A 144,179-nucleotide genomic window follows, 5' to 3' on the forward strand; every position below is an offset into this window, starting at 1 on the left:
GTTCCCAAGAGGGGGAGTTTGTAGAACGCCTATGAGAAGGCTTTTTAGAGCAGCTCGTGGTTGAGTCCAGTAGGGGATCAGCTATTCTGGATTGGATACTGTGCAATGAACCAGATTTGATTGGAGAGCTTAAGACAAAAGAACCCTTCGAGGCAAGTGATCATAATGTGATCAAATTCACCCTGCAATTTGAGAAGGAGAAGCTAAAGTCAGGTGTATCAGTATTACAGTGGAGTAAATGGAATTACATAGGCATGAGAGAGGAGCGGTCCAAAATTGATTGGAAAAGAACACTGGCAAGGATGACTGCAGAGCAGCAATGGCTGGAATTTCTGGAAGCAATTCAGAAGGCACAGGATATACACACACCAAAGAGGAATAAGTTTTCTAAAGGGATTCTGAAGAAGTATTCTGAAATGACACAACCATGACTAACAAGGGAAGTCAAAGCCAACATAAACGCCAAAGACAGGGCATATAATACAGCAAAGATTAGTGGGAAGTTAATGGGATTGGAATGCTTTAAAAACAAATTGCTACTAAAAAACATTAAGAAGGAAAAGATAGAATACGAAGATAAGCTAAAAATAATATTTAAGAAGATACCAAAAGTTTCTTCAGATACATAAAGCATAAAAGAAAAGTGAGAGTGGATATTGGAACATTGAAAGAAAAATCTGGAGAGGTAGTAGTAATGGGGAAAAAGAAATGGTGGATAAGGTGAATACGCATTTTTCATCCCTCTTCACTGTGCAAGACACTAGCAGTATGCTGGAAGTTCAAGAATGCCAGGGGGCAAAAGTGTGTGAAGTTACCATTACTAAGGAGAAGGTTTTTGGGAAACTGAAAGGTCTGAAAGTAGCTAAGCCACCTGTACCAGATGGTCTACGCTCCAGGGTTCTGAAAGAAGTGGCTGAAAAGATTGTCGAGGGATTGGTAATGATCTTTCAAGAATCAATTGACTCTGGCATGGTTCTGGAAGATTGGAAAATTGCGAATGTCATTCCACTCGTCAAGAAGGGAGAGAGGCAGAAGAAAGGAAGTTACAAGCCAGTTAGTCTGACCTTAATAGTTGGGAAAATGTTGGAGATGATTGCTAAGGTTGTGGTTTTGGGGTACTTGGGGGGCACATGATAACATAGGCTGTAGTCAGCATGGTTTCCTTAAGGGAAAATTTTGCCTGACGAACATGTTGGAATTCTTTGAAGAAATAACAAACAGGATAGACAAAGGAGAATTGGTGGAAATTCTATACTTGGATTTTCACAAGGTGCCACCTATGAAGCTGCTTAACAAGTTAAGAGCCCATGGTATTACAGGAAGCATAAAGCAGTGGCCTATTGGCAGGAGGCAAAGAATGGGAATAAAGAGAGCCTTTTCTGGTTGACTGCCAGTGACAAGCATCTGTGTTGGGATTGCTTCAATGACTTGGATGATGGAATTGATAGCTTTGTGGCCAAGTTTATGGATGATCTAAAGATCGGTGAAGGGGCATTTAACGAATTAGAGAAACTACAGATGGACTTAAAGTAGGAGAATGGGCATAGAAGTGACAGATGGAATACAGTATCGGTAAGTGCATGGACTTGCACTATGGTAGAACAAATAAAAAGATAGACTATTTTCTAAATGGAGAGAAAATTCAAAAATCTGAGGCACAAAGGGATTTGGAAGTCCTTGTGCAGGATTCCCTAAAGGTTAATTTGAAGGTTAGAGTCTGTGGTGAGGAACCAAATGTTAGAATTCATTTCAAGAGGACTAGAATACCAAAGGGTGTAATGTTGAGACTTTATAGAGTACTGGTGAGGGGTCACTTAGAGTATTGTGAGCAGTTTTGGGCCTCTTAGACTACATTTGTGCATAATACTAAGAACAACTTGGACAGATTAGGAGTGTGGGCAGACAAATGGCAGGTGGAATACAGTGTAGGGAAGTGTATGGTCTTGCATTTTGATAGAATGAATGAAGGTGTAAACTGTTTTCTAACTGGTAAGCAAAGAGGAGTAATGTTGAGTCCCACCTACCTGCACTCAGCCCATAACTCTACCCTCCATTCCTTTCCTGTCCATATACCTATCCAATTTTTTTTAAATGACAAAATTGTACCTGCCTCTACCACTTCTACTGGAAGCTTGTTCCACACAGCGACCGCTCTCTGAGTAAAAATGTTCCCCCTTCTGTTACCCCTAAACTTTTGCCTTTTAACTCCCATGTCCTCTTGTTTGAATCTCCCCTACTCTCAATGGAAAAAGCCTATCCACATCAACTCTATCTATCCCCCTCATAATTTTAAATACCTCTATCAAGTCCCCCCTCAACCTTCTACGCTCCAAAGAATAAAGACCTAACTTGTTCAACCTTTCTCTGTAACTTAGGTGCTGAAACCCAGGTAACATTCTAGTAAATCTCTTCTGTACTATCTCTATTTAGTTGACAAAGCTAACAAATTCTAACATTTGCTATATATATGTGTGTGTGTGTATAAAATAGTTAAATTAAACAAGTAGTGCAAAAAATGTAGTGAGGTAGTGTTCATGCATTCAATGTCCATTCAGAAATTGGATGGCAGAGAGGAAGAAGCTGTTCCTCAATCTTTGAGTGTGTATCTTTAGGCTCCTGGTCCTCCTTCCTAATGAGAAGAGAAGAAGGCTTGTCCTGGGTGATGAGGGTCCTTAATAATGAATGCTGCCTTTTTGAGGCGTTGCTCTGGATGCTGTGGAAGCTAGTGCCAACGTGAACTCAGTTGACTGAGTTCACAACTTGCCACAGCTTCTTTTCATCCCGTTCACTAGCCCACAAATACCAGACCATGATGCAACCAGTTAGATTGCTATGCACGACACACCTGTAGAAATTTGTGAGTGTCTTTGGTGACATACTAAATCTCAAACACCTAATGAAATATAGGTTACAGGGATAAGGCAGGAGAATGGGATTGAAAGGGGAAACAAGCTGCCAAGATTAAATGGGAGAGCAGACCCAATGGGCCACATAGTCTAACTCTGCTCCTACATCTTATGGTCCTGTGGTCAGAAGTTCATTGTTTATGTTCTGTGGGAGCCCTTTTCGTTATAAAAATATAAATGGGGATTTTAGCCCTGCCACAATCATTGGGAAAGTTTGTGAACAACAGAATGGAAAACCACCTCAGTTGCTCTTTGCTAGCAGTGCCTGAAAAATATAACACGTAACTTGAATTGGAACCAGACCGTGGGGATGAACAGCAAGCCTGAATATTGTGCTGGGACCAGCACATAAACATCACCACAAAGAAGGCACAGCATCATCTGCTTTCTTAAAAATTTGCATAGATTTGGTAAGTCACTGAAAGCTTTGACAAACTTCTATAGAGGCACAGTGGAGAGTATTGTAACTACAAACGTTTGTAGTTGGACTGTGGCCTGGGGTGGAAAGACCAAAGGCCAGGAATAGAAAAATCTACAGAAGGTGGTGGGTACACCCAGTCCATCCCTGTGCAGTGTTAGCACATCTACATGGAGTGTTGGCACAAGGAAGCAGCATCATGATCAGAGACCCTCACCATCCAGGCCATACTCTCTTCTCACCACTACCATTGGGCAGAGGGAACAATGGCCTTAGATGCCATACCACCGGGTTCAGGAACAGTTATCCTACAGCCATCAGACTCCTGAACTGATTCCTGAACTTCACTCACCACAACTCTGATCTGATTGTACAACTTGTTTTACAACTCACGTTCTCAGTATTTTTTTTAATTTCCCCAATTTGTCTTCTTTTACACCTTGGTTGTCAGTCTTTGTCTATTTTTGTAAATTTTATTGTGTATTTCTTTATTTTCCTGTAAATGCCAGCAAGTAAATGACTCTCTAGATAACAATTACATGCTTTGATAATAAATTTACTTTGTACTTTGGACATGATAATTTGTAGCCTACAGGAGTTTTGTAAACAGCAAGTCAGTGTCCATGAGAGTTTTACAGTGAAATGTGAAGCATTGATTTTGAACAACTAGTGAAAGATTAATAATATTAAGTAGCAAAATGGATTTGGGGTAAGGGTTGTATGGGGGGGGGAGAGAGAGAGAGAGTGAGTGAGAGAGAGAGAGAGAGAGAGAGAGAGAGTGAGAGAGGGAGAGGGGGAGAGTGGGAGAGAAAGAGGGGAGGGGAGAGAGGGAGGGCGGAGAGAAAGGGAGAGAGGGAGGAGTGGGGAGAGAGAAGGATTGGGAGTGGGAGGTGGTGGGGAAGAGGGAGAGAGAGAGGAGAGGAGGAGGGAGCAAGAGTGGAGAGGTGAGAGAAGGGGAGTGGGAGAGGGAGAGAAGGGGAGTGGGAGAGGGAGAGGAGAGGAGAGGGAGAGGGCGAGGAAGTGGGAGACGGAGAGAGAGAAAGAGAGAGAAAGTCTTCAAAATATTCAAATGTATAATTGAATCATATTGTAAAAGAATCTCTAACATGCTTTATAATCAATGGACTTGGCAACATTGTCATGAACCTGAATCTCTTTTTGAACAGAGGACCTGGTTAAGATATGGTTAACATAACATCTGGCCCTTGAAACCGCAATTACATTCTTTAAGATTGTGGCTGATTTTCTCCCTCTGTTCCATTTTCCTACATTATCCCAGATTCCTAGGTTCCCTTATTCTACTGAAATGTTTCAAATTAAGGCTTGAATGAACTCAATGATGGGAACTTTACCACCATCTGGGATAAAGAACTTCAAAGATTTACCACCCTTTTGAGTGAAGATGTTTTCTCATCTTAGCCTCAGAGGCCTATTATATTTTTCTTCCTGGTTCATTAATATATATCCAAGGGATAACATTTTCACAACATGTGAAAATCAAAGTCAAAATCCTTTATTGTCATATGCACAAGTATGTGCATGCACAGGTGCAATGTGAAACTGACTTGCACAGACAGTAGCTTTAGAGATACAATATTCACATGAAATGCAATTTAAGTATGTTATCTAAAATTATACAAAAACATAATAAACAAAAAAACAAAGTCTATTTTAGAGTGAAGTGGTCAAATTGGTCATAGTGTTGTTATACAAAGGTTATTATGGATTAGCTAGGTGTTAGGAATGTACAGGTTGGTTCGATAAGCAAATACTTGAATGGAAATGTCGATTTTTTTCAACTTGCATTCCTTGACACATGCATAGAGTTGTAGCTTTGCTTTGCTAAGTACCTGTTTTATTTTCAAGTCCATAATTAATGCAGCATTAACAAAATCTGACTGCTTGTGTAAAGTATCTGACTTGCTGTCTATGAATAATGACTGGACTGTTACTGTGGCCCTGCATATTGAAAGGTTGTGGTAAAAAATTAATCGATTGCTGTTGAGTCCATCATGTCCATGAGATGCAAATAACATTATTCAAAATAAAAAAAACTATTGAGAAGTTGTCAATTTTGGTATAGAATAAAAAACAGGCTGGAATATATTTGAAAGTTTCAGTGGTTTTCTATATAGAAAACCTGTTTCTATATATAACCAGGTGAAAGCAACAGACTAGCGTTCAAACAGAAGTTTATATATAGTATAATGTGTATATGTAGAATAAAAGACATCCAGAAATGTGTTACTGGATGGAGCTAATAGCGGGATTCCATGGGTTACATCTTAAATTACGGATAACCTGGTGTGTGTTATGGCTGGATTCCAATTAATATTAGAAACACAATCAGAGAGTAAGTTTCAAATGAGAACTTTATCAGAGAGTGTGGGCTGAATAGAGTTTGGAAGGAATTATATCAAATTTATCAGATGGCTGGGAGTGCCCTATTAATTACCCATAAAATGTCTGAAACAAGGGCAGCAAGTTTAAGTACAAATTGTAAATCTAAATGACTGCTGTTAGCTGTGAGTCATATCCTAGAATTATTTTATCAGTTTTTGATATGTACTAAAAGTGTACTTCTCCATTCAGACTGAAAGCTGAAAGGTGTCTCCAAATAATGCTGTCTTCTCAGTTTCCAAAATAAATCCCGTAAGTGGCTCCTACCTTGAGCCAGCAGCTGCAGAACTTAACAATACTGCTGAGAACAAAAAAATCCTGTGGAAATTAAACTCCACTTATAATAATGGATTCAATAGGCAATGAGGTTTCAAGTTATTGAAAATCTTCATAATGACAGATTTCTAGGAATGGAACTCCTCCCTAAATGGGGTTCACCTATTTTCCAGGTGTTGTCCCATCAGACTCCAGTTAATTGCAAATGAATTGCAGGCTATTTACAGGATAATAATGGGAGATAAGTTTGCTTCATGTGATTGAGGATTAGAGGAAGGTGAAAGTAGTCGTGTGCTTTAGTGATTGCTGAGATTATTGATACAGAGAAGCTTCCCATGTAGCATTAATAATTAATTAAATGTTGTGACACTTATGTTAGGATACAGAACATGTGACAATCACTGGTGTACAAAAGAACTGTGGGGGAGCGGGCAGGTTGGAAGGTTCAGGAAAAAGGTATTCTTCAATACTATATAACCTAACCCTGAAGAATAAACCATGGGAATCTGCATTGCTTATTCATCTGCTGATCCAAATAAAAGCCCATTAATTCCAGCTTTACTTTCTCATCATTCGTCCTGTTTCAGATCTTTTTGACTTCTCCTTTTCAGTATTATGCCCTTCTCATTCCACTTTTAATTCATCCAAGCCATAGATCAGCCACTTTCTACTTCCTATCTCCAGCTCTCTGTCATCCTATCGAGTGAGTTAGACAGTTGGGGGTTAACCTTTGTAAAAACTATGAAAATCATGATTAAGAATCTTTACTTGCCAATAGTGTAAATTAAATATTTTCCACTTAAGCCCCCTGGTTATCCTTAAGGATCTAATGACAATTTTCGAAGTTCTATGAAGCCTCTCTTTTGGCCTCTCTGCTTCCCAAGATCTCACCCAGCACCACTTGGTCCCAATAGATAAATTAGAGGAACTCCTAATCGCAGTAATACTAAAAGTACTAAGAGAGGTGTGTATAGGTACGTGGATGAGAGAGGTATGAAGGGTTATGGTCTGGGTGCAGGTTGTTGGGATTAAGAAGTAAAACTGGTCAGCATGGGCCAAAGGACCTGTTTCTGTACTGTAGTACTCTATGACTCAATGACTCTGTAATGAGTTCACTGAGATCAGAAACCAAAACTATTTATGATTCAAAGTGGACTGCAGAGTAAGTGATTGGATTAACATCATCCTATAGACACACCACCACAAACCTTTGAATTACATGAGGTCAAGAATTCACAGTTAGGGATGTAGGTAATGCACTGGCTGAACAAAGTCATTTCCTCAAAAGTGTGTTACAGGTGTTTATATGCCCTTATTACTCTAGATCAGAAAATAGTTCAGGTCTTTTTACAAGACTGCCTCATTAAAGGAGGAATTGTGAATAGACCTGGATATGACAGGCTGGATGGAACTGATGGCAGGCTCCAGCCTGCGTATTGTGGGCATTTGTACTTGCACACAACAATGGGGGGAGGGGATTTGGAGTGTGCCAGAGTTCAGATTCAGGCACATTTAAACACCCACACTGTTGTGGGGCATCACAGAGATTGCAGGTGTTCTGTAATGTTCTGAACCATACAGACTGTTCCGCTTTGTATTCAGATCCTCAGCTTTTCCGTGGGCCAAATGTCAATTGTCACCCCATTTGTATTTTTGGTGTGTGTCACAGACCATCAGTAAAAAGTAACTAAAGAGAAGTAGCTTGATTTCACTGCATTCATTTCTTCAATTAATTTACATGAGTAATATGTGGTTTTTGATTATTTACTTGTTTTATTTCATTTAATTATATGATTTTATTTTAATTGTTTCATACAGAAAACCTTTGTGGGTGACAGGCCTTGGCTTCAGCCCACTGTAGCCTAATTGTTTCTCCTGGATCTCCCTGTTTTGCAAACGTGATTGATTTCTAATGGCCATGATCATTTTCTATGGCGCTAGATATGACTCCTTCTAGAAAAGGTCCTTGATGTCCCATTTGATCAAATGTAGACTTGATGACAAGATCAGTTACTCTCACCTCGCCTGTGGTACTTAGATCTATTATCCATGTTTGGAGTCTTTGTGCCTGTTCTCCACATTTCCATGTATCTAGCCTGTCAAGCCCCTTTAAGAATGTTGTAAGTTTCAGTGATCTCTTCACTCTCTACAGAGAGTCAACCCCGTGAGACGATATTCCAGGCCGCACCAGCTCACTGACATCATCCTAGCCACCCTCAACATTTCACTCATCCAGGCTGCTGTCCCATATGCTTCAAATCAGCCAAACTTATTCCTGCATCAAAGAACTATACACCTTCAGAATTCAACGACTGCTGCCCAGTGGCACTGATACCAATCATCATGAAGTGCTTTGAATGGCTGTTAATGGCAGACATACGGATGTATGAAGATAGACAGAGGGGCAAGTAGTGTTGTGGAAGCAGGGAAATTGCAGAAGGACTTGAACAGATTAGAACAATGGGCTAATGGAAGATGGAATATAGTGCAGGGAAGTGTAAGGTCATGTGAAGGAATATAGACATAGACTATTTTCTAAATGGGGAGAAAATTCAAAATCAGAGGTGCAAAAGGACTTGTGAGTCCTTGTGCAGGATTTCCTAAAAGACAACGTGCATGTTGAGTAGGTGGTAAAGAAGGCAAATGAATTTCAAGAGGACGAGAATATAAGAGCAAGGTTGTAATGCTGAGGCTTTACAGGGAAATAGTCAGACAGCACTCACTGAGGCTCCTTTTCTGAGAAAAAATGTGCTGCTGTTGGAGAGTGTCCAGAGGAGGTTCACAAGAATAGTACCAGGAATGAAAGGTTAACGTATAAGGAGAGCTTGATGGCTCTAGGCCTATACCCACTGAAGTTTAAAAGAATGAGTGGGGATCTCATTGAAACCTATCGAATATTGAAATACCTAGACAGAGTTCTTGTTTCGTATACTGGGTGAATCTAGAACCAGAGGGTACAGCTTCAGAATAGAGAGATGTCCATTTAGAACAGAGATAAGGAGGAATTTGTTTAGCCAGAAGGCATTGAATCTATGGAATTCATTGCTGTATTTAGCTATGGAGGCCAAGTCATTGGATATATATAAAGCAGAGTTCTTGATTAGTCAAGGGATCAAAGATTACAGAGAGAAGCAGGAGAATGCGTTTGAAAAAGATAATAAATGATGTAATGGTGGAGCAGACTCGATGGGCCAAAATGTCTAATTCTGCTCCTATATCTTATGGGTTTTCATTAAAAACTCAATTCCTGCCACACTGGACGCTCACCAGTATGCTTTTCAACAGAACTGTTCTATGACAGATGCCATAGCCATAGCTTCTGTCGTGCACCTGGACCTGACACACTTAGAAACAAGGAGTCTAATGTCAAAATGGTGTTTCTGGATTTCAGTTTGGCATTCAGCACTATTGCCACAGACTTTATTGAACAAATTCCTACTCTTCGGTCTAAATGCACCACTGTGCAATTGGACATTGGACTTTCTAACCAGTGGATCTCAGACTGAGTATTGAGTACTTCCCTCAGGAAGTGAGACTAATGAATAATTTGCCACTGCTGAGCTTTTGTCACTAGGACAGCGAGCGGTTTATTCTTTACTTACCCCAGATGCAGCAGAGAGCATCACTGCATTATATGGAAACTGCATTGGCGTTAGGAAGGCTTAACAACAGGTAGATAAAACTGTCCAATACCTCACTAGTCTATCCAACATCAAGGACATATACCCAGAAAAAGGCTAGCAACATCGTAAAGGATCCCACCCACCCTGCTCATGGACAGTTTGTCCACTCCCATCAGGAAGGAGTCTATGTAGCATCCATACCAGGAGCACCAGACTCAAAAACAGTTAATTTCCCCAAGCAATAAGGCTCACCAATGCCTCCACCCACTAACACTCCCAACCACAACCCCCCATCACCACTGCGTTATCATTTTCTGTCAATCACATAATGTATAGACTCTTCTGTGAGAAGCATCACTTTATGAGCATACAATAAATCTATGTAATTACGCTGTTTTATGTATTTTTATTTATTGTGTTTTATTATAGTGTTCTGTATCTTATTGTGGTTATTTTGTGCTGCACTGGATCTGGAGAAACATTAATTTTGTTCTTTACCTCCACACCGGGCACTTATCACTCCTTGTTTAAAAACATCCCTCTGGCATCTTCTCTAAATTTTCCTCCAATCTCCCTCTCATTATGCCCTCTCATACTAGAGTAACCCTAGGTTCAGCTAGCGGCTTAATCCAGGGGAAGACAGCCTCCAGCCCGGCCAATCTTGTTCGGGTGGATGCTGCATGATGTGTTCCCCTGTTATAAATCAGTACCATGCAAAAACAAACAGTACACAGTATGTGATCAAACAATTGAGCTTTAAAATTCTTAATTTGACTATTGAGTTAATAAAGAAAATAAAAAAGAAAAAGTGCCCATTCTCTTGGAACAGTCTAGTGCGCAATGTTGGAGCTCATTGTTCTCCCGTCTGTTCCTTCTCTATAGATTTTCTCCCCAGCTGTCGGCACCCGACCCCAGTCCAAGTCCACTCCGTCCTGTAATCTATGATTTCCCGGATCTGGCATCTTCTCTCTCCATCTTCTGCTGAACAAAAGATGGCAAAACCTTCTCTGGGGCCCACAAGAAAGAAAAACATCTCCCCTCGTTGGCCAGTGCACATTCCAAAGCCCCCATTATCTCTAGTCATAACCCAAACACTGCGCTACAGAGAAACCATTACATCAGCAGGCAAACCTTTCCCAGGTCGTTAAACTAGCCATTGATGCCCTGCGAGAAAGATGGCGGCTGTCCCCTCTATCAATGCCTCTTATAATGTTATTCATCTCTATCAATCCACCTGCTCCAGGGAGAAGAGCCGCAGCACTTTCAACATTTCCTCATAAGAGGTGTTCTCTAATCCAGGCAGCGTCTTGGTAAATTTCCTCTGCACCCTTTCTACTTTTTCCTCATCCTTTCTATAATGAAGTGACCAGAACCAGGGAATAACCCAAGAGTGACCTGTATTTATTAATTTATTTATTTTAAGAGTTACAGCACAGTAACCAGCTCTTCTGGCCCAATGACCCACTACAACCAAGTGAGCAATTCACCTGCCAACTTGTTCACCTTTGGAATGCAGGGCAAACCGGAGCATCTGGAGGAAATGTGCTGTCGTGGGGAGAACATTAAAACTCCTTATGGACGGCAGTGGAATTGAGCCCAGTTCGCTTATGATGTAAAAGTGTTACGCAACCGCTACGCTACTGTCCCACAACCAAATGTTCGGGAGTCTATTGGCATTGTGTTTGAGTGAACACAGCTCTGTCGTTCTTCTGTTCTGCAAATACACTTTGACCTGCACTGTCCAAGTAATATAAAAAAAAATATTAGCAGCAAGGAGTGCACCCATCCTTTTACTGAAATTCAGCCAAAGAATATAATATAGAAGTCATTTTTACTTCTCTCTTCTACTTAAAGGTCCTAAATAGAGTGAATTTTAACTTCTCATCTTTCTGTTAGCAATGGCATTATGGGTCATAAGCAACTAAACTTTTCCATGAACTATCCAGTTTGCACATAAAAGATGACTCATACAAAAAATGGAAACATCACAGGTTTATTAGTCATTCATCTGTGATGCAAACATTGGTGACCTTGTTTGCTCAGAGACAAACCACCACCATATGTCAAAATAATTTATTGTCTGTGAAAAAATTAGAGATGTTTCTCAGAAGGATCTGAAGAACTTATGTTAATGCATTTTCTTTCTTATATTTCTCTCCTATTTCTACAGTTGAGAAACCCAGCTGAACTTTCCATAGCAACCTATTACCTTTTCCTATCCTCCCTCAATTTCAGCATCAATGTTTGGTTGCAGAGTATGTGTTGAAGTCTATATAAATTCATAATTCAATCCAGTGAGTGAGTGAGTAAGTGAGCAGTCAGTTGACTATGGATATTGCATCCTAGCTGTCTAGACATGTAAGCCTGGACAGTATGATATGGAGAGCAAGCTATTGCTCATGTAGCAAGCTCCCCCCACCACACATCTGATGAACCCAAAGCAATGACACAAACCAAAACTGTTTAGTACGAGCAGCGTCACAGGAGTTGCCATTCAGCACTGAACTCAATGTAGGACTGCCTTAGGGACCCTCACGTTTTACTCCTGACATCTTCCTCATGAATGGATATTGACTTGAACTGAGTTGGCTTTATTTCTTATTGGATTGTCCTGATGAAGGGTCTCAGGCCAAAACGTCGACAGTGCTTCTCCCTATAGATGCTGCCTGGCCTGTTGTGTTCCTCCAGTGTTTTGTGTGTGTTGCTTGGCTTTATTTCTTACATCCTTCACATACATGAGTAAAAATCTTTACGTTATGACTCTGTCTAAATGTGCAATATGCAAATTATAGTAATTTGTAATAAATAGTATGTACAACAGGACAGTCAATATAGCATAGAAATACAATTGTGTCAGTGTGAATTAGTCAGTCTGATGGCCTGGTGGAAGAAGCTGTCCTGGAGCCTGCTGGGTCTGGCTTTTATGCTGCATTACCGTTTCCCAAATGGCAGCAGCTGAAACAGTTTGTGGTTGGGGTGACTCGGGTCCCCAATGATCCTTCGAGCCCTTTTTATGCACCTGTCTCTGTAAATGTCCAGAATAGTGGGAAGTTCACATCTACAGATGCACTGGGCTGTCCACACCACTCTCTGCAGAGGGGAGTACAGTTCCTATACCAGGCAGTGATGCAGCCAGTCAGGATGCTCTCAATTGTGCCCCTATAGAAAGTCCTTAGGATCTGGGGGCCCATACCAAACCCTTAACCGTCTGAGGTGAAAGAGGAGCTGTTGTGCTTTTTTCACCACACAGTTGGTATGTACAGACCACGTGAGATTCTCAGTGATGTGTATGCTGAGGATCTTAAAGCTGTTCACTCTCTCAACACCAGATCCACTGATGTCAATAGCAGTTAGCCTGTCTCCATTCCTCTTGTAGTCCACAACCAGCTCCTATGCTTTTGTGACATTGAGGGAGAGGATGTTTTCTTGACACCACTGTGTCAGGGTGATGACTTCTCTGTAGATTACCTCTTTATTATTTAAGTAAGGCCAATTAATGTAGTATCATCAGCAAATTTAATTAGCAGATTGGAACTGTGGATGGTGACATAGTCGTGAGTACACAGAGTAAAGGAGAGCTTAGGACACAGCCTTGAGGAGCACCTGTGTTGAGGGTCAGAGGGGCAGAGGTGAGGGAGCCCACTCTTACAACCTGCTGGCGATCTGACAGGAAGTCCAGGATCGAGCTGCACAAGGCCAAGGTCTCTGAGCTTCTTGTCAAGCCTGGAGGGAATTATGGTGTTGAATGCTGAACTGTAGCCGAAGACAGCATTCTCACATAAGCATCCTTCTCCTTTAGATGCGTAAGGACGGAGTGTGGGATTGTGCCTATAGTGTCACCTGTTGATCGGTTGTGTCGGTAGGCAAATTATAGATATAGGCACAAGGCAGTGGAGGTTTGAGATCAAAGTTTTCTTTCTCGTAACTGAACTGCCCAAAGCGATTGGTTTTAAAGCGTCAGTAACCCGACTTTGCCCTTTCTCCTGTCAGTAGAAACAGTTCCGCCAGGCTTAGTAGCTAAGCCACATGTGAAGGCCAGGAGCTGGATTTGGCTTTCAGAGGTTAGTTGAGATGCTCGCCATTGAAAGCATTTATTGTTAATGGGAGCTTATCTCCGCCACCTCCCCCAGCAACAGCAACCTTATGGAATCCAGTCAGTAAGAAAATAAATATTATAATAATTTACTTTATTTGGTTCCAAATTGACATATACTAACCATACAAGTGTTATCCAGACTTTTCATCCAGAAAATCATGAAGAATGGGATCCAGGGGATCTTGGTGGCATTGATTTGCGATTGATTTGTCCTCAGAAGGCAGAGGTGGTAATACATGGAGCATATTCTGCCAAGAGTTTGGAGACTAGTGGTGCTCCAGAGGAGCCTGTTCTACGACCACTGCTCTTTGGGCTTGTTGTGACATCGATGAGTGAGTGGAAGGGTGAGTTAGTAAGTTTGCAGATGACCACGAAGGTTGATGGTGTTGTGGATAGCCATAGAAGTTTGTCATAGATTGCATCAGGACCTAGACAGGATGCAAAGCCGTTCTCAGATATGGCAGAAGCAGTCCAGAAAAGTGTGATTCACTTTGGAAGGTTGAATTTGAAGTAATAGTAGAGTATTGTGAGCATGATTCTTAGCAGCATGGAGGAATAGAGGGATCTTGGGGTCCAAGTCAATAAATTTGTCAAAGCTGGTGCACAGCTTGATAGAATGGTTATGAAAGTGTATGGTGTGTTGGCCTTCATTAGCTGGGGGGGTTATGAGATAACGTTGCAGCTTTATAAAATTCTGGTTATAGTCAGGGATGTATCTCGGTGCAAGAGCACAAACTTGGTGTCTAGGAATTCCTGGGTTCAATTCCTGCCACTTCTACTCATGTGAGCAAGTACATTGAATATCAAGTTGGAATTCTGGGGGAAGTCCGACCAGAGTTCTGATGAAAATCAGAGGGTGGAGCCTAAACCAGAGCCTCAGTGAGCTGGAACATAGCAGATGATAAGTAGAGTTTTCTTCAATATCTTTCACGTTAACCTATGGCCTTATGCCACTAGGGGCAAAACAGTAGCACGGCAGTTAGCGTAATGCTATTGTGGTGCTTGCCATCTGTAAGGAGATCGTACTTCTCTCCGTAACTGTGTAGGGTTTGCTCTGTGCAATCCACTTTCCTCCCATATTCAAAAGACATAGGGGTAGTAGGTTAATTGGTCACATGGATGTAATTGGGCAGAGTAGACATTTTGGACTGGAAGGGCCTGTAACTATGGTGCGTCTCTAGATAAATAAAATTAATAATGGAATTTGAAGGATATGGGAGTAATTCAATGAAATAATGCTAAGCTAAGTTCAAGATCAATAATGCTAAGCTAAGGCTGAGCAAGTTCAAAGGGCAGATGGTCTACTCCTTACCCCTATTTTAGCTTTTATGTTCTAGATAATGTTATATCGTAAGAAAGACAAGATAAAATAGTTTTCTGTGGTTTATTGTAATAACACCAACAATCATAAAGTCATTTATTACTGAGCACTAAAATATTCAAGTCCAATTCAAACTCTGAGGAGAGTAATTGATAACACACCATGTCATTAAAAGATAAGAGAGAGGTTGAGAAGCTGGGAAGCAGATCAACTGTATAAAAATAAAGGATGAGCCTGACTGAACAAATAAAGAGCTCCACTCAAAGCAATGGCTTTCTGAGGAAAGCATTATAGTGATGAAGGTGCCTTAAATGTCTACTCCAGCTGGACAATCTGCCACTGTTCACTGAAATTCCATGAAGTTAAATTTCATTTCCATTAATTAAGGAAGGGAAGATCTTCATTAATGATGAAAGCCAACATAACAAGTAATGGTGTTTACATGACCTCCTTCATGCCCTCAGAATGCCCCTAATCAAAGATCCAGGTCACATTAATTATCTAAGTATAGAAATAGAATGCAGCTCTGAGATTCGTCTTCCCACAGGCAGCCACAAAACAAAGAAACACCCGAGATGTGAAAAAAGAACAAATTGAGCAAACAGTAAAAAGCTAGTAAGCAACACATAGAATATCAAACATCAAACTAGGAGTCCAGTGGTATTCAGTTTAGTTCAGTCCAGCGCTGCGCCGCTAGCCCACTGCAGGCACAGAACTATTCTTCACCGAACCGCCACAGTCAGCAATCAATTGCCCTGATCAAACTGCTTAAAAGCAGCAAAAAAAGAGTAACCAGAATCTAAAAACACAGGCAACATGAACCTTAAAGTCCCTCAGAATGAGTGCACAGCCTCACTGATCAATACTTGCAAGGTGAATCCCAAGACTCCCGCGCTTTCCTCTGACAGCAGCCTGTGAGAGAAAGACCAGTTAAGTACAAGCAGACAACGCTGAGCACCCACCTGTCCTCTGCTTTCATCTTCATCGACTTCAACCTTGCTCAACGCTTTGATCGGAGAGAAACTGTGGAGTCGACCATGGGCTCAGACCCCATCTTCAGGCCTCCAGGTTTCACACTCTGCTGCAAACCTCACCGAACTCCCTCACAAAGTGCCAGATTGCTCAGTGGCCCAAAAAATACACCAAGAAAATGCAAATTGTAGTTTCTGATCCCATGCAGCTTAGTAGTAGAATCATATTGAAAAGAAGAAGACGAAACAAAAGAAGTAGTTTTCTGGACTGTCTGCAGGATGTTGCCATTATTTGCTGGCGCCATCTTGAATTTTTGCAGCACTGGATAACTTTGCAGTGCAGTCACAGCTGTTATAAAAGCCGGTCTGGGAAGCAATTTACGCACGGCAATGTTCCACAAATGCAAGATGAGATAAATAACTGTTTAAACTTTTGACTGCATTACTTAGGGATCAATGTTGATTCATTGTCCAGGAGACTATAGAATCATGAGAGAACATACTGAATCCATGTTAGCTTAAAAAAAGACCAGTCTAGCACATCTCCCCCTCTGTGAAACTGCATGTTTTTTCCCCCCATCATTTACTTATCTAGTCTAATCTTGAATGACACAATTGAATTTGCCTCTTCTTCTCACCTGGAAGTATTGCCAGGACATTGAATCAGCAACTTTCCAGTAAATTCTACTCAGAAATAGATCTTGGTTTCAGAGTGGCCCTTGCATACCAAGGGAAACCTTTAACAGATTTACAGACTCCAAGAATTTAATTAAAAGATCACCTTGAAACTTCTGCCAAGTTTATGTGTGGGACCATCCAAACCTATTCAAAGATGAATTTATTTATGAATACTTACATTCCAAGTTGTTTTAGTCTGATCTAGAGTAATAAGCAGAAACAATGAGGTGGGAGACAGGAGAGTCAGCAAGCCTGCATTAAAAAATTGTACTGTGAAACCTCCTATTGCCAATATGTATGTGAAACATGAAAGAGTGGTGATGGAGGCCTAATTTAGAAATCTTTACATCAGGCCTTGGTGATCTTCCAAGAGCTGGTATTCTGTACGTGCACTGAAAGCAACTCAAACTGCGAAAGAATTCAGGGTTCAAGAGTTTTTTGACTATTTACCAGCTGACCTTTACCCAGCTTAGGTTACTCAATTTTACATTTCTCATCTTGATTCATTGCTGAGAGAATTTCTCTGCAGATCAACAGCACTCTAGTAACTTCTACAAATGGCAGCCTAGTATTTTCTGGATTTAACTTCCAGCAGGACTTGTCAAAAAGTGATCCTGTTCAGAAACTCTGGACTTCTTTTCTTCTTGCATTATGGCAGACAGTGAGACTACTTGTAGTGCAGTGTGGAGGTGAGGACAGAGGATCACTGGGCTTGGCTCTGCCCTTTACAACTTGGCAGTTTACTGGACTAAGTTAGTTATGAGGGAAGATAAAAGCTGGTAATTAACAAACATTTTTAAAAAATGAAAAATTAAACAAAATTATTGCCAACATTTTCCAGCCATAGGTAGCTTCCACTTATTTCCATCTGCCTAACTGGAGAAACAATGAGGAAATATCAACACATATGTAGGGAGATATTTTATATTGATGAACTACTATTTTAGTTTCAAGGGGCAATCCAAGGGTTCAGTAAATGTTGAGCTAAGCGATCATCTACCAAATGAAACCAGACCTAGTTTAAGTTGATTTAGATTTTCGAATATGATTGGCTGTTGTATTTTTTTTTAATGCTTGAAAGCATCAATGGTTAGGCCACTATTGAATCCCCACTCCTAATCACCTTGAGGAAGAGGTGGAGGAACACCTCAAGTGCAGTTGATGGGGGAGTTCTACTAAGTAAACGCAACCTATGTATGAAAGATCATATGTTTCCAGGTGTGTGAACTGCAACAGAACTTGCAGGTGGTGTAGCTCTTTTGCTGCTGACTGACCTTGAACTTCTTGTGAGCAGAGTTGAAGGAAATTCCAGGTACTGTCAAAGGTCTATGGTTGGCTGATTAATTTTTAGGAACCCCATAATTATGGGGACTTTTCTAAAACTTTTGTCAGTTCCTTACAGGAAATTTCTGAAAACTTGTCTGCATCGTACAGAATCGTTTCTGAAACCTTTGACCATCTTTTGCTTATTCATAGTACTAACTCACACAGAGGCATTGTTCCTTAAGAAATAGCGCTAGAATTGTGCTATTTGATTTCTTGAGCTTTCCCTGCCGAGAACCCAAGAAAGCATGTGAAAGATGTACACTGAAATGGATCTTTTGTTGTATTTGTGCTCATTCATATAAATACTGTGCATAATGTAATGCTCCATTTATGTTTTTCTTGTGAATGTGCCCATGACGCTGCCAGAAGTAAGTTTGTCATTCCAGTTCTGCTTATTACTTGACGTTGATTTTGACTTTGATATCAGAATCAATTGCAAAACTGAGGTCCTGGTGGATTTCTCTGGAGAATGGAAAGGATCTCCAGGAACTAGGTGCAGCAGATTAATGGGCTCCTTCAACTAACTTCAAAGAAAAATGTGCCTGGAAAATGAATGGTGCCCGGATGGTCCCAAACAGGGGCAGGAGCAGAGTAGAGAGGAGGTTTCTCACAGGTCGGTGACGCTTGTTTAAGTGTAGAGCTTTGTGGGCGTTCAGTGTCATTCCGGCAACTTTGTGTTCTCGCTTTGTACAAATAGTTTACCATAGCTGTTATTCACACCACTCACTGAGACATATTTAAGACTTTCAGCATACAGCTTCCCAATACTGCCTCAGATAAGCATAGTTGGAGTGTTTTAATTCATGTGCTAAACTATCAGGTACCTGGTCAAGCAATTTAGGGCTGGGTTGGTAAGGGGTGGGAGCAGAGAAAAAGATTGCAATATATCCTGTCTATTCCCCTCATAATTTTATCTACTGAAGCAGTGGTCATTCCAGCAAAAAAAACTCAGCCTAATGAAGAGGTTCATTTTGACAGGTCAAATTTGTAGACTGAATATAGTATTAATGGTAAGATTTGTGCCAGTGTGGGGGTCAGCAAGATCTTGGGGTCCATGTCCATAAGACACTCAAAGCTGCTGCGCAGGTTGACAATGTTGTTAAGAAGGTGTATGGTGTATGGTGTGTTGGCATTCATCAACAGTAGGATTAAGTTCAAGAGCCATGAGGTAATGTTAAAGCTATATAAGACCTTGGTCAGACCCCACTTGGAATGCTGTGTTCAGTTCTGGTCTCCTCACTAAAAGAAGGATGTTGATGCCATAAAAAGAGTAAAGAGGAGATTTACAAGGATGTTGCCTGGATTGGAGAGGGTGCCTTATGAGAATAGGTTGAGTGAACTTGGTCTCTTTTCCTTGGAGTGACAGCGGTGGTGGAGGCAGATACAGTAGGGTCTTTATTTATTTTTGATTATTAGATGGGTACATAGAGCTTAGAAAAATAGAAGGCTGGGGGGGTGATTCTAGGCAGTTTCTAGAATAGGTTAGATGGTCAGTACAACATTGTGGGCCGAAGGGCCTGTTATGTGCTGTAGATTTCTATGTTCTATGTTCTATTTCTCGACTTCTGGTGAATCTTCTCTCTTTTGTAATCGTGTCCTTCTTAAAATGTAATGATCAGAACTGCACACAATTCTCCTGAAATAGCTTTAACAATGGTTTATAAAGTTGTACCATCACATTCCCCTCTCTTTACTTCTACACCAGGGATGATGAAGGCAAGCAAGCATCCCATGTGTCTTCGCCAACTTTTCCATCCGCTCTGCCATATGTATTCAGAAATCAATGGACTTTTACCTCGATGTCCCTTTGTTCAGCAACATTCCCTCAGATTCTACCATTTACTAACCTTGTTTGCCCTCCCAAAACACATCACCTTTCACTTGTCTGGATTAAACTCCATTTGTCATTGCTGTGCCAAGCCTTCTAGCTGATATCCTGTATATCATGCTGTAGACCTAAATAATCTTCCTTAATATCTAAGATACATGTAATTTTCATATCACCTGGAAACCTACTTACCGCATTTCCTAAAATCGCATATCGGTCATTAATTTAGATATATCACAAACATCAAAGTTTACAACATCAATCTTTGTGGCACACCACTGGTCACAGAATCCCAATCAGAAAACCTACTCTCCACCACCACCCTCTGCTTCCTATTTCCAAGCTGATCTGGAGCTCAAATTGCCAGCCTGGCTGGATCCCATAGGTTCAAAGCTTTTAGATATTCAGAACATACAGATCTCCGGCTCTAGGGAACAAACAGTGTTCTTCACTCCAAGCTTACAGATACAAGAAGTTCATACTGCAGAAGCAGGGCATTGGGTTCATACTATCTGTGCAGATGTTTATGTTGAAATTGAACTTCATTCCTTTCTACTTTATCTAATCTGGGGAGCACTTTTTTTGATTCTTGTGCCAAACTCTTGTGTTAAGCGTATGTGGGTGGGTGGGGGTTGGGAGTGCAAACTATGGAAGTGACTGCTACAACTCCCCCTTTCATTTGGCAACAGCTACTATTAAATGATCACAGCGGTTAAGGGATAACATTGAGTGCCTGCATGAATAGGTATACAAGACAGAAAGTGTAAAAGTCAGTAAAATAAAAAAAAGAGATTCAGGCTTTTGTGTTGGAGAGAAGGCAATTAAACCAATCTGAAAATACAAACAGTCCTTTTGGCACCCTACAGAGCTTATTATCTTTAAGAAACAATGATATAGAAAGGTTAAATAGCCAAGGTCTTCAGTTTGGTTTTTGGAAATCCATTTGCTTTATCTGATTAATCATATCTAAATGCCTGTTAGTACAGGTAATATTAGTCAATCATTTATTTGTTGCATTGTTGGAAAGAACATACTAAGGCTCATGCAAGTATTAAGGTATTTTTAATTAATCTTTTTGGACATCGTGTTTCTGTTGTATTTGTTGGACATATCTGGTTTCCCTTGGAATTGAAGTATTTTTTTTGAACTGCCATGCCCTTCCAGTGCAGAAACTCCTACAAGACTTCAGAGGAGGAGTTACTCAAACAGCAATATCTTCAAGGATCCCACCCATCCTGCTCTTGGACTGTTTTGTCCCACTCCCATCAGGGAGAAGGTTATGCAGTGTCCATGCCAGGACCGCCAGATTCGAAAAAAAAATTACTTCCTTCAAGTTATCAGGCAGGTCAACATCGCCACCCATTAACACACTTCAAACCCCCCCCCCCACCCCAACTAACACCACAACTTATATCATTTCCTGTCAGTCAGCTTAAATACAAATACTCCCGTACACTTTATGTACAGTCTAAGTATATAAGCTAAAATTATTGTTGTGATTTTTGTGTATTTGTTGTGTTGTTTATGCTTATTGTGTTTCTTTATGCTGCATCAGATCTAGAGTAACAATCATTTCACTTTTCTTTACAATTGTCTGCTGACAAATGACAATAAACAATCTTGAATCTTGAATTATGAAAGCATGCGAATGTACTCCCAAAACAGGATGATATCCAACAGGAAAGGCAAGCTGTATGTCACTTTCCAACTCACCAGAAATCTCTGCCTTTCTTGTTGGTGGAGGTCATCGATGACCTTACAGTAGGTCTAGTTGAGCAACTAGAATGTGCTTTATTGATGGTATACACCGCAGCCACACACTCTGACGATGGACACAATGAATAATTGGGGTTGCAGAGAAGGTGGCAATCAAATGAACTTCTTTGTCCTGGATGGTTTCAAGCTTCCAGAGCAGGGGTGGGCAAACTTTTTGACTTGTGGGCCACAAAGGGTTCTGAAATTTGACAGGGGGGCCGGACCAGGAGCAGATGGACGGAGTGCATTGGTAATACACCTCATAAGAGAAAATAAAATATCATGGGATATGTAGAAAACATGTGCTTTAATTTCAATTGAAAATAAACAAATGCATTACAACAAAATATCTGTCTTTGAAGTCCCATGGTATTTAGCTATTTATTGAAATGACTTTTAAAACACTGAAAATTAAATGAATAAAATACAGCTTTTTTTAATAGTAACAGTTATTATTTTAAAGCACTGAAAATCCTATATGAAAATAATATATGAGTGATATTATCATCATCACTCTCCTCCTGACTGTCTTTATTTCAAAAACGGTAGGAGATGCAGGTCTACTTGTCCTGCTCCTTCTTATTCAATTGTCCCCTGTGCCAAAACTCAACAATGACCAGCACAAAGAGAGAACAGTGACAGCGCACCAGTATGCGGAGCGCGTTATTTGATCTGGAGCGCATTTTTTATTTTGAGAACGTATGTGCACCTGCGCACTACTCATGTCCATCACTTAACAGAAATGACATGTAACATGTAAGGCTTATTGAAAAAAATATTTTCAAATGCATTTTTTACATAACACAACGAAGAAACTTATTTTTAATTTCAGTGGGAACAGTGTTGTTGGTCTCCCTTTTTAGCCAGCGCATCAAAGTCTGGATTTAATTTTGTTGTGGTGATTCTCAGGATGGATCTGAGGTGTTGGTCAGTTAACTTGGATCTGTGGCTGGCTTTGTTGATGTTCATGATGCTGAACGCCTGTTCACACAAATAGGTTGAGCCAAAAAAAAATGAAAAGCGCAAATGTGGAGTAATACGCTGCACCTCAACAAAGGTCAATGTATAGCGGTGTGCTACATGCAGCGCTAAAATTATGACACGGAGTCGGTAACTGCAGTCGAAGAAAAAAACTTTATTCGAAATCCCCAGCCTCACTTTTAAGCCTCCCTCAACCTGCCCCCCGTGGCGCAGAGGCTCCAAAGCTCTGTGCTCGCAAATCCCCGCAGGCTATCTCCCTTAGCCGGAACGCTGGCTAATTGTGAGCCAGTTCGGATGTGTCAGGAAATGGGTCGCCACAAATGTATATAGAGTGCATCATCTATTGGGAAAATGCCAGAATTGTGGGGGAAAAACCGTTAACAAGGTTTATTAATATAATTTCATCAAGTTCTGCGGGCCGGATTAAAAAGCTTAACGGGCCGCATATGACCCGCGGGCCGTAGTTTGCCCATGCTTGTTCTAGAGTGTTGTAATGACTTATCCACGCAAACGGAGAGTATTTATTAGCATCTCTAGTTCGTTCCAGTCAAGATGACGTCAAACTGCCATCTCCGGGAAATGGTACCGCAGCACCAACAGGCTCCAGGACAGCTTCTTCCACCAGGCTATCGGACTGCTTAATTCACGCTGACACAACTGTATTTCTATGTTATACTGACTATCCCGTTGTACATACTATTTATTATAAATTACTATAAATTGCACATTGCGCATTTAGATGGAGATGTAACGTAAAGATTTTTACTCCTCACATTTATGAAGGATGTAAGTAATAAGGTCAATTCAATTCAATCAAGTTTGTTGGTCAGACGGGTGATTTATTTTAGGTTTCAATAGGTACATTTAATATCAGAGAAATTATACAACATACATCCTGAAATTCTTTTTCTTCGCAAATGTCTACAAAAACAGAGGAGTGCTCCAAAGAATGAATGATAGCTAAATGTTAGAACCCCAAAGAATCTCCCCCCCCCAGCTCCTCCCTTCCAGGCACAAGTGGCAGCAAGTCAGCAAGCCCACCCCTCTTCTCACACCAGCAAAAAAGCATTGGTGACCCTCTGAGCACTCAAGCGTGCAGAAAAGCATCAATAAAGACACAGACTTGCTGTAGCTCAAAGACTACTCTTTCACCCTGTAATTCAATGTACCACAGGTTCTCTCTCTCCCTAATAAGGGAAACAGAGGTGTCCCCATTTCACAGCGAGAGGGAAGACATAACAAGCAACTTGCTGATTTATGATGATAAATGTCTGCTGCCTTGCTTTTTCCGAGCTCAGCTCTCTGGACACATAGCCAGCAGCAACCCCGCTGCTCCCAATGTTCCGTGTTCTCCCACGATGCCTCAGTCAGGAGCACCAGCCTTGAGTCAGCCTGTCTCCAGGACCACGAAAATCCAGCACCCTGAAGGTGCCCTCGTCTTCCAGGCCGTGTCCTTGGGATATCAAAACACGGCTGATCGTGAGGCCCTGGGAATGGGTCCCATTCCTGCAAAGAACCAAACTCAGTGTAAGGATGATTCGTAGGGATGATTTAGGGATCAGGTTAGGGACAGGCATGTGGGGAAATTAGAGATCAGCCCAGAGTCTAGGTCTCTTCACTATGCTCCTTGTTCGAAGGCCAGCGACATGGGCATGTGATAAAGGTCACATATGGTCAGATATTGGGCTGACAGATTAACCAGTTGGAGGGCTGATGGCCCTCCCAAGTTAGTGAGTCACTGGCCAGCTCTAGGATTGGAAATCTGCGGGAGGCAGAGGGCTGGTTAATCCATAGATACGCATGCCTAGGTCTGTCGGCCTCTGCGTGTGCAGTGTGGAAGTCAAAGTCCCAATGCCTATTAGTCTAAGTCCACTGGAGGCTGGAGACCTGGAGATGCCTGTCCTGGGATTCCTGGTCTCTCTGTGCATATGTACGGGAGGGAGGAAGGTGGGGCTTGCTTTGCTGCTGTTCTGTGGCTTTTGACGCTTATGTGTACTGTGAACATGGTAGGTGTGCTATGTTGACACTGGAATGTGTGGTGATACTTGTGGGCTGCCTCCCGTACATCCTTAGGTTATGTTGGTTGTTAACGCAAACAGCATGTTTCACTGTATGTTTCAATGTACATGTGACAAACAAATGAACCTGAACCTGAATCTGCCTTTTACATGGTGCAAGGCTTTGGGAGGTGACACATTCACTTCAGCATACCCAGTTTCAGCCACTGTTTTTATAAGATGGGTCTATTTGAATTTCTGCTCAATGGTGAGCCTCAGCAGTGGATTTGGTAATGGTAGCACTATTGATTGTCAAGGTTAGGTGACTGGACTTTCTCTTGTTGGAGATGGTCATCGCTTGACACTTTTGTGGTATCAATATCACCTGCTAATTATCAGCCCATGCTTAGATCTCCCTGCATGCAAATAGGGGTAGTTTTATTTGCTGAGTTTACAATGGAATGACCATTAACAAATATCTTCATGCCTGATCTTATGATGGCTGGAAGATTGTTGATGAAACTGTTGAAAATGTTGGACCTAGAACTGCCCTGTGGAATTCTGGATGTGATGTCCTCAGGTGGGGGTTGGCTGCTGTTGAACAATATATCTATCTTCCTTGTGCAATTACAGCTCCAACTTTTAAAGTGTTTTTCATTCCTTGATTCCCAATGAACTTCTCCTTGAAGCCACATTTGGCTGTCTGCTGCCTTGATCTCAAGGGCAGTCACCTTCACCTCAGTCCTGGAATTTAGCTCTTTGATCCATGTTTGAACCAAGATGATGATCAGGACCAAACCTGAGGGATGCTGGCAAAACACAAGTATCAGTGCACAGGTTGCTGGTGAGTAAGTGCTGCATTGTGTCAGAACTACTCATGGTGCTTGGACAGACTGATGAATTTGTCCAACTTTTTGAACACAGGACATAACAGGGCAACTTTTCACAGGTTGTTAACTGCCAGTGTCATAATTGTACTGGAATGGCTTGTCTTAAATATATGGTTACATTTTGAACACAAGTCTCAGACTATGAGGTAACAGACTGAGACATTTTTGTTGCTAGTAACAATGTACAGAACTTCCGAGATAACCAGATTTGAGCAGCCACATCTATGCAATGTTTACCCATTCAGGATGAGTTTACAAAGGTATACAAGACAATAGAGTGCGCTTGGTGTGATCATTGACTCCATGAGATGGTGTTACCAAGGTAGTGGACTCACTATCCAACTATCCAATTATTACCCAACTAGAGTATCTTCTGTACCCTGTCAGTGTGTTTTTTAATTGGTGAGGGTTCCCAGGGCTACTCTCTCCTGCTGCTGTATCATGAATCCAACAGAGGTCTGCACTGCTGACAAGAGGAACTTCCAAAGAACTCTGTGGAGAGAATTCCAAAGACCCCTTTACTGCTTGATCAGACTGTGTGTGGAACAGCTCTTCCAACTGAGGTATTTGTGAGAAGAACATTGCATGATCAACAGCACCGGGCCACTTCATCATTTCAGAAGGAGATAAAAGGGTTTTGGGGGAGTTACACTATTAATCAGAAATGATAACAGGATTGCATTTACAGAAGGCATTATGGGTAGAACTCAAAAAATAGAAGTGCAATTACTTTCATGGGATTATATTTCACGATCCCCGGTAGCCACTGGGGGCATTGGGAAACAGATATGCAGACAGACTAGAGAAAGGTGTAAAAACAACAGGGTTGTTGCAATGGATGACTTCAACTTCTCAATACAGACTGAGACCTCCTCAGTGAAAGAGGATTAGATAGGGTAGAGTTTGTTCAGTGCATTCAGGAGGATTTTGTGAATCAGCACGTAGATAGTGGAACAAGAGGAGAGACCATACTGGACCTAGTGTTGGGTAATGAGCCCAGATAGGTGATCAATATTTTAGATGGAGAACAGTTAGGGAACAACAATCATAACTCCCTAAGTTTAAGATAGCTATAGATAAGGATACATGTGAACCTTGCAGGAGAACAGGCCAAATTACAAGAGTATGAGGTACAAACTAAGAAGAGTTAATTGGGAGTAGATGTATTTGGCAAGTCCACATCTGGCATGTGGAGGGTATGTAAAGACTAACAGCACAGAGTACAGAACAGTAAGAGGGAAGGACAAAGCAGCAAGGTATGGGAACCTTGGATGTCAATAAACCATTTTTTAAATGAAGAAGAAAAGAAAGTTCAAGAGTTCAAAGTAAATTTATTATCAAATTACATATACGTCACCATAGACAACTCTAAGATTCATTTTCTTGTGAGAATTCTCTGTAAATACAACAAACCGGAAGAGATAGCAAAGGTACTTAATGAATACTCTGCTTCAGTATTCACTGCGAATAAGACTCAGTGGTCTATAATTTCCTGGGCTATCTCTACTCCCTTTCTTGAATAAGGGAACTACATCTACAAACCTCCAATCCTCTGAAACATCTCCCATCCCCATTGATGATGTAAAGATCATCGCCAGAGGCTCAGCAATTTCCTCTCTCACCTCGCACGGTAGCCTGGGATACCCGTCTGGTTCTGGTGACTTATCTAACTTGATGCTTTTTAAAAGCTCCAGCACATCCTCTTTCTTAATATCTAGATGCTCAAGCTTTTCAGTCCGCTGCTAGTCATCCCTACAATCGCCATGATCCTTTTCTGTAACTTCTGCCACCTCCTATGTGATCCCACCACCAGCCACATCTTCCCCTCCCCCCCCCCACTCTTGGCTTTCCGCAGGGATCGCTCCCTGCGCGACTCCCTTGTCCATTCATTCCCCCCCATCTCTCCCCACTGACCTCCCTCAGGGCACTCATCCCTGCAAACGGAAGAAGTGCTACATCTGCCCCCACACTTCTTCCCTCACCACCATCCCAGGCCCCAGACAGTCCTTTCAGGTGAGGCACCACTTCACCTGCGAGTTCACTGGGGTGATATACTGTATCCGGTGCTCCCGATGTGGCCATTTATACATTGGGAAGACCCGCCGCAGACTGGGAGACCGTTTCGCCGAACACCGGCGCTCGGTCCTCCAGCAGTGGCGGGATCTCCCTGTGGCCACACACTTCAATTCCACAGACCACTCCCACTCCGACATGTCTGTCCATGGCCTCCTCTACCGTCAAGATGAGGCCACACACAGGTCGATGGAGCAATACCTTATCTCCCACCTAGGTAGCCTCCTTCCTGCCGGCATGAACTGGTTGCATCTGATGTCCAGAAAAAAAAAGGAGAGCTTTGAGGCCTTTCTGGTGGGGGATGGAGGTGTACAGGGACTGGACATCCATAGTAAAAATAAGATGATCGGGGCCAGGTAACTTGAAATCATTGAAAAGATCAAGAGCACAAAGCACACAGCTTTGTGGTGCACTTGGACTGAATGATATCGTGGAGGAGATTTTGTTGTGAAGCTGAACGGATTGGAGTCTGCAAGTGAGGAAATCAAGGATCCAATAGCATCAGGAGGTATTTAAATAAAGCTTATTTATTCAACGGTTTCAAACGTTTCAAAGGAACATTTAACGTCAGAGCAATGTATACAATATTCATCCTGAAATTTTTTTCTTCGCAACCATCCACGAAAACAGAGGCGTGCCCCCAAAGAATGAATGCCAGTTAATTGCTGGAACCCCAAAGTACCCCCCCCTTCTCCCCTCCCTCCCGTGCATAAGCGGCAGCAAGCAACGATCCCCCCTTCCCCCACCAGCACAAAAAGCATCGGCGCCCATCACCAAGCACTCAAGCATGCAGCAAAGCAACAGCAAAGACACAGACTTGCAGTACTGTACCCCAGAGACTACTCGTTCACCCGGTATTCAACATACCACAGGCTCTCTCTCTCCCTAATAAGGGAGAAAGAGGTGCCATGCTTCACAGCGAGATGGGAGGCATAACAAACAGCTCGCTGGTTTACGATGTTATGAGTATTACTTTTTCCGAGCTCTGTGCCCAAAGATCTCAGGTCTCTGGGCACAGATCCATAGATCTTCCGACTCCCACGACACGTCAATCTGCCGGTCACCGATCTTCAATCCACCCATCTCCTGAGCCACGAGATTTCGGCCCTCCGAAGGTGAGCTGAGCTCTTAGGCCACGACCTTGGTGTGTCGAATGACAGCCAGTCGTGAAACCGCGAGAGCGGGGTCCCATTCCCGCAAAGAACATAACTCCAGCGTGTAACTCCAGGTCAGGGTCTTCAAAAGAACTCTGAAAGGGAAAAAATAGAGATATTTAAGATAGAAATGAAGCTGTTTCCAAAGATGCAAGCGAACGAGTCACTGTAATGTGCCATTGTCTCCTCCTAAGCTCCTCCTCCTTATATAATTATAAGAATAGGAATCTCCAGTAGGTAAGTAGATTTGCTAAGGTGGGTGCCCACGTCCATGACATTGAAGGTAAGTTTATTACTTCCACTTCTAGGTTACAGCTGTACTTCAGTACAATTCTAAATTGGGTTGTGGAAGATCTGGAATTGAATTAGAAGCTGTAGCTTGAGGAACAGTCCAGCTGCTCTTTCTACTGGTTGCAAAAATTCACCTAGAAAATAATAGCTGGCTTTCGTCAACCTGGTACATTTAATTGGCTGTCGGTCCTATTTGTGAGAGCTCCAAGAATTAAAGGCCTGATGTCAATAAATCAACAGAAAAACAGCTTCTGCCCAGCATGTTCACTGAAGCATTCAGATTTGACGTTTTTAGTTTACTGTTGGCTAGGTATAATAAAGTTGATTATCGCAGCAAAAACTTACCAGGGAACATGTCCAAGTTTCGGTGGTTGCAGCTCAATGTCAGGTGACATGGACAGCATCAGCACAGGCTGGGCAACTGCCACAGCATCTGACTAATGCTCGATTGCACAACACCGCCCTTTGAAGGGTATGTGAGGTCAAGGAGTACGTAGACAGAGCACAAGGATGTGATATTGGGCAAAGATTGGATCAGCCATTTTATTGAATGGTGGAGTTGGTTTGAGGGACTGCCCCTACCCCCACCTGTATTTCTGCATGCTCTTATGACCCCTCCTTCTCTGAAACCAGTACTCTAAATTGGGCTACCACAGTGCCTCATTACTGATTTAATATGCAAAAAGAGTTGCTCAGCTAGCAAACAGAACTATGTATCATCATCATCGGTGATCACCCGTAGTCAAGTCTGATTCTTCTCCTGGTGGTTGATCTGGTCAATGGGGGCTCTTGAGATGACTGAAGAGGCTGATCTGTATTCCACAAGTCCTACAGCAGTGTTGGCGGGTGTAGGCCGTTGAAGTGGTGGTGGTTGGATGTTTCCTCATCTCTCCTTACGTTGAAGCTGCCTCACCTCAAAGGCACAGTGGAGGTATTCTTTGAGCTGTGCAGTCCCCTTGTAGACAGCTTTCCCTATCCTGTGCTAATTTCTCCCTTCCATTCTGGTCGATGTGGCACGTCCTTAGATGGGTCTTGATGTTGTCCTTCAACCACTTTTTCTGCCCTCCAGGAGTGTGCTTTGCATCCTTGAGTTGCCAAAGAGAAGTTGTTTAGGGAGGCAGGAATCAGGCTGATGTGGTCAACCCATTATAATTGGTGTTGAGTTATGATTGTGGCTATGGAGTTAATGTTAGCTTCCTCTAGGATGCTAGAGTTAGTATGCCTGCTCTTCCAGCTAACTCTCAGAATCTTTTGGAAGCATCTTTGATGGTAAATTTCAAGGGATTTATGTGCCTGCTATATATTGTCCATGACTCTGCTAAATATAGCATGGAGGGAAGGACTAAGGCTTTATGGACCAGAAATCCCAATCTTCAAAATCCCTTTTACTCATCCTGGCAAAAGCTTCAGTCACACAGTCTGCTCTGTGATTTATTTCGAGGTCAATGTTGGCTCTTGAAGAAAGAAGGCTGCTAAGATATGGGAAATGATCAGTGTTCTCCAGAGGGATGTTGTCAACTTGAAGGGTTGGAGGTTTAGCAGCTTGATCTGGAGAAGGTTGGTGCGAGACTTGGGATTTTTTGATGTTCGGATCAAGTGCCAGGAGCTTGTATGCTCTGGCAAACATTATGCGCTGCAGAACCTCCTCAGAGTGAGCTACGATGGCATTGTTATTTGCACATTGGAACTCCATGGTGGAAATAGTGGACACCTTCCTCTTTTCCTTGAATCTGTTAAATTTAAAGAGCTCCCCATCTGTCCTGTAGAGAATCTGGACTCCTCATGGGGGTACTTGGCCTGTGATGTGAAGAATATTTGCAATGAAAATGGCAGAGTTGGGGCAATGATGTACCATTGTTTGACCCCGGTCTCAACCATAACAGGTACTGTTTCAGAACCACTGTTGCTCATGATCGTTGCACTCATATCACTGTGTAAGAGCAGCAGGTTCTCGAGGTATTTCTCTAGGTACCCAACTTTGCAGTTACTGCCAAAGGGCGGGACAATTTCCAGAGTCAAATGCTTTTGTAAGGTTAACAAAGGCCATATAAAGTGGGAGATTTTTGTTCCCAGGCTTTCTGCAATTGACGTGCGATGAAAATCATGTCAGGTATTCTGCTGGCTGGATGGATGCCACAAACTAATCACAGAGTCATTGAATCATCCTGCACAAAAACAGGTTCTTTGACCCAACCTGTTCCATGCTGACCAAGATACCTCATCCAAGCTAGTCCCATTTGCTGGCATTTGCCCAGAAAACTTCTAAACCTTTCCAAACCATGCTCCTGTTCAGTTGCTTTTTAAAGGTTGTTATCATCTGATCAGTACATTGGCAGTGGAGAATATAAAATTAAATGGAAAATGAGTGCAAAATAAATATGTAATACACAATGTATAACTTGTCCATACCTGGAAAGATCATGGATCTTTGTTTCCTCCTAAGAAGCAGAGGTTGTGACTAACCTAACTTACAATCAAAAACAAAAGGTGCTGGAGATGATCATCAACCTAAGCAATCATGTGTGGAGAAAGAAATAAAGTTATAGAGTTACGGGTTGAAGACATTATGTTAAGCAGCAAGTGGGGAAGAATTAAATGGAGTGTTTGCAGGACGTAGATCTGAGCTTTAAAAGACAGCAGATAGATTTTCAGAAAAGAAACAATCAATTCTGGAGACAAAGAAATAGAAAAGACATTGAAGTGCAATTCAGGATGAAATCCTAAGGGCTTTGAATGGAAGGGGAACTGGAGCTAGTACTGGACATTGCTGGATCAGGATAGGAGGCTGAAGTTAGAGTGGTCAGTGTGGCAGAGGAATGAATAATTACCATAAGCAACTGAAACCCTAGGGTTGTCTCTGAACTAAACAGAGGTATTCTGCAAAACAGTCACCCATTCTGTTTCAAATCATTGTCATAGATGAATATAGCACAGAAACAGGTCCCTTAACCCAACTCATCCATGCTAGCCACGGTACCGACCAAGCTAGTCCCATTTGCCCCAGATCATACAAAATGCTTCCTGTCCAAATATCTTTTGAATGTTATTTATGTATCTACCTCATCTATTTTCTCCAGCAGGTCATTCTATATATACATCATCCTTTGTGTTAAAAATTTACCCCTTTTCAATCTTTCGCCTCTCATCTTATTTCTATGGCATTTTGTTTTCAGTTTCCCTTCTCTGTGAAAAAGACTGTGTGAATTCACCCTATCTATGACCCTCATGATTTTATGCATAATTTTATGATTTTATGATTTTGAAGGTCACCCCTCAATATTTTATGTTCCAAGAAATAATAAAGTCCTAGTAAGCCCAGTCTCTTACTATAACATTCGTGTCCTGACAGCATCTTTGTAAATCTTTTCATTTTATTGATGTCTTTCTGATGACATGGTGACCAGAACTGTGCACAATTATCTGGTCCATGAGTGAACGGGAGCAGTTAGAGGGTGAGAATATCGAGAAAAAGCATAGAGAGTGGTGCAGTTCAGAGCGGGAAGATGTGGCCAGCAGGGTAGTCCAGAGATGTAGACACAGGAGACTGTGGGTGCCGGAATCTGGAGAAATACACAAAGTGCTGGAGGACGACAACACAGGTAGCATTCTTGGAGGCAGTGGACAGCTGACATTTCAGTTCGAGTCCCTTCATCTGGGCGTGTTACCTACTGACAGAGGGGGAAAAGGGGAAAAAAACAGAAAAAAAATGATGGGGGGAACAAAGAGTTGACTCAATATCATAGATCAACTATTGATACAGACAAAAATGAATTTACCTCAGTTGCAAGATTCAGTACAAGTCCAGAAAGCGATAATGTGCCCAGATGGAAGGTGAGGTGCTATTCCTCAGGCCTGCACTGGGTCTCACTGTAACATTAAAGGAGGCTACAGACTGATAGATCTGTGTGGGAATGGGCAGAAAGTTACAACAGCAGGTAATAGGAAGTTAAGTGTCACCCCAGAAGCTGAAGGCAGGAGTTCAACAAAGTGATCTTCTAATCTGAATTTAGTGGTCTGCTTTATTCTGGGTGGCTCTGAATTATAGACTGTTTCTTGAACTGAAATTAAGAGTATTCTATCACAGTTATGAGTTGTTCCATGTAAATAGGGGAAGACTTTACTCTTTATAATGATAATCTACCTTGGAGACATGGAGATAATGTTTATATATCTTATCTAGGTAGGATTTTATTTCATGGTGTTCATCAGGATGTTGATAGTGAAGAACGATTAATCCCAAAGAGAGGATGATAAATTCTCAGCCAAAAAGATTCTGCAGATGTTCAAAATCTTGAGCAACACACAGGGAATCCTGAAGGAACTGAGTAGGTCAGGCAACATCAATGGAGGAAAATTAGCAGTCAAATTTCAAGCTGAGATCTTTCATCAGGACTGGAAAGGAAGGGGAAAAAAGCCAGAAGATAAAAAGTAGGGGGAAAGGGAAGAGCACAAGCTGGCAGGAACTAAGCCAGTCTGGGTGAGAGAGGGAAGGTAGTGGGTGATCAATTCTACCTTTTTGCAAAGGTCATTAGCTAATACTTCTGGAGTGCAATGTTTGCTTGCCACATCATGGCAAAATATCTCTCATGTCTTACTGCCCAAAGGTGCAAACTAATGGATTTCCTGAAGATTTGCAAATGGAACTGATCGCTTTAATCAGCAAACACCTCCAAGTTGTTTCCTTGAAGGCTAACACCTAAAGGTGATGTGCCGCAAAACACTGGCCTGAGGAACATCTGCCAGAATGTTCTGGGGCTAAGGTGATTTACTTCATGCAGTAACAGTAGCAACATTTGTCTGAGAAGTGACTCTGCAAGAAGTTCTCCGATCATTCCCATTTCCTTTGATTTCAGTGTGGTTTCTTGATACCTCTCTCTGGATATTTAGCTATTCATATTTATTTAGATATACAGCACAGTAACTGGTCCTTCCAGCCCAAAGAGCCATGCTGTGTAGTTATACCCACATGACCAATTAACCTACTACCCATTACTTTGGAACATCACTCAGAGGAAACTCAGGGGGTCACAGAGAAAGTACAAACTCCTTACAGACAACGATGGAATTGAACCTGGGTTATTGGAACTGTAACAGCGTTAAGCTAACCGCTACGGACATAACTCTCAACTTACTTCAAAATTTAATTTCTTTCTCCACGTTTGTGCTCTTGAGTCAAATCTTCCTGATGAAGCTCATGTAAAATATCAATGGGCAGGTTGATAGTCAGTGATTGTCCCTTGTTTATATTATCATATTATTTTTTAAAAACCTGCCATCACTTGTTTAATGAAAACATCCAATATGTGGAAATTCAGAGTGCGAAAACATCTTGTTGATGCGAGAGGTCAGAGGAGAGCGGCCGGACTGGTGCAAACTGACAGGAAAGAGACAGTAACTCAGATAACCTAGCATTATAACAGTGGTGAGCAGAAGACGGTCCCTGAACAAACAACACGTCGAATCTTGAAGTGGATGTTCTACAGGAACAGAAGAGCATGAAGTTACACTCAGTGACCACTTTATTAGGTACAGGAGGTAACTAAAGTGACCTCTAAGTGTATATACTGAGATAGAGTGTAAAGCTATTGTTTGACATGCCATCCAGACAGATCATGCCATACTTAATTACATGAAGATAATAAAGAGAAAACAATATACAAAGTAGAGAGTACCGTTACAGTCAAAGTGCAGTTACATCAATATTGTGTAGGAGTGGTGATAATGTAGACTGGGAGGTCAAGAGTTCGAGAATTTATCCTTAATTATACAAGAGGTCTGTTCAAGCGTCCGATAATAGTGGGATAGAAGCTGCCTATGAGTTTGGTGGCTTGTGCTCTTAAGCTTTTGTACCTTCTGCCCAATGGAAGAGTTGAGAAGAGAGCGTGACTGGGGTGGGAGGAGTCTTTGATTATATTGGCTGCTTTCCCATGGCAGCTGGAAAAATAGGCAGCATCAAAGGGAGAAGTGAGTGAGTGAGGGTGTGTGTTTGTTTGGGGGGCAGATTGTCTTGTGTGATCAACTGGGCTGTGTTCACAACTCTGCAATTTCTTGTGGTCTTGGGAAAAAAGCAATTGCCGTGCCAAGCTGTGCTACACCCAGATGGGATGCTTTCTATGTCTTTGACTGAGCATAGATTAATGATGCAGTATCTATGGGAGATTTGCTGCACTGTTGATTTAGCGCCAGTATTATGCTGGAAGTGCTTGGCCAGAGGGGTGGGTAATTCTGGAATGGACATGTGGAACTTTATCAATTCCCATATTCTTGGATATATCCATCACTCTCACCCCTATCGCATAGGAGGGATCGCTTCAGCTAAGAAAAAAAACTGAGATGGCGGGGACATTGGAATGAAATCATACGCTCGGCGTTTCTGGCTGGATTTGTCCTCAATCTGTTGATTCTCTTTAACTGTGTACATTCATGCGCAACAAAAAAAAGAGATTAAATCTGCTCGTGGAGCATTTTATATCAATACTTTTAAATTTAAAAGGAGACGTGTGGTTAAGATAGGCTGAGGAGAAGAGCTCGATAGAAGGAACAAGGAAGGCATGATTCAAAGGGAATTTGGAGTCTGAGGATCAATAAAGCATGTCTGTCTGTCTGTCTGTCTGTCTGGAGTCATGAAGGTGAAATCAGATCTCAGCATTTATTCTCTGAAAAGGGAAAAATGCCAGAAATTTACAATTGGGTGGCTTAGGTAAAAATAGTGGTTGAGGGGGAATGGAGAGTAAATGGTGCCACAGTCCCCCATCATTTTCTAAATTGAGCCTGAGTGAATATGCATCCTAATATAAAATTATGTTGGCTGATGGTAGAGATTTAGGGCAGGTCAGAGAGGTCTAATGGCAGATGCAACTGAGCTGAAGACTCAGCATCTTCCTTTAGGGGGAAAGTTAGTAAGCAAATGGCATAAATTAAGTAAGTCTTATTTACAACTTAGCTATAATTTCCATTCAATACATGTATTACCTTGTTGGTACTCATGAAAAAATAAGACAGAGTTTCAGAGTCAAAGACTGGAGAGTGAACTTAGATCTATGAGAAGAGTAAGAGCTTGTAAGAAGCTGATCAGCTAAATTGATAATAGTAGTGTTTTTTTGTGTCTTAAGAACAGTTTTTAATGGGTTTCACACAGGAGGATGGTGAACCAAATCAAAGCACACAGATAACGTGCTGTCATAGAGTGAGAACTAGCTATTGGATCAAAAGAAAGAGGTTGAGTTATTCAATCAAAACTGCGACTGAAATTCTTCTGGACTGCAGAAAAATAGTACTGAGTTGGAAGGTCAAATATGGTCTTAATGAACAGAGAAGCAAACCTGAAAGACCAAATAGCTGGTGCCTGCTCCTCTTTCTCAGGTAAGGAGCGGAGACTGGTTACATCACTTTTCTTTTACATTTGTTAACCGATTGCTGCTTTAGCCTGTAAGACATCTAACTAAGGTATGCATTTGCCACTAAGAAGCAAAGATACTGATAAGATATAGGGCGGCACAGTTATGTGGTGATTAACACAACACTATTACAGCACCAGGTGTCAGGTTTCAAATCCCGACGCTGTCTGTGGAGAGTTCATGCGTTGTTCCCCCCCCCCCCCCCACCCCCCATTTCCTTAGTGCTCTGGTTTCCTGCCACATTCCAAAGACATGCAGGTTGTTAGGCTAATTGGTCACATAGGTGTAATTGGGCAATACAGGCTCGCAGAAGGGCCCAATATTGTGTTGTATTTCTAAGTAACCAGCTAACCAAATAAATAATTGAAGTGTTTGATCATTTGTAAGGAGCAGAGGAAAATGAGTCAGAGGGCAAGTGTACTGTGCGGCTTTTTCCCTGAGAACCGTCTGCACAGTTGGACAGTGTACAGTACTGTGGATCATGAAGAGTGAAAAAGGGATGTGAAAGGGCATTGAGTACGAGAGTTGGGATGCTATATTGGAGTTGTGAAAGACATCGGTAAGGCCAAATTTGGAGTATTTTGTGCAGTTCCAGTGAAAGGTGATGTATTTAAGGGGAATCTGAGGGGTGGACTTCTTTTCTCAAAGGGTGGTGCAAGTGTTGACTGAGTTGCCAGCAGAAGTGGTAGGAGCACAAGTTCAATTGCGACATTTAGGAGAAGTTTTGATAGTTACCTAGGTGGGAGAGGCATGGAGGGCTATAGTTCAGATGGAAGTAGATAGGATGAGGCAGAAGACCAGGCCAGCACAGACCAGATATGCCAAAGGGCTGTTTCTGTCCTGTAGTGCTCTATGACTCCATGAAAAAGGCAGAATAGATAACTGGTGTAGAAGTTGTATCAGCTGGCAATGACACACCATTTGTTTCTGGCTGATACACCTTTGGTCTCAGCATCTCCTCTATTCATCTCTTTGTCCAATCAGAAATGAATTAATTTATTGGGGAAGAACCAGTTATCACTTAATGTAATGTGTGCTGCTTTCATTGAGTTGGACTGGACAGGATGGATCAGTCTAGAAACTTCAACAATGCAGAATGTTTGTAAAATATGTTATATTTTGTCTCATTTTTAATAAGTTAATTATTAAAGGTTTTAAAAAGTAAACTAACATCAATTTAGAAAGGCTCTCAAAATAAACCAGGAAATTACAGGCCAGTGAGTCGGACATCAGTGTGGGGAAGTTATTGGAAGGTATTCCAAGGGACCAGATATATAAGTATTTGGATAGACGTGGACTGATTAAGGACAGTCAGCATGGCTTCGTGTGTGATAGGTCATGTCTAACCAACCTTATAGAGCTTTTTACCAGGAAAGTTGATGAAGGCAAGGCAATGGATGCTGTCTACATTGACTTTAGCAAGGCATTTGACAAGATCCTGCATGGGAGGTTGGTCAAGAAGGTTCAGTCGCTTGGCATTCAAGGTGAGGTAGTAAATTGGATTAGTCATTGGCTTAGTGGAAGAAGCCAGAGAGTGGTAGTAGATGGTTGCCTCTCTGTCTGAAGGCCTGTGACTGGGTGGAGTACTGTGGGGATCGGTGCTGGGTCCATTGTTGTTTGTCATCTATAACAAGAATCTGGATGATGTGTTTAACTAGATCAGCAAATTTGCAGGTGACACCAAGACTGGGAGTGTAATGGACAGTGAGGACAGCTATCAAAGCTTGCAGACGGAACTGTACCAGTTGGAAAAATTGACTGAAAAATGGCAGATAGAATTTAAGGCAGACAAGCGTGAGGTGTTGCACTTCGGTAGGACCAACCAGGATAGGTCTTACTAGTGACCAGCAGGACACTGAGGAGTGTGGTAGAACAAAGAGATCTGGGAATACAGGTCCATGATTTGTTGAAAGTGGGGTCACAGGTAGATAGGGTTGTAGAGAAAGCTTTTGGCATATTGGCCTTCATAAATCAAACGATTGGGTACAGGAGATGCAATGTTATGTTGAAGTTCAATAAAACATTAGTGAGGCCTAATTTGGAGTATTGTGTGCCAACTTGGTCACTTACCTACAGGAAATGTGAATAAGGTTGAAAGAGTATAGAGAAAATTTACAAAGATATTGCTGGGACTTGAGGACCTGAGTTATAGGGAAAAATTGAATAGATCAGGACATTATTCCTTGGAATGTAGAAGATTGAGAGGAGATTTTGATAGAGGTACACAAAATTATGAGGGTTATAGACAGGGTAAATGCAAGCGGGCTTTTTACAATGAGGTTGGATGGGATTCCAACTAGAGTTCATGAGTTAAGGGTGAAAGATTAAAAGATTAAGAGGTTCAGAGGGTTGTGAAAGTGTGGAACGAGCTTCCAGCACAAGTGGTGCATGCAAATTCGATTTCAGTGTTTAAGAGAAGTTTGGAACCGTACATGAATAGTAGGGGTATGGAGGGCTATGGTCCCAGAGTAGGTTGATGGGAGTAGGCAGTTTAAATGGTCAGGCATGGACTAGATGGGCCGATGGGCCTGCTCCTGCACTGTACTTTTTTATGGCTCTATTTATTTATTTGCCGCATGAAAACGTGCAGTGAAGTGTGTCATTTGTATGAACAATCAATGCACCCAAGGATGTGCTGGGGGCACTCTGCAAGTGTCACCACACGTTCTTGAATCAACATAGTATTCTATCAATGCTTGGCAGAACAACACAGAACACAACAAAACAAAGGCAACAAAGCAAAGCAAGCCTTTTCTCTTCCTCCTTAAACACACATACATAGTCCTCTCATCAAGGACAGACCACCTTCGATGTCCAGCCTCATGGATTGGCAGTCACTGGACTCCAACTTCCCAAAAAGACACAGAGAGATTTGCAGACTCAAGCTCTGACCATCAGGCCGCGACTTCTGGGCTCACAATCAATTGTTGTGCTTTGATTTAGACCTCTGATTGACCTTTGGGCTTCGATCTTCGGCATTGACTCAGGACTCGCTGATGGTGATGAATGAGGGTCTGAACTTCAAGCCTCGAACACTGGCTTCACCAATGAACATCCTTGCTGGTCTGCCAGCTGATAGCCAAACATGACCTCGCTGCTGGTCCTTGAATGGAGAATGGAAACAGACTCTGGACTGTCCTCAAATTGCCCACATGTCCCTGTCCCTAAACCTAACCTGACCCCTAACTCCCCCCATGTCTCCAAAACGATCCCTATGAACCTAAAAAAAACTAAACCAAATAATTAAGACTGAGCCATGACCTCAATGGAAACTGTAATTCAGCACCACCTTGAGAATTCAGTGATGCACGGTTTAAAAGGTGGCCATTAATGGCCTCTAGGTAAGCGTGGGTTTCTTTCCAGCTCACTGGTGGAATGATGCGCCCAAAGTCCACATTTCTGTGTATTGTTCCCCTTTTATTATGGATCAGTGGCATGTGATGTGAAATTTGTTATCTTAGCAGCAGCAATTCAATGCAATACGTAATACAAAAGAAAAGAAAACAAAATATAATAATAATAATAAATAAATTACAGTATACCTATATTGAATAGAGTAAAAATTGTGCAAAAAAAACAGAAATATATATTTAAAAAGTGAGGTAGTGTCCAAGGGTTCAATGTCCATTTAGGAATTGGATGACAGAGGGGAAGAAGCTGTTCCTGAATCTCTGAGTGTGTGCCTTCAGGCTTCTGTACTTCCTACCTGATGGTAACAGTGAGAGAAGGGCACGCCCTGGGTGATGGGGGTCCTTAATAATGGATGCTGCCTTTCTGAGACAGCACTCCTTGAAGATGTCCTGGGTTTTTTGTAGGCTAGTACCCAAGATGGAGCCAAATAAATTTACAATCCTCTGCAGCTTCTTTTGGTCCTGTGCGGTAGCACCACCCCCCCCCCCCCCCATACCAGACAGTGATGCAATCTGTTAGAATGCTCTCCATGATACATCTATAGAAGTTTTTGAATGTATTTGTTGACATACCAAATCTCTTCCATCTCCTAATGAAGTATAGTCACTGTCTTGCCTTCTTTATAACTGCATCAATGTGTTGGGACCAGGTTAGATCCTCAGAGATCTTGACACCCAGCAACTTGAAACTGCTCACTCTCTCCACTTCTGATCCCTCTATGAGGATTGGTATGTGTTCCTTCATCTTAACCTTCCGGAAGTCCACAATCAGCTCTTTCATCTTACTGATGTTGAGTGTCAGGTTGTTGCTCCAACACCACTTCACTAGTTGGCATATCTCACTCCTGTACACGCTCTCGTCACTACCTGATATTCTACCAACAATGGTTGTATGGTCAGCAAATTTATAGATGGTATTTGAGCTATGCCTAGCCACACATTCATGGGTGTAGAGAGAGTAGAGCAGTGGGATAAGCACACACCCCTGAGGGCACCAGTGTTGATTGTCAGTGAGGAGGAGATGTTATCACCAATCCGCACAGATTGTGGTCTTCTAGTTAGGATCCAATTGCAGAGGGAGGTAAAGAGGATCAGGTTCTACAACTTCTCAATCAGGATTGTGGGGATGATGGTACTAAATGCTGATCTACAGTCAATAAACAGTAGGTGTTTTTGTTGTCCAAGTGGTCTGAAGCCATGTGAAAAGAACCACTGAGATTGCATCTGCCATTGACCTATTGTGACAATAGGCAAACATCAAAGGTTTCAGGTCCTTGTTGAGGCAAGAGTTTGGTCTAGTCATAACCAAAGCATTTTGTCACTGTAAATGTGAGTACTACCGGGCAATAATCATTAAGGCAGCTCATATTCTTCTTCTCAGGCAGTAGTATAATTGTTGCCTTCTTGAAGCACATGATGTACATGATTAGGTATTCTAAGTAAAGCCAGTATTATGCCCATTACCAATTCTTCTTGAATTAAGTGGAATTGTGCTTCATTTCAGGACAAATTAGAATCAGACATATGTCTGCCTTTCCAGAGTCAGACATGAGCTGGACCAGGTGAGGACAGCATGCTTTTTTTTCTTCAATACATCAATGAAACAACTTTTATTTCAATCCAGTATTTTATAGCCATTATCATTGATATAATTTTGTTTTTTTCACTAATTAACTGATCTTAAACATCCTAATTGCGGTGATGGGATTCAAAGCTCATCTCCAGATGATTACTCAGGGCAGTGGATCACTAGTGCCGTAACAGAACCACTATTAGACTATATAGCACATATTCTTTTGTCACATTGAATTCTTTAATATTTATACCTGATCCCACTCCCCAGTCAGCAGTGCCTTCTCAAAAGAACCAAATAAACTTGTAGAAATTTTTCTACACCATGGTTAAAGCCAAATTGAAAATTGCTCTCCCTTCCTTTGCCAGACATCATGACTTATCTCCTGAAATGTTTGAACTATTTTTCCTGTTAATCTTTAGTCCGGTTCACCTTAGGCAACTCTATATTCACTCCATTGTAGTTCATTTTATTTAAGTTAGAGATAGTTGTTTCTGTTCCTACTTTTTCTCTCTCAACTGGAAAACAAACTTTTATCAAATGATCGTTGATCCTGACCCAAATCATCAATATTTTCTTTCCTCCTGTAGACATTGCTGAACCTGCTGAGATCTTCCCTTCTTTCTTTTTATTAATATCAACATGATAAGATTAGTACATAGATAATGGGATTACAAACTTACAAAATTAAAATGAACATAAAAGGATACACAAGCAATAAGTACAATATAGTTAAGTCTTCCCAAATCATGAATGATACAAATGTCATATAAACGAAACAAAAAAAACCCAGGTAAATCATGTTAAAAAAAACAGAAAAGAGAAAAAGAAGAAAAAAATATTATTACCCTAAGAAAAACTAATCTAGCAAACTAACCACTAACTAATAAAGAAAAAAAAAAGAAAGAAGAAAAAAAATGGGCTATTTATAGTACCTATAAAAAAAATCATCAGTGTCCCCAACTCTGATCCTCTCAACATATATATAATCAAAACCGGAAAAACAAATAGGATTGGAACAGGGTCAAATTACATCATGTGAAAATATTGAATAAATGGCCTCCAAATCTTTTCAAATTTAATAGAAGGGTCATATACGACACTTCTAATTTTCTCCAAATTTAGACATAACATAGTTTGAGAAAACCACTGAAATACGGTAGGGGGATTAATTTCTTTCCAATTCAACAAAGTAGATCTTCTAGCCATTACTGTAAGAAATGCAATCATCCGACAAGCAGAAGAAGATAAATGGACTGTGTGCTGTCTTTACGACAGTTATTTAGTTTATAATATTTTTGCTTAGTAATTCATTCGATAGTATTTTCTAGTTAGAATTAGAAGTGTTTAAAGTATATTCATTGCATGTAAAATATATCGGTATGCGATGACGTCACATCCGGTTTCGCCGCGTCTTGTGGGAAAATACCGGTTTGGAATTAACGCGAGGGTGGGGGCTTACCACGAGGCTCACCTGAGCAGAAGTTGTTTTGCAGGCATGAGAAATCACAGTGAGAGCAACGCTGTAAGTTAATAGATAATCGATATATTGAACTAAGATGTTAATGCCGATCCTGTTAGAAGTAACGACGGTAGATAATGTTTATGCTTTCGTTAGTTAAAGAGTTGCGGATAGTTTGCATGGAAGTGTATTTAAAGTAGTCAATGGAGCAGGTAAACTCTCCCTGTATACTGCACCTTAGTGTAATGTGGTTATAGTCACCTTTACAAGTATTTACAATTGAAATGTGATATTAAGGAAGGAACAAATACTGTATCAATCTTGTATTGTTTTATCAACAGTTTTCACCATATGTTAATGTGAAGAGTGAACAGTAAATGGTTAATCTTACTGCGATCTGGTTCGTATTGACTGTGGTTTATCTCGACGTTTAATTCGGCGTTTCGTTACACGCAAAGGAGAACGTTACAGTGAAAAAGCGGCATTATCAGGTGTTTCAAGTGCTGCAATGTCAGCTCGATCCAGCATCAAGTCGATGCCGCCCAGCGACAAGGGCAGTAAACCGACATCAAGTAAGTCCACCCAGGCAAGAGCCAAGGCAGAAGCCGCCAAGGTGCGACTGCATTACGCTAGACAAGAAGCAGTTTTGAAAATGAAACAGGCCACCAGAGAAGCCGAAATCCAGAAAGAAAAGGCTGCCAGAGAAGCCGAAATCCAGAAAGAAAGGGCCACCAGAGAAGCCGAAACCCAGTTGGAAATGACAAAAATATCGACAGAGTTGCAAGTGCTGCAGCTAGAAAGAGAAGAAGAAGCTGCCAAGGCGGAAGCAAAGTACATAGAAGAAGCTGAAGGGTCACGTGATCTGACCGCAGTAAGATCTACTTTAGAAAGGACCAGACTGGAACGCACAAGCGACTATGTACAATATCAAATAGACAGGCAGGCTCGTCTCCCCTCTCCATACGTATTCGATAACTTCCCCAGCTACGAGGAACCTCAGAGAGTCACGATTGCATCACATCCATACGAGGAAGGAAATTTACCCTCACGGCTCTGTGATGAAGTCGAGAATGAAAGAACCGACAACGCTCCTTCACCCCCACAACAGGACGGCGGGGAGGGAGAGGTTCACTCCAGGACAACAATTGTCAGCTCGAACTGTACAGAAGTTTGCGGTCAAACTCAGTCAAGCCGTTCTTGTTCTAAGATCTGCCTCACTGAGGTGTACCCTAAAGAAGCACAACAAGACATTACCAAGCGTAAAGTAACCGACGAGACGCTAGGTCAGTCAGTTTTCGTTCAAACCGAGCACGGAAACAAACTTGCACAATCAGCTCAAGATACCATTTCTTTAAAAACCAAAGACACCAAGGTCTTCAGAGATGAAGCAAATAATGGGGTTGCCCCATTGCCTATCAGAGAACCACGCCAGCGCTCACCAGATAACAAAGAGCAGGCAGTCAAACGGTTCACGTCCTTACGGAAAACCCGGAAAAGGAAACCTGAGATGCAGCAACGCACCCGATTGACCCACGAGGTACTGTGCACCCTAATGGCAGAGGTCACAGCCATTATAAACGCACAATCATTCCTACCTGTGTCTTCTGACCCAGAAAACCCCTTCATACCTTCGCCATCAATGCTCCTTACACAGAAGGCAGGAGCACCTCCTCCACCAGGAGACTTCTCAGACAAGGATTTGTACACAAAGCAATGGAGACAAGTCCAGGCTCTGGCAAATCAGTTCTGGCCTCGCTGGAGACAAAAATATCTACCTTTGTTGCAACAGAGACAAAAGTGGACAGAACCCCACAGGAATCTTCAAGTTGGAGACTTAGTCCTGCTCAGGGACAAGCAAATCGCCCGAAACAGCTGGCCAACGGCCAGAATCACTGCTACATTCCCTAGTGGGGATGGACATGTCAGGAAGATCGAATTGAAGACTACCGACCAAGGCGATGTGAAAATTTACCAAAGGCCAGTTACAGAAGTTATTCTACTTCTACCCAATGACTGATTAAGAGACTAAGTTTGTACTCTGCTCATTGTGACCTTACGAAGGTCAAGCGGGGAGTGTGCTGTCTTTACGACAGTTATTTAGTTTATAATATTTTTGCTTAGTAATTCATTCGATAGTATTTTCTAGTTAGAATTAGAAGTGTTTAAAGTATATTCATTGCATGTAAAATATATCGGCATGCGATGACGTCACATCCGGTTTCGCCGCGTCTTGTGGGAAAATACCGGTTTGGAATTAACGTGAGGGTGGAGGCTTACCACGAGGCACACCTGAGCAGAAGTTGTTTTGCAGGCATGAGAAATCACAGTGAGAGCAACGCTGTAAGTTAATAGATAATCGATATATTGAACTAAGATGTTAATGCCGATCCTGTTAGAAGTAACGACGATAGATAATGTTTATGCTTTCGTTAGTTAAAGAGTTGTGGATAGTTTGCATGGAAGTGTATTTAAAGTAGTCAATGGAGCAGGTAAACTCTCCCTGTATACTGCACCTTAGTGTAATGTGGTTATAGTCACCTTTACAAGTATTTACAATTGAAATGTGATATTAAGGAAGGAACAAATACTGTATCAATCTTGTATTGTTTTATCAACAGTTTTCACCATATGTTAATGTGAAGAGTGAACAGTAAATGGTTAATCTTACTGCGATCTGGTTCGTATTGACTGTGGTTTATCTTGACGTTTAATTCGGCGTTTCATTACACGCGAAGGAGAACGTTACAGACTGACTCCATCATTGGTAAACCAAAGACTGCAGTAATAGGATGAGTTTGTAAATCAATGTTCAATACCGTGGAAATAATATCAAAAATGTCTTTCCAATATATTTTCCAAAAGCAGACATGACCAAAACATATGAGTTAAAGAAGCTATCTCAGAATGACATCTGTCACATATAGGATTTATATGGGAATAAAAACGAGCCAATTTATCCTTGGACATATGAGCCCTGTGCACAAATTTAAACTGTATCAATGAATGTTTAGCACATATAGAGGATAAATTAACTAATTGAAGAATTTTAACCCAATTCTCAATAGGGATAGTAAAGTTAAGTTCTCTTTCCCAATCATTTTTAATCTTATAAAAGGCCTCTGAATGTATTTTCATAATTATATTGTAAACATTTGATATTACACCTTTCTGAAAAGGATTTAGATCTAACAATTTCTCCAAAATACCCGAAGAAGAGTTGGAAAGGTAGGAAGTACAGTGTTCAAGAAATTCCTAATCTGTAAATATCTAAAAAAAAATGAGATCTAGGCAAATTATATTTATTAGATAATTGTTTGAAAGACATAAAACAATTATCAAAAATAAATCAGAATATTGTAGTATTCCTTTAGTCTTTCAAGCTGAATAAACTTGGTTCATAATAGAAGGATGAAAAAATAAATTGGATACAATAGGAATAGTTAAAACAAATTGATTCAACACAAAAATTTTCTGAAATTGAAACCATATACGTAAAGTGTGTTTGACTATCAGATTGTCAATTCGTTTCTGCAATTTAGAAAGAGCAAAGGGAAGAGAAGCTCCTAAAATAGAACCCAATGAAAATCCTTGTACAGATTTAGTTTCCAGATTTACCCAATGAGGGCTAAAAGATAAATCCCAATCCCTTAACCAACATTTCAAATATCGAATATTAATTGCCCAATAATAAAATCTAACATTAGGCAATGCCAATCCACCTTCCTTCCTTGTCTTCTGTAAATATCTTTTACCTAATCTAGGATTTTTGTTCTGCCATATATATGAGGAAATTTTTGAATCAACATTGTCAAGAAAGGATTTCGGAATAAAAATTGGTACCACTTGAAATATATAAGAACTTGGGTAAAATAATCATCTTAATAGCATTAATCCAACCTATCAGAGATAAAGACAATGGTGACCATTTAGTGGACAAACATTTAATCTGATCAATTAAGGGTAAAAAATTAACCTTGAATAACTCCTTATGAATTTTTGTAATTTTAATCCCTAAGTATATAAAAAAGTCATTAACTAATTTAAAAGGTAAATTTACATAAATTGGAACCTGTCCATTTAAGGGGAACAATTCACTCTTATTAAGATTCAATTTATACCCAGAAAAATTACTAAACTGAGCCAACAATGATATAACTGCAGGAATGGATTTCTCAGGATCAGAAATATATAATAACAAGTCATGATCATAATACCATGCATGATTTTCTTGGGAAATTGAATTTTCCAAAATTATCATCAGAAGAACTTTTAATATTAGAAACTCCTATTACAGATGCAGAAATTAAAGGTGTTATTTCCTCTATGAATTCTGGGAAAGCACCAGGTCCAGATGGGTATACAGTGGAGTTTTTTAAGTGTTTTTCTTCTACTCTTTCTCCTTGATTATGCAAGGTTTTTGAAGAAGCAATTAGACTAGGTAAATTGCCACAATCTTTTTATAGAGCTTCCATTTCTTTAATATTGAAAAAGATAAAGACCCTACTGACTGTGCATCCTATAGAGCAATATCCTTATTGAATGTAGACTCCAAGATCTTTTACAAGTTGCTGGCGACCAGGCTGGAGTAGGTATTACCTCAAATTATCTCGGAGGATCAAACTGGTTTTATTAAAAATCGCTATTCTTTTTTCAATATTAGGAGATTATTGAATATTGTTTATACTCCTTCACGCAGCACCTCAGAATGTGTCATTTCATTAGATGCGGAGAAAGCATTTGATAGAGTTGAATGGCCATATTTATTTACTGCGCTTGAGAAGGTTAATTTTAGTCCGACATTTATATCCTGGATTAAATTGATATATGATACTCCAGTAGCCTCGGTTTTTACTAACAATCAAAGATCTCCCTTTTTTCGTATATTTCGGGGTACCAGGCAAGGCTGTCCTCTTAGTCCATTATTATTTGATAATGTTTTAGAACCTTTGGCAATTGCTATTAGAGAATCACCTAACATTTTTGGCATTACTCGTGGGATGGATATACATAAGTTATCATTATATGCAGATGACTTGTTATATATTTCTACTGAGATCTTCCAGCAGATGGTTTGTTGCTCCATATTCCACCATCTTCAGTCTCCTGTTTTTTCTATCAAACCATGATAATTTTTTCCTAGGGAGACATTGAATGTGATGATTAAACTTGCCAAGTTGTCCATTTCTTTTTCCAAGATAGACTTTATATGGTTAGCTCCCATCCTGAAACCTATCACTTTATCACTGTAATGTTATAACCTTTTCCTTTCAATAAATTGTCCTTAATTTTATTAGCTTACAAAGATGCGTCCACTTTCCACAGAAATAACAATGGAAATTATGAAATATTTCTTTAAATGACATGTTGGGCTTGTTGAACTACACTCCAGAAAGACTTGTTGCCCTGAAAAAAGGCTGGGAAGTTACTGTACAGATATTTTACAAGCTACCAACTGAGGTTTAGCTATTATATTCTTGACGCTCTATATTCTGTTAAGTGAGTTTGCTGTTGGAGATCTGGTTAAGAAGAAGTAAACTTCAGTCACAGTCAAATTGGCTGAAGTTTCATCATGCATAACTATAGCTGAACTTCAGCACTGACGTGTAAATACCACATATCTAGTTTGTTATTCACTGACAAGTTAAGTGTTCTGGCTGTTGGTGAATCAAAACTTATACACGTACATGAAGACTGAACACTTGAACTTGGGGCAATCAGTTCTTATAGTACTGCACTAAAATGAGCCCATGCCTTTAGGCATGGAAGGGGAAAATTGCTAATATAATTGAACTGTGAACCTATTGAATTGTAAACCATTATATTGCTTGTTTTCACTGATTAGCGTAAGTATCTTTGGCCCTCAATCAAATCTCTTTCCATTCTGTTTTTGTCAGGTATCTTACTATGTTTGGTTATTTTTCAACAAGTAGGACAACTATCATCACCTCATAAACAACACTGATAGCAAAATAAACTCACCACAATTTTGTTCCAAATCTGCTCACTCAACAAAAAGTGGCAAAACCTAACTAAATGCTGTAGAAAACCGTTCCTTGTTAACTCATGTTCAATACGAGTCTTATGGGTTCAATTAACAGCAATCCTGCCTCAAACATAGCAGACAGTTATGTTTGCTAACTGTGACCAGGAGTTAACCTCATGTTCATTGGGCTCTTCAGAGTTGATGTTGTGCCTCAAACTGAGACCCTGTTAGGAGGATGTAACTGAATTTGTTTGAAGGTGAAGAAGAGGTTCAACTAATGCATATTCTCTGGTGTCCAGCCAACAGTTTCATCACAAGTAACATGCCAAAGGCGGAGCTTTCATAAATGGAGCTACGTAAGTTCTTGTCAATAACAGGATGTCAACGTTTTACACTGAGGGACTATTTTTCTTTATCTGATCCATTTATTGGTAAATAAAAGATTTTCTCCTTATTGAAATTTATAATTGTTCTTGTGCACTAAATAATTGCTCTATTCCCTTGCATCTCATATCTTGGATTAAATTAATGTTGAAAGTCATATATAGATGTAACGTATAGTGCTTGACTTATCTCGTGTGACCGGTCATCACAGTCTTTATGAAAAAAATCAAATTACATAGTACTACACTAGGTGCTATTAGCCTTCAGAAGCTATTGGAAGGTCACAGTCAATAGAGAACACACACTTCTAGAGATAAAAAAAATAGTAACATATACAAAATATTTACATGAGTAAGAACAATTCAAAATTCCAACATTCTGCCTTAGGTTCCAAATCTCAGATATCAAATGAAAACCAAATTCCTTTTTAGTTAGAATCAGTGAGACTCATCAGAATAACGTTTAATACAACAATTTCTCTAACTAATTAGATCTAGTATTATTCCCTAGTTAAAGGTTTACAGACTAACCATTGCCTTTCTAATAATCCCTAGTTACAAAGTTCCTATTCCTAAGTATTTAGTTTCAGTTCAGGTCAGTTTGTCTACAATTCTTTCTCAATAGATTCTCCAACAGCACAACAAAATAAATCTCATTCAGTAATTTATCAAAGTCTTTGCAAAAATAATCAGTTTTTGCAGAAAAATCAAATTCAGATCCTTCAAATGAGAAATAAACTTATACAAGAAACCATATTAAATCCTCTACATCATTAAACATTTTGTTCCCGCACTGGCTTTTAGATCTTGGGTGCCAAGCCATCTTGCTTCTTGGTTTGTTGGATGAAATAGTTAGGCATCCACAGAAAGTTGATTCACAAAACTAACACAAAAAAAACTGACCAATTCTCTTGGTATGATTTAACAGAACCAATTCCCAGTTATACGGTAGAGATCTTGGATGCTCGTCTCTGATGATAAGGTTTTGCTAGAGCTGCTGCTTGTTATAGCCATGGCTTCAATAAACCTCTTATCGATATTTTCTCTCCTCCAGGGGTTTTACCCTGAGGATTTTAGGTAAGTAGGGTAGGGATGCACATTACTAATTCCACTTTTAATAGTTTATATCTTTACTTACTAATAGTTTGCTGTGTTTCTATTGATTGTCCATGCCCGCACCAGCCCCGCCTTGTTCTTGCATAGCTTTTTCTCACCAAGTTCTCTTTCTTTAAGTTCAGTAAACCTCATTTTCATCCCTCCACAGGTGGAGCTTTCTAATATTACATTACCTGGGTGACACTGATTGTGACTTTTAATTGTGGGCTTCACAGAACTTTGCAGTTGGGCTTTCCTACACAGTTACCAAGTTCAGCATACTGTTTGTTGTTGATATATTGCCTGGCTTCATGGACATATCTCCGTAAGCCACCTCCTTCCAGTTCCAAGACAGTGTTGCTACTGAGTGAAAGATTACTGTAATGTCAAGAGTAGGAGGGATGGTGCTTCCAGTGGGTCTCAGGGAACAGTGCCTCAGTCTTCAGAAGATACATTGTTCAAGTTCATGGAGGTCCAATTTGCAAGGGAGTTCCTGTGAAGACCTGAGACCAGCCCATGAATGCCTCACTTTGCTGAAGCTAGCAATGCAAGCATATTCCTATGTTTGCTTTGCCTTCTTTTTTGATGAAAAATAAATTAATACAGTCTACTATCCATAAGCAGAGACACTGGGTGACCTAAATGCAGCAGTGAGCAGCAAGCAATGATAGAAGGGATGCCCATTTGCAGCTTGGAATCATCTTGACGTTAAGGAAACTGAGAAGAACTGTGGCCATGAGCAGAAACAGCCAAGGCACATTGTGTGGTTACAATTGTTGCAGGAGATTACAAATTCAAGGTTCAAAGTAAATTTGTTATCAAAGTACATATATGTCACCATATACAACCCTGAGCTTTACTTTCTTGTGAGCATACTCAATAAATCCCTAATGGAATAATAGCTAGAGTAGATCAATGAAAGACCGCACCAACTTGGGCATTCAACCAGTGTGCAAAAGACACAAAACTGGGTGCAAATACAAAAAGAAAGTAAGAATACTTATAAATAAAGAAGCAATAAATATCAATATGAGAGGAAGAGTCCTTGAATGTGAGTCTATAGGTTGTGGGAAGATTTCAGTGATGGGGCAAGTAAATTTGAGTGAATTTTTCCCCTTTGGTTCAGGAGCCTGATAGTTGAGGGGTAATAACTGTTCCTGAACCTGGTGGTGTCAGTCCTGTACCTTCACCCTGATGGCAGCAGCAAGAAGAGAGCATATCCTGGGTGGTGGGGGTCCCTAATAATGGAAGCTGCTTCCCTGTGATAATGCTTCATGTAGATGTACTTAATGATGGTGAGAGCTTTCACCATGATGGACTGCGATGTAAGCACTACACTTTGAAGGACTGTCTGTTCAAGGACATCGGTGCACATTATAGATATACATCTATGGAAGTTTGTCAAGGTTTTAGATGTCATGCCAGATCTTCGCAAATTCTGAAGGAAATAGAGGCACTGCCATGCTTTCTTTGCAATTGCGCTTACATGCTAGGCTCAGGGCAGCTCCTCAAAAAGGAATTGAAAGTTACTGACACTCTCCACCTCTGATCCCCTGATGAGAACTGGTCTCCTTCTGCTGAGGACAATAATCAATTCTTTAGTCTTGCTGACTGTGCTGATAGAGATTGTGGAGGAGATATTGTTGCCAATCTGAACTGAATGAGATTTGCAAGTGACAAAGTTGAGGATCCAATTGCTTGAAGAGGTAATGAGGCTAAGGTCTTGAAGTTCATTGGTTAGTTTTGAAAGGATAATGGTATTGATCACTAAGATGCAGTCGATAAAGTGCATCCTAATGTATGTATCTTTGCTATCCAGATGTTCCAGGGTGAGTGAACAGGCAATGAGACGGCATCTGCTGTGGCCCTGTTGCATCGGTAGGCAAATTGGAGCAGATCCAAGTCCTTTCTCAGGCAGGAGTTGATATGTTTCATCACCAACCTCTAAAGACACTTCATCACAATGGATGTAATCGCTACTGGGCAATAGTCATTGAGACAGGTCACCACGATCTTCTTGGGCACCAGTAAAATTGAAACCTGTTTGGGTATCTCAGACTGCTGCAGAAAGAGGTTAAAGATCTCAGTGAACACTCCCGCCAGCTGATCAGCACAGGTCTTTAGTACTTGACCAGGTATCCCGACTCAGCCGCATGCTTTTCATGGGATCACCCTGGTGAGGGCTGCTCACACCTTGGCCTCAGAGACTGAAGTGACAGGCTCATCAGGGACTGTGTGAGTGAGTTTGTGATGGTTCCTTGACAGTCAAAGCAAGCACAGAAAGCATTGAGCTCGCCTGGAAGCGAAGCCCTGTTGTAGCCTATGTCGCTTGATTTATAAGAGGTGATAGCATTTAAGCCCCACCATCACTGTCGAGCATCTTTTGTAGATTCTGAAGTAGTCCAGAATTGCCACTTTGCCCATGCGATGGCTTTCCAGAGATGGTACCTGGACCTCTTGTTACCAGACCTGACTGCCTCTGATCTGGGCCTCAGCAGATGCAGATCTCATGATTCGTTCATTGCTTCTGGTTGGGGAAGACTCTGAATGATGTTGTGGTGACTCACTGATACAAGTGCCAGTGAAGTCTCATCCAAATGCTGACCCTTTAAACAGCAGAGGTTTGAGTGAAGTGGGCTATTAGAACTTAAATTGTTCTTTGAATAAATCTGGTCTGTTTTGCAGATCAGACTTATTCTGCATTTTGTTACTGTTTCTCCTTTTGTACTGCATTACTGTATTTATATTTGGAATGATGTCTGGATGGAATGCAAAATAAACTTATCACTGTCACCAGGTGCGATACGGCCTAAGTGCGGAGTGAGAGCCACTGAATCAGGTCGACAGTTCAGACTTTAATGGGAACAATGTTAAAGGGAAAAAGAAAACAACAATTGCCAGGCCAAACTGGGCCATTAACTAAAACTCTCAAATGGAAAACGAAGCCTACACGGCGGCTGTAAAGAACAACTAAGATTAAAACAAATACTGCTAGTCTTCAGAGTCAGGTGACTCAACAGTCCAATTTCTCAGGCAAGGCGGAACACAGGCACCAAAGTGCTGCTGTGTCCAAGTCTCGACAAGCACTATGACAGATAGAATAGTGTTAAATACTATCACAATAATTGCTGACACATGCATATCTATGAGTGCAATCGTCGAATCTGATGCGCTGCCAAATCCGTGGTTGTGACAATCACTGTACAAGAAACCCTTCACCAATTTTGCATGAAGTATCATTGCTGATATCATATGCAGGAGCTTTACAACAGAATGAAAATGCTGTGAGAAAAGTCAGGAGTTGGATCTCTTAAGACACCTGGAAGTGCTTGCAAAGTTGCTCCGCTTTGTGATGAGTGAATTCCCAAAGGATTTTTTTCCTGGACATTTCTAGGCTCTGCACCAGCTGTTGGCCAACTCCATTCTCTTTTCCTATGATTCTCTGCAGAAAGCTTTCTTTCCTTACTTTTGTCTGGCCCACAAGAAGCCCCGCTGATGAAAATCACGGCTCATATTGTTGCTACTTTGGAACTGACCTACACCAACCAGGAAAGGCACAGCTTGGTGTCTGGTTTGCTTTGAGTTAGTTCATACAGCTGGATTTCTTCTTCCTTTCCTCAGTCAGTCCCTTGGGACTGTGGAGGACTTCCTTCCAGTTATTTCTATAGGTTATGAAGCAACGGAAGAGACCAGTTTTGGATCTGTACATTCTGCCACAGAAGATCTCTGCTAGGGTGACTGAGTGGTTCGTGAGGTAATAAACTCTTCCATTGTTTTCACAGGCCTGCTGTATGGTCTTGATGAAGAGATTAGACATTCAGAATCAGAATCAGACTTTAATCGCCAAGTACCTGTACACATACAAGGAATTTACTTCCGGCAGATGTTGTCTCTCTGCTCATAACAGATGATAATTATAAATGAAAATATAGATTATATAGATATAGATAAATATAGATTCCCTACTGCTTTGCAGCCACCTGAACCCACAAACATATCTGTCATGTTATGAAGGATCCCAACCACTCTGCTCATGGACTGTTTGTCCCAACCTGATCAGGGAAGAGGCTGTGCAGTATCCACACCAGGACCATTGAACTCCAAAACAGTTACTTCCCCTAAGCCATCAGGCTGATCGACACCCCCACCCACTATTCACCCCATCACTACATATACATCGTCTAGCATCACTTTATGTGCATACTATGTATATAACAGTTACGTGTATGTTATGTTTTATAGGATTTTTAAAAATATTTATATTTATTGTTTTTTTTGTTTTTTAATTGTGTTCTTTATGCTTGCTGTGTTTTATTGTTGTGCTGCATTGGACCCAGAATAACCATAATTTTGTTCCCCCTTTACACTCATGTACAGAAGAATGCCAATAAATAACCTTGAAGCTGGAATCTATGGTCAAGAATAGGCCACTCAGTCCTCATGTTAGCTCCTCAACTTGATAAGATCATGGCTAATCTCAGCCTCTGCATCCCCATCACCCTTGATAAGTTTCAGTATCAGAATCAGGTTTATTATTACCGGCATGTGATGTGAAATTTGTTTTTCTTTTTAAAAATCTATTTACTATTGGCTTAAAATTATTCAAAGATTTGTTTTTATTTACTTTGATAAAGATTATTTCAAAGACATACAACCCCGTGAAAGGAGAAGGTTTGCTTTATCTCTGCCCCCACTTAACCCAGTCAAAACTTCTCAGGATTCTGTCTCAGTCAGGCTACCTTTCACTCTTCTAAACTCACCTAGAAACAAGCCTAACCTGTTCATTCTTATCTCCTGAGTCAACCTGCCCAGTCCAGTTACTAGTTAAGTAATTCTTTGCATTATTTCCAGTCCAATTATACCTTTGCTTCAATAAATACTCTAGCTGTAGTCTCACCAATGCCATATATAACAAGTATAAACTTCCTGCTTCTGTATTTAGTTCCCTCCCAATAAATTATGAATAAAAAGTTAATATTTTCTAGTTACTTGCTAGATCTGTGATCTATCCGTTTTAAGACATGTAAATCATCACCTGGATCAAGGGTTTCCAACTTTTTTTATGCCAAGGGCCCCTATCCTAAACTGAGGGCTCTCTGGACCCCAAGCTGGGAACCCCTGATAGATTCCTCTCCATCTCAAATCTCTATTTCCTACCATCTAAATAATAGATATCCTTTTTATCATTTCTGTCAAAATAAACAACTGCACTTCATGCTCCATTTGCCAGATTTTTGCTCTCTCATTTAACCTATCTATATCCCACATTACAAATATTTTCCACCTAACTTTATCATCAATAAATTCAAATACTGTGGTTTCAGACTCTTCATCCAAGTTATATACATGGATAGTAAAATGTCATGGTACCAATCTGATAGTGCTGACCTTCACTTCTTCTATCTTTCCAACAAGAAAAAGACCAGATTATGCCTACACTTAGTTTTCAGCAAAACCTGCTAGCCTGCTATTCATGCCAATATGTCATGTCCTAAGCATTATCTTTTATGTTATGCAATAGCCTTTGATGTTACAACTTATCAAATACCTTCTGAAAATCTAAGTATATATTTATCTTACAGCACATGTTAATTTTCAAAGAACTACATTAGATTGTTCAAACATGATCTCCTTTCACAGAAATATGTTGACTTTGCTTGGTTACCTTGAATTTTCTAAGTACCCTGGCTTAACATCTCTAGTAATAACTTCTAGCATTTTTATTACGACAGATATTAAATTAACTGGTTTATTGCTTTCTGTTTTATGTCATCCTCTCTTGAATGAAGGAGTTACATTTGATATCTCCCAATCAAATTAAATTTCCCCCATTTCCAGGGAGTTTTAGAAAATTTAGGCTAATGCAACAACTATCTCACCAGCCACTGCATATAAGACACTTGGATGAAGTACATCAGGGACTGAAGATTTGTCAGCCTGCAACTCCAACGATTTTCTCTGCTTCACCTCCCTCCTCTTTGTAGTTTTCCTGAGCTTGCTCTGTCTTCCAATTCCTGATAAACAGCTACTGTTTGGGATTTTTCTAGTATCCTCAATAGTGAAGATGTAGGCAAAGTACCGAACTAATTTACTTAGCATTCTCTTGTTTTTTTTTCCCCATTATTAAATACCCCCAATCCACTTTATGTAGGACCTTTGAGGGCACAAGAGACTGCAGATGCTGGAATCTGGAGCAAAATATAAACTGCTGAAGGAGCAGCATCTGTGGATGGTCAACGTTTCAAGATGAAACTCTGCAGCAGTACTGTGTGTAGAGGGAGGATAATCATCTGGTGGAAGTGAGATGGGGTGTGATAGGTAGAAACATTAAAAAAAAAGGAAAAAAATAGAAAAATTGAGGCAGGCTGGGGAGGGAAGGGGGAAAGGAATAGACAGTGGCCAGTAGGTTATAGGTGGAACCAAGCAAAAGAAGGGCTATGGGCAGAAGGAACCAAGTTTGGAGGGGAAGGAGTTTTAGTAACAAATGTATGCTGTCATCTGCAAAAATTATATGCAGATGTGGAATGGGACCTCACTTTGGGATTTTCTTATTGGAGTGTAGCTCTTCTATGTAATTTGAAATATCCCCATGAATATCAGCCACTGCATTTCAGCTCTTCATCTACTTAGCTAGTGACTCTAGTTCTCAGTTAAGATGTAACCTTTAGTTTGAAATGCTGGTCTTCTCTCCCTTCCACTGATGAAAGTTCTCGGCTCGAAACGGCAACAGCTTACTCTTTTCCATCGATGTCGCCTGGCCTGCAGAGTTCCTCCAGCAGTTTGCGTGTGCTGTCATATCATACATGTCGCTTTTCGATTTCCAGCATCTGCAGAATTTTGTGTGTTTACATTATGATTGCTGTTGCTTAATGAGGCTAATACCAGACTGCTTGCTGGTTGCCTTTAGAACATGCCACTCTAAAAAAAAGTTTTCCCAAAACTGTCGTAAAGTCAAATTGTACAACATGGTAGAAGGTGCTTCAGTCTAATTTTGCAATGGCAACCAACTGAGCCAGCCTCATTTGTCTGCATACACTCATAACCCTTTAAATCATTCCTATCCGATGTAGAGTGCAGTGCAAAAGTCTTAGGCACCCTAGATTTTTTATATGTTTTCAGATGGCATAGCCTCCAGAGAGCCTGATCTCAACATCATCGAGGCTCACTGGGATTACCTGGAGAGACAGAAGCAAGTGAGGCACCCAAAGTCTGCAGAACTGTGGCAAGACGTCTAAGATGCTAGAAACAACTTACCGGCTATTTTTCTTATAAAATTGCATGACAGTGTATCTAAGAGAACTGATGCAGTGTTATATGCAAAGGGTGATCACACCAAATATTGATTTATACTTAATTTGTACTGTTTACTGCTCTTTATAATAATCTTTGACCGAGAGACTTCTACTACTAAAGTAATGTTTCTACACTCAGAAACTTATTGCTACTTTTGAATTCATCTTCACTTTACAGAATTATTTTACATGTGCACAGTATTGTACCTGTGCAAATGCTTTTTAAGTTTCATAATTATACCCACCTCTGCTACTTCCACCGTCACCTCATTCCATAAACCCCCACCCTCTGTGTGGAAAAACTTAGCCCTCAGTTCCCCTTTCAGTCCTTCCCCCTCACTTTAAACCTACTGCCTATGAGAATGGTTTTCTAACCTGGTGGGAGATTTTTATTTGTAAAGAGGAATCGTGCAGTGGGAAAACTTGAGAAGGGATTGCAGGCAACAACATCGCCCTGCTTAATCTCTGTTTGACCTGGGCTTGGATCTAAGGTGAACCCATTGTTTAGAATTAGAGTCTGCATGCTTTCATGTAATTGTATGGCTGTGGGTGTAGACTTTAATGGCTGTAGTTTAAAAAGACGTAAAATCAATATGTAAATTTAATGATTAACTTGCGAAAACGAAAAATGCAAAAGTTTTGGATTTAATGAAGGGTCAAAGACACACTGATCTCTGGCCACAGATAACGCACAGACAATGCTGGAGGAACTCAACAGGCCAGACAGCATGTATGGAAAAAAGTACTGTTCATGTTTTGGGCCGAGACGCTTAAGCAGGACTGGAGAGAAAAAAAGATGAGGAATAGATTTAAAAGGTGGGGGGAGGGAGGAGAGAAACACCAGGTGATGGGTGATACTGGGAGGGGGAGTGAAACACCAGGTGATGGGTGATAATGGGAGGAGGAGTGAAACACCAGGTGATGGGTGATAATGGGAGGGGGAGTGAAACACCAGGTGATGGGTGATAATGGGAGGGGGAGTGAAACACCAGGTGATGGGTGATAATGGGAGGAGGAGTGAAACACAAGGTGATGGGTGATAATGGGAGGGGGAGTGAAACACCAGGTGATGGGTGATATTGGGAGGGGGAGTGAAACACCAGGTGATGGGTGATACTGGGAGGAGGAGTGAAACACCAGGTGATGGGTGATAATGGGAGGGGGAGTGAAACACCAGGTGATGGGTGATAATGGGAGGGGGAGTGAAACACCAGGTGATGGGTGATAATGGGAGGGGGAGTGAAACACCAGGTGATGGGTGATAATGGGAGGGGGAGTGAAACACCAGGTGATGGGTGATAATGGGAGGGGGAGTGAAACACCAGGGGATGGGTGATAATGGGAGGGGGAGTGAAACACCCGGTGATGGGCGATAATGGGAGGGGGAGTGAAACACCAGGTGATGGGTGATAATGGGAGGGGGAGTGAAACACCCGGTGATGGGTGATAATGGGAGGGGGAGTGAAACACCAGGTGATGGGCGATAATGGGAGGGGGAGTGAAACACCAGGTGATGGGTGATAATGGGGGGGGGAGTGAAACACCAGGTGATGGGCGATAATGGGAGGGGGAGTGAAACACCAGGTGATGGGTGATACTGGGAGGGGGGAGTGAAACACCCGGTGATGGGTGATAATGGGAGGGGGAGTGAAACACCAGGTGATGGGTGATAATGGGAGGGGGAGTGAAACACCAGGTGATGGGTGATACTGGGAGGGGGAGTGAAACACCAGGTGATGGGTGATACTGGGAGGGGGAGTGAAACACCAGGTGATGGGTGATACTGGGAGGGGGAGTGAAACACCAGGTGATGGGTGATACTGGGAGTGGGAGTGAAACACCAGGTGATGGGTGATACTGGGAGGGGGAGTGAAACACCAGGTGATGGGTGATACTGGGAGGGGGAGTGAAACACCAGGTGATGGGTGATACTGGGAGGGGGAGTGAAACACCCGGTGATGGGTGATAATGGGAGGGGGAGTGAAACACCAGGTGATGGGTGATACTGGGAGGGGGGAGTGAAACACCCAGTGATGGGTGATAATGGGAGGGGGAGTGAAACACCCGGTTATGGGTGATAATGGGAGGGGGAGTGAAACACCAGGTGATGGGCGATAATGGGAGGGGGAGTGAAACACCAGGTGATGGGTGATAATGGGGGGGGGAGTGAAACACCAGGTGATGGGCGATAATGGGAGGGGGAGTGAAACACCAGGTGATGGGTGATACTGGGAGGGGGAGTGAAACACCAGGTGATGGGTGATAATGGGAGGGGGACTGAAACACCAGGTGATGGGTGATAATGGGAGGGGGAGTGAAACACCAGGTGATGGGTGATAATGGGAGGGGGAGTGAAACACCAGGTGATGGGTGATACTGGGAGGGGGAGTGAAACACCAGGTGATGGGTGATAATGGGAGGGGGACTGAAACACCAGGTGATTGGTGATAATGGGAGGGGGAGTGAAACACCAGATGATGGGTGATAATGGGAGGGGGAGTGAAACACCAGGTGATGGGTGATAATGGGAGGGGGAGTGAAACACCAGGTGATGGGCGATAATGGGAGGGGGAGTGAAACACCAGGTGATGGGTGATAATGGGAGGGGGAGTGAAACACCAGGTGATGGGTGATACTGGGAGGGGGAGTGAAACACCAGGTGATGGGTGATATTGGGAGGGGGAGTGAAACACCAGGTGATGGGTGATACTGGGAGGAGGAGTGAAACACCAGGTGATGGGTGATACTGGGAGGGGGACTGAAACACCAGGTGATGGGTGATAATGGGAGGGGGAGTGAAACACCAGGTGATTGGTGATAATGGGAGGGGGAGTGAAACACCAGGTGATGGGTGATACTGGGAGGGGGAGTGAAACACCAGGTGATGGGTGATAATGGGAGGGGGAGTGAAACACCAGGTGATGGGTGATAATGGGAGGGGGAGTGAAACACCAGGTGATGGGTGATAATGGGAGGGGGAGTGAAACACCAGGTGATGGGTGATAATGGGAGGGGGAGTGAAACACCAGGTGATGGGTGATAATGGGAGAGGGAGTGAAACACCAGGGGATGGGCGATAATGGGAGGGGGAGTGAAACACCCGGTGATGGGCGATAATGGGAGGGGGAGTGAAACACCAGGTGATGGGTGATAATGGGAGGGGGAGTGAAACACCCGGTGATGGGTGATAATGGGAGGGGGAGTGAAACACCAGGTGATGGGCGATAATGGGAGGGGGAGTGAAACACCAGGTGATGGGTGATAATGGGGGGGGGAGTGAAACACCAGGTGATGGGCGATAATGGGAGGGGGAGTGAAACACCAGGTGATGGGTGATACTGGGAGGGGGGAGTGAAACACCCGGTGATGGGTGATAATGGGAGGGGGAGTGAAACACCAGGTGATGGGTGATAATGGGAGGGGGAGTGAAACACCAGGTGATGGGTGATACTGGGAGGGGGAGTGAAACACCCGGTGATGGGTGATAATGGGAGGGGGAGTGAAACACCAGGTGATGGGTGATACTGGGAGGGGGGAGTGAAACACCCAGTGATGGGTGATAATGGGAGGGGGAGTGAAACACCCGGTGATGGGTGATAATGGGAGGGGGAGTGAAACACCAGGTGATGGGCGATAATGGGAGGGGGAGTGAAACACCAGGTGATGGGTGATAATGGGGGGGGGAGTGAAACACCAGGTGATGGGCGATAATGGGAGGGGGAGTGAAACACCAGGTGATGGGTGATACTGGGAGGGGGAGTGAAACACCAGGTGATGGGTGATAATGGGAGGGGGACTGAAACACCAGGTGATGGGTGATAATGGGAGGGGGAGTGAAACACCAGGTGATTGGTGATAATGGGAGGGGGAGTGAAACACCAGGTGATGGGTGATAATGGGAGGGGGAGTGAAACACCAGGTGATGGGTGATAATGGGAGGGGGAGTGAAACACCAGGTGATGGGTGATAATGGGAGGGGGAGTGAAACACCAGGTGATGGGTGATACTGGGAGGGGGAGTGAAACACCAGGTGATGGGTGATAATGGGAGGGGGAGTGAAACACCAGGTGATGGGTGATAATGGGAGGGGGAGTGAAACACCAGGTGATGGGTGATACTGGGAGGGGGGAGTGAAACACCTGGTGATGGGTGATAATGGGAGGGGGAGTGAAACACCAGGTGATGGGTGATAATGGGAGGGGGAGTGAAACACCAGGTGATGGGTGATACTGGGAGGGGGAGTGAAACACCAGGTGATGGGTGATACTGGGAGGGGGAGTGAAACACCAGGTGATGGGTGATACTGGGAGTGGGAGTGAAACACCAGGTGATGGGTGATACTGGGAGGGGGAGTGAAACACCAGGTGATGGGTGATACTGGGAGGGGGAGTGAAACACCAGGTGATGGGTGATACTGGGAGGGGGAGTGAAACACCAGGTGATGGGTGATACTGGGAGGGGGAGTGAAACACCAGGTGATGGGTGATACTGGGAGGGGGAGTGAAACACCAGGTGATGGGTGATAATGGGAGGGGGAGTGAAACACCAGGTGATGGGTGATACTGGGAGGGGGAGTGAAACACCAGGTGATGGGTGATACTGGGAGGGGGAGTGAAACACCAGGTGATGGGTGATAATGGGAGGGGGAGTGAAACACCTGGTGATGGGTGATAATGGGAGGGGGAGTGAAACACCAGGTGATGGGTGATACTGGGAGGGGGAGTGAAACACCTGGTGATGGGTGATAATGGGAGGGGGACTGAAACACCAGGTGATGGGTGATAATGGGAGGGGGACTGAAACACCAGGTGATGGGTGATAATGGGAGGTGGAGTGAAACACCTGGTGATGGGTGATAATGGGAGGGGGAGTGAAACACCAGGTGATGGGTGATACTGGGAGGGGGAGTGAAACACCAGGTGATGGGTGATAATGGGAGGGGGAGTGAAACACCAGGTGATGGGTGATACTGGGAGGGGGAGTGAAACACCAGGTGATGGGTGATACTGGGTGGGGGAGTGAAACACCAGGTGATGGGTGATACTGGGAGGGGGAGTGAAACACCTGGTGATGGGTGATAATGGGAGGGGGAGTGAAACACCTGGTGATGGGTGATAATGGGAGGGGGAGTGAAACACCAGGTGATGGGTGATACTGGGAGGGGGAGTGAAACACCAGGTGATGGGTGATACTGGGAGGGGTAGTGAAACACCAGGTGATGGGTGATACTGGGAGGGGGAGTGAAACACCAGGTGATGGGTGATACTGGGAGGGGGAGTGAAACACCAGGTGATGGGTGATACTGGGAGGGGGAGTGAAACACCAGGTGATGGGTGATACTGGGAGGGGGAGTGAAACACCAGGTGATGGGTGATACTGGGAGGGGGAGTGAAACACCAGGTGATGGGTGATAATGGGAGGAGGAGTGAAACACCAGGTGATGGGTGATAATGGGAGGGGGAGTGAAACACCAGGTGATGGGTGATAATGGGAGGGGGAGTGAAACACCAGGTGATGGGTGATAATGGGAGGGGGGAGTGAAACACCAGGTGATGGGTGATAATGGGAGGGGGAGTGAAACACCAGGTGATGGGTGATAATGGGAGGGGGAGTGAAACACCCGGTGATGGGTGATACTGGGAGGGGGTGTGAAACACCAGGTGATGGAGGATAATGGGAGGGGGAGTGAAACACCCGGTGATGGGTGATAACGGGAGGGGGAGTGAAACACCAGGTGATGTGTGTTGAAATAATGTGGGGTGAGTGAAGAGCTGGGAAGGTGATTTAGTGGAAGAGATATAGGGCTGGAGAAGGGGAATCTGGTAGGAGAGGACAGAAGGCCTTGGAAGAAAGAAAACAGGAGAGGAACACCAGAGGGAAATGATGGGCAGGCAAAGAGCAAGTGTGAGAGGTAAAAGGGGAAGGGGAATGGTGAAAGAAGGGCAGTTACTGGAAGTTTGAGAAATCGATGTTAATGCCATCAGGTTGGTAGCTACCCAGATTGAATATAAGGTTTTGTTCTTCTAACCTGAGCATGGCCTTATCACGACAGTAGAGGAGGCCATGGATGGACTTTTTGGAACGGGAATGGGAAGTGGAATTAAAACGTGTGGCTACTGGGAGATCCTGCTTTTTCTGGGTGAATGGAGCACTGGTGCTGCCTGACTGACGACTGTTTTCCGGCATTTTATGTTTCTGCCTTAGATGTCGAGTATCGGAAGACTTTTTTTTGATCCTCTATCATTGAATATATAGATTGTAAAAAGATATTTTTAGATTGTTAAGCTTTAAAGAAGAAAATTACAACTTTTGCAATCTCTTTTTCTGCCCTTTTTTATTTTTATTGTGCCTGTAAACAATTTAATTCACTCACTCTTCTGTGAATCATCCCCTTGTTTATTTCTTAGTCCACCTTATTTAATGCTGAGGGAGTGAACTCTCAGGACTTTTTAAAATCTTTTCCTTCATATTTTTACCTATGCCCTCTGCAGCCTGGAGAAAAGACGATGACCACCCACATACCCCTCATGATTTTATGATTTTAGTCATTTCTCTGCAGTCACCCCTCATTCTCCTGTTGGCCAGGGAGTCAAGAACTAGTGTCCCACTATAATTCAGGCCCTGTAGTCCAGGCAGCGTCTTAGTAAATGTCTTCTGCACCCTGACCACCTTGACAATGCCCTTCCAATAACAGTGTGATCAAGCCTGTACACAATACTCCCATGCAGCCTCATCAATGACTTATATATCGGAAACATAACGTCCCTACTCTGAAACTCCATGTCCTGTCTGATGAAGCCCAGCGTGCCAAACACCTTCTTAATCACTCTGTCCATTGTCTTGGCTCCCATCCTGGTTTGACTGTCCAAAGTGCATTGCATCACACTTATCTAGAATTTAATTTGTTTGCCATTTCTCAGTCCATTTCCCTAACTGATCGAAATCCACGGAGGGGAATAAACAATCAATATTTTGGGTGAGACCCTTCATCAGGACAGAAAGGAATGGGGAAGAAGCCAGAATAAGAAGGGGAATAAGCAGAATGATTAGAGGACCGGGAATGAAGTAAGAAGCTAGGATTTGACCTCCTCCCCTCACCCACCTACCTTTCCCCTCATCTGGTTTCACCTATCACCTGTCAGCTTGTACTCCCTCTACTTCCCCCCCCCCCCCCACATCCTTATCTGACATATCACTGCAGAGTGGGGTAGAATGGAGAAGTCTGGGAATACAGGCCCATAGTCCCTTGAAAGTGGCCTCACAGGTAAATAGAATCAGAAAGACAGCTTCAGGCACATTGCCCGAATAAGTCATGTATTGAATACAGGGTTGGAATGTTGTGTTAAAGTTGCGTAAGACGTTGACGAGGCCTAATTCAGAGTATCGTGTGCAGTTTTGGTCACCCGCCTACAGGAAAGATAGAATAAGATTGAAAGAGCAGGGAAAATTTCCAAGGACGTTGCCAGGACCGGAGGACCTGAGTTACAGGGAAAGGCTGAATAGGTTAGGACACTGTTCCCTGGAGTGTGGGAGAATAAAGGGAGATTTGATACAGGTACACAAAATTACGAGGCATAGAAAGGGGAAGTGCAAGCAGGCTTTTTCTACTGAGGTTGGGTGAAACTATAACTAGAGGTCAAGGGGGAAAAGTAAAATGATTAAGGGGAAGAAGAGGGGAAATTTCTTCACAGAGGGTGTGGGAGTTATGGATGTGGATTTGATTTCAACATTTGAGGGAAGTTGGGATAGGTACGTGGATGGGAGGGGTGATAGTCAATAGGACTAGGCAGAATAATAGTTCCGCACAGATTAGTTGTGATGAAGAACCTGTACCTGTGCTGTAGACTCTATGACTTTATTTCTGACATCTGCAGCATCTCCTGTTTATGATCAAAATCCATTTTCAATCTATTGTAAAAACTGCTTCACTATCAACAAGACACCTTAATTTATTATCCTCAGCAAACCTGCTGATTGTGCTATGTACCCTTTCCAGTAACTGACATGAATAATGAGAAACAGTGGTCCCAAGGCTGATCCTGGAACAAGCCACTAGTCACAGCCCTCCAGATAATCAACCTTCACCCTCTGCTTCCTAGCATCAGCCAGACAGACATACTTTATTGATCCCCAGGGAAATTGGGTTTCGTTACAGCCACACCAACCAAGAATAGTGTAGAAATATAGAAATATAAAACCATAAATAATTAAATATTAATAAGTTAATCATGCCAACTGTAAATAAGTCCTGGACCAGCCTACTGGCTCAGGGTGTCTGACACTCCAAAGGAGGAGTTGTAAAGTTTGATGGCCACAGGTAGGAATGACTTCCTATGACGCTCAGTGTTACATCTCGGTGGAATGAGTCTCTGGTTGAATGTACTCCTGTGCCTAATCAGTACATTATGGAGTGGATGGGAGACATTGTCCAAGATGGCAAGCAACGTGGACAGCATCCTGTTTTCAGACACCACCGTCAGAGAGTCCAGTTCCACCCCCACAACATCACTGGCCTTACAAATGAGTTTGTTGATTCTGTTGGTGTCTGCTGCCCTCAGCCTGCCGCCCCAGCACACAACAGCAAACATAATAGCACTGACCACCACTGACTGACTCGACCTAATTGTGAGTTGACATTGCGATCTCCCACAGAATCTATAGCGGTGTAAACTTCCAGATGAGGCTGCCATGCAGGACCTTATCATAGACCTTACTAAATCTCAATATAGACAACATCCACTGTCCTAAACTCCAAAAGATTTATCAGACAAGACTCCCAGCACTATTGCTGCTCAGGCCTTGATTACCTCGGTGATGGTAGTTTTTTACCTCAGATATCATATTTCCCCACAATACAAGTTATCATCTCACACTTTCACCAGCTCTGCAACTTCCAGTCAAGATGGCACCAGAGAACAACAATTTCTCAGGAGAAGTCTTTCAGATAGTCTGTGAAACTGTTTATTTATCTACTTGCACACATTCTTTTTATCTTAAAGTGTGCTTCTGGAAATTCTAGAGGCTGAGGTATACAATTTAGAGATCGACTGAGTGATTTAGTGCTCTGCTCTCTCAGAGAACATACCAGAAGACAAGCGTGAGTGCCCTGGAGGCACAGCTTAGAGATGGGGTGTGAGCCCATGATTCACTCCATTTCACTGTTTAAAACATCCATTAATCGGTGACTAAAGTGTCGAGGAAGATTGAAAAGTCGAGGTGAATGTGAGAGGTGAGCAAGTGTTCAGTGCCGCTCGCTGCTGCTCGATAAGGCGTCTGTGAGTGACAGCTTATTGCTCGATGCTGCTGGATAAGATGTCTGTGTGTGATGACCTATCTCCCTCGCTATTCTGCCTCTGTGCTCGAGTGGTTGCCCTCTACCTCAGGGATGTCAGAGGATGCTACTGAAGTTCTGCAATTTGTGGATTGGACTGGACGCTCTTCAGCTTTATGTCTCATATTCTGTGTTTTTGTCATTCTTTCCTCTCGCCGTTTGCACGAATTCATTTGGCACAATTTTGTGCAGGGGGGTTGGGGTTTGATGTTCTCACAGTTCCCCGATTTGTTTTTCTGCCTGGGGGTGGGGGGTTGATTTGAAACTGTGGTTGCTGTTGCAGGATTTAATTTGCTGCATCTAGCCGGCAATATGGAAACTTACCCAAGTATGTCCTGTGCACAAGAAACAAAACAAGTCCAACCCAGCCAATTACCTCCTTATCAACCTATTCTTAATCACCAGCAAAGTAAAGGATGGTGTCATCAACAGTGCAATCATGCAGCACCTACTTGGCATAACCTGCCTACCGATGCCCAGTTCGGGCTCCGTCAAGGCCACTCAGATCCTGATCTCTTCACATCCTTAGTCCAAGCATGGAACAAAGACCTAGATACCAGAGGTGAAGCGAGAATGATAGCCCTCGACATCAAGGCATCATTTAACCGGGTATGGCATCAAGGAGCCCTAGCTAAAATGGAGTCAATGGGAATTAGGGGGAAACCCTCCATTGGTTGAAATCTTACATGAGACAAAGGAAGATAGTTCTGGTGGTTGGAGGTCAATCATCTGATCCTCAGGATATCACTGCAGGAGTTCCTCAGGGAAGAGTCCTCGCACCAACCATCTTCAGCTGCTTCATCAATGACCTTCCGTCCACCATAAGTTCAGAAGTGGGGAAGTTCGCAGATGACTGCACAATGCTTTGCAACATTCGTGACTCCTCAGACAGTGAAGCAGTTCATACCCAAAGACAGCAGGACCTGGACAATATCCAGGATTGGGCTGACAAGTGGCAAGTAACATTCAAGCCACTCAAGTTCCAGGTAATGACCATCTCAAACAAGAGAGGCTCGAACCATCGTCCCTTCACATTCAGTGGTATCACCATCACTGAATGCTCTACTATCAATATCCTGGGGGTTACCATTGACAGGAAATTGAACTGGTCTAGCCATATAAACACATGGCTACCAGAGCAGGTCAAAGGCTAAGAGTCCTGTGGCGTTTAACTCACCTCCTGACTCCCCAAAGCCTGTCCACCATCTACAAGGCTCAGGTCAGGAGTGTAATGGAATACTCGCCACTCGCCTGGATGAGTGCAACTCCATCAACACTCAGGAAGCTTGACACCATCCAGTACAGGGCAGACTACGTCTTCCACAAGCATCCAATCCCCCCACCATCGACAAACAGTTGCAACAGTGAGTTCTGTCTACAAGATGCACTGCAACAACACTCCACAGTCCTTAAGGCAGCACCTTCCAGACCCACAACCACCAGCATCTTGAAGGATAAGAACAGCAATACTTGGAAATCCCTCTCCAAGTCACTCACCATCTTGACTTGGAAACATATCGCCATTCCTTCATTGTTGCTGGGTCAAAGTCATGGAATTCCCTCCCTATCAGCACTGTGTGCATCTTCACCTCAGGAACTAGAGCAGTTCAAGAAGGCACCACCTTCTCAAGGGCAACTAGGGAGGGGCAATAAATGCTGGTTTCACTGGTGATACCCATATCCTATAAATGAATAAACACAAAAAATTGTAAGTTTGTTTGGTCCGGGGGTGGGGGGGTTGCTGTATTTCTCTGAATGTCTTCCATGGTTTTCTTTGTTTCATGGCTATTGGCAGAAGACAAATCATAGAACTGTATACTGCATACATACTTTTATAATAAATTAACCTTTGAACCTGTGAACTTTTTGAACAAATTGCAAAAGTTCTCATATGTTCTGGTTGCCTACAGATTTTGGCACAATGAAAGAAACCTTACCCCCTCTTGTGGCCCTTTGCAGCAAGTGGAACAAATGAATTAAATTGGCAGTGAGGCCAAAAATCAAACCCTGCGCGTAACTAAACAACGGGAATGCAAACAGAAAACACTGGGGGAAAATCTCAGCAAACAGACAGCACCTGTCAAGAGAAAATGTCAAACTTTTGTGTTTCCAATCCTTCATCACACTCCTTGATGAGTTGTCTTTCCCCAGATGTCACCTGACCTGATTTTTTTTTGTACGTTCTGCTTTTATTTCAGATTTACAACAGATACAGTTGATTTTTATTTTATTGTGACTAAAGTAAAAGCTTCTTCAAAGAGTCAGCACCAACTTGGCTTTTCACTGTGGTTTAATATTATCAAAGGGTACCCTTTACTTCTCAGTACAGATAATATGCATGCATTAAGAATTCAAAAATATGGAAATCAACAGAACCTGCAAAATGTGTCACCACTGATGTTGCTGCCTGCAAAAGTATAGAGCTCAGAAGTAGCATTTACCCAGTTTTCATTTTCTACCGACTCACCTCAGTACTCATTTTTCCTTCTGTCTCTATCTCAGAGGACGGGTGAGTGGCCAATATCATAGTCCAATGCTCAAAGTAAATTTACTCTCAACCTGAGCATATGTCACCATATCCTACCTTGAGAGTCATTTATGTACAGGAAAATTAATACAGTAGAATTTATGAAAATCTATACATAACAAAGACTGGCAAACATCCAAAAGAAGACAAAGTGTGCAAATAATAAATACATAAAGAAATAAACAAGTATGAAGAACATGAGTTGTAGAGTACTTGAAAGAAAGTCTTACAGGCCCACGGATTCCCACAGCTGTCGTGGCTGTTCTGCCTCACATCCAGGTTGCTGTTTAAAACCCACTCCACTCTCCCAGTTTCTCTATCTCCATTGAAACTTTTCTGAAGATGACACCATCCACCACTGTTCACAAGGCTCTCAGCTGCGTCTGTTCAATTTCCTGCACCAGTTCTAAGCCTGAACAGGGATTGGATTCCGTTTTGCATCTTCTGTCCACCTATCACCATATTTAATGTTATTCTCCACTACCAGTAGATACAGTCACCATTCACATCAACCCTTGCTTTCACTTTTTCAGCATTTCAAAGACACTTTTTTTCTTTGTGGTGATCTGGTCCCATCTCCTGTTTATCCTTGTCACCACAACGCAGCTGGGTGGGATGAAATAGAAGCCCCTTAACCATCTCTCTTCCCACCTGTCAGATGAAGCAATGATGTAATAATTTTATTTCCTTTCAATTGACAGTTCAGAATGGAGTCTCTTCACCACAGAGGAAAATGGACACAGAGATGGCATCAATTTTGCAGGATAGCACCATTTAGTTCACCAGGTTAGCTACCTAATTCTTTAATTCTCCAAACAATACTGCTTTTTCCGTCATGTCCTGCAAGATTCCAAGAAGTTCAACATAAGCTTAAGGAACAATGTCTCTTCTTCCAAATTTGCAGCTGACAGCCTTTGGAATACAATATTGAATTTGATACCTCCTGTTAATTACTCTGAACCTCCCCTTTCCTCCAGTCAGTTATTTTTTTCTCACACTCATGTTTACTTTACACTTCTCCATGTAGATCTTTATCCTTTCTTCCAGCTGATATCACCACTTGTGTCATTTACTCTCTCCTCTCCTAGGAGTGAAGGAGGATGAGGGGGTGACTTGATAGACATGTACAAGGAGATAGAGTGGGTAGCCAGGGCAGGTGTTAGATACAGATACATTAGGAGCTTATAGAATCTCTTAGATAGGGATATGAACGATAGAAAAATGGAGGATTCTGTAAGAGTGAAGTGTTACATTGATCCTAGGTTAGGTCAAAAGTTGGCTGAGCATCATGGGTCAAAAGGCCTGTACTGTGCTGTTAAAATCTAGTCTCCACTCTGTCAAAGCCCTTCCCTTTGCTTCTCTCTGTTTCTCCACATTTTTCCTTCGCAACTTGTTTGATTAACATTTCTCAGATCTAGCAAGAAGTTCATCAACCAGCAATATTAACACACACAAAATGCTGATGGAATGCAACAGGCCAGGCAGCACCTATAGGAAGAAATACAGTCGACATTTCGGGCTGAATCCATTCATCAGGACTAACTAAAGAAAAGATAGTTAGAGATTTGAAAGTGGGAGGGGGAAGGGGAGATCTGAAATGATAAGAGAAGACAGGAGGGGGAGGGATGAAGCTGAGAGCTGGAAAGTTGATTGAAAAAGGGATACACAGCTGGAGAAATGAAAGGGTCATGGGACAGGAGGCCTAGGGAGAACGAAAGGGGGAGGGGAGCACCAGAGGGAGATGGAAAACAGGCAAGGAGTGATTGTGAGAGGGGCAGAAGAGAGAGAAAAAAAAGAGAGAGAAAAGGGGGAGGAAATAATAAAGAAATAAATAAATAAGGGATGGGGTAAGAAGGGGAGGAGGGGCATTAATGGAAGTTAGAGAAATCAATGTTCATGCCATCAGGTTGGAGGCTACCCCGCTGGAATATAAGGTGTTGTTCCTGCAACCTGAGTGTGGATTCATCTTGACAGTAGAGGAGGCCATGGATAGACATATCAGTATGGGAATGGGACGTGGAATTAAAATGTGTGGCCACTGGGAGATCCTGTTTTCTCTGGTGGACCGAGTGTAGGTGTTCAGCAAAATGTTCTTCCAGTCTGCGTTGGGTCTCACCAATATATAAAAGACCACACCGGGAGCACCGGACGCAGTATACCACTCCAGCTGACTCACAGGTGAAGTGTCGCCTCACCTGGAAGGACTGCCTGGGGCCCTGAATGGTGGTGAGGGAGGAAGTGTAAGGGCAGGTGTTGCACTTGTTCCGCTTACAAGGATAAATGCCTGGAGGGAGATCGGTGGGAAGGGATGGGGGGGGACGAGTGGACAAGGGAGTCTTCTAGGTGCAATCCCTGCGGAAAGCAGAAGGGGGGAGGGAAAGATGTGCTTTCCCACTAATAAGTACACCTTTCCCACCCCACTCTTTCTGCTTTCAGCAGGGATCGCTCCCTACGCGTCCCACCACCAAGCACATCTGTCCAGAAGGTAACAGCAAACAGTGGACCTTCCCCTGCAAGTGCAGCATGAAATGGCCTCCTTCCCGTGTTGGAATCCTATGATCACCTGAACCTCCTCCTGCATGATAGAGCTATACATCTTGTGCAAAATATTCAAATCACTTGTAACACTTACCCAACAGGCTGGTATATGTCTAGGGGAAAAGGAGATCCAGCCACTCACCAACCCCACCTCCCCGTACACACAGGTGCTGTGAGAATCAAGTTTATGCCACGCGTACACACACCATATCAAACTCACACCAGATACCGTTATGGAATACACTTTAAAGATTTTACTAAAACTAAAAGAGTACTATGCAATACAGTATATATGAAGGAAAAGAAAATAAAGTAAAAGGTGCCAACTTATCAAAGTTCAGTCAGTTCAGTGCACATCATTGGAGCTCAACCATCGAACCATTCCACCCCTCGTCACTTTCCTCCGACCTCCACGTCCTCGCACCTGGGACCACCCCCGGTGGTCAACCAAGCAGGGCAGCGCACGTCCTCCGTCCTCGGCGTCTCCTTCCCGACTCCCCTGAAAAGACCATGAAACCCCCAAGCTCCCAGACTCACAAGACAAAATAACATTCCCCATTGGTTAACAAATGAATACAATCCCCATATCAGCAAGTCCAAAGCTAAACAACTGCGAGAGAAAACACTTATCAAACATAAAAGCATTCCTACTCTAGCAAACCAAAGAAGCCATTTTGATTAACATACACAGTACACTGTACACACTTATACCATAAACCATATAAACATAAGCCATTGGAGCAGAATTAGACCATTCAGCCCATCGAGTCTACTCTGCCACTCCATCATGACTGATTTATTATTCCTCTCTACACCATTCTCCTGCCCTCTCCCCGTAATCTTTGACCCCCCCCCCCCTTACTAATTAAGATCCTATCAAACCCCGCTTTAAATATACTCAATGACTTGGACTCCACTGTCATCTGTGACAATGAATTCCACATTTTCACTACTATCTGGCTAAAGAAATTCCTCTTCATCTCAGATCTAAAGGTACGTGCGTCTATTCTGAGGCGTGCCCTCTGGTCCTAGACTCCCCCACTATAGGAAACATCCTCACCAAATTCACTCTATCTAGGCCTTTCAATATTCAATAGGTATCAATGAGATGTCCCACATTGTTCTCAACCCCTGTGAGTATAAGCCCAGAGCCATCGAACGCTCTTCTTGCATTAATCCTGTCATTCCCAGGATAATTCTTCTCTGGATTTTCTCTAATGGCAGCAGAGCCTTTCTTAGATAAGAGCCCAAAACTACTCACAATACTCCAAGTGCAGATTGAGTAATGCCTTATAAAGCTGAGGCATTAAACCTTGCTTTTATATTCTAGCCCTCTCAAAATGAATGGGAACATCACATTTTTCTTCCTTACCACCAACTCAACCAACAAGTTCACCTTTGGGGAATTCTGCACAAGGACTCTCAAGTCCCTTTGCCCCTCTGATTTCTGAATTTGCTCCTTGTTTATAAAACAGCCTATGCTTTATTCCTTTTTCCAAAGTGCATGACCATACACTTTCCTACATTATATTCCATCTGCCACTTCTTTGACCATTCTCATAATCTGTCTAAGTCTTTCTGTAAAACAGCCTGCTTCAAGTTCAAGTTCAAATTTATTGTCACAAACAAGAGAAAACCTACAGATGCTGGAAATCTAAGCAACACACACAAAATGCTGGCAGAATTCAGCAGGCCAGGCAGTATCTATGGAAAAAACTACAGTCGACATTTCAGGCTAAGACCCTTCGGCAGGACTGGAGAAAAAAAAAGATGAGGAGTAGATTTAAAAGGTGTGGGAGGGCAGACAGAAGCACAGGGGGATTAGTGAACCTAGGAGGGCGAGGGATGAAGTAAAGAGCTGGGAAGTTAATTGGTGAAAGAGATACAGGGCTGGAGAAGAAGTCTGATAGGTGAGGATAGAAGGCCATGGAAGAAAGACAAGGGTGAGGTGACACTTGGCTTATGAGTCTGTTGGGGTCATATACTCTGTCTCGTGCTCTCAGTGTGGCCTCCTGTGTATCGGTGAGACCCTTTGCAGATTGGGAGATTGTTTCACTGAGCACCTACACTCAGTCCACCAGAAGAAGTGGGACTTCCTAGTTTTAATTCTACTTCCCATTCCCATTCTGATATGTCAATTGATGGCCTCCTCTACTGTCGCGAAGAGGGCACAGTCCGGTTGGAGGAACAACACCTTATATTCCTTCTGAAAAGCCTCCAAGCTGATGGCATGAACATCAATTTCTCCAACTTCTGGTAGTGCCCCCCACCCTCACCCCCTTCACCATTCCCCGTTCCATTTTCATTCTCTCACCTTAACTCCTTGCCTGCCCCTCGTCACCTCCTGGTGCTCCTCCCCCCTGTTCTTTCTTCCATGGCCTTCTGTCCTCTCCCATCAGACTCCCCCTTCTCCAGCCCTGTATCTCTCTCGCCAATCACTTCACATTTTTAAATCTACCGCTCATCTTTTTTCCTGCGGTCCTGCTGTGTTTGCTGTCCTCCAGCATTTTCTGTGTGTTGCTCAAGTTCATTGCCATCTGACTGTACTACCAAACAAAACAAAGTTTCTCTGGACCACAGTGCACCCACAAAATAGATATCACACGTAACAATGTAACTCAGATATCATATTTCCCCACAATACACACTTCTCACACTTTCACCAGCTACTAAGAATCCAGAAGTTAAATTGGTCTGCAACTTCCGGTCAAGATGGCACCAGCGAACAACGATTCCTCAGGAGACATCTTTTCCATTGGTTCATGAAACTGTTTATTTAACTTCTTGCACGTCTTTTTTTAATTTTAAAGTGTGCTTCTGGAAATTCTAGAGGCTGAGGTATACAATTTAGAGATCGACTGAGTGATTTAGCGCTCTGCTCTCTCAGAGAACATACCAGAAGACAAGCGCGAGTGCCCTGGAGGCACAGCTTAGAGATGGGGTGTGAGCCAATGATTCACTCCATTTCACTGTTTAAAACATCCATTAATCGGTGACTAAAGTGTCGAGGAGGATTGAAAAGTCGAGGTGAATGTGAGAGGTGAGCAAGTGTTCAGTGCCGCTCGCTGCTGCTTGATAAGGCGAGTGACAGCCTATTGCTCGATGCTGCTGGATAAGATGTCTGTGTGTGATGACCTATCTCCCTCGCTATTCTGCCTCTGTGCTCGAGTGGTTGCCCTCTACCTCAGGGATGACAGAGGATGCTACTGAAGTTCTGCAATTAGTGGATTGGACTGGACGCTCTTCAGCTTTATGTCTCATATTCTGTGTTTTTGTCATTCTTTCCTCTCGCCGTTTGCACGAATTCATTTGGCACAATTTTGTGCAGGGGGATTGGGGTTTGATGTTCTCACAGTTCCCCGATTTGTTTTTCTGCCTGGGGGTGGGGGGTTGATTTGAAACTGTGGTTGCTGTTGCAGGATTTAATTTGCTGCATCTAGCCGGCAATATGGAAAATTACCCAGGTATGTCCTGCGCACAAGAAACAAAACAAGTCCAACCCAGCCAATTACCTCCTTATCAACCTATTCTTAATCGCCAGCAAAGTAACGGATGGTGTCATCAACAGTGCAATCATGCAGCACCTACTTGGCATAACCTGCCTACCGATGCCCAGTTCGGGCTCCGTCAAGGCCACTCAGCTCCTGATCTCTTCACATCCTTAGTCCAAGCATGGAACAAAGACCTAGATACCAGAGGTGAAGCGAGAATGATAGCCCTCGACATCAAGGCATCATTTAACCGGGTATGGCATCAAGGAGCCCTAGCTAAAATGGAGTCAATGGGAATTAGGGGGAAACCCTCCACTGGTTGAAATCTTACATGAGACAAAGGAAGATAGTTCTGGTGGTTGGAGGTCAATCATCTGATCCTCAGGATATCACTGCAGGAGTTCCTCAGGGAAGAGTCCTCGCACCAACCATCTTCAGCTGCTTCATCAATGACCTTCCGTCCACCATAAGTTCAGAAGTGGGGAAGTTCGCAGATGACTGCACAATGCTTTGCACCATTCGTGACTCCTCAGACAGTGAAGCAGTTCATACCCAAAGACAGCAGGACCTGGACAATATCCTGCTGACAAGTGGCAAGTAACATTCAAGCCACTCAAGTGCCAGCTAATGACCATTTCCAACAAGAGAGGCTCGAACCATCGTCCCTTCACATTCAGTGGTATCACCATCACTGAATGCTCTACTATCAATATCCTGGGGGTTACCATTGACAGGAAATTGAACTGGTCTAGCCATATAAACACATGGCTACCAGAGCAGGTCAAAGGCTAAGAGTCCTGTGGCGTTTAACTCACCTCCTGACTCCCCAAAGCCTGTCCACCATCTACAAGGCTCAGGTCAGGAGTATAATGGAATACTCGCCACTCGCCTGGATGAGTGCAACTCCATCAACACTCAGGAAGCTTGACACCATCCAGTACAGGGCAGACTACATCTTGGTACGTCTTCCACAAGCATCCAATCCCTCCACCATCGACAAACAGTTGCAACAGTGAGTCCTGTCTGCAAGATGCACTGCAACAACACACCACAGTCCTTAAGGCAGCACCTTCCAGACCCACAACCACTAGCATCTTGAAGGATAAGAACAGCAGGTACCTGGGAACAGCACACTTGGAAATTGCCCACCTCCAAGACACTCACCATCTAGAAACATATCGCCATTCCTTCAGTGTCGCTGGGTCAAAGTCATGGAATTCCCTCCCTATCAGCACTGTGAATGTACCTACAACTCAGGGACTGCAGCGGTTCAAGAAGGCAGCTCATCATGACCTTTTTAAGGGCAACTAGGGAGGGGCAATAAATGCTGGCTTAGCTGGGGATACCCACATCCCCTAAATGAATAAATACGAAAAAAATCATAAGTTTGTTTGGTCCGGGGCGGGGGAGTTGATGTTTTTCTTTGAATGACTTCCATGATTTTCTTTGTTTCATGCCTATCACAGAAGTCAAATCATAGAACTGTATACTGCATACATACTTTTATAATAAATTAACCTTTGAACCTGTGAACTTTTTGAACAAATTACAAAAGTTCTCTAATGTTCTGGTTGCCTACAGATTTTGGCACAATGAAAGAAACCTTACCCCCTCTTGTGGCCCTTTGCAGCAAGTGGAACAAATGAATTAAATTGGCAGTGAGGCCAAAAATCAAACCCTGCGCGTAACTAAACAACGGGAATGCAAACAGAAAACACTGGGGGAAAATCTCAGCAAACAGACAGCACCTGTCAAGAGAAAATGTCAAACTTTTGTGTTTCCAATCCTTCATCACACTCCTTGATGAGTTGTCTTTCCCCAGATGTCACCTGACCTGATTTTTTTTGTACGTTCTGCTTTTATTTCAGATTTACAACAGATACAGTTGATTTTTATTTTATTGTGACTAAAGTAAAAGCTTCTTCAAAGAGTCAGCACCAACTTGGCTTTTCACTGTGGTTTAATATTATCAAAGGGTACCCTTTACTTCTCAGTACGGATAATATGCATGCATTAAGAATTCAAAAATATGGAAATCAACAGAACCTGCAAAATATGTCACCACTGATGTTGCTGCCTGCAAAAGTATAGAGCTCAGAAGTAGCATTTACCCAGTTTTCATTTTCTACCGACTCACCTCAGTACTCATTTTTCCTTCTGTCTCTATCTCAGAGGATGGGTGAGTGGCCAATATCATAGTCCAATGCTCAAAGTAAATTTACTCTCAACCTGAGCATATGTCACCATATCCTACCTTGAGAGTCATTTATGTATATATATAGAATCTCTTAGATAGGGATATGAACGATAGAAAAATGGAGGATTCTTTAAGAGTGAAGTGTTACATTGATCCTAGGTTAGGTCAAAAGTTGGCTGAAGATCATGGGTCAAAGGGCTTGTACTGTGCTTTTACAATCTAGTCTATAAAAGGCCTTCCCTTTCTTTCTCTCTGCTTCCCCACATTTTTCTTTCACAACTTGTTTGATTAACTTTCCTCAGATCTAGCGAGAAGTTCATCAACCAGGAATATTAACTCATATTTCTCTTTCCATAGCTGTTGCCTGCCCTGAGGACATACGGACTTCCATTTCTTGGAAGTGAGAAGAATTAAAGGAAATGCACGAGCAAGATCATTCAGACGAAACAGGGTTGTGATGGAGGGTTAATGATTGGGCCACTGTTCAGGCCCAAGCCTTTCCTAGTAAACTATAGATGGTTATAGCTGTATTGTATGTCCAAGATGAAAATTAGTCAGATGGACCAGCAAACTGGAACTGTTAAAAGAGCAGAGAGTGTCCAAGCTGTTGTAGCTGTAGATGGGATGAGTAAAAAAGGAATAAATTCTAGGTGAGAAGTAATGCATCCTACAGGCCTAAATGAAAGGGTTCCCTAGGAGATGGTAAACTTTTCATGTGAATGAATCATCCAATAAAAAATCATTTCCCCATACCTTTCTTAAACGGTTTCCAAAATCAGGCGTAATGACCAATAGATCCACTTTGATAATTATTTGATAATAATTTTTACACTTTGACGATAGATCCACTCTTATTAAATGACCATAAGTCTATCCTCAAGACCATAAATTCAAAAAAAAAAATCATCTCCAGACTCCTAGACCTGGGACTCACTACTTCTTTGAACAACTGGATGCTGGACTTCCTGACCAACAGACTGGTATCAGTAATGTTAGGCAGCAACACTTCTGGCACAATTATTCTCAACACCCCACAAGATTGTATCCTCAATGTTCCTCCAAAACAAAAGAGCTAGTCATTGGCTTAGAAAGCAGGGCAGAGCATAGTCCCCAGTTTATATCAATGGAGCTGAGATAGAGATGGTTGAGAGCTTCAAGTCCCTATTTGTAAACCTCACTCCCACCCTGACCTGTTCTAGCCATCTAGACGCAATTACCAAGAAAGCACACCAGCACCTCTGCTTTCCCAAACAGCTAAGGAGATTCAGTACTTCCTTGTTGACCCTCGCCAATATTTATTGATGCACCACAGCCTGTTATGGCAACTGCTTTGCCCAAGTTCGCAAGAAATTGCGTAGTGTCGACAGAGTTTAGCCCATCACAAAACCATCTTCCCTTTCATGGACTTTGTCCACACTTCTCACTGCCTCAGTAAAGGCAGACTCCTCCCATTGGCCAAAAGATACAAAACCTGAAAACATGTACCACCAGGCTTCAGGACAGCTTCTATCCCACTGTTAAAAGGCTCTTGAACAGATGTATTGTATGATAAATATGAAATCTTGACCTCTCAATCTACCTCATTGTGTTCCTGTAATGCACTCTCTGTAACTGTAACACTATATAGTTACTGATTTCCCCTTTGTACAACACTGATATACTTAATTTTCTGTGTGTCAGGAGATGTCACAATAATAAACCAATTACTAATTTCCTCCAGAAGGTAACAGCAAACAATTTTCCCCTGAAAATGCAGCATGAAATTCTGTATTGGGATCCTGAGATCACCTGAACCTCCTCCTGCATGATAGAGTTATATAACATGCACAAAGTATTCAAATCACTTATACCATAAACCATAACATAAGCCATTGGAGCAGAATTAGACCATTCGGCCCATCGAGTCTGCTCTGCCACTCCATCATGACTGATTTATTATTATTCCACTCTACTCCATTCTCCTGCCCTCTCCCCGTAATCTTTGACCCCCCCCTTACTAATTAAGATCCTATCAAACCCCGCTTTAAATATACCCATTGACTTGGACTCCACTGTCATCTGTGACAATGAATTCCACATTTTCACTACCATCTGGCTAAAGAAATTCCTCTTCATCTCAGATCTAAAGGTACGTGTGTCTATTCTGAGGCTGTGCCCTCTGGTCCTAGACTCCCCCACTATAGGAAACATCCTCACCATATCCATGCTATCTAGGCCTTTCAATATTCAATAGGTTTCAATGAGATTTCCTGCATTCTTCGAAACCCCAGTGAGTATAAGCCCAGAGCCATCAATCACTCTTCTTACAATAATCTTTTCGTTCCCAAGATAATTCTTGTCAGCCTCCTCTGGATTTTCTCTAAAGGCAGCTGATGCTATCTTAGTCCATATTCCAAAACTACACTGGTGCCCATCCCCCACTCTTCCTATGTTACATCAACGACTGCATTGGTGCTGCTTCCTGCATCCATGCTGAGCTTGTTGACTTCATCAAATTTTCCTCCAACTTCCACCCTGCTCTCAAATTTACCTGGTCCATTTCCAACACCTCCCTCCCCTTTCTCAATCTCACTGTTAATGTCTCTGAAGACAGCTTATCTACTAATGTCTATTATAAGCTCACAGACTGTTGCAGCGACCTGGACTATACGTCTTCTCGCACTGTTACTTGTGAAAAATGTCATCCCCTTCTCTCAATTCCTCTTTCTCCACCGCATCTGCTCTCAGGATGAGGCTTTTCATTCTAGAACGAAGGAGATGTCTTCCTTTTTCAAAAAAAAGGAGCTTCCCTTTTTCCAGCATCAACACTGTTCTCAACTGCAACTCTCCCATTTCACACGCTTGCTCTTATCCTAACGTCCTGCTACTCTACTCTCTTGTCCTCACCTACTACCCCACCAGCCTCCGTGTTCATCACATAATTCTCCACAACTTCTGCCATTTCCAACGGGATCCTACCACCATGCGCATCTTGCCCCCCCCCCCACTTACTGCTTTCCGCAGTGATCGCTCCCTATGCAACTCTGCTGTCTGTTCGTCCCTCCCCACTGGTCTCCTCCTGGCACTTACCTTTTCAAGTGGAACAAGTACTACATCTGCCCCTATACCTCCTCCTCACTACCATTCAGGGCCCCAAACAGTGCTTCCAAGTGAGGTGACACTTCACTTGTGAGTAATTTGGGGTCATATACTCTATCTAGTGCTCTCAGTGAGGCCTCCTGTATATTGGTGAGACTCTTCGTAGATTGGGAGACTGCTACGCTGAGCACCTACACTCTGTCCACCAGACGAAGTGTGAACTCCCAGTGGCCACCCATTCTAATTCTACTTCCCATTCCCATTCCGATATGTCAATTCACGGCCTCCTCTACTGTCGCAATGAGGTCACACTCAGGTTGGAGGAGCAACACCTTATATTCCATTTGGTTAGCCTCCAATCTGATGGCATGAACATTGATTTCCTGAAGTTCCGGTGATAGTTCCCCACCCTCACCCCTTCACCATTCCCCATCCCCTTTTCCCTCTCTCACCTTATCTCCTTGCCTGCCCATCGCCTCCCTCTGGTGCTCATCCCCCCCTGTTCTTCCTTCCATAGCCTTCTGTCCTCTCCCATCAGACTCCCCCTCCTCCAGCCCTGTATCTCTTTCACCAATCAACTTCCCAGCTCTTTACTTCACCCATCACTTTGTGTTTCTCTCCCCGCTCCCCCCCCCCCCAACCCACTCACATTTTTAAACCTACAGCTCATCTTTCTTCCTCCAATCCTGCCAAATGGACTCGGCCCGAAACGTCAACTGTACTCTTTTCCATAGGTGCTGCCTGTCCTGCTGAGTTCCTCCAGCATTTTGTGTGTGTTGTTCAAGTTCATTGCCATCTGACTGTACATATATACTACCAAACAAAACAAAGTTTCTCTGGACCACAGTGCACCCACAAAATAAATATCACACATAGCAGATAAGACAAAATATTACCACAAATATGTTAATAAATATAATTCAAAGATGCATCTGGCATGCAGCACAGGCAATCAACAAACACTCAACATAGTATATTCAAATGGTAGTCAGCTTGCTGCCCTACTGACTACACCTTGGCCTCACAGCCTGAGGGAAGAAGCTGTTACCCAATGAGGCAGTTCTAGTCCTGATGCTCCTGTACCTCCTTCCTGATGGTGGTAGGTCAACGAGATCGTGGGATGGGTGGTAGGGATCCTCAACAATACTTTGGGACCTTCCTCAACACTACCTGCCCTTCACCCACCTTCAAAACATCCGCAAACTTGGCCGCCAAGCCATCAATAGTATCAAATTGATGGACACACAGTACAACATGCAAAGGAGCGGTCCCAACACTGATCCCTATGGAACACCACTAGACACCAACAACCAACCAGAGAAGGACCCCACTTCTTACGATTAAATTTAATATGACTTCTGGTATCTACACACAACATTTATTCTTGCATCAAACCTATAAAAAGAAACTGTATATCATTTTTGAGAGTGAGCTATGCATAAAATGGCTTCTGTGCTTCCAACCTTACGTAGAATATAGAAATCTACAGTACATTACAGGCCTTTTGGACCACAATGTTGTGCCGACCATGTAACCTACTCTAGAAATTCCCTAGAATTTCTCTACTGCCTAGCCCTTTATTTTTCTAAGTTTCATGTACCGCTATCTAAGAGTCTCTTAAAAGGCATTACACCATCTGAAAAATAATCAATGTTCCGAAATGGATAAAGTTCCTGCTGAAGTGCTTTAAAAAAGTAGAAAAGTACTTCTGGAATAAAATTTTAAGATTTGAGAGTTTCTTTTGCAGTGATTGAAGTGAAAGTCACTGAAATTTACCTCCTACTTGTTGCCAATGAGTGCCCCCTAGAGTCAGGATTCCACTCATCGGAAAGCACTGAGGATCTAGTGCAAAAAGAATCCAAGAAAGATTATGCTGGGAAAGGTTACTGTTGTTTATGTTAAAAGAAAGGAAATTTGAATCAGTACATAAAATTATGAGAGGCCTAAAGAGGAAAGACCTATTTCCTGAAGCAGAAAGGACATAGAATTATTGGATTTGGAATTGGTTTATTATTGTCACATGTACCAAGGTACAGTGAAAAGATTGTTTATAAGGATCAATCTGTACAGACTGCATTGAAGTAGTACAAGGTATAACAATAACAGGATGCAGAGTAAAGTTTACCAGCTACAGAGAAAGTGGAGTGCAGATGGAGAGTAAGGTGTAAGATTAGTAAGGGAGATTGAGAGGTCAGAAGCCCACCTTACCATACCAAGCAATCATTCAATAGTCCAAATCAGTGGTATCAGAATCAGGTTTACCTGTTTGTTTGTTTGTTTATTTATTGAGATACAGTGCGGAATTCCAGCCCTTCACGCCACGCTGCCCAGCAACCCCCCAATTTAACCCTATCCTAACCATGGAACAATTTACAATGATCAATTAACCTTCCAACCAATATGTCTTTGAACTGTGGGAGGAAACTATAGCACCTGGAAGAAACCCACACAGTCATGGGGAGAAGGTACTGTACAAGCTCCTTACAGACAATCGCAGGAATTGAACCCAGGTTGCTGGTACTGTAAAGCATTGTGCTAACCACTATGCTACCATACCGACCCTATCCTAACCATGGAACAATTTACAATGATCAATTAACCTTCCAACCAATATGTCTTTGAACTGTGGGAGGAAACTATAGCACCTGGAAGAAACCCACACAGTCATGGGGAGAAGGTACTGTACAAGCTCCTTACAGACAATCGCAGGAATTGAACCCAGGTTGCTGGTACTGTAAAGCATTGTGCTAACCACTATGCTACCATACCGACCCTATCCTAACCATGGAACAATTTACAATGATCAATTAACCTTCCAACCAATATGTCTTTGAACTGTGGGAGGAAACTATAGCACCTGGAAGAAACCCACACAGTCATGGGGAGAAGGTACTGTACAAGCTCCTTACAGACAATCGCAGGAATTGAACCCAGGTTGCTGGTACTGTAAAGCATTGTGCTAACCACTATGCTACCATACCGACCCAAATCTCACACCCCCCCCCCCCCACCAAACATACTTCAATGACATGAAATTTGTTGTTTAGTGGCTGAAGTACAGTGCAATAAGAATATTTATATAAGTAGTGCAGAGAGAACAAAATGTGAGGTAGTATTCATGGGTTCCTGGATCATTCAGAAATCTGAGTTTGGAGGGAATAGAAAGGAGTCGGATAGAAACTATTCTTGAGCCTGGTAAGAATGGCTTTCAGACTGTTGTATCCTCTGTACATTGAGAGAGGTGAGGGAGGATGAGGAGAGGGGGTGAGGGGAAAAAGGGAGGGAGGGGAAAATGGAGGGTGGGAGGAGGGGAAAGAGGAAGGGAGAGAGGAGGGAGAGGGTAGTGGAAAGTGGTAGCGAACGAGGGGGGGAGACTGGATTCTATGATACACTGAGCTATACAATATATTAGTTAAAGTAACTGATAAAAGGATTGGAGGAGAGGTGAAGAAAATCAAATTAATGTTGAGAGTGCCTGTAGGAGCCAAAACGCTCATCAGAGTTGGGGAGGGAGATGAAGCGGGGCAAAAGAAGCCTAATCAAGTCAGAAGAAAATAGTTCTCATTAAAAATATCATCGAGGTAGCCTTTGATGGAGTTTATAGTCAAAATCATTAGCAAGTAAACTGAAGTTAAATTCTGGGAATGGGGCATTGGATTTGAACAGATTTTAACAGAAGAAATAATGACGAAGCAAAGAAGAAAAAATATTAAGAATAAGTAGATCAACTCTGTACCAACAAATAAGGGACTTTAACTCATGAAGGAAAGGAAGATGCTGAAGAACATGGTGGAAGAGATAAAACTGATCAGTGAAATGAATTATCAGCAGACTCAAAGGAAGAGCTCAGTGGAGTGAAGTCACCTCCAAATACCATTAAACAAAGACAGGATTTAAAGGGATCATCTCCTGGAGGGAGGAAAGTCAAAGAAGAAACAGTTGAGCAAAACTTTTACTTTTTTTCATTGGAAGAACAGAAAAGTTCATCATTTTAGTTACTGCCAGTGAAGCATGATATCTTTGTGTTTGAAGAAAAAAAGCCAATGCCAAGAAACTTGCTTTCCTTGATAAAGAAATCAAGGCAAAGAAGCCCTTCTAAAATGTGGAAAACAAGATTCAGGTGAAAATCGTAAAGGATTCTGAAGTGGACTAATTCAAAGCCACAATTAAGTTTGCCTCGTTTGGTATAAAAAAGATTGAAGGGGGGCAAAATTATATGAAGCTCATTAAATCTATTAGTTACTCAAACTTTCTGCAACCTTTAAGAGCCCACCCCTATATTCATTGACTAATCCCCTTGTGTTAAGACTGATAACATTTAATCATCATGCAAATGTTGATTGTCTTCTGAGAAAACAACTCTGGCAGCAGTCTGTTGGTGTGGCTCCAGTACTATGCTCATTGATCAGCATGAGAATGAGCTGGGAAGTTGAAGGATATGGGATGTTTCCAGCACCGTCTCCAGCATTAGATGAGGGTAATGTTAATGTACAGATGCAAGATTGGGATAATGCAGCAGGTCCTTCTCTGCAACTGTGCTCTCCTGTTCAGAGTAATTCTTCAGCCCAAGTTCTGCACTTGCAAACTTTGATGGATACTTCTAGGACAGAACAGAGCTCTGATGTTGCAACTGATGATGTCGATGACGAGCTATTGATATCAAATCAGACACAGGATAAAATGGACCCTAACTCTGCAGAAGACTGTGATGAAGAAAATACAGGAAGTAAGTCTAAACAACGACTGAAGAAAAAGAATTACCAAAGATACCCTAAGCCACCTTATTCTTATCTTGCTCTCATAACCATTGCAATCCTTAACTCTCCAGAAAAGAGACTGAAGTTATCCCAGGTACTGCTTTATATAAACATATTCAGTTATTTTAAATATTGAGGAAATCTGACTGGTTTCCAAATATAACAAACTGGTTAAATTTACTTTATGTTTTACAGATTCTCCATGAGATCAGTGTCATGTTTCCATTTTTCAAAGGGAATTACAAAGGCTGGAAAGATTCTGTCAGGCACAACTTGTCTCAAAATGACTGCTTTATCAAAGTAAGCCTGCTTCTATCTGTTGGTGATAATTCCAACCATACTGTAAAACAGACTGGAGGCCAGTGAGTAATTGAAAGGCATTTGTTTGTGTTTGCCCTTTGAGCACAGAGAACAGATTGGGAAGAGCTCAGCTTCATGTTGGTTGGAATTTTGTTTTTACTAGGAAAGATTTAACTGTGCCTATATGTGGCCTTTCAATTCTGAAACCACTGGAGATGTGATTCTATGAAAATCAGTAGAAAAGTTGTCAAAAAAATTTACTGTACTTTTTTAAAATAGTTTTTTGTTGGTGATCCTGGGATTGAATCTTGTACAAGGAGTTGCTAGTGAATGAATGGGGGAGAATTTTGTGGTGTAGAGATGTGTAGAAGAAAGGGGCATACCTTGCTTAGGAACTTCTGTAGCTGTTTAGAAAAATTAAATTGACTAGAGGAGAAACCCATACAAAAATTTGGGAACTTAAATAACACGAGGAATTTTCCACTTGGTGAATACAGCATTCCTGCAGATTTTTTTGTTAGAGCTTCTGTGATGTTTCATGAATTTCCTGGGCCTTGTTAATTTTTTTGAAGTTACCTGAAGCTTATTCAATGGATTTTTTTTGCATTGTGTAACAGGTTATATGACTGAAACTATATATTAAGAAAAGTTAGGAATTTACTGTTTAAATCATCAGAATCAGATTTATTATCACTGACTTGCATGACATGAAAATTGTTTTGTGGCAGCAGTATATTGCGAAGACCTAAAAATTACAGAAGTAAATAATGCAAAATGAAAGAAATAATGAGATGGTATTCATGGACTAATAGTGGAAGGAGCGATAATATTCCTAAATAGTCTTCAGCCTCCTGTACCTCCCACTTGATGGTAGTAAGAAGTGGGCATGTACCAGATGCTGCTGCCTTGAGGCAACACATCAAGATTGCCCTGATAGTGAGGAGGGTTGAGTCCATGATGGAGCTGTCTGAGTCTATAATCTTGTGCAGCTTCTTGTGATCTCAGAATCGGGTTTATTATCACTGGCCAGAGTTGTGGAATTCGTTAACTTGTGCATTGCAGGCTTCACACCAGCTTGTGATGCAGTTGGAATGATTTCCACTATACATGGTTAGAAATTTCTAAGTCTTTAGTGATGTGCCAAGAAGTAGATCCAGTAACTGTCCTCCTTTGTGACTGTGTGAATGTGTTGGGCCCAGGATAGATCTTCAGAGGTGTTGATACCCACAAACTCAAAGTTGCTCTCCCTTTCCACCACTGACCTCTTAAGAACTTGTGCCTCAGTTTTCCTTCTGGGACTGCCATCTGCTTATTACATGAATACAGAGGTGCTCAGTCAGTAGTGTGGTTCAGCAGCATGCAATGCATGCTGGGATACTGAGTTCTGAGCACCAACATTGTAGAACAATCCTGTAGAAATATAACATCTCAAACTAGTTTTAATGTGACCTCAATGGGGAGAACTGTCTTGGGGAAAGATACCAGCTTAATGAGATTGTCAAACCTTGATCTTATGACAGATCACCTTCTGGGCCAGCTGTCCTACCAATGTTAATCATTACCCTGTCCCTTTTCCTCCATCTAACCAACAAATTCTGAAGTTCCCCACCACCTTATTTTCCTTTCCATGTTCAATCTATTTGTCTTCTCATTCCATATAGAACAATGTTCTTTTGATCTGCAGAACTTTGTGGGAGATGTGGGGGGGGGGGGGGTTTGGTGGCCGAGGACTGGTAGTCGACCATACATGGGCAATTTAATGCTCCAATTGGAGCATAAGCTGCTAATCAAGGAAATGGATGACATGGGAGGCACAAGAGGTTCTGCAGATACTGGAAATCTGGAACAGCACACACATTGAGCTGGAGGAGCTCAGCAGGTCGAGCAGCATCTATGCATGGGAATCAACAGTCAACATTTTGGGCTGAGATCCCTCATCATACGTTAGGCATTTTTCTTCTCTTTCCCCCTGCACTCTGTACTGAGCAGGGGGCTGTGTTTGAATATATGCCAGAGAGTTGCTGGAGGCAGATGCAAGAATGGTAGGAATGGGAAGACCTGAACCAAGGGTAAGCAGGTTGAGGTAGCTTAAATTAAATGATTAGCTTATTTATTTGTCACGTGCATTGAAACGTACAATGAAATGTGTGCGTCAATGACCATAGTTCGATACTTGGGGCCGGCCTTCAAGTATTGCCATGCTTCTGGCACCAACATGGGAAGCCTGCAACTTACTGACTTGCATGTCTTTGGAATGTGAAAGATGACCAGTTAGTCCTGACGAAGGGTCTCAGCCCGAAACGTCGACAGCACTTCTCCCTATAAGATGCTGCCTGGCCTGCTGTGTTCCACCAGCATTTTGTGTGTGTTTGAATTTCCAGCATCTGCAGATTTCCTTGTGTTATCTCTTTACTGTTCTGAGTTCAACAATGCTGCATTTTCCAGTGCTGTTTGGGCAACAAAAAGCAAAAACAGAATTGTTTGCATAGAAACTGGGAAGAGAAGCAGCAATGTCAGCAGGCTGGCTTGTTACTACAATCGGGGAAAGGAGGTACAAGATGAGGGGCATTCATCGGGTGGATAGCCAGAGGCCTTTTCCCAGGACTGAAAGGGCTAACATGAGTAGGCCTGTAATGTGCTGTAGATTTCTATGTACAGGAGTCTGAAAACCCACTCAATGTTTTAGGAAGAGCTTATTCTCCTCTGCCATCAGATTTTTTTCAAATGGAGTATTGTGCAGGCACAACAGGAGTGTTTCCACGCAGGTCTGGTGAAGCGCTTTAAAAAAACGGGAAGGTCTTTGGCAGGTGTCTTTGTTTGGAGTACTGCAAAGATGCAACAGGAGTGCTCCTATGCAGGTCCAGTTAAGAGCTTTAAAAACCCAGTCTCTGTAAAAGAGAGGCAGCACCTAACAGCACAGCACGTTTGACGTCAGTATAGTCCGAGTAGAAAGGCTTTGGCTCAATAAGGCTTCAGCAAGAAAAGGCAGAAGCAGTGTAATTAGGTAAGTTAATTTCTTATTTTTTTTTCCCCTGAGTTCTCTCTTGAGAGAATGGGGGGTATGTCTGCAGAGCCAGTGTCCTGTTCTGGATGTCAGATGTCAGATTTCCAGACTTCCAGACTCCCTGATTGCCACATCTGTACCAAATGCATCGAAATGCAGCTCCTTGGAGACTGTTGGGGAACTGAAGCTGCAACTCGATGACCTTCAGCTTGTTAGAGAAAGTGAAGTGATGATAGACCATACCAAGGCTACAGATAAATGGGAGACCGTCAGGAGAGCAAAGGGAGAATGTCAGATAATGGAGAGCCCTCTGTGACCATCCCCCTCAACAATAAGTACTCCATTTTGAGTACTGTTTGGGGGGAGGGGGCAGAATCCTACCTGGGGGAACCAACAGTGGCCATTCCTCTGGTGCTGAGACTATTCTGGCCTTGTGGTTCAGAACAGCAGGAAACTGAAAGGGATGGCAGCAGTAATAGAGGACTCTATAGTTAGGAGGAAAGGCGGGCGATTCTGTGAATGCAAAAAGGAAACATGGGTGGTAGCTTTCTTCCCAGGTGTCGGGTGGTGAGCACTCAATGGGCTGAATGGCCTAATTCTGCTCCAGTATCTTATGATCTTCAGAACAGTCCATGAACACCACCTTACTATTGTGCTGTTTTTATACTGTTTGTTTATTTTGTTTAGTTTTGTATTATGCTGTTGCTGCAAAACAACAAATGTCATGATCTCTGTCAGTGATAGTAAACCTGATTCCAAATGTTGCCTCAGCTGAACGATTTCAGCATTTCTGCAAGGAGAAGTGTTAGATCTGCCCATTCATCACCACCTTGCCCCTGTTCAGGGCTCCAGAAGTCCCTTCCAATGAGGCAACACTTCATCTGCAAATCTGCTGGGGTTGTCTACCATATCCATGTTCCTGATGTGGCCTCTTATGTTGAAGCCTGACGTTGTCTAGGGGCTGCACTGCTGAATACCTTTGCTCCATCCACAAAAAGCCAAATTTCCCAGAGGCCGACCATTTTATTTCCAATCTCCATTCCCATTCTGACAAATTGGTCCACTGCCACGGTAAGGTCACTGTCAGGTTGGAGGAGAAACATGTGAGACATATGTAATTATTATTGATGTGGACTGTAGTTATATTGGTCTCCTTCAGTTTTTCAGTTTTCTTGTTGCTGATAGGCAATCTGTTCCATTTTTGGGTGACGAAAGTGGTTCTCTGATGTTGTGTTGCTGTTTTTGTTTGAGGAGCCTGGGGGTTAGAGCTTTGATGTTTTGGTTGCTGTGTCTGGGCAGGCAATCTATTAGTTTTTGCGTGCAGTGGAGTTCGGGGTTTGTGAATTGTTTCTTTTTTGTGTGGGAGAGGGGCCTCACAACTTCCATGGTTTTTCTGTATTTCATGGCAATCGGAAGAAGACGTCTCAGTTGTATTCTGTGTACATACTTTGATAATAAAATGAACCTCTGAAACACCTCATACTCTGGGTAGCCTCCAACCTGCTGGCATGAGCATTGATTTCTCTAACATAAGATAGTTTTTCCCCTCCCCTTCCCTCTTCAGTTCTGCACTCTTACTACTCGCCACTTCTCACATGTGTATCTTCACTCCTGATGCTCCCCTTTCTCCCATGGTCCACTTTCCTATTAGATTCCTCCTTCTCCAGCCTGCCACCTCCCAGCTTCTTACTACTTTTCCCTCTTCCCCACTCACCTGGCTTACATAAGAACATAAGAGATAGGAGCAGGAGTAGGCCAATCGGCCCCTCAAGCCTGCTCCGCCATTCAACAAGATCATAGCTGATCCAATCTTAACTCTAGATTTCACCAAATCCCACAAGGCAACAGTGCCAACCAACAGGGCACCATGCCGCCCATTTTATTATTCATCCCACCCAAACCCATGTGATCACCTGGGGGGGGAACGATTTGCCAATTGAGGAGAAAAAATCTGGAAAATTCCTCTCCGACCCATCCAGGCTTTCGAAAACTGGTCCAGGAGATCACATGGCTGATCTAAACCTAACCTCATGTCCACTTACCTGCTCGCTCACCATATCCCCTAATGCCATTTTTTTCCAGGAAAATGTCTCTCCATTTTGAATTTATTGAGTGTAGTAGCTTCCACAGCTCTCTGGGGCAGTAAATTCCACAGCCCCACTACCCTCTGAGTGAAGAAATTTCTCCTCATCCTAGTCCTAGTTTCACACATCATTGGGAACATTCTCCCCGCATCCACCTGATCAAGCCCCTTCACAATCTTATATGTTTCAATGAGATCGCCTCTCATTCTTCGGAACTCCAATGAGTAGAGTCCCAATCTACTCAACCTCTCATCATACTTCACCATGTATTCCTTCCCCCTCCTCTCCCATCTTATTCTGGCTTCCTCCACCTCCTCTCCTCCCTCCCTCCCCCCACCAACCCCCCCCCCAAACCACCCCGCCCCCCCCTTTCAGTCATGCAGAAGAGTCTCAACCCAAAATCTCAACTGTTTATTCCTCTCCACAGATGATGACGGAGTTGCTGTTCCTTTAGGACTGGATTTCCAGCATGTGCAGAGTCTCTTGTGTTTATATTTCATAATTTTCTGTCTTGTTTGCTTTGGAGGGTTCCTTTAGCATGTTTGTGTGTGTCATACTAAACTGATGAAAAGAAGAATTTATCAAAAATCCTTTCTCCCAAAGTAAAACTAAAATTACAAAGTGAAGTGTTTTTTTGGACTTAATCAATTGGTGTTGCCATTTAGCCTTCATTCTTTAAATGTCTCAAATTGCATTAATCCTCTCAATTTCACTTCTCTATGCAGAAGGTAATCATGAGGATATTACTGCAGGGTTGAGTAGTAAGAAGTTTAAAAGGCTGGGACTTGGGGCAAGAGGCAGGGGAGTATGATGTAGATATTTACAAGTCATGAGGTGCTGGTATTCTAGACAATTTTGAGGTGTGAAGAGAAGCAGTGAATATAAGTTGCATTAAGCATTGACTTGTTGGGGGTTTATTTTAAAAATCACCTGCACTAATGCTTGCATGACAACTTCCAATATTCCCTCTGTAAAAGGAAGCCGCAGTTCACTCCCTTTCAGACCATGTCAGTGAGGAAGAGGGAATTCATAATTCTGTGAAGTTGTTTTCGTCCTTGGTCCATACACACTTTTACCATGCTCTCTAACTTTTGTACATAATCAGTTGCTGTTTAAGTCATGGAATAATAAGTTAATGGGTAACCAGTAATGTGTAAATCAAGTTATTTTTCACTCCTCCCATGCAAATGAACAATTAGTTGTCTAAAGGATTTTAATCCACTTGAGGGTGTGCTAGACTTGGATTAGCTAAGTTTTAAGGGGTCCCATTCCAGTATTGCAGTCCCATTATTATAATCATCCAGTTTGGTGCAGGTTCCACTGGTTTGCTCCAGAAAAATTCAAGGGGGCTGACATTGTCCTTTCTGTATGTGAGATACAAGGGAATTTTTCAGAGCAACAGTGTTTTACTGTAGGGTGGAGGGAGGTGGTGGTGGGTGGGAGACTGTCAATTAAAGCAAAGGCTCTGAGCAAAAACCCACATCAATACTTCAAGAGCAGCTCAGTGTTGCATTGTTAACAATACTTGATGTTTGACGTCCATCTGCCTCCTTGGATGCAAGTGATAGAACCCATGGTACTAGTTCAGAACCTCAGTAAATCATCTCATCAGGTTTACCTAGATCGTCTGTTATGCGTCAATTGGCTGTTACATTTCCTATGGCAGATAAAGAATGGCTGCACTTCAAAAACATGTGATTGGTTGTAAAGAGCTTCGTGATGTCCTGGGGCTATGAGAGGTGTTCGAAAAATTCCTCTTTCATTCTTTTTCACACAGGTTAACAGAATTCTGAAACCTCTTATCTCACTTCAACCCCCTGCTCTCATGGAAAGCAGTCTTTGTTTTCAAGGCAATTTAATTTTGATCTTTTTAAATGGTATCTTGTGTTGTTTCAAACAAGAGAAAATCCGCAGGTGTTGGAAATCCAATATGTGCGCACAGAATGCTGAGTTCCTCCAGCATTTTGTGTCTTCTGTAGTTTTGTTAGTAACATGTACTACACATTTTGACAATTCACTTAAAAATTTACTATTTAGAAATAGTCAAGAACTAATCACTAAACATACATGCACTCTGCATGTATGATGGTCAGAATCAGGTTTCATATCCCTGATGTGTTTGTTTAAACTTGTAGTTTTGCTGCAGCAGTACAGTGCAATATATAAAGACACTAAATTAAATAACACATTTAAAAATTAAATAGCGGTCATAGAATCACTGAGCATGTTTAGTGATTAGCACAGAAACCAGCCTTTCAGTCTTCATTAACAATGCTACCTGTTGTACCTACTTATAACAATCTCACTGACTGACATTGGATCTGTAGCCTTCCTTGCTGATTCATATATTTGCTTAAACTTGTTAAATGCTGTGAGACAATTTGCACCTCAAATGTTTCCTCTGATTCCTTCTAAACCAAGGGTTCCCAACCTGCTTTATGACTTGGATCCCTGCCATTAACGGAGGGTCCCGTTCACCCCTGGTTGGAAACCCCTGCTCTAAACTTTACCTGTCGCGTTAGGTCTCTGCCACCCCATGCATGTGATGATGGTAGGTGGGGATAAACTGCAGACTTTGACCCTCTGTGCCATATAACTTCCTCATAATTTTAGTTACCTCTATTAGACCATCCCTTTGCATTCCAGGAAAGCAAAACAAAGCCTATTCTATCTAGTCTCCTAACTGAAATACTACATTCCAGGCAAAGTCGCAATGATTGAAGTCTTGAGTAAGAGTCTGTTTTGAGTTGGAGCACTGAACTACTGTGTTCCTCCAGCATTTTGTGTGTTGCTGTGGGTTTCCAGCATCTGCAGACTTTCTCATGTTTGTTGCCCTAACCAGGTCTCTTACCAAATGTCAGGGTATCCATCTTGTAGGCTCGGAGATGCAATTGACAACAAATGTCAGAACCTGGAACAAAACAAACTGTTGAAGGAACTCGAAATGTTCAGCAGAATCTTTATAGGTGGGGGTAAAAATTCAGTGTTTTGGGTCAAGACCCAACATCCTGACTGAAAGTGCACATTTGTGAAATAATTATTCCACCACCCCCACCACTCTCACCCCCAACGGATGCTACTCGACTTAGTGAGTTCCTTCTGCAGTTGTAGTCTTGTTCTTTAACTGTAAGTGATCTGCCTGATCCCTATTGGGGTCATTGTGCTTTCCTTTCTCTACCACTAATCACATCCTCTTTCCATCCCCAATTTGCAATACTTGGCCATTTTCCATTCTTTCTGAAATTGTTGGTAAAACATAAACTATATTCACTAAGTGGCACTTTATAGACATGCCTGTACACCTGCTTATTTATACAGTGATGCAGGTGGATGCTTCCCTGGTGTCATGGATTATTGATTACCTGACTGGCAGACCACAGTACGTGCCCTTGCAACACTGTGTGTCAGACAGAGTGGTCAGCAGCACTGCGGCTCCACAGGGGACTGTCCTGTCTCCCTTTCTCTTCACCATCTTCACCTCGGACTTCAGCTACAACACAGTCTTGCCATCTTCAGAGGTTTTCTGATGACTCTGCCATAGTTGGATGCATCAGCAAGGGAGATGAGGCTGAGTACAGGGCGACGGTGGGAAACTTAGTCACATGGTGCGAGCAGAATCATCTGCAGCTTGATGTGAAGAAGACTAAGGAGCTGGTGGTGGACCTGAGGAGGGCTAAAGCACCGGTGACCCCCTTTCCATCCAAGGGGTCAGTGTGGACATGCTGGAGGATTACAAATACCTGGGGATATGAATTGACAATAAACTGGACTGGTCAAAGAACATGTATTGTCTACTTTATTAGGTACAGGACATAAGTAATAAAGTGGCCCCCATGTGTAATGTATGTGCAATTCTGCGTATATATCCACTGCAGAATGTTATATCCTGCAAGTGCTGCAGACACACACTACCTCCTGAATAGAACTGCTTAATTAATGTTTCTTGGGTTTATTAGTATTCCAAGTTTGCATCAAATGTCTGGTTTCCTTTGAGTATAGGTATGCTGAAAACATAAGTTTGCTGAAAATCCTGTTAGGCAGGAAATGTAGATTTTCATCCGGCAATAATTGTAATATCAAACTGCTTTGCTTTTTCTGAGCCAAGAACTGGGTGTTCACTGCCAACATAAAATTCACCTTTGTTTGGAAAACTGCAGACCACCCACCTTCCAATTACTGTCTTTAAATAATACACCCCAAGTGGGGTACATACTTTTTCTGAAGTTGATATGATTTAATCCACTGAAGTAATCAATAAACTCCTTTAGAAGTTTAAATATTGTACAATGAAATGAACAAAAATAACACAACAGCATTATTCAGCAAGGTTGTCTGTAGGTGGAGCCAAAATAAATGGGTGACATTTTTAATGAGAATTTTCTTCCAATTTTTACTGTGGGGGGGGGGCAGGAATAATGGAAGCTAATGAAAAAAGAGGAAATAGGTGTTGTCTTGGATCACATGAATTAGCAGAGTGGATATATTGGGACTTAAGGTGCACTTGTATTCACCTTGGTAATGCTAAAATGCTTAAGAGAAAATGATGATGTCATGTTGCATGGGTGAAGTAGAATGAAGAGTTGCCATGTTCTGGAAAAGATAATTCAAATGCTTTTCCCAGGTTTGGTGAGGAAAGTTTGAGTAAAATTGATTGACACTGGAATAGCGTGACTGCAAAGTTCCTTAATTAGCCTACTAATGTGAGCGAGAGGAGAACTCCTTTCAAGGTCTAGCCTGTGTGTTTGGAAGTTGTGCACCTGTACTAAATAACTGCCACTACCATATTGGCATTGTAATGATGGTGTGGCCCAAAGTTAAACTGAGATTGTAATAGCAGTGTGCTGTCTTTACAACAGTTATTTAGTTTATAATATTTTCGCTTAGGAATTCATTCGATAGTATTTTCTAGTTAGAATTAGAAGTGTTTAAAGTATATTCATTGCATGTAAAATGTATCGGCATGCGATGACGTCACATCCGGTTTCGCCGCGTCTTGTGGGAAAGTACCGGTTTGAAATTAACGCGAGGGTGGGGGCTCACCACGAGGCACACCTGAGCGGAAGTTGTTTTGCAGGCATTAGAAATCACAGTGAGAGCAACGCTGTAAGTTAATAGATAATCGATATATTGAACTAAGATGTTAACGCCGATCCTGTTAGAAGTAACGACGGTCGATAATGTTTATGCTTTCGTTAGTTAAAGAGTCGCGGATAGTTTGCATTGAAGTGTATTTAAAGTAGTCAATGGAGCAGGTAAACTCTGCCTGTATACTGCACCTTAGTGTAATGTAGTTATAGTCACCTTTGCAAGTATTTACAATTGAAATGTGATATTAAGGAAGGAACAAATACTGTATCACTCTTGTATTGTTTTATCAACAGTTTTCACCATATGTTAATGTGAAGAGTGAACAGTAAATGGTTAATCTTACTGCGATCTGGTTTCATTGACTGTGGTTTATCTCGACGTTGAATTCGGCGTTATTAGTACACCCGAAGGAGAACGTTACAAGCAGGAACTGCTTTTTAAATTTATTTTGTTTTTATTTTGATACCCTCTTCTTGCAATAAAACAGATAAAGGACTGTAAGACCTGGAAAAAGTGTTTGTTGTCCTGCATGTGTATTTTTCCCCAGGCTGCACATATGAAGATGGATCAAACAAAAACTTGGCCTGAGCCAAGTACAATGCACGAACAGGCCCTTCGACCCAGCTAGTCTGTGCCAAACCATTTATTTTGTCTACTACCTTTTGACCTTCACCAGAACCATAGCCCTCCATACCCTACCACCCATGTACTTATCCAAACTTCTCTCAAATGTTGAAATGGAGCTTGCTTGCACAATGTGTGTTGGCAGCTGATTCCACTCTGAGTAAAGAAGCTTCTGCCACTTGAACTTTTCATCTTCCGCTCTTAACCTCTGGTTTCAAATATTCAAACTCCATTTATCACAAAGTACTATATGTATAAATTATACAACATTGATTTGTCTGCTTACAGGTAGCCATCAAACGAAACTTAAAAGATCCCAATTTAAAATAAAAATACCCAATGCGCAGAGAAAGAGGGGGGGAAAAAACACATTGTGCAAACAATAGAAGCCAGCAACAACATCCCAAACCAAATTGAGTCCTTCGATCCAAATCCCCAAGTAGGCCCAAAGCCTCAGACTCACTTCATATTAGCGGGGCAATTCGCTACAAAGCTCACAGATGTGAAGCACAACAGCCAGGGCAGTCTCACAGCCTCAGTGTGAAATCGGCCTGACCCTTGCCTCTAGTCACTGAACCTGCAGATTTTGCCCCGCATTAGTTACTGGGTCCCTGCCACAGCCATAAGCTCTGGGCCTAGAACTTGCTACCTGGCCTGAAGCAGTTCCCAAGCTCTCCTAATTGACTTGGTGTAGATTTTCTCTGCACGCTTCCAACCTCGTTCACAACTTTCCTGTAGGTAGATGACCAAACTGCACACAATACTCCAAATTAGGCCTCAGCAATGTCTTAAACTTCAACATTACATCCTATCTTGTGTACTCATACTTTGATTTGTGAAGGCAAATGTTCCAGAAGCTTTCTTTACAACCCTATCTACCTGAGATGCTACTTTCAATGAATTGTGGACCTGTGTTCCTAGATCCCTATATTCTTCCACACTCCTTGGTGTCCTATCATTCACTGTAAGACCTACCCTGGTTGGTCCTACCAAAGTGCAAATCCTCGCACTTGTCTGCATTAAATTCTACCCGTTTACCCATCTGGTCCAGATCCTGCTACAAGTTTTGATAGCATCCCTCACTGTCCACTACAACACCAACTGTGGTGTCATCTGCAAATTTGCTGATCCAGTCAACCACATTATCATCCAGGTTGTTGATATAGGTGACAAACAACAACAGACACAGCACTGATCTGGCCTGTGCCCCACTAGTCACAGGCCTCCAGTCAGAGGCAACCTTCCACTGCCACTCTCTCATTTCTCCCACAAAGCCAATGCCTAATCCAATTTACTACCTCATCTTGAATGCGGAGTGACTGAACCTTCTTGACCAACCTTCGTGTGGAACCTTGTCAAATGCCTTGCTAAAGACCATGTAGCCAATGCTACCTTCATCAACTCTCCCAGTAACTTCCTCAAAAAACAAAGTTTAGTTAGACCTAACCTGGTTAGTTTTGAAAAATTTGCAGGGAATCAGCTAGCTATGTGGATTGACTGTGCTTTTTCCATAGATGCTGCCTGGCCTGCATCCAGCATTTTATGTGTTGCTCAGATTTCCAGCATCTGCAGCTTTTCTCTTGTATGTGGGTTGAGGACTGGCAAATGGTTTCCTATTCAAGCAAGTGCATTGCATTAATTCTGCATACAAAACACACTGTGGGTAGGGCTTGTTTAGCAAGTGATAGGGTCCCTGAGGAGTGTTGTTGAACAGAGGGACGCATGAGAGCAAGAGTACGGCTCAATAATAGTGGTGCCACAGGAGATGGTGTGGTGAATAAGGTTTTGGCATCTGTCATAAAGCTAAGTATATATTCTAGAAAGAATGCAGTAATGACTTACCAGGATGTTGACTGAATTTGATGTTGCACAAGTTGCACAAGTTTGATAAATTTAAGACTTCATTTCCTGGAGATGGAGAATAAGGTGTTGGCATGTGGCCAGGTGGTTAGGCTTTGGGCTGATGATCTGAAGGTCATTAGTTCAAGCCTCAGCTGAGGCAGTGTGTGTCTTTGATTGCAAAGCAATTAACCACACACTGCTCCTGCATGTTTATAGCCCAGTGGCGGCAGTTGGTGCAGTATTGGCAAGACAAGGGGTGACATGATAAAAGGACACAGACAAGGCAGCGTCAGATACAGTAGTCTGTCTCGGGGGGGTGGGGGGGTAGATCATTTAAAATGAGGGCATGGATTTAAGAACAGAGGCAAGCGATTTTAAAAGCAACATTAGGAGCTGCTGCTTCAGGTAATAGATGATTTTATTCAGCTGCCAGGAATAGTAGTTGAGACACAATAACAACATTTAGAAGTAACAAACCCTACGTATCCTCTTGCAGTCCTATGCATTGTTAGTGGATGATAAATATCCTTCACTATACAAGAATGAGTAGCACACGAAAATTTTGTACCTGTGGCGACCCATTTCCTGGCTCATCCGAACCGGCTCACAATTAGATAGCCTACGGGGGTTTGCGAGCACAGAGCTTTGGAGCCTCTGCGCCACGGGGGGCAGGTTGAGGGAGGCTTAAAAGTGAGGCTGAAGATTTCGAATAAAGTTTTTTCCTTCGACTGCAGCTACCGACTCCGTGTCGTAATTTTAGCGCTGCATGTAGCACACCGCTACATACCATTGTACCTGTTGCACTGTTGAGTCATTAGGTTGCACATGAAAGGTTTGACTAGGTAACTTCAGTGCTTAAACCGTGAATGCATGGTTTAAACAGATGCATCTTCAATGGTAAACTGAAACATCTGGGTCAGTATGTGGCTTCAAAGCCAAATATTTATCTTCACTTTGTCTTTGTTACCATCTCTAGTTGCTTTCTTAAGAGATTTTACAAATTTTACAACTGGAATTTTGTTGCTCACTAAAATGTATGAACAGTAATAAAGTATACAGCTCCATCATATTCTTCAATCTGATTATCTAGTGGCTTACCTGCATCTTAACCTCTAACTCTTGGTATCCATCACCAACCTAAAACAAAAATCTGAAGAGGCTCGGCCTGAAACATTAACTGTTTATTCATTTCCACAGGTCCTGCCTGACCTGTCGAGATCTCCTAGCATTTTGTGTGTGTGCTGGTTTGGTCCTCCAGCATCTGCAGGCCATCTTGTGTTGTTTCTAAATCTAGTTCATGGTCCTTGGTGTGTTCTTTGGGGGGAGGGGGAGTTGGTGGAGAGCTGAAAATGATGGGACTTGGTATTAATATGCATGCCTATTGGTAAGAACTTTTGCAGGCTGCAAAGTTCACATAGGGAAAGATCTTCCCATACATAAGATCTTGAACAACACAGCTCCTCTTTATTCTTAACTTCTGTCTGATTAAGTCATTTATTGCCATTCATTTACTTTAAAAACCAACTGCGTGGGAATCTTCTGCAGAAATTCCCATCTCATTGACAGATATTTATGGTCTCTTTAATTTGAAGGAAGTGTAAATTACTTGTCACAAGTCAAAAGCTGTCAACAATTAATCTATTCTGGAGATGGCAGCCTAGTGTAAAATACCTGTTAACTATAAGAAAGCAATCTTTGCCTGAGTTGTTCAGTGATACTAATTATCAAGTCAAAGGGAATGATTTTGTCTTTAATCATTGCCACATTTTGTACTGGGTATATGAATTCCAAATCCACAGCTGCAAAAAAAATTCACGACCTCTGTGGGTGAATATGGATAAATGCAACCTTGTCGTGGGGTTTGGAGGCTTTCATTCGTCAGTTATCTGGAGAGCTACGTTGGCTGGAGTAAGGGCCTTGTGCTTTGGCTCTTGGTAAGGTCGCCTGTGCCAAACAGGCCAATGCCTGACCAAGAGTGGCCCACCAGTCCTGCAGGTTCAGGGGTTCAGCTCAGGAGGACCAATCCTGACTGGTCAAGATACAATTGTTAGGGAAATGGCAATGAAGAATCCTTCTATACAGACAAGGATGGAGCACGTGCATTGCTGCCCTAAACAGCAGTGATGTAAGTAAGTACTGTGGTTTCCAAAGTGAGATTAAGATTGTATGGGAATAGCTATACCTTCTGATGTGTGCTCTCAACTTCATACCCTTTTCCAACGACTGGGGTAAATCCAGATTTTTTTTGGCAATTTAACTGTAAAGTTTACTTTTAATTTGAATTTTAAATTTGGAGATGCAATGTGGAATAAGCCTTTCTCTCCCTTTGACCTGTGCTGCCCAATAATCCACTAATTTAACCATTACCTAATCACAGGACAAACTGCAATGACCAATTAACCTACAAATTGGTACATCTTTAGACTGCGGGAGGAAGCCAGAGCTTTCTCGCAGAGGATGCTGGAACTGACTTCTGAACTCCACCCTGAGCTGTAATAGTGTCACACTAGCTGCAACACTACCATGACACCCACCATTTGGTCACCTGCCCACAGGAAATATGTAAATAAGATTGAGAGGGTGCGGAGCAACTTTAAATGATGTTGCTGGGACCTGAGGACTAGATTGAATAGGTTATGATCTTATTCCCTAGAACATAGGGAGTTTTGATAGAGGATTGGAAAATTGTGGGGTATAGAGAGGGTACATGCATGCAGGCTTGAGATTAGGTGAGACTACAACTAGAGATCATTCGTTGAGAGGATGAAAAGTGAAATTTTTAAGGAACATGCGAGGGAATTTTTTTCACTCAGGGTGGCGAGAATGCCAGTGAATGAGGTCGATTCAATAGAGTATATATTTAGCTAGCTAAGATACCTAAAATTTTACACAGTACCACAGTAATTTTATTTATTCCGCTTTATTGCTGTTGCAAAAAAAATTTCTTGACCTATGTGGGTGATGATAAACTTGATTCTGATGTGGGTCTATGTGGACTAAGTTGGAAGGAGACGGGGAGAAGGGAATTATAGTTGGGAAAATGAGAAAGAAGAAGCAAGGGAGTAGGAAGCACCAGAGAGACATTTGGTTATGGATCCCGCAACCCTCCTGGGTCGTAGGGGCGCTGTACCAGTTGCCTCCATCTCATGGTTGTGGGTGAGTGCCTGTGTTGCGGCAAAGTTCTCTCCAGTCCACTCTTCAATGTTGTCAGCCAATTTCTTCCTCTGACTGCCCCTTTTTCTTTTCCCCTGCACTGTTCCGTGAGGAATGATCTTTGAGAATCCATTTGACCTTGTTATGTGGCCATACTATCTCAGTTTCCTATTCTTTACTGTGGATAGTAGATCTTTGTAGTGTCTCATGTGCTGGGTGATGGTTCTGTATAGAAGATGCCGAGAAGCCTCCTGAAGCATCTCATCTCTGCTGCCTGGATCTTTTGCAGTTCTGCTTCCAAAAGCCCATGATTGGGATGTGTACAAGAAGATGGAGAGTGCAAGTGCATGCAGGAGTTTCAACTTGGATCTGGGCATGATGTTATTGTCTCCCCAGACTAGTTTAGCCAGTGTTGCTGTTGTTTGGGCTGTCCTCACAAGTCCTTAATCCTTAGTTGATGATGGTGCCAAGATACTTGAGCTGCCTGACAGTCTCTAGTTCTTGGCCACTGGCAGTGATTTTTGTTGTGATCAGCTCCTCACTGTTTCTCATTAGCTTGGTTTTCTCTGTGCTGATCTCCATCCCATTATCTGGTAAATGTATCATCCAGACGATTTGCAAGGCAGACCCATTCATCACTTCCTGCTATTCCATCAATGCCATCAGTGAACCTGAGGTTGGAAGAAGTATCTCCCAGTAGCCACCCAGTTTAATTCCACTTCCCATTTTCATTCTGATATGTCAATCCATGGTCTCCACTCCTGTCACAGGAGGCCACACTCAGGTTGGAGAAACAACACCTTGTTTTCTGTCTGAATAGCTTCCAGCCTGATGGCATGAACATAGATTTCTTGAACTTCCAGTAATGTCTCCCGCCCCCACCCCCACCCACCATTTACCATTCCCCATCCCTTTTATCTCCTTGCCTGCCTCTGGTGTTCTTCTCCTCTCCCCCCCCCCCCAAACACTTTCTTCCATGGCCTTCAGTCTTCCCTGTTCTCCTGCTCTGTATCTGAGATTGGTTATGATCTGTCCTCTGCTGGCTGTGCTCGTATGGTCTTTCGGGGTAACTGCCATTATTTGCTCCAGGAAAATGGTGATAAACATGGATGAAAGGAAGCTTTTTTGGACTCCAACTGATGTATGGAACCACTCTCCACTTGTGCCTTGAACAAGTACCGTACTGCTAGCTTTCGGGTAGAGCTGCTTGATAGTTTTGAATCTCTTCATTGTGGCCCAGAGGCCACATCCTATCGAATGCCACATTGAAGCCTATGAACGTGTGGAAGATGTCCTGTTGGTTGTATCTCTCACACGGTACTTGGAGGTAGAATATCTGTTCTGTTGTATCCAGCCTGCTCTTCTGCAATTATTTCTTCTGACTGTGGTTTTGATCTATTCAAGATGACCTTTAACATCACTTTGCTTACATCGCTGCTAAGACTTTTGGTTCTATAATTCTGGCACTGCTGTAAGTTGCCTTTCTTGGGGCGTGGTGAGTGATTTTTATCCAGGGTGTTGACCATTCCCCAGTCTGCCAAATTTTGTTGCAGATATTGATGAGGATGTTTATCACTGCCTCTGTTTTATCAGCTCAGCCAGGATGTTGTCTATTCCTGCAGCTTTCCCATTCTTCAGCAATCTTATGGCTATTTCTACTTTTACATGCAGAATTGGATGAATCCTGGCTTGCGAGTACAGTGGGGTCTCCTTGTGACGGTTGTAAAGATCTGAACAACACTCAGTCCATCTGTCAAGAATGTCTTCATCTTCTGTCAGGCAGCTTCCTCCTTTGCCTTGGATGCTGCTGACTCATAACCATCTTTGATTAGTGAGATCCTTTATGATTTGAAAAGCTCAGAATGATTGTACAATCTGAAGAACCACTCCATTGCCAAATCCTTCAAAGCTCTAGTCGGTGGAAGGCTTGCACCATTGCTGATGCTTGTCAAAGATGCTGACACTTTGACCACTAAGTTCAATTAAGTGATGACAAACAGCCGATGAGATACTTGGGGAAAGCACCACTGGACAACCCAATCCTGGGTAACAGGATATCCTGGATATGTGTGACATAGACACCTGAAGAAAACAAAGAACACAGCAGGGACTGAAACGTACAGAAAGATGAGGGAAAACATGCTCAAGGCCAAGGAAGAACAGATTGAGAGAGCCTGAATAAGAACAAGAGTAGGCGAGAGGTTCTGAAATGATAGTTAAACCAATTGTTTGGAATCAGTCAACCTTGCCTGGTGTCTCAGGGCTGAGTGTATCTGCACCTGCACCATCATTGCGCGCACCTCTCCTCTCCCTGGCACCCGTCTGCCTCTGTCCCACACCCCTCCTGTGGCACTCCACGTTGATAAATACAGTTCTGTGCAAAAGTCTTAAGCTCCCTAGCTATGTGTGCCTAAGACTTGCACAGTCCTGAATAGTTTGTAAGAAGAAATATATATCCGCCCTGCCTCAAGTCATGTGCATAAATCAGTATGATAAAGGTATTTATTATTGCGGTTGAAATTGTGATGGCAGGTGACTATTTTACTGTACAGATGAAGAACATACATCTTGCCTTTCCGTTGCACTACATGTGACTCTAAAAACCACATAATTTAAAACTTAAGAGGATGTTGCCTGTCAGTGCAGATATTAACCTTGACAAATAGTCATTATTATTAAAACTGGACCACCTTACTCTGGTAATGCATAACCTGTGGAACTCAGCAAGTTAGGCAATATCGATAGAGGGGAATAAATAGTTAAGCATTTTGTGTGCATTGTTCAAGTGTTCCGCAGAATTGATAGTGTTTACACCTTATTCTGGCAAAGTACCCTGGTGAATTCCAAACCTGGAGGCAAGAGTTCAACTGGCTGGCAGCTGAAAGACTATGTTAAGATTGGTCCGGTGCCATTTACTAATGGGATATGTACAGAAGAATATCTTGAGGTTTTGTGGAGAGATGTGGGGAAGATGTTGAAGACAACCTGAATATATTGTAGATGCTCTCTTTGATAAAGAATGAGTTGCTTGTTGTTCATAAATATCTGCAAAAGGCTATGGATTTGTTCCTTTGTTGTATGGTCTTTGGAGCTTTTGGGCTTGATTTGGATCCCAGTCATGGTAAACACAGACTAGAGATGGAAAAAGAGTACAGTTTTGCTGAGATGCCTGGTGTTCTTCCTAGTAGTACGAAACCTTTGCCTACTGTGAATATACTAAGGCTTTATTTCATTAGGGGTTTCAAGGAGCTTTGGTTTGTCACCAAAGGTGCTTGCAAACTTCTACAGGTGTACGGTGGAGGGCATCCTAACAGGCTGCATCACCATCTGGTATGGTGGGGCTACTGCTCTGGATCGAAATGGGTTGCAGAGAGTTGTGCATTTAGTCAGCTTCATCATGAGCTCTAGCCTCCTTGGTATCCAGGGCATCTTCCAGGAATGGATGCTTCAAGAAGGTGCTGTCCTTCATTAAGGAGCTCAGTACCCAGGTTATGCCTTGTTCTCATTGATACCATCAGGAAGGAAGTACAGAAGCCTGAAGGCATCCACTCAACAATCCAGGCAACAACACACACAAAATGCTGGTGGAACACAGCAGGCCAGGCAGCATCTATAGGGAGAAGCACTGTCGACGTTTCGGGCTGAGACCCTTCGTTAGGACTAATCGAAAGGAAAGATAGTAAGAGAACAATCCAGGAATGGCTTCTTCCTATCTGCCATCTGATTTCTGAATGGACATTGAACCCATGAACACTACCTCATTTTTTTTTGCACTAATTATATTTACATATATTTCTCTTGATATGAGCTTGATATAATGACTTGCTTTAGCCAGATAAATGGTGTGACATAGGTTGATCCTTGCTTATCTTTGTGATATTTTTCCCAAATGAGATGCTTCAAAAGTCACATCCACACCAGAAAACAGTTTTTGTGATGGGAGATTACAAGTTCCTGTGGAGTGATGAATGATTTGGAATAAATGGCCTCTCTTGTCTGTACTTTGGAGATGTAAAGGAATTTTTGCTGGAAGAGAAGCTTTGAATATCCCTCAGCATTCACTCCAGGAGGGAGTAATGTTATTCATTGGTAACTGGCTGGGACTAATTAAGAGTGATGGATTACCATCTTGGTGACAATTCTCCCGACAACAGCAGCAACTGTTAACGGGTGAAAAAGCAACAGTTGGCATTTTATCAAACTGTCAGTTATACTAATTTCCTTTGTTGTGCAGTTTCGTTACTGAACTTCCCAACCCAGTGGAAGAATGATCTTAAACTTGGCAAATTCTAAAACATGAAACAAAAGTGAAAATGCAGGAAAAATTCAATTCAGACAGTATCTTTAAAAGGAAATGGGAATAACGTTTCAAAACGGATTATGCGCTAAGAATTAGTGGAACTCATTTCCATCGCAGCTATTCAACCTGGTTCACCAATTGATCATAATATCTGATATTAACCTGTATTTTATATTCTTGTCTAACAGTGAAATTTCAACTGTTCAAGTTAATCAAAATGTTGATCTTGAAATATTAAAAGAATCTATTGAAAGACTTGCTAAAGTAAAGAGAATTTAAACTCTTGAGTGTATGACTCTGAGCATTTTTAATTGGTGATCCCCTATGTTTAAATTCTCCAAAAGGAGGCATCTCTACTTTAAAATTCTTCAAAAGGAGATCCACTTGATGGAGACTTGAGAATCTCGTTAGTCATCAACCTAACTTTTTAACCTGTTACAAACATTTCCTGATTCTTTGTATTTCTTGCTTTTAATTTAAGAATGCATTATCTTGTTGTTTTGCAACAGTGCACATTGTACACATGCTAACTGACAGTCTGGGTCAAATAATCCATAGATCACTCTGGGGTGTTAACTGATTTTGTATTATAAACATACCTGGATTCTAACAAAGGGTGTAAGGGTCTGAGATTGTGTTTCTCTCTCCACCTTTGCTACTTGGCCTGCTGTATTTCTGGCATCTTCCATTTTCATTTTAGATTTCTTGTATCTGCAGTTTTGAGTTTCGTAAGCTGGTTTTCTGCATGGTGTAGCGGCATCGCAACAGGCTTCAATATCGGGATTAAAAAAGGCAATTTAGTGAAGATTCTTCCATAAGTTAATCATTAAAGTTTAGCCCTGATGAAGCGTCTCAGCCTGAAACTTCAGCTGTTTACTCTTTTCCATAGATGAAGGTTAGCAGTGTTATGGGCTGAAGGGCCTGTGCTGTGTTGTACTCTATGAATTATTTGATTGCTAATGCTATACGTACTTGGAATTTGTGCCCTTGGTCAGTGATTTTTTTTAAGTGTTTTGTTTTTTTTTGTTTTAGGTTTTGAATGATCCTAAAAGGCCACAAGGAAAAGGAAACTACTGGACAGTCGATGTTACTCGCATCCCACCTGAAGCATTAAAAAGGCAAAACACCTCTGTCTCAAGACAGGATGGGAAGAGCTTTGCAGCTAATTCTACTGCATATATCCAGGGTGGGATTTTGGGTCTTGCATCTTCTGATGAAAGCAGCAAATTGGAACAAGTGTTGGAAGCTCCTGGCCCTTCAACTGCATTTCCACAGCATGGTGACAGCAGGCTAGAGAATTCCTTCTCCATTGAAACATTGTGGAACAGTTTGGAAGCTTCTGCGTCTGAAAAGGACAAGAGCTACTCTGGGCCCTCTGGATACTGCCCAGAAAAGTCCTCAAATGAAGATCCTACCCAACAAAGATTGGAATTGAACTCCTGGCATCATCAACCGGTCGTGTCTGAGAATGCTCAGTGCTCCTTATCACTCTCTTCCTCACCAAGGGCCAATCACAGTGTCCAGTTTCACTCACCCTTAAGCACTTCGACTTCCAGTCCTTCCTCCATTGAGGATGACTCCAATATTTCCCAACAAGAATCCCCAAGTAGACAAGAATCAAAGCGCCCGAGATTATCTGTGGGGTATGGCACATCCACTCCTGTTTACTTCTGGGACAATCCTTGCTCCAGCTATCCAGAGTCAGCGCTTTCAGTAAGGCCCTATATGTACTGGGAGTTACCAACTTCTTACACTAAATATACCCCTCCAAATGTAACACTGCCACCCAGCATGAGTTTGCCGTATTCCACATTCTTCCCATACAATAATCCATCAGGCTTATTGCTCTATCCATACAGGCCAACCCAATTCTTAAGCAGGCCGAACTGGCCTTTTCTCCCTGGTCCATGTTCTGTGCCATCATTGCGACCATCACCTGTGTTGGATTTGGACAGAATGTTTCAAGTTGTCCCACCAAATAAAAGTGTCTTTGATGTCATGTTCTGTCCTGCTGGTGCTATTGGCTCTGCAGTGCCACCTGGTGCCAACAGTCTAATGAGAGCTCAATACATGCCATTTGATTACTGAGAACCTTGTCTGTATTGAGGGCAAGTTGTGTGGAAACTTTTATATTTAAAAAAAATATATCAAGTTTTTAAAGTGTTTTTATGAAATTCTAGCACATGGAGCATTGACTCTAATGTTGCTGTTAAAACTTTTAAAATAAAATTATGTGAATTCTTGGAAAATTACTGGAAATCTTTTGGAATTGGAGATTAGGAATGCAAGTTGTAAGATTTTTGTCCTCCAACTCTGTCAGAAGGCTGCCAATGTATAGACACATTGAATAAAACGTTTGTATTTACTTGTACCCGACCTGGTGTACTCTTGCCCTTGGGAAGATCTGCTGATCAGATGACGCACACTGGACAATGATATTCTATGTTTATCCCCGAACTCTGCATCTGGCTGAGGCTGGAGGAAATATTAAAGGGTGGAACATGCCTGTTAAGCTATAACTAAGTGGCATCCGGTAATCAGTGTTTGTGTGTGAATGACGATCACACTGGGACTGGAGGGCATCTGTTGACCAATGATCTGCATGTAACTGAAGCCTAGCAATGAATCTACAGCATACAGATCGATATTGGAAGGATAATTCATCTGACTGGATTAAAGTGCTGATGCTACCCTGGAAAATGAGCGTCAATTTTTATTGGCATCAGCAGATGTGATGGTCAAATTACTCTGAGAGATGGGCACAAAATTGAAGTTTCTGCTTGTGGAAAGCTTGCTTAAAAATACATCAGCACTATACTATGCTGGTTTCCTGTTCACTCAGCTGTGATCTGAAGGCAATTATTTTCATTCAAGAGCCAATGCCCAAAATCCCATGATTTCCTAATTGAGCTTGAATACTCTTGTTCTCCCTTTAGTACAAAAATAACCTCGAACCCTCTTTCAGTTTGAGATCAAATCAACAAAAACTAGAGGTTATCTCCTTCACCTTAATTTAAGGAAATGCAAGCCAAGTTTCTGCAACTATTTGCGTTTCTATTTATAACTTGTATGCAATTGACACTTAGTATTCTGGCAAATTCACTAAAACTCTTTGAGATGTTGTTTACAACTAATGCAATGCTACTCAAGGGTCTTCCTAGAATCTGAAGCAATGGGGGTGAGAACTCTAAAATATGTTTGCAAGCAACTATGGGAGAAAAATGTCTTATAATTTGGTTAAGAGTGGAAGAAAAAAAGGGCAGCAGTGGTGAAGTTATTCTGTGACTCAAAGGTTTGATTTGTCCTTGAGGCTTTTCTGTATGGAAATTGCACATTTCTCTGGCTGGGTAGGTTCCTTCTGAGTATGCTCTAATTTTTTTTCTCAACCCTCACCCAGCCCCATGTATCAAGTACTTACCTACTGGTTGGTAGAATAATGACAGTATGTAAAGGGGAGAGGAGATTGGATTGGTGCTGGAAATATGAAAGGGAAAGTGGAATTGGGAAAAAGGGATTACTCAAAGTTGGCATTGATTTATTGATCCAAATAGTTGTCTGTCATAAGAAATATGAACATAAACTTTGTAGCAGGAATACTGCATGTTTGAAGTCCAAATCAAAAGCAGGGTACAGGAAACATGAAGGGAGGTGTGCAGAGTTTGCATTAAGATCACTGGTGTTAAGTTGCGAATGTAGGGGGAGGAGGGAAAAGGGAAATGTATGCATGGTAAACAAAATTTATCAAGATAACATTTAATTTTGTTTTAACCGACTGTTAAGAGAATAGCGATAGAAAAGGAAAAATTGAAATCAAAAGGAGCCATGTCCGTGGAGAGGCACAAAAGGGTAGTTACTTGAGATGTTGAGTGTTGCAATATTCACAGATAAGAGATGGAAGATGTTCCTGGAGAATTAAAGTATGTGACTGGAAGCTTAGTCACTAGTCACCATTGCAAACTGAACTAAAGATGTTTAGCAGTTGCCCAGCCTATTTGGCCCTTCTATGTAAAGGGAAGCATGTTGAACATTGGCCTCAAAGCATTATATTGAAAGTGCAAATGAATGTTTGCTTCATTCTGGAAGGGCTGTTTCTGCCTCTGGTGTCTGATTTCTAATTTGGATTTCTTACTCTATTACTATTGTATGAAACTGAAAGGTTGCTCAAGAAATTGTTCTCAATGACAGTGTAATATATTCAATCATGTTTACACTTGGGTTTTATTAATAAATGCTATTGGTTTGGATGCTACAACCCAATAAAGGTAAATGCATTAAAATTCATATAATCTGTATTTATTTCAATCTGACCAAGTTACTGATCTGTACAGTCTGTTCCCAGTTCTTGGATGTATGTATCAGTAGCCTCAATATGATATAACAGACAAATTCAGTCCATTGGAATTGGCATATAGTTTAGATGTTAATCCAACTTTATGAGAGAAGGAGAGATTGTCCGAGCTGTAATATTGGCTGTCCAAGTGATATAGCACAAAAACAGACAATTTGGTAAATAAAGAATTAAAATGGGATTAGTGCAAATGAGTATACCCTGTTTAGATCTGCCTTTTGATTCTTTTTACCAAAGTGCATGAGTTCACACTGGCCCACATTTGACTTCATTTGCCATGATTTTTGCCCAGTCATTTAATCTATCTATATCATGTTACAGATTCACCACACATCTTTAAAACCTTGCTCTTTGTTTCCTCTATCCGGTTGTTAGTTTAAATAGGAAAGAGTTGGGCAAGAACCAACCCCTGGGGTAAGGTACCCCAATAGTTAGAAACCTTCCAGCCTGAAAATTATTCCAACTCCATTATTCCAACTCCTACTTTCTGAGAGCTAATTTTCACTTCAATACATTTAGGCATTAATTCAAGAGCCAACCTCTGTCACACACTGTCAAATGTCTTTTGGAAATCCAATTACATTGTCTCCCCACTCTCAAATCTTCCTAACAAACTTCTGAAACATGATTTATCTTTCACAAAACCATGTTGACTAGGTTTATATGTAGCTCCCCTAAATGACAAATTATTCCCTCCTTTGATCACAGATCAATTTTATTTGCCATATATCTTTACATGTTACAGGAACTTGCTGTGGTGTGTTGGTGTGACGTGCAACAAAAACCATTCAACTAGTGGAAAGAATAAAGTTAAAGTTTATGGATGTGCAGTAATATTTGCATAAATACTAATATGCATTTATAGTGTAAACAGTATTATAAAAAGCAGTTTAAATTAGCAGCAGTGCAGTGACTGAGGTAGTGAATGTCGGGTAATGGTTGAACAGAACAGCCTGGCAGAATAATTTTTTAAATTAGTGTTTTCATAGTCTTATAGCATTTAACAAAAGGGAACTTCTGGAAAAGACAATTTGCAGGGTGGGTAGTATCCACGATTTTTTTTTGGCTGCTGTCGATTGACTTGACACATTGCCACCAATTGATATTAAGTTAGCTGGCCTTGGCTTCTTTTTTTGAAGTTGAGTCACACTTGCTGTTGCTCAATCTTGGCATCCACCTGGAATCTCATCCATAGATTGCACTATTGCTGCACCCGCTCTTTAGCCCCAATGAGTTTCTCTAGTACTGTGTATACCTTGCAATCACAGTTTTAATAAGTGCCCCACTGTTATTTTAAATTCACTGACCTGTTAAGGAAACTTGCAGTCTCCAACATGGTTAAAACTTAACAATTGACTTGTCAAATCTGCCCTTTCTCCCCCCCCCCCCCCCCCAGTTAATAATGATCAAGCCTTGGCATTTTCAGAGAACATAATAGTGGGTGGTGCTCCAAAGTGTGTTAGGAAGTTGGAAAACAGCCATTTCAGGGAATTCTTTTCACTTGAAGAGATAGTGGAAATAAGGAACTTTCACCTCCTAGAAATTGTTAAATCAACTGAAACTTTCTAAACAGACTTCTAAACGGGGGGGGGGGGGGGGGACAAAGAAATGGTAGATGAACTTGATGGGTATTTTGCATCTGTCTTTGCTGTGGGAGACACTAGCAGTGTGCCAGAGGTCCATCAGTGTCAGGGGGCAGGAGTGAGTGCCATTGCTATTACAAAGCAAAGTGCAAGGCAAACTGAAAGGTCTCAAGGTGGATGACTCGCCTGGACCAGATGGACTACATCCCAGAGTCCTGAAAGAAGTTCCTGATGAGATGACAGATTCATTGGTAATGATCTTTCAAGAATTGCTTGATTCTGGCATGGTCCCAGAGGACTGGAAGATTGCAAGTGTCATTTAACTCTTTAAGAAGAGAGGAAGGCAAAAGAGAAATTATAGGCCAGTTATCCTAATCTCTATGGTTGGGAAAGTGTTATTAAGGATAAAGTTTTGGAGTACTTGGAGACTGATGATAAAATAGTCAAAGTCAACGTCAACATGGTTTCTGTAAAGGGAAATCTTGGGACAAATCTGTTAGTTTTTCAAGGAAGTAACAAGCAGAGTGGGCAAAGGAGAGGCAGTGGATGTCATTTACTTGAATTTTTAGAAGGCCTTTAATAAGGTACCACACATGAGGCTGCTTAATGAGAAAATCCCATGGTGCTACAGAAAAGATATTGTCATGGATAGAAGACTGGCAGGAGGTAGTGGGTGGAAATAGAAAGGGTCTTTTCTGGTGGGCTGCCAGTGATTAGTGGTGTTCCTCGGGTCAGTATTGGGACAGCTAATTTTCATATTGTTTGCCAATGATGTAGGTAATGGAATTGATTACCTTGTGGCAATGTGTGCAGATGATCCGAAGATGGGTGGAGGGGTAGGTAGTTCTGAGGAAGCAATGCAATTGCAGCAAGACTTAAACAAATTGGAAAAATGGGCAAAAAAGTGGCAGATGGAATACAGTTTTGGAAAATGTATGATAATGCATTTTGGTATCAGGAACAATAGTGCAGACTATTATCTAAATGGGGAGAAAATTCAAGCATCAGAGGTGCAGAGAGTCCTCATGCAGGACTCCCAGAAGTTTGATTTACAGGTTGAGTCTGTGATTTAAAAAAGAGGCAAATGCAATGTTGGCATTTATCTCAAGGGGAATAGAATATAAAAGCAAGGAGATAATGCTGAGCCCGTATAAGACACTAGTCATTTGAATGGAATTTTTGAATTTATTTAAATCTTACATCCATTCCACAATGTGACAGAATAAATATCTTTGTGTTCTGACTTTGTTGCAATGTACAAACATGTGAATTTATAAGTCTAATGGCTTATAGAAAGAAGTTTTTCTATAACATGCTGGTCCTAGCTTTAAAGCTGTTGTGCTGTTTGCCAGATGGAAGCAGCTGGAACAGTTTATGGTTGGGGTGACTGGTGTCCTTGATGATCTTCCAGTCCTTCATTATGCACCTGCTGCTGTAACTGTCCTCAGTAGAGGGAAGTTTACATCCACAGATGCGCTGGGCTCTCCGTACCACTCTCTGCAGTGCCAGGTGATCAAGGTTGGTGTAGTTCCCATACCAGGCGGTGATACAGCCAGTCAGGATGCTCTCAATGCCCTTGCAGAAGGTCTTGAGGGTTTGATGGCTCATGCCAAACTTCTTCAGTCACCTGGGGTGGAGGAGATGCTGTTATGTTTTTTTTTGCCACAAAGCCGGTGTGTACAGTCCAGGTAAAATCTTCAATGATGTGTATACCGAGGAACCCTTTCAACAGCAGTCCCATCGATGTTGATCAAGGTGAGCCTACTTCCAATCTTCTTGATGAGCTCTTTTGTTTTTTGGATATTAAGGGAGAGTTGGGTATCTTGGCACCACTTTATCAGGGTGTTAACCTCTGCTCTGTCAGCTGTCTCGTCACCGCTAGAAATAAGGCCGATCAGTGTTGTCATCTGCAAATTTGATCAGCACATTCATGGGTGTAAAGAGAGTAGAGAAGGGGGCTCAGGACACAACCCTGGGGGGCACCTGTGTTGAGGGACCCCATCTTTCCCACTTGTTGGTGATCTGATAGGAAGTCAAGGATCCTGCTACACAAGGCGTGGTGCAGGCTGAGGTCACTGAGCATCTGTCAAGGCTGGAGAAAATTATGGTGTTGAATGCTGAACTGAAGTCCAGGAACAGCATCCTAACATCAGGCTGCACTTGCTATTGTCAACAGTTCTGGGCCCCATATCTCAGAATGAATGTGTTGTCATTGGAGAGAGTCCAGAGGAGGTTCCCGAGGCTGATTCTGGGAATGAAGGGGTTAACATGAGGAGTGTTTGGCAGCTTTAGGGCTGTACTCACTAGAATTTAGAAGATTGTAGGGGGGGGGTGGGATCTTATTGAAACCTACTGAATGCTGAAAGAACTGGATAAGGTGGATGTGGGAGAATGTAACCTATGGTGGCAGTAGCCAGAGCAAGAGGGAACCGCCTCAAAATTGAGGAGTGAGCTTTTAGAACGGAAGTAAGGAGCAATTTCTTTAGCCAGAGAGTGAATCTGTGAAATGCTCTGCCACAGACTGCGGTGGAGGCCAAGTCCGTGGGTATACATAAGGTAGAAGTTGATCGTTTACTGATCGGTCAGGGCATCAAAGGATATGACGAGAAGGCAGATGTATAGGATTGGGGTGGGATCTGGGGTCTGCCATGGTGGAATGCGGAGCAGACTTGATGGGCTGAATGGCCTAATTCTGCTCCTGTGTCTTATAGTTTTATGGTCCTCACTTTGTCACTTGAAAGGATGTAATTCCCTTTCCTCAATCATCTGTCTCCACTGTATTGATCTCATGATGAGGTTGTTCACTCCAGTACATCTAAAATGTCCTTTTCATTTCAGAAAGTAGGATTTCTCCCTCACTGATATCAACAGAACTCTTACCTGTGTCTCTTCTACTTCCCGCACGACCGCCCTTGCCCATTTCCCTCAGGCATAACAGGGATAGGGTTTGTCTTACCTAGTCCTTGCCTACCATCCCACAAGTCTATGTATCCATCAAATTATTCTCTACAACTTATGCTACCTCCAACAGCATTTCATCATCAGGTATAGCAGGATCATTCTCTCTGCAACTCTCTTGTCCACTCCTCCTTCACCCCTGATCCCACCCTGGTCACTTAGCACTGCAACCATGCTAAGTGTTACACATGCCTCTACCATCACCTCCCTCTTTAGCATTCTGAGTCCTAACCATATAAATGCATTGGTGCCATTTGTTGCATCCAGTGATTCTGGTGTGGCGTTCTTCATCACAGAACCTTTGCTCTACCTGCTGTACTAGCCTGGATCTCACAATGATCAGCCATGTTAATTCCATTCCCACACCTACATGTGTGTCAATGGCCTTTTCTGCTGGTAAACTGAGGCAGGATACAGATTAAAAGAACAGCACTTCATATTCGATCCTGCTGTACTCTTACACCATGAACATCAATTTCTCCAGTAACCACTCCCCTTTCTCTCTTTCTTCTTTTACTTATTCCACTTAACCCTGGACCTTTTCACTTCCCCAAACCCTTTAATCTGCCCATTCTTTCCACTGAAATCCCTCATCACCTCCTCCCTTTATTACATGGTCCCCTCAATCTGCAAATTCTTCCCACTGGAACCCCTCACCACCTCCTCCCTTTATTCCATGGTCCCCTCAATCTGCAAATTCTTCCCACTGGAACCCCTCACCACCACCTCCCTTTATTCCATGGTCCAACTTCCTCTCCTGTCAGATTCCATCTTCAGTCCTTCGTCAATTCCATCTATCTCTGCCCCAGCTTCTTACATTATTCCCACTTCTCCTGCCCCCAACTATTACCCCTCACCTGAATCCACCGATCGCCTCCCCTCGCCAATTTATACTGACTATTTCCCCCCTCTATTCATTTCCCACCATAAATGCTGCCTGATCCCGGTTTATGTTATGTGTTATTTTGCGATATAAAGGGGAAAAATGTGGATTGTTATTGTTATTTATGTAGGTGACACAGTTCAAAGTAAATTTTTAAGTGCATGTATATTTCACTGTATACAACTCTGTGATTCATTTTCTTGTGGGCATACTCAATAAATCCAATAACCATAATTCAAACAATAAAAGACTGCACCAACTGGGTAGATGACCAGTGCGCAAAAGACAATGTATTGGGCAAATACAAAAATAAAGAAAAAATGATAACAATAATAAATAAGCAATAAATATCAAGATGTTTCTATTGTAGCTCCACTCAGCCAGATTTTCAGTCTCCATCCCATATGCTGATTTGTCAACACCTTTGGTTCGGCCAATGACACTGGTGTCATCAGCATACTTGAATATAGCATTAGAGTTGTGCTTAGCCACACAAGCCATGAGTATAAAGTGAGTTGAGCAGGGGGCAGAGCACATAGCTTTGTGGTGCATCCGTGCTGATGGAGATTGTGGAGGAGATATTGTTGCCAATCAGAACTGACTGGGGCCTGTAAGAAATGAAATCGAGGATCCAAGTATGTAAGGAGGTGTTGACTCTAGGTCTTGAAGTTTATTGATTAGTCTTGAGGGGGTGCAGAGCCGAAATTCATAAACAGCATCCTGATGTATGCATCTTTGCTCTCCAGATGTTCCAGAGTTGAGAGAAGAGCCAATGAGATGGCATCTGCTATGGACCTGTTATGCCAGTAGGCAAATTGGAGCTGATCCAAGTTGCATCTCAGGCAGTGATTAATCTGTTTCATCTTCAGCCATGTAAAAATGGCATGGCCTGATAATAGGCGTTGCCTTCTTTAGACAATAAATATCTACTCACTCTTTGCTGCTGACACAGGCAGAACATGGTCCCTGCCCTGCTTTATGACTGTGTAATCCCCTAACAAGCCGAGTCTGCTGCACTCCTAGTGTTCAGCTTTAAATCAGTACATCATTGTTAAACTGAACTCTTAGTAACTGTTCTTTCATCTAGAGATTTACTCTCTAATCCCATCAAAAGATTCTATAAATCACATTGCTATCTCAGTTTTCTGGTCCAAAAGGCATTCATCAGCTAAAGATACTCAAACAAAAAGACAAAGGTTCCTTTTATTGGAGTTGTGTGTCTTTGCTGGTTCAGAACGGCTGCCACATTTAGTCATATGAGAACTTCCGGTAATTATCTCCCCCTGACCCCTCTCCTTCACCATTCCTGTTTCCCTATCTCCTTACCTGCCCATTGCCTCCCACTGGTGCTCCTCTCCCTTCCCTTTCTTCCATGGTCTCCAGACCATAAGATAGAAACAGAATTAGGCCATTCAGTCCATCAAATATGGGGTATTTGACACAGAAAACATCCTGCTAGAGGGAAAACAGGTGGAATATAACGGTGGAAGTTTCATTGGAGATGTAGCAGATATTATGTAGTGTAGTGGTTAGCACAATGCTTTATAGCACAGGTGGCCTGGGTTCTATTCTTGCCACTACTGTAGGGAGTTCGGACATTCTCCCCTTTTGACCGTGTAGGTTTCCTCCCACAGTCCAAAGATGAACTAGTCGGTAGGTTAATTGGTCATTGTAAATTGTTTCGTGATTAGGTTAGGGCTAATTTGAGGGATTGCTAGGCAGTCTGGCTCAAAGTGCCAGAAAGACCTACTCTGCGAAATAAAATATCTGTAGTATCAACAGTCAATAGATTGTGAATATGTTGTCTATTTCTGGGGAATGTGAGAATTTTATTGTGCAGATATTATTTGAATATGAAACTGTAGGATTTTCCTATCATATGGAAGCAGAGATAAAAATTAAAATTTTCTAGAGGAAAAGTAAGAATGGACTAGGAGTTGGACATTATGTTGAAATCATGTAGGATCTATAATCTATATTTTCATTTTCATTTATATTTATCATTATTATTGTTTTGAGCAGAGAGACAACATCTGCCGGAAGTAAATTCCTTGTATGTGCACAGGTACTTGGCGATTAAAGTCTGATTCTGATTCTGAATTGCCAGTTGGTGGTGTAGTGGCATCCACACCAGACGAATGGTCCAAGGTTTGAACCCTTACACGCTTTCCATCTGTGCTGGGTTAGGCACTAAGCTAGCTACTGAACCTCATTTTTAAAAAAACCCAGACAAATGATAAAGAAATGGCAAAAGTTGCTGCTTGATGTGCCACAAGGCGTGGAAAGGAACAGCAACAATGTAGGACATCATGTAAACATTAGAATTTTGCCCAAATAAACAACCGGGCCTTGTTTGTTTTTCCTCCCTTTTTCCAGGATGACACATTACAAAGGTGGAATCCCTGTAATTAGTTCAGCGCTGAGGCAAGTGGCCCTCCAAGCCAGTCCAAGAACTCAATGGCTGACAGCTGTTCCTGAATCTAGTGATGCGGCTCCTAGCCTCCTGCACTTCCCACCCGATGTAGAACTCATGACTGATATTCCTAACAATGAAAATTGACCATTTGATTTCTCATACCAACAAAAAGACTGTTAAACTGTTTAACTCAGCTGCAATGAATTAAACAAACCCTTGCTTAACTGAAAAAAGGAACTGAACTGCTGCTGGGTGGATGGAGCCGGTGACCAAAGCTTGATTAACATGTCTGAGCACTCTTCCTCCTCTCCTTTCCCTGATAATCTCTGCAAACAAAAGGGCCTACCTACTGAGTGTGAACACAACATTGAGCAGCTGCTGACGTTTATACGTTTTTACTACATGGGAGCTAAACTGATGCAAAACTAGTGGGGTGGGAAAAAGTACATTTTACGCTTAATGTTGCAACACCCTTCACCCAGAATTTCTCAGTTTCGCTAACCAACATTAATAATTTATTGTTTGTTTAAAAATAAATTCTAGCTTCAAAAATATATCAGTTAGAGGGAAGTTAATTGGTAATTAAGGCTACATCCACACTAGACCGAATAATTTTGAAAACGTTGGCTTCACATAAAAATGATAGATATCCACACTACGTGTTTTTGAAAATATCTCTATCCACATTGAAATGGAGATTTCGCCAAATCTCCTCCTACTGGGCATGCGCAGGACACATCCACCGAAAGCAAGCGACATGTTTGGTGTCGAATCTTGCTGTAAAAATGAGCGTTTGTGTAGTTACAGACTAGAAAAACTTAAAACGACGGACAGCTGTTGGCTCTAGTGCAGGAGAACTTAAAACTAAAAAAAACAAATACTGAAGTGTATGGAGGCAACCAACAGGGAGTTCACGGACAGATTGACCCGGCTGACGACAAACATCGAAAAACTGACCAACTCTGTTGTATTAGTAAATCACCTTGTTAAATGTGTAAAACATGTCTGCATCAGTGTTATGTTGTATTTCCATAAATAGGTGAACCACCTTCCTACGAGCAAGGACAGAAAACAGGGCAAAGTGAGTATACTTATTTATTCAGTAAGTTATGGGTCAAAGTATTTGGTGAGTTCATTTCTAACTCTTCTGGCTTCAGTCTCGTTGCCCGTCTGTTCTGAAGGTTGTGTTCAAGAAAACAATGAAATAGCGTGCTGCCATCTGACAGCGTTTTCAAAAGTCTCTGGTTACCCCGTCCATACTGATCTGCCTGAGCAGCGTTTTCAAAAATACCCACCCTGGAAAGCGTTTCTGAAAAGCTCTGGTTTTGGGGGACGAAAATGCCATTTTAGTGTGGACGGAGGGTGAAAATGAAGAGAAAAGGCTTCGGATACGGATTTATTCTGTGTAGTGTGCATATAGCCTAAGGGGTTGCTAAAATGTTCAATCACCTTTGTTAATCTGAGGGAGACACTGGATCCTTGCAGCTCTTATTTAAATCAGGCAGATTCTTAAGGATTAAGTTGGTCTAGTTGGTTAACTTGCACAGAATAGCTGAATGAACTTCGGTTGTGTTACCTCAAGCCTCTAAAGTGAAGGAGCGACCTCACTAAGAAGCTTTAAAGATGGTTTTTTTAAAAATTATTTATTTATTAAATTTTAGACATTACAAAGAATAAATGTGGTGATAAAATAGTAAGAAAAATAATATTAACCCTCTCCCCTCCCCTTGACCCTCCCCCCCCCTTAACCCTTGTCTAAAGAAAGAGAAAAAGGAAAGAAGAGAAAGATTGCCTGGATATCGGAGGATCCCCACATGCTCCATGGAGTTCAAAATAATTTTGATATTTATTTTTACTTTCCCCAATTACTTTATAATTTTATCTTCAAAGGACCTATGTATTTAATCCTATCTTTTGTAAGTATGGGAACCAAATTTTCAAAAATATATCATATTCATTTCTTAGATTATACGTAATTTTTCAAGTGGAATACAACTATGTACTTCGTTATTCCAACGATCCATAGTTAAATATAAATCAGATTTCCAAGTAACTGCGATAATTTTTTTGGCTACTGCCAATGCGATTTTTATAAATTTTTTCGGATACTTATTCAATTTAAGTTTCGGTATTGTCCCTTCAATATCTCCTAATAAAAATAATAGTGGACTATGTGGGAGTTGTACTCCAGTAATTTGTTCCAATAAAAGTCTTAAATTTATCCAAAATGGTTGAATTTTAAAACAAGACAAAGTAGAATGTAAAGAAGTACCAATTTCTTGATTACATTGAAAACATTGGTCAGACATATTTGAATTTAATCTGTTTATTTTCTGCAGTGTTATATATAATTGATGTAAAAAATTATATTGTATTAATCTAAGTCAAACATTTATTGTATTTCTCATACTATCAGAACATAATCTTGACCAGTTTTTTTCCATCAATTTTAACATTCAAATCAGATTCCCATTTTTGTCTTGATTTATGAATTCCTAATTTAATTGTCTGTTTTTGAATCAAATTATACATACAAGATGTAATTTTTTTTAATTTTTCCTTTCTGAATTAATATTTCTATTTCACTAGGTTTTGGTATCAACATTGTTTGACCCAGCTTTTCTCGTAAGTAGGTTTTTAATTGAAAATAACAGAAAAGAGTGTTATTTGATATTTTATATTTATTTTTTAATTGATCAAACAACATCAATATACCTCCTTCAAAACAATCACCTATATATTTAATCCCCTTTTGGAACCAATTATATAAAAGTTTATTATCCATTGTAAAAGGAATAAGCCTATTTTGAATTAAAGTTCTTTTTGCTAATAAAGATTTCTTTACCTTATTGTCCATATTTACCTTATTCCATAAATCAATCATGTGTCTTAATATAGGAGATTCTTTTTTTTCCCGTATCCTTTGGATTCCCATTTATATATAAAATCTTCTGGTATGTTTTCTCCTAACTTATCTAATTCTATTCTAATCCATGCCGGTTTTTCTTCATCAAAAAAAGACGCAATAAATCTAAGTTGATTTGCTTTATAATAATTCTTAAAATTTGGAAGTTGTAACCCTCCTAAATCAAATTTACATGTCAATTTTTCCAAGGATATTCTTGACATCTTTCCTTTCCAAAGAAATTTCCTTACATATTTATTCAGTTCTTGAAAAAACTTCTGAGGTAATTGTATTGGTAAAGTTTGAAATAAATATTGCAATCTAGGAAATATATTCATTTTTACGGCATTGACTCTACCTATTAATGTTATTGGTAACATCATCCATTTATCAAGATCCTCTTTTTTTTAATAATGGCAAATAATTTTGTTTATATAAATTTTTTACATCATTATCAACTCTAATACCTAAATATTTTATCTCATTTATTGACCATCGAAATTGAGTTGCTAATCGACATTGATTATAATTTCCTTTGGTAAGGGGTAAAATTTCACTTTTATCCCAATTTACTTTATCCCCTGATACTTTCCCATATTCTTCCAATCTAAAAGATAATCTTTGCAAAGATTGCAATGGGTTTGTTAAATAAATCAAAACATCATCAGCAAATAAATTAATCTTATATTCTTCTTGATTAACTCTAAAGCCCCCAATATCTGAATCTGTTCTAATTAATTCAGCTAATGGTTCTTGTAACGTTCTCCTTCGGGTGTAACAAACGCCGAATTTAACGTCCGGATAAACCACAGCCAATGCAAACCAGATCGCAGCAAGATTAACCATTTACTGTTCACTCTTCACATTAACATATGGTGAAAACTGTTGATAAAACAATACAAGATTGATACAGTATTTGTTCCTTCCTTAATATCACATTTCAAGTGTAAATACTTGCAAAGGTGACTATAACTACATTACACTAAGGTGCAGTATACAGGGAGAGTTTACCTGCTCCATTGACTACTTTAAATACACTTCCATGCAAACTATCCGCGACTCTTTAACTAACGAAAGCATAAACATTATCTACCGTCGTTACTTCTAACAGGATCGGCATTAACATCTTAGTTCAATATATCGATTATCTATTAACTTACAGCGTTGCTCTCACTGTGATTTCTCATGCCTGCAAAACTACTTGTGCTCAGGTGAGCCTCGTGGAAAGCCCCCACCCTCGCGCTAATTTCAAACCGGTGTTTTCCCACAAGACGCGGCGAAACCGGATGTGACGTCATCGCATGCCGATATATTTTACATGCAATGAATATACTTTAAACACTTCTAATTCTAACTAGAAAATACTATTGAATGAATTACTAAGCAAAAATATTATAAACTAAATAACTGTCGTAAAGACAGCACACTCCCCGCTTGACCTTCGTAAGGTCACAATGAGCAGAGTACAAACTTAGTCTCTTAATCAGTCATTGGGCAGAAGTAGAATAACTTCTGTAACTGGCCTTTGGTAAACTTTCACATCGCCTTGGTCGGTAGTCTTCAATTCGATCTTCCTGACATGTCCATCCTCGCTAGGGAATGTAGCAGTGATTCTGGCCATTGGCCAGCTGTTGCGGGTGGCTTGCTTGTCCCTGAGCAGGACTAAGACTCCAACTTGAAGATTCCTGTGGGGTTCTGTCCACTTTTGTCTCTGTTGCAACAAGGGTAGATATTCCTGTCTCCAGCGAGGCCAGAACTGATTTGCCAGAGCCTGGACTTGTCTCCATTGCTTTGTGTACAAATCCTTGTCTGAGAAGTCTCCTGGTGGAGGAGGTGCTCCTGCCTTCTGCATAAGGAGCGTTGATGGCGAAAGTATAAAGGGGTTTTCTGGGTCAGAAGACACAGGTAGGAATGATTGTGCGTTTATAATGGCTGTGACCTCTGCCATTAGGGTGCACAGTACCTCGTGGGCCAATCGGGTGCGTTGCTGCATCTCAGGTTTCCTTTTCTGGGTTTTCCGTAAGGACGTGAACCGTTTGACTGCCTGCTCTTTGTTATCTGGTGAGCGCTGGCATGGTTCTCTGATAGGCAATGGGGCAACCCCATTATTTGCTTCATCTCTGAAGACCTTGGTGTCTTTGGTTTTTAAAGAAATGGTATCTTGAGCTGATTGTGCAAGTTTGTTGTCATACTCGGTTTGAGCGAAGACTGACTGGCCCGGCGACTCGTCGCTTGCCTCGCGCTTGTTAGCGCCTTGTTGTGCTTCCTTGATATACATGGAACTTGTGCAGGTTTGAAAAATCGAATGACGGCCACTCTCTTGCACATTGGTCTTGAGTGTGCCGACCGTCGGTTTGTGTTCGTCACCGAGACACACCTCTCCTATCACCACCCAGCCCAGATCCAGACGTTGCGCGAAGGGGGCGTCGAGTGGTCCATTGACCTGCTGCCTAACCTTGTGTACCTGGATAACATCTCTTCCTAATAGCAGGAGTATTTCCGCTTTCGGATCCAGTTCTGGGATGTGTTTGGCGATGTGGTGGAGATGCGGCTGGTGTAGCACCGCACTTGGTGTCGGGATTTCAGCGCGGTTATTCATGATTTCGTTGCACTCTAAGAGCGGAGGGAGACAGATGACGACTTTACCATCCAGGGACTCGATCTGGATGCCTTCTGCCTTCCTTCCTTGGGTTTTCATGTTGCCTGAGCAAGCTTTGAGGTAGTATGGGAACCGCTCACTCTCAATGTTGAACAATTTAAAGAACTCTGGACTGACTAGTGAACGATTGCTCTGATCGTCCAGAATCACATAGGCTTTGATGGCCTTGTCTTTGGCTCCTTTAGGGTACACCTTAGTGAGGCAGATCTCGGAACAAGAACGGCTTGACTGAGTTTGACCGCAAACTTCTGTACAGTTCGAGCTGACAATTGTTGTCCTGGAGTGAACCTCTCCCTCCCCGCCGTCCTGTTGTGGGGGTGAAGGAGCGTTGTCGGTTCTTTCATTCTTGACTTCATCACGGAGCCGTGAGGGTAAATTTCCTTCCCCGTATGGATGTGATGCAATCGTGACTCTCTGAGGTTCCTCGTAGCTGGGGAAGTTATCAAATACGTATGGAGAGGGGAGACGAGCCTGCCTGTCTATTTGAGATTGTACATAGTCGCTTGTGCGCTCCAGTCTGGTCCTTTCTAAAGTAGATCTTACTGCAGTCAGATCACGCGACCCTTCAGCTTCTTCTATGTACTTTGCTTCCGCCATGGCAGCTTCTTCTTCTCTTTCTCGCTGCAGCACTTGCAACTCTGTCAATATTTTTGCCATTTCCAACTGGGTTTCGGCTTCTCTGGCGGCCTCTTCTTTCTGGATTACGGCTTCTCTGGCAGCCCTTTCTTTCTGGATTTCGGCTTCTCTGGTGGCCAGTTTCATTTTCAAAACTGCTTCTTGTCTGGCGTAACGCAGTAGCACCTTGGCGGCTTCTGCCTTTCTGGCAGCCCTTTCGGCTTCTTGTTTGGCGTAACGCAGTCGCACCTTGGCGGCTTCTGCCTTGGCTCTTGCCTGGGTGGACTTACTTGATGTCGGTTTACCGCCCTTGTCGCTGGGCGGCGTCGACTTGATGCTGGATTGAGCTGACATTGCAGCACTTGAAACACCTGATAATGCCGCTTTTTCACTGTAACGTTCTCCTTCGGGTGTAACGAACGCCGAATTTAACATCCGGATAAACCACAGCCAATGCAAACCAGATCGCTGTAAGATTAACCATTTACTGTTCACTCTTCACATTAACATATGGTGAAAACTGTTGATAAAACAATACAAGATTGATACAGTATTTGTTCCTTCCTTAATATCACATTTCAAGTGTAAATACTTGCAAAGGTGACTATAACTACATTACACTAAGGTGCAGTATACAGGGAGAGTTTACCTGCTCCATTGACTACTTTAAATACACTTCCATGCAAACTATCCGCGACTCTTTAACTAACGAAAGCATAAACATTATCTACCGTCGTTACTTCTAACAGGATCGGCATTAACATCTTAGTTCAATATATCGATTATCTATTAACTTACAGCGTTGCTCTCACTGTGATTTCTCATGCCTGCAAAACTACTTGTGCTCAGGTGAGCCTCGTGGTAAGCCCCCACCCTCACGTTAATTTCAAACCGGTGTTTTCCCACAAGACGCGGCGAAACCGGATGTGACGTCATCGCATGCCGATATATTTTACATGCAATGAATATACTTTAAACACTTCTAATTCTAACTAGAAAATACTATTGAATGAATTACTAAGCAAAAATATTATAAACTAAATAACTGTCGTAAAGACAGCACAGTTCTATTGCCAATACAAATAAAGCAGGTGATAGTGGGCAGCCTTGTCTAGTTGACCTCGTTAAGCAAAATGGTATTGAAATCTGACCATTTGTAACTACTTTAGCTTGAGGATTAGTATTTAAAGTTTTAATCCATTGTATAAAAGATTTTCCTAACTCATATTTTTACAATACCTTAAATAAAAAATCCCATTCCAATCTATCAAATGCTTTTTCTGCATCCAAAGCAACTGCCACACTCATTTCCTCTCTTTTTTGTGCCAAATGAATTATACTAAGTAACCGGGTTATATTATCCATTGATTGTCTGTTTTTAATAAAACCTGTTTGATCCATATGTATTAATTTTGGTAAATATTTAGATATTCTATTAGATAAAATTTTTGGTAGTATTTTATAATCTGTATTCAACAAAGAAATAGGCCTATATGATGTTGCATTTAAAGGATCTCTATTTTTTTTTGGCAATACAGTTATTATTGCTGTTAAAAAAGATTGTGGGAGTTTATGCATTCTTTCCACTTGGTATATTAATTCCATAAAAGGAGGAATTAATAAATCTTTAAATTTTTTATAAAATTCAGGAGGAAAACCATCTTCTCCTGGGGAGTTATTACTCTGAAGTGATCCTAAAGCTTCTTCAACCTCTTATAATGTAAAGGGCATACCTAATCCTTTCTGTTCTTCCAAATTTAATTTTGGAAGGGTTATTTGTGATAAAAATTTATTTATCTCAGCAACCTTATTTTGTGATTCTGATTGATATAGTTCAGTATAAAATTTTTTTTAAAGTTTCATTAATTTCTAAAGGCTTATAAGTAACCTTATTTACACTTGTTCTAATTGCATTTATTGTTTTAGAAGCCTGTTCTGTTTTCAACTGCCAAGCAAGAATTTTATGTGATCTTTCACCTAATTCGTAATATTTCTGTTTAGTTCTCATAATTACTTTTTCTATTCGATACATCTGGAGTGTATTATATTGTAGTTTTTTATTAACAAGTTGTCTTCGTTTTTCTTTTGTCATATATTTTTGAGATTTTTTCTAACTTTATGATATCTTTTTCCAATTGATCTATTTCTGCTGCATATTCCTTCTTAATTTTAGATGTATAACTTATAATCTGACCCCTTAAATATGCTTTCATCGCTTCCCATAATACAATTTTATCCTCAACTGAATGTAGATTTGTATCAAAAAAATTGAATTTGTTTTTTCATAAAATCACAAAAATCTTGACGTTTTAATAAAATTGAATTAAATCTCCATCTATAGATCGATTCCTCCTTATCCATCATTATCATTGTCATTATCAAGGGGGAATGATCTGACAGTATTCTTGCTTTATATTCCACACTTTTCACTCTATCTTGAATATTTTTTGATAATAAAAAAATCAATCCTTGAGTAAGTTTTATGTCTATTTGAATAAAATGAATAATCTCTTTCTCTTGGATTAACTTTTCTCCATGTATCAATCAGGTTTAAATCTTTCATTAATGATAAAGTTAGTTTTGTTACTTTTGATTTTGTAGCAACTTTAGTTGACCTATCTACAACTGGATCTAAACAAAAATTAAAATCTCCACCTATTAATATTTTATCATGTGCATCAGCCAAGTTCAAAAAAACTTCCTGTATGAATTTTGCATCATTTTCATTTGGTGCATAAATGTTCATAAAAGTCCATAATTCTGAAAAAATTTGACAATGTATAATCACATATCTCCCCCCAGAATCAATTATTACATTTTGTATTTTAATTGGTAAAGATTTATTAACCAAAATTGCAACTCCTCTCGATTTTGAATTAAATGAAGCTGCAATGACATTTCCAACCCAATCTCTCTTTAATTTCTTATGTTCTGTTTCTGTTAAATGTGTTTCTTGTAAAAAAGCTATATCTCCTTTCATTTTCTTAATATATGTTAAAACTTTTTTTCTTTTCACATTAATTCCATTAACATTAAAACTTTAAAAAATTAAGTAAATTAATCATTCATAATACCTTGGGAACTCTTTAAAATTCTCCATGTTGCTATGAGTCTCTCCCCAACCATCCAGGCAAAAAAGAAGAAAAATAGAAGAAAGATAACTAACATATAAGAACAAAAAACAAAATACCCCCCCCCACTAATGTTGCAAATAAAAAGAACACAACATTACCCCCCCCCCCATTTTACGGGTCATGGCAATCGCCATGATTGTACACGTGAAACTCGCAGCCATCGATCAGGAGCTCCTCCAGCTCCCCCTCAAAAAAAAAAGAAAATATATTAGTGAAGAAAAAAAAGAAAATAATTAATATCTCTACTCCTAATTAATACTCCTCAACTATTTTTTCTTCCTTATAAATATCCATCAAGTCCAACCTTGTTTCAGTCTTCATCATTAGTCCATTTCATTTCTATAATTATTTACTCCTCTTCATGGACATCAGGTAATTCTTGTACAAATGTCTCCGCTTTCTGGTAGTCAACGAAAAAACTTCTTTCTTCGTTATCCAGGAAAATTATCAATTTTGCTGGGTAGCTCAATAAAAATTTGTAGCCCTTTTCCCATAAAGATTTTTTCACTAGATTAAGTTCCTTTGGCCTCTTCAGAAGATCGTAACTTATGTCTGGATTAAAAAAACCCTTTTCCCTTCTATTATCAATGGCCCATTTCTCTTTTTAGCACCTTGAGTAGCTGCCTTCAAGATCATTTCTATATCTTGGTACCTTAAGCATTTTATCAAAATTGATCTTGGATTTTGATGTTGTTGGGGTCTTGGTCTTAAAGCTCTGTGTGCTCTTTCAATTTTAATTACTTGACTTCCTTCTTTCATTTCCAAAATTTTCGGAATCTATCCTTGAAAGAATTTTATTGGATTTTCTCCCTCTGTACCTTCCATAAGACCAACAATTTTAATATTATTTCAACTACTAGAGTTCTCAAGCGCATCCATTTTTTCCAACACCCGTTTTCTTTCTATTGTCCAGACAAGATTATATCTATCTATCTATCTATCTATTATATCTATCTATCTTATCTATTCTTTCAGTGTTTTATTCCACTTTTACTTCCGTCTCTTTAACTTTGTTATCCATCTTCTTTTGTTTTTCCACCACATTATCGAGTGTATTCATATCATTCTTATATCTGTTCTTATAGCTTTTAATTCATTTGTCATATATATCAGGATATCTTTTATGTCTCCTTTAATCTCTTCCTTCCTTTCCTCTTCTTCTTCCTCTGAATTTCCCAAAGAGTCTGTTTCTACTTCCGATCCACTTCCAATTTCACTTCCAGCCGTAGTTGGGATTTGTAATTTTGTTAATATCTGTTTATGCATACTTTCACGCATGCGTTGTTCTTGCCATTTCTTCTTAGAGACCGCCAACATTGCTGCAACTTCCGTCCCGCATCATCAGAAGTGCCATGCACTTCGCCAGGAGGAGATCCAACTTGAGTCCGAGGCTTCACCGAGACAGTTAGGCCTTTTTCCCCGCCGACTTGCGCAGTCTTTGAAGTAGTAGCTTTCTTCTGTTTCGGTTTAGGAGCCATATCAAAAGATAATCCTGAGTTACTTATAAATAGTTTCTAGTAGGTATTTGTTAACTCTTCTTCATTTAAACCCTATTTCATTACTTTTTACGAGGGAGCTGGATTCCCAACGTCTCGATCCTACGTCATCACGTGACCCCCCCCCCCCCCTGCTTTAAAGATGTTTAAAGATATTTTAAACTGATAGAGTAGAGAAAGACAAACTGTTTGTCTGTACATGGAAATTAAGATTCCAAATCTCAGTCACCTTCAGTACATCAGGCTATTGTTTACTGACCACAGTTCTGCCTTCACTACTTATTATTAAAGAAAACTCATCACCAAACTCAGGACCCTGGGAGTCAAGCCCCCCTCTGCAACTGAATCGTTGAGTTCATGACCTCTAGTCTACAATCAGAAAGGATAGGCAGCAATGACTGTGCCATGATTATTGGAAACATTGGTGCTCCACAATGTAATTCCTCATCTCCCTACTCTTAATTCCTGTAGCTCCCTATGGTCACTGGTGTGCCTTCTACCTGATTGTATTACTATGTTGGGCCCAGGAAAAGTTGACACCCAGGATCTTGGAAGCTGCTTACCCTTTCCAATGCTGACCCTTCATAAATGGTGTGTGTTCCTACAGTTTTACCTCTCTGAAGTCCACCATCAGTTCCCTGGTCTCACTGATGTTCAGTGGAAGTTCGTTGTTGTGACATGACACAACCAGCTGATCTATCAGATGAATTTCACAAGAACTTTGCATCAGTCTTCACTGCAGAAGACATTAGCAGAGTGCCAGAGGTCTGTGAGTGTCAGGGAGCAGGAGTGAGTGCCATTGCTATTACAAAGGAAAAAGCGCCAGACAAATCAAAGGTCTTAAGGTGGATAAGTCACCTGGATCAGATAGACTACATCCCAGAGCTCTGAAAGCAGTGGCTGAAGAGATAGTACATGCAATGGTCATGATCTTTTATGAATCTCTTGATTCTGGCATGGTCCCGGAGGACTGGAAGATTGCAAATGTCACTCCACTCTTTAAGAAGAGAAGAAGGCAAAAGAAAGGAAATTATAGGCCTGGTTCAGTGGATTGGAAAGTGTTGGAGTACATTATTAAGGACAAGGTTTTAGCGTACTTGGAGACTAATGTCAAAGTCAGCAAGGTTTCTGTAAAGGAAAATCTTGCCTGACAAATCTGTTATTGTTCTTCGAGGAAGGACAAGCCGGGTGGACAAAGGAGAGACACTGGATGTCATTTACTTGGATTTTTAGAAGGCATTTGTTAAGGTGCCACACATGAGGCTGCTTAACAAGATAAAATCCTATGACGTTACAGGAAAGATACTGCCAAGGATAGAGGAATGGCTGACAGGCAGGAAGCAGTGAGTGGGAATAAAGGGGGCCTTTTCTGGTTGGTTGACTAGTGGTTTTGTTCAGTGGTCAGTATTGGGACCGCTAATTTTCACATTGTTTGTTAATGATTTAGATAATGGAATTGTTGGCTTTGTGGCAAAATTAGCAAATGAGATGAAGATAGATGGACGGTAGGTAGTGCTGAGGAAGTAATATGATTGCAGAGAGACTTAGACAAATTGGGAGAATGGGCAAAAAAGTAGCAGATGGTATACGATATTGGAAAATGTATGATAAAGCACTTTGGTAAAAGGAACAAAAGTGCAGACTATTATCTAAATGGGGATAAAATTCAAACATCTGATGTGCAAAGGGATTTAGGAGTACTTGTGCAAGGCTCCCAGAAGGTTAATTTATTGGTTGAGTCTGTGGTATAGAAGGAAAATGCAACATTGGCATTCAGTTCAAGGGGAATAGAATATAAAAGCAAAGAGATAATGCTGAGGTTTTATAAGACCTTCTGGTCAGCCTGCACTTGGAGAATTGTCAACAGATTTGGGCCCCATATTTCAGTAAGGATGTGCTGTCATTGGAGAGAGTCCGGGGGGAGGTTCACAAGGATGATTCTGGGAATGAAGGGGTTAACATATGAGTAGCATTTGGCAACTTTGTGTCTGCACTCACTGGAATTTAGAAGAATGCGTGGGTATTTCATTGAAACCTACTGAATGCTGAAAGAACTAGATAAGATGGATGTGGAGAGGATGTTTCCTATGGTGGGGTTGTCCAGAACTAGAGGGCACAGCCTCAAAATTGAGAAACAACCCTTTAGAATAGAGATAAGGAGGATTGTTTTAGCCAGAGTATAATGAATCTGCGGAATGATCTGCCATAGTTAGTGGAGCAGGCCAAGATGGTTGGTATATTTGAAGTGAAAATTGATAGTTTCCTGATTGGTCAGGGCATCAAAGGTTGTGGTGCGAAGGCAAGTGTATGAGTTTGAGTGGGATCCAGGATCAGCCATGATGGAATGGCAGAGCAGAGTCAATGGGCTGATGGCCTAATTCTGCTCCTATGTCTTATGTCTAAATCTCACTCCTGTAAGCCTCCTGATCACCCTCTGATATTCTGCCAACAATAATTGTGTCATTGGTCAATTAATAGATACCATTGAGCAGTGCCTAGCCACACATTCATGAGTGTAGAGAGAGAGAGAGCAGTGGGTTAAGCATGAGTGTAGAGAGAGAGAGAGAGAGAGAGAGCAGTGGGTTAAGCATGAGTGTAGAGAGAGAGAGAGAGAGAGAGAGAGCAGTGGGTTAAGCATGAGTGTAGAGAGAGAGCAGTGGGTTAAGCATGAGTGTAGAGAGAGAGAGAGAGAGAGAGAGAGCAGTGGGTTAAGCATGAGTGTAGAGAGAGAGAGAGCAGTGGGTTAAGCATGAGTGTAGAGAGAGAGAGAGAGAGAGCAGTGGGTTAAGCATGAGTGTAGAGAGAGAGAGCAGTGGGTTAAGCATGAGTGTAGAGAGAGAGAGAGAGAGAGCAGTGGGTTAAGCATGAGTGTAGAGAGAGAGCAGTGGGTTAAGCATGAGTATAGAGAGAGAGAGAGAGAGAGAGCAGTGGGTTAAGCATGAGTGTAGAGAGAGAGAGAGAGAGAGCAGTGGGTTAAGCATGAGTGTAGAGAGAGAGAGAGAGAGGAGAGGAGAGCAGTGGGTTAAGTATGAGTGTAGAGAGAGAGAGCAGTGGGTTAAGCATGAGTGTAGAGAGAGAGAGCAGTGGGTTAAGCATGAGTGTAGAGAGAGAGAGAGAGAGAGCAGTGGGTTAAGCATGAGTGTAGAGAGAGAGAGCAGTGGGTTAAGCATGAGTGTAGAGAGAGAGAGCAGTGGGTTAAGCATGAGTGTAGAGAGAGAGAGAGCAGTGGGTTAAGCATGAGTGTAGAGAGAGAGAGCAGTGGGTTAAGCATGAGTGTAGAGAGAGAGAGCAGTGGGTTAAGCATGAGTGTAGAGAGAGAGAGAGCAGTGGGTTAAGCATGAGTGTAGAGAGAGAGAGCAGTGGGTTAAGCATGAGTGTAGAGAGAGAGAGCAGTGGGTTAAGCATGAGTGTAGAGAGAGAGAGCAGTGGGTTAAGCATGAGTGTAGAGAGAGAGAGAGCAGTGGGTTAAGCATGAGTGTAGAGAGAGAGAGAGCAGTGGGTTAAGCATGAGTGTAGAGAGAGAGAGAGAGAGCGCAGTGAGTTAAGCATGAGTGTAGAGAGAGAGAGCGCAGTGGGTTAAGCATGAGTGTAGAGAGAGAGAGCAGTGGGTTAAGCATGAGTGTAGAGAGAGAGAGAGAGAGCGCAGTGAGTTAAGCATGAGTGTAGAGAGAGAGAGCGCAGTGGGTTAAGCATGAGTGTGTAGAGAGAGAGAGCAGTGGGTTAAGCATGAGTGTAGAGAGAGAGAGCAGTGGGTTAAGCATGAGTGTAGAGAGAGAGGAGAGCAGTGGGTTAAGCATGAGTGTAGAGAGAGAGAGCAGTGGGTTAAGCATGAGTGTAGAGAGAGAGAGAGAGAGAGAGAGCAGTGGGTTAAGCATGAGTGTAGAGAGAGAGAGAGAGAGCAGAGGGTTAAGCATGAGTGTAGAGAGAGAGAGAGAGAGAGAGACCAGTGGGTTAAGCATGAGTGTAGAGAGAGAGAGAGAGCAGTGGGTTAAGCATGAGTGTAGAGAGAGAGAGAGAGAGAGAGAGAGAGAGAGAGAGAGCAGTGGGTTAAGCATGAGTGTAGAGAGAGAGAGGAGAGCAGTGGGTTAAGCATGAGTGTAGAGAGAGAGAGAGAGAGAGAGAGCAGTGGGTTAAGCATGAGTGTAGAGAGAGAGAGAGCAGTGGGTTAAGCATGAGTGTAGAGAGAGAGAGAGAGAGAGAGAGCAGAGGGTTAAGCATGAGTGTAGAGAGAGAGAGAGCAGTGGGTTAAGCATGAGTGTAGAGAGAGAGAGAGAGAGAGAGAGCAGAGGGTTAAGCATGAGTGTAGAGAGAGAGAGAGCAGTGGGTTAAGCATGAGTGTAGAGAGAGAGAGAGAGAGAGAGAGCAGAGGGTTAAGCATGAGTGTAGAGAGAGAGAGAGCAGTGGGTTAAGCATGAGTGTAGAGAGAGAGAGAGGGGAGAGCAGTGGGTTAAGCATGAGTGTAGAGAGAGAGAGCAGTGGGTTAAGCATGTGTAGAGAGAGAGAGAGCAGTGGGTTAAGCATGAGTGTAGAGAGAGAGAGAGAGAGAGAGAGAGAGAGAGAGAGAGGAGTGGGTTAAGCATGAGTGTAGAGAGAGAGAGCAGTGGGTTAAGCATGAATGTAGAGAGAGAGAGGAGAGAGAGAGAGAGAGAGAGAGCAGTGGGTTAAGCATGAGTGTAGAGAGAGAGAGCAGTGGGTTAAGCATGAGTGTAGAGAGAGAGAGAGAGAGAGAGAGAGAGAGAGCAGTGGGTTAAGCATGAGTGTAGAGAGAGAGAGAGAGAGAGCAGTGGGTTAAGCATGAGTGTAGAGAGAGAGAGAGAGAGAGAGAGAGAGCAGTGGGTTAAGCATGAGTGTAGAGAGAGAGAGAGAGAGAGCAGTGGGTTAAGCATGTGTAGAGAGAGAGAGAGCAGTGGGTTAAGTATGAGTGTAGAGAGAGAGAGACCAGTGGGTTAAGCATGAGTGTAGAGAGAGAGAGAGGAGAGCAGTGGGTTAAGTATGAGTGTAGAGAGAGAGAGAGCAGTGGGTTAAGCATGAGTGTAGAGAGAGAGAGACCAGTGGGTTAAGCATGAGTGTAGAGAGAGAGAGAGGAGAGCAGTGGGTTAAGTATGAGTGTAGAGAGAGAGAGAGCAGTGGGTTAAGCATGAGTGTAGAGAGAGAGAGAGAGAGAGAGAGAGAGAGGGGAGAGCAGTGGGTTAAGCATGAGTGTAGAGAGAGAGAGAGGAGAGCAGTGGGTTAAGTATGAGTGTAGAGCGAGAGAGAGGAGAGCAGTGGGTTAAGTATGAGTGTAGAGCGAGAGGAGAGCAGTGGGTTAAGCATGAGTGTAGAGAGAGAGAGAGGAGAGCAGTGGGTTAAGTATGAGTGTAGAGCGAGAGGAGAGCAGTGGGTTAAGCATGAGTGTAGAGAGAGAGAGAGAGAGAGAGAGAGAGAGGGGAGAGCAGTGGGTTAAGCATGAGTGTAGAGAGAGAGAGAGAGAGAGAGAGAGAGAGGGGAGAGCAGTGGGTTAAGTATGAGTGTAGAGAGAGAGAGAGAGAGAGAGAGAGAGAGGGGAGAGCAGTGGGTTAAGCATGAGTGTAGAGAGAGAGAGAGGAGAGAGAGAGAGAGAGAGGGGAGAGCAGTGGGTTAAGTATGAGTGTAGAGAGAGAGAGAGGAGAGCAGTGGGTTAAGCATGAGTGTAGAGAGAGAGAGAGCAGTGGGTTAAGCATGAGTGTAGAGAGAGAGAGCAGTGGGTTAAGCATGAGTGTAGAGAGAGAGAGAGGAGAGCAGTGGGTTAAGCATGAGTGTAGAGAGAGCGAGAGGAGAGCAGTGGGTTAAGCATGAGTGTAGAGAGAGAGAGAGAGAGAGAGAGAGAGAGGGGAGAGCAGTGGGTTAAGCATGAGTGTAGAGAGAGAGAGCAGTGGGTTAAGCATGAGTGTAGAGAGAGAGAGAGAGAGAGAGAGAGAGAGGGGAGAGCAGTGGGTTAAGCATGAGTGTAGAGAGAGAGAGCAGTGGGTTAAGCATGAGTGTAGAGAGAGAGAGACCAGTGGGTTAAGCATGAGTGTAGAGAGAGAGAGAGAGCAGTGGGTTAAGCATGAGTGTAGAGAGAGAGAGAGAGAGAGAGAGAGCAGTGGGTTAAGCATGAGTGTAGAGAGAGAGGAGAGCAGTGGGTTAAGCATGAGTGTAGAGAGAGCGAGAGGAGAGCAGTGGGTTAAGCATGAGTGTAGAGAGAGAGAGCAGTGGGTTAAGCATGAGTGTAGAGAGAGAGAGACCAGTGGGTTAAGCATGAGTGTAGAGAGAGAGAGAGAGCAGTGGGTTAAGCATGAGTGTAGAGAGAGAGGAGAGCAGTGGGTTAAGCATGAGTGTAGAGAGAGAGGAGAGAGGAGAGCAGTGGGTTAAGCATGCATCCTTCAGGTGTGCCTGTGTTGATTCTCGGTGAGGTGGAGATATTAACTCCAACCCACACTATCTGTGGTCTCCTGATGAGGACATCAAAGAATTTATTTGTAGAGGGAGGTACAGAGGCCTATGTTTTGAAGCTTGTTGATTAGTACTATGGGATGCTGTGTTGAACATTGAGCTGTAATCAATAAAGAGCAGCCTGAGACAGGTAAACAACAGTGATGTTTACAATAATCGTGGCACAGTCATTGCTACCTATTCTTTCTGATTGTGGACTGTTGGTTATGAAATCAAAATCCAATTGCAGAAGATGGAGAGCCTGGTAACATGACAACAACCTTCCTCTCAATGTCAACAAAAGAGCTGGTTATTGACTACGTGAAGAATGGTCATGAACATGTTTTTGTCCACATCAATGGTGTTGAGATTGAGGTTGAAAGCTTCAAGTTCCTACAGCGATCATCACCAATAGCCTGTCTTTGACCACATTGATGCCATTATCAAGAAAGCTCACCAACACGTCTATTTCCTCTGGAGGCTAAAAAATTATACATTGCTTCACTAAAAATTACCAGTTTTGATTGACACACTATAGAAAGCAACTTACCTATACACATAGTAGCTTGGTATGGCAACTTGTAACACCTGTGTAGTGCTTGTCTTATCTCGTGTGACAAGTGATGAGACAACTGGTCACTGCACTCTTCATGAGAAAATCAAATTACGTAGTACTATGTAATCCTGACGAAGGGTCTCGGCCTGAAACGTCGACAGTGCTTCTCCTTGTAGATGCTGCCTGGCCTGCTGTGTTCCACCAGCATTTTGTGTGTGTTACGCAGTACTACACTAGGTGCTGGTGGGCCATCGGAAGCTCTTAGTATTAGAGGGAGGCAGTGAATAGAAAACACATACTTCTAGAGGTAAGTTTGTTGATAAAAATAACTATATATATATATTTGCATGAGTAAGGACAATTCAAAATTTCAACATTTTGTCTTAGGTTCAAGTCTCAGATATCAACAAAAACCAAATTTTTTTTTAGTTAGAATCAGTGAGATTCGTTAGAATAACCTTCATTACTCTAATTACTCTAATTAATAGTGTTATTCCCTATTTAAAGGTTTACAGACTTACATTTGCCTTTCTATTTATCCTTAGTTAGTTAGGAAACTAATTGTATTCCTATTTTTAAGTATTATGGTTAACCTCAGTTCCAGAACAGCACGTCTACAAATTTGAATTAAATGTCAAATATATACAGAATAACTCTTTTCATGACAATTCTCCAACATCGCAACTTTTAAACAAAGAAATTCTCATTCAGTCTCTTGTCAAAGTCTTTGCAAAAATAATCAGTTATTCCAGGAAATCAAATTCAAATCCTTTCAATGAGAAATGAGCTTGTAAGTCCAACCGTATGAAATCCACTTTGTGCTGAAACACTCTGTTCCCGTGCTGGTTCTTTGATGTTGGGTGGCTCACCATCTTATTTCTTTCTTCATTGGATGAAATGGTGGATCGATCAGGGGAAGTTGATTCACAAAACTTACACAAAAAAACCTGACCTGTATACAACAGGATTACAATCCATAAATTCTTATAAGCATTCTATTTTCTCTTTCAAAATAACTCAATATCACTTTGTTATTTCCAAACGTTTCTCCATTACAACACTACTAAACATATTTCACACACAAATTATACACTCGGAACAGAAAAAGTGATTTAACTCACCAAATCCCTTGGTATGATTTAACAGAACTAATTCCTAGTTACATGGTAGAGATGTTGGCCACTACTCTCTGCTGATGTCATCTTGCTGCAGCTGGTGCTCGTTATAGCCGTAGCTTCATTAAATCTGTATCGATATCATCTCTCCTCCAGGGGTTTCATCCTCATGATTTCTGACAAGTAGGGTAGAGATACTAACTACTAATTCCATTTTTAAGAGTTTATATCTTTAGTTAGATTCTATAGTTCGCCGTTTCTGTTGCTTGTACATGCCCTGCGTCCGCCACATCTTGTTCTCTCACAGCTGTTTTTTCAAGTTCTTACTGGTAGAGCTTTCAAACATAAACTTCTTGACTCTTAGAAGATTCATCTACAATGTCAAATCTTGGTCGCAGGTAATAAACCTCATCCTTGTCCTCTTCAGAATCAGTTGGATTTTCTTCCTCTTCAACCGACTGTTTATCAACATAAGAACATAAGAAATAGGAGCAGCAGTAGGCCATCCAGCCCATCGAGCCTGCTCTGACATTCAATAAGATCATGGCTGAAATGGCCATGGACTCATCTCCACCTACTTGCCTTTTCCCCATAAATCTTAATTCCCCTACTATGTAAACATCTATACAACTTTGTCTTAAATATATATGTACTGAGGTAGCCTCCACTGCTTCATTGGGCAGAGAATTCCATAGATTCACCACTCTCTGGGAAAGGCAGTTTCTCCTCATCTCCGTCCTAAAATTACTCCACCAAGTCTTGAGGCTATGTCCCCTAGTTCTAGTCCCACCTACGAGTGGAAACAAGTTTCTTCCCTCTATCTTATCTATCACTTTCGTAATTTTATATGTTTTTATAAGATCTCCCTCCTCTTTTTCTTTTGAATTCCAGCGACTACGTTCCCAGGTGACTCAACCTCTCCTTATAGTCTAACCCCCTCATCTCTGGAATCAAACTGGTATATCCCTCCTCAGTAAGAAGACCAGAACTGAATGCAGTACTCCAGATGTCATCCCACCTGTACCCTGTACAGTTGCTGCATTCTCGGTTCTTAAATTCAATCCCTCTAGTGATGGCCAACATTTCATTTACTTCCTTGATAGCCTGCTGCACCTGCAAGCCAACCTTTTGTGATTCATGCACAGGCACTCCCAAGTCCAGCTGCACAGTAGCATGCTACAGTTTTTTACCATTTAAATAATAATCTGCTCTTCATTTTTCCTTCCAAAGTGGATGACTTCATATTGTACTCCATCTGCCAGATCATTGCCCACTCACTTAACCTATCTAAATCTCTTTACAGACCCTCTGTATCCTTTGCACAATTTGCTTTTCCTTTAGTATCAATTTAGTATCATCAGCAAACTTAGGTACACTATACTTGGTCCCCTATTCCAGATCGTTAATATATATCATGAACATTTGCAGGCCTAGCACCAATCCCTGCAGCACACCTCTCACCACTGATTGACAACCAGAGTGACACTCACAAACCAGAGTCAACTCTCTGCTTTCTATTGGTTAACCAATTCTCTATCTGTGCTAATACATCAACCCCAACTCTATGCACGCTTATCTAATGGATAAGTCTTCTATGTGGCACCTTATCAAATGCCTTCTGGAAATCCAAGTAAATAACGTCCATCTGTTCCACTCTATCCACTGCATTCGTTATATCCTCAAAGAACTTCCAGTAAGTGTGTCAAACAGGACCTGCCTTTGCTGAATCCATGCTGCATCTGCCTCTGATGGATCCATTTCTTTCCTGATGCCTCGCTATTTCTTCTTTAATGATAGCTTCAAGCATTTTCGGAACTACAGATGTTAAACTACTGACCTATAGTGACCCGCCTTTTGCCAACATCCTTTTTTGAATAGTGGCGTGACATTCACCATCTTCCAACCCACTAGGACCTGTCCAAAGTCCAGAGAATTTTGATAAATCATCACCAAAGTCCCTTCTATAACTTCTGCCATTTCTTTCAGTATCCTGGGATGCATTCCATCAGGACCAGGGGACTTATCTATCTTTGAGCCCACAAGTTTCCTCAGCACTACCTCTTAGTAGTGATAGCTATCATATTGACGTCCTCATCTCCCACCGCATCCATAACGTCTCTCTTTGGCATGTTAGACGTGTCCTCTACCATGAAGACCCACACAACATAGTTATTCAAAGCCTCGGCCATTTCCTCATTACCCAATATCAATTCACCCTTCTCATCCTCCAAGGGACCTATATCCACTTTGGCAACCCTTTTCCACTTTATATAATTATAAAAGCTTTTACTATCCGTTTTTATATTTTGCGCTAGTTTATTTTTACAATCTAGCTTCCCTTTCTTTGTTGCTTGCTTAGTGGTACATTGTTGCTTTTTAAAGTTTCCCACTACTTTCGGCGACTTTGTATGCACAAGCTTTTAGTTTGATGCCTTTTATTTCCTTAGTTATCCTAGGTTGGCTCTCCCCATCCTTCTTGTCTTTGCTTTTAACTGGAATCTACTTTGTTGAGCACTGTGAAAAACCTCTTTGAAAATTTCCACTGCTCCTCAGCTGTCCCACCATATAGCCTGTGTTCCCAGTCAGCCAAATCCTCTCTTATCCCATTGTAGTCTCCATTGTTTAGGCAGAATACACTGGTTTTAGATCAGACAATCACACCCTCCATTTGTATGAGAAACTCAATCATACTGTGATCACTCTTTCCAAGAGGATCCCTAACTGCAAGATCACTACTTTTACCTATCTCATTGCACTGGACCAGATCCAAGAAAACACGTTCCCTCGTAGGTTCAGTAACATGCTGTTCAAGAAGGCCATCATGGATGCATTCTGTGAAGTCCTCCTCAAAACTGCCTCAGCAAACTTGATTCACCCAATCTATGCACAAGTGATTCACCCAACCCCAGGGCAGGCCGTCTCCAGGCCTTTGGTCCTGGGCCCCAGAATCTAGGTCTCACCATTCTTACATGCCTCAGATATTTCTCTGCCTCCTGACTTCATTCGGGAGGCAGAGGCAGAAATAGACAGGAGTTTCAGGGAGATAGTCACCCCTAAGAGTCAGGAGACAGGTAGCTGGGTGACTGTCAGGAGAGGGAAGGGGAATAGACAGGAAGAGCAGAGCACCCTTGAGGCCGTACCCATCAACAATAAGTATACCATTTTGGATACTGTTGGTGGGGACGACCTGCCAGGGACAAGTTGCAGTGGTTGTGTCTCTGGCACCGAGACTGGACCCTCAGCTCAAAAGGGAAGGAGGGAAAAGAGGAGAGCAGTAGTGATAGGGGATACAATAGTTAGGGGGACAGATAAGACGTACTGTGGAAGAGATCGAGAATCCCGGATGGTCTTTTGCCTCCCTGGTGCCAGGGTCCGCGATATCTCGGATCGAGTTCTCAGTATTCTCAAGAGGGAGGGTGAGCAGCTGAATGTCGTGGTCCATGTAGGGACAAATGACATGGGTAGGAAGAGTGAGGAGGTCCTGAAAGGTGAGTTTAGGGAGCTAGGTACCAAGTTAAAGGACAGGACCTCCAGGATAGCAATCTCAGGATTTCTACCAGTGCCATGTGCAGGTGGGTTTAGAAATAGTAAAATAGTGCAGATCAACACGTGGCTGAAGACATGGTGCATGAGGGAGGGCTTCAGATTTATAGATCATTGGGCAGTTTTCCAGGGAAGGTGGGACCTGTTCCCGCGGGACGGTTTACATCTGAACTGGAGGGGGACAAATATTCTTGCAGGTAGGTTTGCTAGAGAGGTTCCAGTGGATTTAAACTAGATATGAGGGGGGAGGGGAACCAGAGTGCAGGAACAGACGTATGGGAGAAGGAAGAAAAAGATAGTAAAGTTGTTTGCACCATTAGAGATAAACAGAGAAGAAAAGGTGAAGAATTTCTTAAATGCATTTATTTTAATGCTAGGAGCATTGTAAGAAAGGTGGATGAGCTTAATGCATGGATTGATACCTGAAAATATGATGTTTTAGCTATTAGTGAAACATGGTTGCAGGAAGGGAGTGATTGGCAACTAAATATTCCTGGATTTCATTGCTTCAGGTGTGATAGAGTAGGAGGGACAAGAGGGGGAAGTGTTGCGTTGCTTGTCAGAGAAAACATTACAGTGGTACTCTGGCAGGATAGGGCTCATCTAGGGCAGAGGTCGGCAACCTGCGGCTCCGGAGCCACATGCGGCTCTTTGATCTCTGTGATGCGGCTCCCCGTGGTTTGTTAGCTTTTGAAATGTAATTCGAAATTTGAAGATTATGGTGATCTTGTACAATATGAAAACTTTGCGGAGACACCGTTTCCTGGCACATCCGAACCGGCTCACAATTAGCCACCATTCCGGCTAAGGGAGATAGCCTACGGGGGTTTGTGAGTACGTGCCTTTTGGAGCATTCGCGCCCACAGGGGGGGGGGGCGGGTTGAGGGAGGCTTTAAATCAAGGCTGTTTAGTTCGAATAAAGTTACCTTTGACTGCAGTCTTTATTTTAGCGCTGCGTGTAGCACACCGCTACAACGTGTTTTTTATCGCTATTAATATACATCACCACTGCCAATGCCTGACACCCGCGAGTGCGCGCTTTCTTTTAATTCTTCGATCCAAGGTAGGCTAACTATGGAGTAACCTTCAACCCAACGTCTTTTTTTCAGAGTTCAAAATGTTTTTGTTGCATGCAGAAATGTAATTTCGTTTTCTCTGCAGGAGTTCATCAATTTCAAAAATGCAACACATTATAGTTTGTTTATACATAGCATAAAGGCAAAAAAAACCCGTTGTATGCAGTGTTATTTCATTTTGTGGCTCCCAGTGTTTTCTTTTCTGTGGGAAATGGGTCCATATTGGCTCTTTTAGTGGTAAACGTTGCCGACCCCTGATCTAGGGAGACTATTTGGGTGGAATTGAGGAATGGGAAAGATGTAGTAACACTTAAAAGGGGTGTTTTACAGACCACCTAATGGGGAGTGAGAATTGGAGGAGCAAATTTGCAAGGAGATAGCAGATATTTGTAGTAAGCACAGGGTTGTGATTGTGGGAGATTTTAATTTTCTACACATAGACTGGGAAGCCCATACTGTAAAAGGGATGGATGGTTTGGAGTTTGTAAAATATGTGCAGGATAGTTTTTTGCAGCAATACATAGAGGTACCAACTAGTGAAGGGGCAGTGTTGGATCTCCTGTTAGGGAAGGAGATAGGTCAGGTGATGGACGTATGTGTTGGGGAGCACTTCGGGTCCAGTGATCACAATGCCATTAGTTTCAATATAATTATGGAGGAGGGTAGGACTGGATCCAGGGTTGAGATTTTTGATTGGAGAAAGGCTAACATTGAGGAGATGTGAAAGGATTTAGAAGGAGTGGATTGGGTCAAGTTGTTTTATGGAAAGGATGTAGTAGAAAAATGAAGGTCATTTAAAGGTGAAATTTTGAGGGTACAGAATCTTTATGTTCCTGTTAGGTTGAAAGGAAAAGTTAAAAGTTTGAGAGAGCCATGGTTTTCTATGGATATTGGAAACTTGGTTCAGAAAAAGAGAGAGATCTACAATAAATATAGGCAGCATGGAGTAAAGGAGGTATTCGAGGAATATAAAGAATGTAAAAAGAATCTTAAGGAAAAAAATTAGAAAAGCTAAGATACGAGATTGCTTTGGCAAGTAAGGTGAAAATAAACCCAGAGGGTTTCTACAGTTATATTAATAGCAAAAGGATAGTGAGGGATAAAATTGGTCCCTTAGGGAATCAGAGTGGACAGCTATGGGTGGAGCCAAAAGAGATGGGGGAGATTTTGAACAATTTATTTTCTTCGGTATTCACTAAGGAGAAGGATATTGAATTGTGTAAGGTAAGGGAAACAAGTAGGGAAGTTATGGAAACTATGATGATTAAAGAGGAGGAAGTACTGGCACTTTTAAGGAATATAAAAGTGGATAAATCTCCGGATCCCGACAGGATATACCCTAGGACCTTGAAGGAAGTTAGTGTAGAAATAGCAGGGGCTCTGACAGAAATATTTCAAATGTCATTAGAGACTGGGATGGTGACGGAGGATTGGCGTATTGCTCGTGTTGTTCCATTGTTTAAAAAGGGTTCTAAAAGTAAATCTAGCAATTACAGGCCTGTCAGTTTGACGCCAGTGGTGGGTAAATTAATGGAAAGTACACTTAGGGATGGTATATATATAATTATCTGGATAGACAGGGTCTGATTAGGAATAGTCAGCATGGATTTGTGCATGGAAGGTCATGGTTGACAAATCTTATTGAATTTTTTGAAGAGGTTACGAGGAAAGTTGACGAGGGTAAAGCAGTAGATGTTGTCTATATAGACTTCAGTAAGGCCTTTGACAAGGTTCCACACGGAAGGTTAGTTAGTAAGGTTCAATTGTTTGGTATTAATATTGAAGTAGTAAAATGGATTCAACAGTGGCTGGGAGTGCCAGAGAGTAGTGGTGGATAACTGTTCGTCAGGTTGGAGGCAGATGATACTAAGATAGGTGGCATTGTGGATAATGAAGTAGGTTTTCAAAGCTTGCAGAGAGATTTAGGCCAGTTAGAAGAGTGGGCTGAACGGTGGCAGATAGAGTTTAATGCTGATGCGTGTGAGGTGCTACATTTTGGTAGGACATAGGACATACATGGCAAATGATAGGGCATTGAAGAATGCAGTAGAACAGAGTGATCTAGGAATAATGGTGCATAGTTCCCTGAAGGTGGAATCTCATGTGGATAGGGTGGTGAAGAAAGCTTTTGGTATGCTGGCCTTTATAAATCAGAGCATTGGGTATAGGAGTTGGGATGTAATGTTAAAATTGTACAAGGCATTGGTAAGGCTGAATTTGAAGTATTGTTTACAGTTCTGGTCACCAAATTATAGGAAGGATGTCAAAAAGATAGAGAGAGTACAGAGAAGATTTATTAGAATGTTGTCTGGCTTTCAGCATCTAAGTTACAGAGAAAGGTTGAACAAATTAGGTCTTTATTCTTTGGAGTGTAGAAGGTTGAGGGGGAAATTGATTGAGGTATTTAAAATTATGAGGGGGATAGATTGAGTTGACGTGGATAGGCTTTTTCCATTGAGAGTAGGAGAGATTCAAACAAGAGGACATGAGCTGAGAGTTAGGGGGCAAAAGTTTAGGAGTAACACAAGGGGGAATTTCTTTACTCAGAAAGTGGTAGATGTGTGGAATGA

At 42.0% G+C, this 144,179-nt stretch overlaps 2 protein-coding genes and 1 long non-coding RNA gene across 18 annotated transcripts; all 3 read left to right on the forward strand.

The window, feature by feature from the left end:
- The first annotated feature begins 17,819 nt into the window (after nt 1–17,819).
- On the forward strand, nt 17,820–45,499 carry LOC132396864 (uncharacterized). Of its 16 annotated transcripts, none has more exons than XM_059974886.1 (4): nt 17,820–18,001; nt 39,325–39,722; nt 41,296–41,353; nt 43,168–45,499. In XM_059974886.1, exon 4 carries the CDS (start codon nt 43,335–43,337, stop codon nt 44,841–44,843), a length of 1,509 nt encoding a protein of 502 aa, XP_059830869.1. In that variant the 5' UTR covers nt 17,820–18,001; nt 39,325–39,722; nt 41,296–41,353; nt 43,168–43,334; the 3' UTR covers nt 44,844–45,499. The 16 variants fall into 16 exon arrangements, with proteins under 16 accessions (XP_059830869.1, XP_059830965.1, XP_059830877.1 ...); XM_059974929.1 differs by having other exon boundaries at nt 17,826–17,907; XM_059974904.1 differs by lacking the exon at nt 17,820–18,001 and adding an exon at nt 36,211–36,346.
- Nucleotides 45,500–63,235: 17,736 nt separating this feature from the next.
- Nucleotides 63,236–79,392, forward strand: LOC132396915 (uncharacterized). The gene is made up of 3 exons (XR_009513172.1): nt 63,236–65,134; nt 70,139–70,223; nt 78,021–79,392. It is a non-coding gene; the product is annotated as an uncharacterized LOC132396915 (long non-coding RNA).
- Nucleotides 79,393–85,421: 6,029 nt separating this feature from the next.
- Nucleotides 85,422–107,981, forward strand: LOC132403988 (forkhead box protein H1-like). The gene is made up of 3 exons (XM_059987925.1): nt 85,422–85,592; nt 85,694–85,798; nt 106,926–107,981. The coding sequence occupies exons 1-3, from the start codon at nt 85,422–85,424 to the stop codon at nt 107,979–107,981; spliced, it is 1,332 nt and encodes a 443-aa protein (XP_059843908.1).
- The last annotated feature ends 36,198 nt before the right edge of the window (nt 107,982–144,179 follow it).

The sequence above is a fragment of the Hypanus sabinus genome, chromosome 1, assembly GCF_030144855.1.
Source record: "Hypanus sabinus isolate sHypSab1 chromosome 1, sHypSab1.hap1, whole genome shotgun sequence".
NCBI classification, from domain to species: Eukaryota; Metazoa; Chordata; class Chondrichthyes; order Myliobatiformes; family Dasyatidae; genus Hypanus; species Hypanus sabinus.

What these genes read in the sequence shown, in the direction of transcription:
- LOC132396864 (XM_059974886.1), top strand. Translation starts at nt 43,335, where the DNA reads ATGTCAGCTCGATCCAGCATCAAGTCGATGCCGCCCAGCGACAAGGGC.
- LOC132403988 (XM_059987925.1), top strand. Translation starts at nt 85,422, where the DNA reads ATGGACCCTAACTCTGCAGAAGACTGTGATGAAGAAAATACAGGAAGT. An exon ending in AGAGACTGAAGTTATCCCAG is followed by an intron (nt 85,593 to 85,693) that starts GTACTGCTTTAT and finishes TATGTTTTACAG; the next exon opens with ATTCTCCATGAGATCAGTGT. An exon ending in AAAATGACTGCTTTATCAAA is followed by an intron (nt 85,799 to 106,925) that starts GTAAGCCTGCTT and finishes TTTTTGTTTTAG; the next exon opens with GTTTTGAATGATCCTAAAAG.